General features: G+C 43.8%; 6 protein-coding genes across 15 annotated transcripts in view; 5 read left to right on the top strand and 1 right to left on the bottom strand.

Moving 5' to 3' along the window:
• Window positions 1–5,386, bottom strand: part of LOC112255379 (deoxyribonuclease gamma) — a 13,923-nt gene extending 8,537 nt beyond the window's left edge. Inside the window, exons 1-2 of the mRNA XM_042324945.1 lie at window positions 5,019–5,386; window positions 648–736 (exon numbers count right to left, since the gene is read on the bottom strand). Of these exons, the coding sequence (XP_042180879.1) occupies window positions 648–736; window positions 5,019–5,183 (254 nt within the window). The 5' untranslated portion in view covers window positions 5,184–5,386. The remainder of the gene's footprint in view (window positions 1–647; window positions 737–5,018) is intronic.
• An 11,022-nt stretch (window positions 5,387–16,408) lies between these two features.
• LOC112255104 (abhydrolase domain containing 6, acylglycerol lipase) lies at window positions 16,409–50,073 on the top strand. Of its 2 annotated transcripts, none has more exons than XM_024428164.2 (9): window positions 16,409–16,672; window positions 19,478–19,616; window positions 29,709–29,868; window positions 33,463–33,576; window positions 40,915–41,047; window positions 46,546–46,715; window positions 47,108–47,162; window positions 47,543–47,643; window positions 48,378–50,073. In XM_024428164.2, exons 2-9 carry the CDS (start codon window positions 19,498–19,500, stop codon window positions 48,558–48,560), a joined length of 1,035 nt encoding a protein of 344 aa, XP_024283932.1. In that variant the 5' UTR covers window positions 16,409–16,672; window positions 19,478–19,497; the 3' UTR covers window positions 48,561–50,073. The 2 variants fall into 2 exon arrangements, with proteins under 2 accessions (XP_024283932.1, XP_024283933.1); XM_024428165.2 differs by having other exon boundaries at window positions 16,409–16,677.
• Window positions 50,074–59,479: 9,406 nt separating this feature from the next.
• rpp14 (ribonuclease P/MRP 14 subunit) lies at window positions 59,480–68,809 on the top strand. 2 transcript variants are annotated; one of them, XM_042324944.1, is made up of 6 exons: window positions 59,480–59,560; window positions 59,957–60,075; window positions 60,416–60,500; window positions 67,802–67,878; window positions 68,493–68,571; window positions 68,669–68,809. In XM_042324944.1, exons 2-6 carry the CDS (start codon window positions 59,984–59,986, stop codon window positions 68,723–68,725), a joined length of 390 nt encoding a protein of 129 aa, XP_042180878.1. In that variant the 5' UTR covers window positions 59,480–59,560; window positions 59,957–59,983; the 3' UTR covers window positions 68,726–68,809. The 2 variants fall into 2 exon arrangements, with proteins under 2 accessions (XP_042180878.1, XP_042180877.1); XM_042324943.1 differs by having other exon boundaries at window positions 59,490–59,638.
• LOC112255101 (hydroxyacyl-thioester dehydratase type 2, mitochondrial) lies at window positions 68,793–69,448 on the top strand. Its single transcript, XM_024428162.2, has one exon. The coding sequence runs from the start codon at window positions 68,793–68,795 to the stop codon at window positions 69,324–69,326; it is 534 nt and encodes a 177-aa protein (XP_024283930.1). The 3' UTR covers window positions 69,327–69,448.
• Window positions 69,449–70,349: 901 nt separating this feature from the next.
• pxk (PX domain containing serine/threonine kinase) lies at window positions 70,350–124,671 on the top strand. Of its 8 annotated transcripts, none has more exons than XM_042324935.1 (19): window positions 70,350–70,616; window positions 70,866–70,986; window positions 77,465–77,515; window positions 77,731–77,778; window positions 78,469–78,655; window positions 81,693–81,770; window positions 84,252–84,325; window positions 84,648–84,722; window positions 92,436–92,540; window positions 98,088–98,189; window positions 98,612–98,773; window positions 99,934–100,051; window positions 108,924–109,002; window positions 109,187–109,313; window positions 109,869–109,955; window positions 115,458–115,521; window positions 116,742–116,801; window positions 121,586–122,022; window positions 122,071–124,671. In XM_042324935.1, exons 2-18 carry the CDS (start codon window positions 70,885–70,887, stop codon window positions 121,822–121,824), a joined length of 1,758 nt encoding a protein of 585 aa, XP_042180869.1. In that variant the 5' UTR covers window positions 70,350–70,616; window positions 70,866–70,884; the 3' UTR covers window positions 121,825–122,022; window positions 122,071–124,671. The 8 variants fall into 8 exon arrangements, with proteins under 8 accessions (XP_042180869.1, XP_042180872.1, XP_042180873.1 ...); XM_042324938.1 differs by lacking the exon at window positions 70,350–70,616 and having other exon boundaries at window positions 70,658–70,986; window positions 121,586–121,874; window positions 121,918–122,022; XM_042324939.1 differs by lacking the exon at window positions 70,350–70,616 and having other exon boundaries at window positions 70,658–70,986; window positions 121,586–121,979; window positions 122,114–124,671.
• Window positions 124,672–124,781: 110 nt separating this feature from the next.
• LOC112255377 (pyruvate dehydrogenase E1 subunit beta) lies at window positions 124,782–141,248 on the top strand. The gene is made up of 12 exons (XM_042324942.1): window positions 124,782–124,855; window positions 125,598–125,670; window positions 125,767–125,826; window positions 126,725–126,832; window positions 127,482–127,544; window positions 128,193–128,228; window positions 128,535–128,688; window positions 130,762–130,893; window positions 134,058–134,168; window positions 136,280–136,371; window positions 137,096–137,237; window positions 141,000–141,248. The coding sequence occupies exons 1-12, from the start codon at window positions 124,797–124,799 to the stop codon at window positions 141,143–141,145; spliced, it is 1,176 nt and encodes a 391-aa protein (XP_042180876.1). The 5' UTR covers window positions 124,782–124,796; the 3' UTR covers window positions 141,146–141,248.
• The last annotated feature ends 2,931 nt before the right edge of the window (window positions 141,249–144,179 follow it).

Genomic DNA, 144,179 nt, shown 5'->3' with positions numbered 1-144,179 from the left:
AGGGAAATATGAACGAAGAAAAGTACAGAGAGACCTGCTCCAGAACCCTCAGAACCTCAGACTGGGGCAAAGATAAATCTTCCAACAGGACAACGACCCTAAACACACAGCCAAGACAATGCATGATCCGCAGAGAAAAATGGGAGAAACTCCCCAAATACAGGTGTGCCAAACTTGAAGCGTCATACCCATGAAGACTTGAGGCTGTAATCACTGTCAAAGGTGCTTCAACAAAGTACTGATTAAAGAGTCTGAATACTTATGTAAATGTGATATGTCTAAAAACCTGTTTTTTTGTTTTGGCATTATGGGGTATTTTATGTAGATTGATGAGGAAGAAAAACAATTTAATCCATTTTAAAATTAAGGCTGTAACGTAACAAAATGTAGAAAAAATCAAGGGGTCTGAATACTTTCCGAATGCACTGTAATTGGTAGTTTGGTAAACTACATTTTCAGAGTAGCTTCCCCAACACTTTGTCCTTATAACACCCAGAATAATACACACTAGTGTTATTGTAACAGGGGAGTATGTCTTTCAGGCCTTGGTCATCACACCAGCCATTGTCATTTTAACTGTGTCTTTCAGGCCTTGGTCATCACACCAGCCATTGCCATTTTAACTGTGTCTTTCAGGTCAACCCTACCTGTTGAGTTGAGTCATGAGCTGAGGGAAAGCCTTCGCACTGAGATCTTTAATCTCCATCACCAGCATGATGTCACAGCGAGCGATCAGCTGCAATATAGAGACGGCTTTTAGTACACTGGATAGAGATGCTGGTGCATGTGTATGAGAAACCTCAACTTAACATCAAGTACTTCCTCAGATGGCCAGGGTTTTACTATGTGGTGGACATTCTCCTCTATGGGAAATTAAACTTCCTGTATATTATATACACTACCATTAAAAAGTTTTGGGTCACTTAGAAATGTCCTTGTTTTTGAAAGAAATTCACATTTTGTTGTCTATTAAAATAATATAAAATTGATCAGAAATACAGTGTAGACATTGTTAATGTTGTAAATGACAATTGTAGCTGGAAACGGCAGATTTTTAATGGAATATCTACAAAGGAGTACAGAGGCCCATTACCAGCAACCATCACTCCTGTGTTCCAATGGCACGTTGTGTTAGCTGGACAAACAAAATGTGCTTTTCTTTCAAAAACAAGGACATTCTGAAGTGACCCCAAACTTTTGAAAGGCAGCGTACTTAATATACAGGAAGTTTAATTTCCCATAGAGGACAACGCCCACCACATAGTGTACTTCATTAGTTATATAATATAGTTATTCTCTCACAGATCCAATTCTCACGCTAACCTGACCTCACTCAGACTCTGTTCTGTTTTACTAAGGAATGTTGTCGCACCAGATCCCCCTTGCTGACTTCTGCTTTCCATGGAACACATTTATACGCAGTTCAATAGGTTGAGGTCAGGACACCTTCTTTACTCAACATGTCCGTATTCGGAAGGACGTTGTAACATCTGTACAATCACCTTCCTCACCTCTGCTTTCCATGGAACGTATTTATACACACTACAGTTCAGGAGTCTTTTGCTTACACCCAACAAAACACACCAGGAACTGGAACTATACAATAATCAAATACACATCCTGAGTGTTACTGATGTACATACAGTACATGCACAGCATTATCTATACAGTATATGCACAACATTATCAATACATGACACAAACAGCATTATCCATATTGTGTATGAACAGCATGATCTATACAGTACATGCACCGCATTATCTATACAGTATATGCGCCGCATTATCTATACAGTACACGCACAACATACAGTGCCTTGCGAAAGTATTCGGCCCCCTTGAACTTTGCGACCTTTTGCCACATTTCAGGCTTCAAACATAAAGATATAAAACTGTATTTTTTTGTGAAGAATCAACAACAAGTGGGACACAATCATGAAGTGGAACGACATTTATTGGATATTTCAAACTTTTTTAACAAATCAAAAACTGAAAAACTGAAATTATTCAGCCCCCTTAAGTTAATACTTTGTAGCGCCACCTTTTGCTGCGATTACAGCTGTAAGTCGCTTGGGGTATGTCTCTATCAGTTTTGCACATCGAGAGACTGACATTTTTTCCCATTCCTCCTTGCAAAACAGCTCGAGCTCAGTGAGGTTGGATGGAGAGCATTTGTGAACAGCAGTTTTCAGTTCTTTCCACAGATTCTCGATTGGATTCAGGTCTGGACTTTGACTTGGCCATTCTAACACCTGGATATGTTTATTTTTTAACCATTCCATTGTAGATTTTGCTTTATGTTTTGGATCATTGTCTTGTTGGAAGACAAATCTCCATCCCAGTCTCAGGTCTTTTGCAGACTCCATCAGGTTTTCTTCCAGAATGGTCCTGTATTTGGCTCCATCCATCTTCCCATCAATTTTAACCATCTTCCCTGTCCCTGCTGAAGAAAAGCAGGCCCAAACCATGATGCTGCCACCACCATGTTTGACAGTGGGGATGGAGTGTTCAGGGTGATGAGCTGTGTTGCTTTTACGCCAAACATAACATTTTGCATTGTTGCCAAAAAGTTCAATTTTGGTTTCATCTGACCAGAGCACCTTCTTCCACATGTTTGGTGTGTCTCCCAGGTGGCTTGTGGCAAACTTTAAACTACACTTTTTATGGATATCTTTAAGAAATGGCTTTCTTCTTGCCACTCTTCCATAAAGGCCAGATTTGTGCAATATACGACAGATTGTTGTCCTATGGACAGAGTCTCCCACCTCAGTTGTAGATCTCTGCAGTTCATCCAGAGTGATCATGGACCTCTTGGCTGCATCTCTGATCAGTCTTCTCCTTGTATGAGCTGAAAGTTTAGAGGGACGGCCAGGTCTTGGTAGATTTGCAGTGGTCTGATACTCCTTCCATTTCAATATTATCGCTTGCACAGTGCTCCTTGGGATGTTTAAAGCTTGGGAAATCTTTTTGTATCCAAATCCGGCTTTAAACTTCTTCACAACAGTATCTTGGACCTGCCTGGTGTGTTCCTTGTTCTTCATGATGCTCTCTGCACTTTTAACGGACCTCTGAGACTATCACAGTGCATGTGCATTTATACGGAGACTTGATTACACACAGGTGGATTGTATTTATCATCATTAGTCATTTAGGTCAACATTGGATCATTCAGAGATCCTCACTGAACTTCTGGAGAGAGTTTGCTGCACTGAAAGTAAAGGGGCTGAATAATTTTGCACGCCCAATGTTTCAGTTCTATTTGTTAAAAAAGTTTGAAATATCCAATAAATGTCGTTCCACTTCATGATTGTGTCCCACTTGTTGTTGATTCTTCACAAAAAAATACAGTTTTATATCTTTATGTTTGAAGCCTGAAATGTGGCAAAAGGTCGCAAAGTTCAAGGGGGCCGAATACTTTCGCAAGGCACTGTATCTATACATTGCATGCACAACATTATCTATACATTACATGCACAGCATTATCTATACAGTGCATGCTCATCATTATCCATACAGTACATGCACAGCATTATCCATGCACAGCATTATATACACAGTACAAGCTCCGCATTATCTGTACAGTGAGCACACAGCATTATCTACACAGTACACGCACAGCATTATCTATACGTTACATGCACTGCATTATCTATGCAGTACATGCACAACATTATCTGTACATTACATGCACTGCATTATCTACACAGTACACGCACAGCATTATCTATACGTTACATGCACTGCATTATCTATGCAGTACATGCACAACATTATCTGTACATTACATGCACTGCAGTATCTATACAGTACATGCACAACATTATCTATACATTACATGCGCTGCATTATCTATACAGTGCACCCACACCATTGTCTATACATTACATGCGCTGCATTATCTATACAGTACATGCACAACATTATCTATACATTACATGCACTGCATTATCCATACAGTACATGCACAGCATGATCTATACACACAGTAAATGCACCGCCTTATCTATACACACAGTAAATGCACAGCATTATCTATACACACAGTAAATGCACAGCATTATCTATACACACAGTAAATGCACAGCCTTATCTATACACACAGTAAATGCACAGCATTATCTATACACACAGTGCATGCACAGCATTATCTATACACACAGTAAATGCACAGCATTATCTATACACACAGTAAATGCACAGCATTATCTATACACACAGTACATGCACAGCATGATCTATACACACAGTAAATGCACCGCCTTATCTATACACACAGTAAATGCACAGCATTATCTATACACACAGTAAATGCACAGCATTATCTATACACACAGTAAATGCACAGCCTTATCTATTAATGTAAATTGTAATGACAAGATTGTTGCCCTTGACATGCACCGTCTCGTTTTCAAGGGATCCTGTTTTATTATTATTATTTATGCTAAAGTCATAGTTGTGAGGTAATGAATGTGACACAATGTGGTTAACTAGTCTGCTGTAAACACGGTACAGAGTCTAAGGTTCAAATGTCAACCACTGTTTGCAGAACCGACTGCGAAACTCACTGTTAGCAGGAACACCACAAAACCACCATAACTGCAGACTGTAAATGGAACAACCACATCCAGTTTCTACGCAAATGATAAGGGATTCAACATCCACATGCAGTTGAAGTCGGAAGTTTACATACACTTAGGTTGGAGTCATTAAAACTCGTTTTTTCAACCACTCCACACATTTCTTGTTATAACAAACTATAGTTTTGGCAAGTCGGTTAGGACATCTACTTTGTGTATGACACAAGTCATTTTTCCAACATTTGTTTACAGACAGATTATTTCACTTATAATTCACTGTATCACAAACCCAGTGGGTCAGAAGAGATGAGTACATGAGTCCTGTATCGACATAACCTGAAAGGCCGCTCAGCAAGGAAGAAGCCTCCGCTCCAAAATCACCATAAAAAATCCAGACTACGGTTTGCAACTGGTTAAACTAAATAAATGTAGACTACTTACAGCCAATATGACATCAACCACCTCTGGCTTCTCTATTTTCTTCTCTCCAAAGGACTGGATGTTGAAGGTGCAGATCTTCAGGGCTGAGCCCCCACCACTGAGCCCCAGAACCATGCCCAGCACCATCCAGCTCACTACTCTCCAAACACTAACACTACCCGACATGCTCACTGAGAGGTCAACAACAGACTGGCTGAGGGTACAGAGAGCCAGGAGAAGTAGCAGCTGCTGTGTGTGTGTGTTTAAGCTATCTGAAACACAACACTTCCTTTTTAGATGTGTGATTAAAAAAAGACATCACACATATCTTCTGTAATGTTGGCTACAGTCTCTCTCTCTCTCTCTCTCTCTCTCTGTTTCTCTGTTTCAGTCTCTCTCTCTCTCTCTGTTTCAGTCTCTCTCTCTCTCTGTTTCTCTGTTACTGTCTTGCTCTCTCTCTCTCTCTGTTTCTCTGTTTCAGTCTTGCTCTCTCTCTCTCTGTTTCTCTGTTACTGTCTCTCTCTCTCTCTCTGTTTCTCTGTTTCAGTCTTGCTCTCTCTCTCTCTCTCTGTCTCTCTCTGTTTCTCTTTTTCAGTCTCTCTCTCTCTCTCTGTTTCTCTGTTACTGTCTCTCTCTCTCTCTCTGTTTTATGTCTCTCTCTAGGATGTGGTGAGAGGTCTATCAGCATAGAGGCAGGAAGCTATCTAGCTCAAATACGGGCGAGGCGTTATGCCGTGTGGTGTTGCTTTTTGAATTGAGATTATATTTATTATGGATCCCCGTTAGTTCCTGCAGAGGCAGCAGCTACTCTTCCTGGGGTTTATTATGGATCCCCATTAGTTCCTGCCAAGGCAGCAGCTACTCTTCCTGGGGTTTATTATGGATCCCCATTAGTTCCTGCAGAGGCAGCAGCTACTCTTCCTGGGGTTTATTATGGATCCCCATTAGTTCCTGCCAAGGCAGCAGCTACTCTTCCTGGGGTTTATTATGGATCCCCAATAGTTCCTGCCAAGGCAGCAGCTACTCTTCCTGGGGTTTATTATGGATCCCCATTAGTTCCTGCCAAGGCAGCAGCTACTCTTCCTGGGGTTTATTATGGATCCCCATTAGTTCCTGCCAAGGCAGCAGCTACTCTTCCTGGGGTTTATTATGGATCCCCATTAGTTCCTGCCAAGGCAGCAGCTACTCTTCCTGGGGTTTATTATGGATCCCCATTAGTTCCTGCCAAGGCAGCAGCTACTCTTCCTGGGGTTTATTATGGATCCCCATTAGTTCCTGCCAAGGCAGCAGCTACTCTTCCTGGGGTTTATTATGGATCTCCATTACTGCTTGTGTCAGTTACTTGATGTGGAGTAGAGTTCCATGTAGTCATGGCTCTATGTAGTACTGTGTGCCTCCCATAGTCTGTTCTGGACTTGGGGACTGTGAAGAGACCTCTGGTGGCATGTCTTGTGGGGTATTAATGGGTGTCTGAGCTGTGCGCCAGTAGTTCAAACAGACAGCTCGGTGCATTCAACATGTCAATACCTCTCATAAATACAAGTAGTGATGATGTCAATCTCTCCTCCACTTTGAGCCAGGAGAGAGTGACATGCATATTATTAATATTAGCTCTCTTTGTACATCCAAGGGCCAGCCGTGTTGTCCTGTTCTGAGACAAGTGTAATTTTCCTAAGTTCTTCTTTGTGGCACCTGACCACACGACTGAACAGTAGTCCAGGTGCTACAAAACTAGGGCCTGTAGGACCTGCCTTGTTGATAGTGTTGTTAAGAAGGTATAAACTAGGGCCTGTAGGACCTGCCTTGTTGATAGTGTTGTTAAGAAGGTATAAACTAGGGCCTGTAGGACCTGCCTTGTTGATAGTGTTGTTAAGAAGGTATAAACTAGGGCCTGTAGGACCTGCCTTGTTGATAGTGTTGTTAAGAAGGTATAAACTAGGGCCTGTAGGACCTGCCTTGTTGATAGTGTTGTTAAGAAGGTATAAACTAGGGCCTGTAGGACCTGCCTTGTTGATAGTGTTGTTAAGAAGGTATAAACTAGGGCCTGTAGGACCTGCCTTGTTGATAGTGTTGTTAAGAAGGTATAAACTAGGGCCTGTAGGACCTGCCTTGTTGATAGTGTTGTTAAGAAGGTAGAAACTAGGGCCTGTAGGACTTGCCTTGTTGATAGTGCTGTTAAGAAGGTAGAAACTAGGGCCTGTAGGACCTGCCTTGTTGATAGTGTTGTTAAGAAGGTATAAACAGGGCCTGTTTTCCAGGACCTGCCTTGTTGATAGTGTTGTTAAGAAGGTAGAAACTAGGGCCTGAGGACTTGCCTTGTCTGATAGTGCTGTTAAGAAGGTAGAAACTAGGAGATGTAGGACCTGCCTTGTTGATAGTGCTTTTAAGAAGGTGTAAACTAGGTGGCCTGTAGGACCATTTTTCCTTGTTGATAGTGTTGTTAAATGAAGGTCTAAACTTGGTCCTGTAGGACCTGCCTTGTTGATAGTCATTTTTCAATTTCCTTCCACACTCACTTAACGTTGCTGGTATGTTGTTAAGAAGGTAGAAACTAGGGCCTGTAGGACTTGCCTTGTTGATAGTGCTGTTAAGAAGGTAGAAACTAGGGCCTGTAGGACTTGCCTTGTTGATAGTGCTTTTAAGAAGGTAGAAACTAGGGCCTGTAGGACCTGCCTTGTTGATGGTGTTGTTAAGAAGGTAGAAACTAGGGCCTGTAGGACCTGCCTAGTTGATAATGTTGTTAAGAAGGTAGAGCAGTGCAATTTTTTCCAAAGGTTTACCAAGTGTCATTAACAGGCCTATTTGGTCAGCTATTTGAGCCAGTAAAGGGGGCTTTACTATTCTTAGGTAGTGGAATGACTTTAGCTTCCCTCCAGGCCTGAGGACACACACTTTCTACTAGGCTTAAATTGAATATGTGGCAAATAGGAGATGTAATATTGTCCACTATTATCTTCAGTAATTTTCCATCCAAGTTGTCAGACCCCGGTGGCTTGTCATTGTTGATAGACGACAATCATTTTTTCACTTCTTCCACACTCACTTAACGGAATTCAAATGTACAATTCTTGTCTTTCATAATTTGGTCTGATATACTTGGATGTGTAGTGTCAGCGTTTGTTGCTGGTATGAGTAGGTGTGTCCAAACTTTTGACTGGAAGTGTGTACTTGTATATGTATATGTAGTGTCAGTGTTTGTTGCTGGCATGTCATCCCTAAATTTGCTAATCTTTCCAATTAAACAATCATCAAAGTAGTTGGCAATATCAGTGGGTTTTGTGATGAATAAGCCATCTGATTCAAAAATGTATCTTTGTTTCATAGTGTAGTTTCTTATCCTTTTCATGAACAGTTTAGCACAGCATTGAGGTGATGGTATCTGACATGAACAGTTTAGCACAGCGTTGACAGTATCTGACATGAACAGTTTAGCACAGTGTTGACAGTATCTGACATGAACAGTTTAGCACAGCGTTGACAGTATCTGACATGAACAGTTTAGCACAGCGTTGACAGTATCTGACATGAACAGTTTAGCACAGCATTGACAGTATCTGACATGAACAGTTTAGCACAGCGTTGAGGTGATGGTATCTGACATGAACAGTTTAGCACAGCATTGACATGATGGTATCTGACATGAACAGTTTAGCACAGCATTGACAGTATCTGACATGAACAGTTTAGCACAGCATTGACAGTATCTGACATGAACAGTTTAGCACAGCGTTGACACTATCTGACATGAACAGTTTAGCACAGCATTGATGTGACAGTATCTGGCATGAACAGTTTAGCACAGCATTGACAGTATCTGACATGAACAGTTTAGCACAGCATTGACATGATGGTATCTGACATGAACAGTTTAGCACAGCGTTGACAGTATCTGACATGAACAGTTTAGCACAGCATTGATGTGACGGTATCTGACATGAACAGTTTAGCACAGCATTGATGTGACGGTATCTGACATGAACAGTTTAGCACAGCATTGATGTGACGGTATCTGACATGAACAGTTTAGCACAGCATTGATGTGACGGTATCTGACATGAACAGTTTAGCACAGCATAGACGTGACAGTATCTGACATGAACAGTTTAGCACAGCGTTGACAGTATCTGGCATGAACAGTTTAGCACAGCATAGACGTGATGGTATCTGGCATGAACAGTTTAGCACAGCATTGACAGTATCTGACATGAACAGTTTAGCACAGCGTTGACAGTATCTGACATGAACAGTTTAGCACAGCGTTGAGGTGATGGTATCTGACATGAACAGTTTAGCACAGCATTGACAGTATCTGACATGAACAGTTTAGCACAGCATTGACAGTATCTGACATGAACAGTTTAGCACAGCGTTGACAGTATCTGACATGAACAGTTTAGCACAGCGTTGACAGTATCTGACATGAACAGTTTAGCACAGCGTTGACAGTATCTGACATGAACAGTTTAGCACAGCGTAGAGGTGATGGTATCTGACATGAACAGTTTAGCACAGCGTTGAGGTGATGGTATCTGACATGAACAGTTTAGCACAGCTTGACAGTATCTGACATGAACAGTTTAGCACAGCATTGACGGTATCTGGCATGAACAGTTTAGCACAGCATTGATGTGATGGTATCTGACATGAACAGTTTAGCACAGCGTTGACAGTATCTGACATGAACAGTTTAGCACAGCGTTGACAGTATCTGACAAGAACAGTTTAGCACAGCGTTGACAGTATCTGACATGAACAGTTTAGCACAGCGTTGACAGTATCTGACATGAACAGTTTAGCACAGCATTGAGGTGATGGTATCTGGCATGAACAGTTTAGCACAGCGTTGACAGTATCTGACATGAACAGTTTAGCACAGCATTGAGGTGATGGTATCTGACATGAACAGTTTAGCACAGCGTAGACAGTATCTGACATGAACAGTTTAGCACAGCGTTGAGGTGATGGTATCTGACATGAACAGTTTAGCACAGCATTGACAGTATCTGGCATGAACAGTTTAGCACAGCATTGACAGTATCTGACATGAACAGTTTAGCACAGCGTTGATGGTATCTGACATGAACAGTTTAGCACAGCATTGACAGTATCTGACATGAACAGTTTAGCACAGCGTAGACAGTATCTGACATGAACAGTTTAGCACAGCGTAGACGTGACAGTATCTGACATGAACAGTTTAGCACAGCGTTGACAGTATCTGGCATGAACAGTTTAGCACAGCATTGACAGTATCTGACATGAACAGTTTAGCACAGCGTTGACAGTATCTGACATGAACAGTTTAGCACAGCATTGACAGTATCTGACATGAACAGTTTAGCACAGCGTAGACAGTATCTGACATGAACAGTTTAGCACAGCGTAGACAGTATCTGACATGAACAGTTTAGCACAGCGTAGACAGTATCTGACATGAACAGTTTAGCACAGCGTTGATGTGACAGTATCTGACATGAACAGTTTAGCACAGCGTTGACAGTATCTGACATGAACAGTTTAGCACAGCGTTGACAGTATCTGACATGAACAGTTTAGCACAGCGTTGACAGTATCTGACATGAACAGTTTAGCACAGCGTAGAAGTGATGGTATCATCACGGGGTTTGTATCATTTGATTTACACAACATGCCTACCGCTTTGAAGATGTCAAATATTTTTAATTGTGAAACCAACAAGAAATAAGACAAAAAAACAGAACTTGAGCATGACACATCTAGCCACTGGGATTTGCTCGTTCTTCAAGGCAAAACTGCTCTGGCTCCTTCAAGTTGGATGGGTTCCGCTGATGTACAGCGATCTTTAAGTCATACCACAGATTCTCAATTGGATTGAGGTCTGGGCTTTGACTAGGCCATTCCAAGACATTTAAATGTTTCCACTTAAACCACTTGCTTTAGCAGTATACTTAGGGTCATTGTCCTGCTGGAAGGGGAACCTCTGTCCCAGTCTCAAATCTCTGGAAGACTGAAACAGGTTTCCATCAAGAATATCCTTGTATTTAGCGCCATCCACCATTACTTCAATTCTGACCAGTTTACCAGTCCCCGATGAAAAACATGGTGTTCTCGGGGTGATGACAGGTGTTAGGTTTGCGCCAGACATAGCGTTTTCCTTGATGGCCAAAAAGCTCAATTTTAGTCTCATCTGACCAGACTACCTTCTTCCATATGTTTGGGGAGTCTCCCACATGCCTTTTGGAGAACACCAAATGTGTTTGCTTATCTTTTTCTTTTAGCAAAGGCTTTTTTCTGTCCACTCTTCCGTAAAGCCCAGCTCTGTGGAGTGTACGGCTTAAAGTGGTCCTATGGACAGATACTCCAATCTCCGCTGTGGAGTTTTGCAGCTCCTTCATCTTTGTTGCCTCTCTGATTAATGCCTTCCTTGCCTGTTCCATGATTTTTGGTGGCGGCCCTCTCTTGTTGTGGTGCACGCAACACTTTCACGTGAATTTAAAAAAAATTTTTTTGAAACAAGTTATTTTTTTCATTTCACTTCACCAATTTGGACTATTTTGTTTATGTTAATTACATGAAATCCAAATAAAAATAAATGTATATCACAGGTTGTAATGCAACAAAATAGGAAAAATACCAAGAGGGATGAATACTTTTGCACTGTGTGTGTATATACAGTACCAGACAAAAATTTGGACACACCTACTCATTCAAGGATTTAAAAAAAAAATTTTAAACTGTTTTCCACATTGTAGAATAATGAAGACGTCAAAACTATGAAATGGCACATGGATTCATGGAGTGACCTTTAAATTTTTTTTTTTTTAAATAAAAATATGTTTTATATTTAACTTTTTTCAAAGTTGCCACCCTTTGACTTGATGACAGCTTTGCATACTCTTGACATTCTCTCAACCAGCTTCATGAGGTAGTCATCCTCAATGCATTTTAATTAATAGGTGAGCCTTGTTAATTTGTGGAATTTCTTAACTTCTTACTGTGTTTGAGCCAATCAGTTGTGTTGTGACAAGGTAGTAGGTGGTGTACAGAAGATAACCCTATTTGATAAAAAAACCAAGTCAATATTATGGCAAGAAAAGCTCAAATATCAAAGAGAAACGACAGTCCATCCTTACCATAAGACATGAAGGTCAGTCAATACGGGAACATTTTCAATAATGTTGAAAGTTTCTATCAAGTGGAGTTGTAAAAACCATCAAGCGCTATGATGAAACTGGCTCTCATGAGGACCGTCACAGGAAATTAAGACCCAGAGTTACCTCTGTTGCAGAGGATAAGTTCATTAGAGTTAACTGCACCTAATATTGCAGCCCAAATAAATGCTTCACAATGTTCAAGTAACAGACCCATCTCAACATCAACTGTTCAGAGGAGACTGTGTGAATCAGACCTTCATGGTCGAATTGCTGCAAAGTAACCACTACTTAAGGACACCAATAAGAAGATACTTGCTTGGGTCAAGAAACATGAGCAATGGACATTAGACCAGTGGAAATCTGTCCTTTGGTCTGATGAGTCCAAACGTGAAATTTTTGGTTCCAACAGCTGTGTCTTTGTGAGATGCAGAGTAGGTGAACAGATGATCTCTGCATGTGTGGTTCCCACTGTGAAGCATGGAGGAGGAGGTGTGATGGTGTGGGAGTGCTTTGCCGGTGTCACTGTCAGTGATTTATTTAGAATTCAAGGCACACTTAACCAGCATTGCTACAACAGCACTCTGTAGCGATACGCCATCCCATCTGGTTTGCGCTTAGTGGGACTATAACTTGTTTATCAACAGGACAATGACCCAAAACACACCTCCATGCTGTGTAAGGGCTATTTGACGAAGAAGGAGAGTGATGGTGTGCTGTATCAGATGACCTGGCCTCCACAATCACACAACCTCAACCAAAATGAGATGGTTTGGGATGAGTTGGACTGCAGAGTGAAAGAAAAGCAGACCAAAAAGCAGAGTTGCAAAGAAAAAGCCATGTCTCAGTCTAGCCAATAAAAAGAAAAGATTAAGATGGGCAAAAGAACAGAGACACTGGACAGAGGAACTCTGCCTAGAAGACCAGCATCCTGGAGTCGCCTCTTCACTGTTGACGTTGAGACTGGTGTTTTGTGGGTACTATTTATTGAAGCTGCCAGTTGAGGACTTGTGAGGTGTCTGTTTCTCAAACTAGACAATCTATTGTACTTGTCCCCTTGCTCAGTTGTGCACCGGGGCCTCCCACTCCTCTTTCTATTCTGGTTCGAGTCAGTTTGCGCTGTTCTGTGAAGGGAGTAGTACACAGCATTGTACGAGATCTTCAGTTTCTTGGCAATTTCTCACATGGAATAGCCTTCATTTGTCAGAACAAAAGTAGACAAAGAGCCCGGATCTCAATCCCATTGTGCACGTCTGGGACCTGTTGGATCAGAGGGTGAGGGCTAGGGCCATTCCCTCCAGAAATGTCCGGGAACATGCAGGTGCCTTGGTGGAAGAGTGGGGTAACATCTCACAGCAAGAATTGGCAAATCTGGTGCAGTCCATGAGGAGGAGATGCACTGCAGTACTTAATGCAGCTGATGACCACCCCAGATACTGACTGTTACTTTTGATTTTGACTCCCCCTTTGTTCAGGGACACATTATTCCATTTCTGTTAGTTACATGTCTGTGGAACTTGTTCAGTTTATGTCTCAGTTGTTGAATCTTATGTTCCTACAAATATTTACACATGTTAAGTTTGCTGAAAATAAACGCAGTTGACAGTGAGAGAACGTTCCTTTTTTTGCTGAGTTTATATATGTATCTATTAGATAGATAACTATATATATTCCGGACTTCGTCATTGCTCGTTCAGATATTTCTTTATTTTTATTTTATGGACTGTGTCTGTATTGCTTTGGATTTGGTGTTACTGCACTGTTGGAGCTAGAAACACAAGCATTTCGCTGCACCTTACGATAACATCTGCAAATATGTGCAAATATGTGTACATGACCAATAAACTTTGATTTGATAAAAATGATTGGTGATGATCCTATAATTAGCCTAGTACCGCTCTCTGTGATCATTCCTAGCTCTGGCTCACTCAGTGTTCTAACACCATCTCATTCTCTCTCTGTGATCATTCAGTGTTCTAACACCACCTCATTCTCTCTCTGTGATCATTCAGTGTTCTAACACCACCTCATTCTCTCTCTGTGATCATTCAGTGTTCTAACACCACCTCATTCTCTCTCTGTGATCATTCAGTGTTCTAACACCACCTCATTCTATCTCTGTGATCATTCAGTGTTCTAACACCACCTCATTCTCTCTCTGTGATCATTCAGTGTTCTAACACCACCTCATTCTCTCTCTGTGATCATTCAGTGTTCTAACACCACCTCATTCTATCTCTGTGATCATTCAGTGTTCTAACACCACCTCATTCTATCTCTGTGATCACTCAGTGTTCTAACACCACCTCATTCTCTATACTCACTCACTAACCAAAGAGTGATGTTAAGGAAGTGAAGGCTTGAGATCTACAGTATACAGTCGGAAGTTTACATACACCTTAGCCAAATACATTTAAACTCAGTTTTTCACAATTCCTGACATTTAATCCTAGTAAAAATTCCCCTATCAAATCAAATCAAATTTGCAAATTTGCAACCCTATTTTAGGTAAGTTAGGATCACCACTTTATTTTAAGAATGTGAAATGTCAGAATAATAGTAGAGAGAATGATTTATTTCAGCTTTTCTTTCTTTCATCGCATTCCCAGTGGGTCAGAAGTTTACATACACTCAATTAGTATTTGGTAGCATTGCTGTTAAATTGTTTACTTGGGTCTAACGTTTCGGGTAGCCTTCCACAAGCTTACCACAATAAGTTGGGTGAATTTTGGCCCATTCCTCCTGACAGAGCTGGTGTAACTGAGTCAGGTTTGTAGGCCTCCTTGCTCACACACGCTTTGTGATGGCCACTCCAATACCTTGACTTTGTTGTCCTTAAGCCATTTTGCCACAACTTTGGAAGTATGCTTGGGGTCATTGTCCATTTGGAAGATCCATTTGTGACCAAGCTTTAACTTCCTGACTGATGTCTTGAGATGTTGCTTCAATATATCCACATGATTGTCCTCCCTCATGATGCCATCTATTTTGTAAAGTGCACCAGTCTCTCCTGCAGCAAAGCACTTCCACAACATGATGCTGCCACCCCTGTGCTTCACGGTTGGGATGGTGTTCTTCGGCTTGCAAGCATCCCCCTTTTGCCTCCAAACATAACGATGGTCATTATGGCCAAACAGTTATATTTTTGTTTCATCAGAGGACATTTCTCCAAAAAGTACGATCTTTGGCCCCATGTGTAGTTGCAAACCGCAGTCTGGCTTTTTCATGGTGGTTTTGGACCAGTGGCTTCTTCCTTGCTGAGCGACCTTTCAGGATATGTCGATACAGGACTCGTTTTACTGTGGAGATAGATAGTTTTGCACCTGTTTCCTCCAGCATCTTCACAAGGTCCTTTGCTGCTGTTCTGGGATTGATTCCCACTTTTCACACCGAAGTACGTTAATCCCTAGGAGCCAGAAGGCGTCTCCTTCCTGAGCGGTGTGACGGCTGCGTGGTCTCATGGTGTTTATACTTGCATACTATTGTTTGTACAGATGAACGTGTTACCTTCAGGGATTTGGAAATTGCTCCCAAGGATGAATCAGACTTGTGGAGGTCTACAATGTTTTTTTCTAATGTCTTGGCTGATTAATTTAGATTTTCCCATAATGTCAAGCAAAGAGACACTGAGTTTGAAGGTAGGCCTTGAAATACATCCACAGGTACACCTCCAATTGACTCAAATTATGTCAATTAGCCTATCAGAAGCTTCTAAAGCCAAGACATAATTTTCTGGAATTTTCCGAGATGTTTAAAGGCACAGTCAACTTAGTGTATGTAAACTTCTGACCCACTGGAATTGTGATATAGTGAATTATAAGTTAAATAATCTGTCTGTCCAACAATTGTTGGAAAAATGACTTGTGTCATGCAAAAGTAGATGTCCTAACTGACTTGCCAAAACTATAGTTTGTTAACAAGAAATTTGTGGAGTGGTTGAAAAATGAATTTTAATGACTCCAACCTAAGTGTATGTAAACTTCCGACTTCAACTGTAAATGCATCAACACACAATGAAATACACTTTTTAGGTTGAAATGATAGGAAAGATATCAATTATGACTTGAACATGAATATTAAAATATAAGTAGGTGTCTGGTATACTACATAATTGAAATAAACATTCACAAATACATTTCCCCCGTATTTAAATTGTATCTGTGTTTGAGACAGTGCATTAATGTCACTGGCTTTGTCTCTTCTCCCACGTTTCTGACGCCCCTCTTCGGTCAAGCACTTACATAAATGTGGATCTGACTCCCTCTCTATTGGTCGAGCTTCCTTTTCCTTCACTTGATGTCGGCAGTCATTTTATGTAATTTTTTTGTTGTTGCTTTTATCGTCCTTCCCTTTAAGATAGATGAAACGTTGTTACATATCTCAGTGAACATTGCTTCATGACATCTATAGGTGAAGAGTCAGTTGATAGAAATGTAGGCTTTCGGTGAAGATTACTCGGTTATTTCCATAGAACGACTACAGGAAGAGAAGAGAGGGAGAGAGCGAGAGGAGTGTTTCATTGTGACAACCGAAGTCTAGCCTACAGTACGGTAACAGAACTGATTGAAGCCATTAATTTCATGCATTTAATACTGTGTAGCCAGATTATATGGCCGGCCAGGAAAAACTAGCCTATTCACCTGAAAGTTAACATTTTAAAGATGGCCATTTAGCTTACTGATAACCATATTAGTGAGTAAGGATATTAGTGAGATCTATTATGACGATCGTGGGTGTTTTTCTGGCTATTGGCTATTTTCCGGCACCTGATCTGATTATTATGTGTGTGTATCTGATGTGTAAAACAAAAAAGGAAGTACCATAATTATTTTGTTTCAGTAGTTTTTATTGGGAAATGGTGAGGCTGTGCATACGTAATAATTTCAGAAGTGTGTCCTGAAACATGAGTCGACAGTTCCTATGCAGAACAATGGACAGTTGACACCCCTAGGGGATTGGGTGAATACACTGCACAGCACAGTGTCCTGAATGGTGAATGACTGCAGTTTCCAATTAATGGTCTGCTCAGAGCTGACCCTTTTACATAACTTAACTCAAATGGCACTCTTACATAGTGTGTGTGTGTGGAAAATGACTAGTGGACTGTAATTTAGGTTCAGGACTGTTGCTGCCACCATGGACTGTATAAGATAGGCTTTTAAACTGTTTTACCTTTATTTAACTAGGCAAGTCAGTTAAGAACAAATTCTTATTTTCAATGACGGGCTAGGAACAGTGGGGTAACTGCCTGTTCAGGGGTAGAACAACAGATTTTTACATTGTCAGCTCAGGGGTTTGAACTTGCAACCTTCTGGTTGCTAGTCCAACGCTCTAACCACTAGGCTACCCTGTCACCCCAGGGAAGCTAGGTTCAGGACTGTTGCTGCCACCATGGACTGTAAGCTAGGTTCAGGACTGTTGCTGCCACAATGGACTGTAAGCTAGATTCAGAACTGTTGCTGCCACCATGGACTGTAAGCTAGGTTCAGGACTGTTGCTGCCACCATGGACTGTAAGCTAGGTTCAGGACTGTTGCTGCCACAATGGACTGTAAGCTAGGTTCAGGACTGTTGCTGCCACCATGGACTGTAAGCTAGGTGTTGCAGGACTGTAAGCTTTCAGGACTGTTGCTGCCACCATGGACTGTAAGCTAGGTTCAGGACTCTGCCACAATGGACTGTAAGCTAGATTCAGAACTGTTGCTGCCACCATGGACTGTAAGCTAGGTTCAGGACTGTAAGCTACCCATGGACTGTAAGCTAGGGACTGTAATGGACTGTAGGTTCAGGACTGTTGCTGCCACCATGGACTGTAAACTAGGTTCAGGACTGTTGCTGCCACCATGGACTGTTCAGGACTGTAAGCTAGGTTCAGGACTGTTGCTGCCACCATGGACTGTAAGCTAGGTTCAGGACTGTTGCTGCCACCATGGACTGTAAGCTAGGTTCAGGACTGTTGCTGCCACCATGGACTGTAAAACTAGGTTCAGGACTGTAAGCTAGGTTCAGGACTGTTGCTGCCACTTAACTAGCTCATGTTGCAGGTGTTAATATGTTTAACTGGCTCATGTTGCCGGTGTTAACCTTTCTAGCACAGGCGGAACCCCTCGACAACATTCCGCTGAAAAGGCAGCGCGCGAAAAAAAGATAGGAGTCACAAAAAGCAGAAATATAGATAAAATGAATCACTAACCTTTGATGATCTTCATCAGATGACACTCATAGGACATCATGTTACACACTACATGTATGTTTTGTTCGATAATGTGCATATTTATATCCAAAAATCTCAGTTTACATTGGCGCGTTACATGCAGTAATGTTTTGATTCCAAAACATCCGGTGAATACTCATAATAAACATTGATAAAAGATACTAGTGTTATTCACAGAATTAAAGATAGCGGTTGCATTAATTAGAAGACTGTGTCAGATTTAAAAAAAACTTTACGGAAAAAGCATAATCTGAGAACGGCGCTCAGAACCCAAAACAGCCAGAGGAATATCTGCCATTTTGGAATCAACAAAGTTAGAAACAACACCATAAATATTCACTTACCTTTGATGATCTTCATCAGAAGGCACTCCCATGAATCCCAGTTTGACAATAAATGACTGATTTGTTCCATAAAGTTCCATCATTTATGTCCAAATAGCCACTTGTTGTTAGCGTGTTCAGCCCAGTATTCCATCTTCGTGAGGCGCGAGTATATAATCAAAACAAAAACTCTAAAAGTTCCATTACAGTCCTTTAGAAACATGTCAAACGATGTATGGAATCAATCATTAGGATGTTTTTAACATAAAATATCAATAATGTTCCAACCGGAGAATTCCTTTGTCTTCAGAAAGGCACCGGAACGAGAGGTAACTTTGCCGGGAGCGCGCGTCATGAGACCAAGGCTCTCTGCCAGACCACTGACTCAGAGGTCTCATGAGCAGAATTCTCATTCAAGTTTCAAAAGACGGTTGACATCTAGTGGAAGCCCTAGGAAGTGCAACTTCATCCATATCTCAATGTGTATTTGGTAGGCCAAGCCAACTACAAACCTCAGATGTCCCACTTCGTGGTTGGATTTTTCTCAGGTTTTCGCCTGCCATATTAGTTCTGTTATACAGACATCATTCAAACAGTTTTAGAAACTTCAGTGTTTTCTATCCAATAATAATATGCATATATTCGCATCTGGGACAGAGTAGGAGGAAGTTCACTCTAGGCATGCTATTCATCCAAAAGTGAAAATGCTGCCCCCTATCCCAAAAAGGTTAATATGTTTAACTGGCTCATGTTGCGGGTGTTAATATGTTTAACTGGCTCATGGTGCAGGTGTTAATAACTGTGTTGTTTGCAGGGAACTGCAGCGCTACAGCCATGGATGTAGACGTGGTGAACATGTTTGTCCTGGCGGGAGGAACTCTAGTCATCCCTATCCTGGCCTTCTTTGCCTCATTCTACATGTGGCCTGCTGCTATCATCCATGTCTACAACTGGTAAGAACTGCACTAAGGCAGTGAAAATGGTTGGCCAGCCCTTTAGCTAAATCTATAATACCTAAACCCTCTAAAAAAATAAATAAGTGACCCCTATACCCAAAAATTAAACAAAGTGGATAGCAGAGATATGCTACAGTGGATATGCCAGTTTAGAAACTGTTCTTCATCCTGTAGGCATTACATGGCAATGCAGGAATTTTGATAGAGCACAGGGTTGTGGGCGAGAAGGTTGTGGGTTCGCAGACCACCGTGGACAAGAGTAGGGGTGGAAAGATATAATTTACTGTATAAGCATTGCCTCGGAATCTAAACTCAGCAAAAAAAGAAACGTCCTCTCACTGTCAACTGCATTTATTTTCAGTAAACTTAACATGTGTAAATATTTGTATGAACATAACAAGATTCAACAGCTGAGACATAAACTGAACAAGTTCCACAGACATGTGACTAACAGAAATTGAATAATGTGTCCCTGAACAAAGGGGGGGGTCAAAATCAAAAGTAACAGTAACAGTCGGTATCTGGTGTGGCTACCAGCTACATTAAGTACTGCAGTGCTTAAGTACTGGCAAATCTGGAATAATGTGTCCCTGAACAAAGGGGGAGTCAAAATCAAAAGTAACAGTCAGTATCTGGTGTGGCCACCAGCTGCATTAAGTACTGCAGTGCATCTCCTCCTCATGGACTGCACCAGGTTTGCCAGTTCTTACTGTGAAATGTTACCCCACTCTTCCACCAAGGCACCTGCAAGTTCCTGGACATTTCTGGGAGGAATGGCTCTATCCCTCACCCTCCGATCCAACAGGTCCCAGACATTTCGGGGGGGAATGGCTCTAGCCCTCCGATCCAACAGGTCCCAGACATTTCTGGGGGGAATGGCTCTAGCCCTCACCCTCCGATCCAACAGGTCCCAGATGTGCTCAATGGGATTGAGAACTGGGCTCTTCGCTGGCCATGGCAGAACACTGACATTCCCGTCTTGCAGGAAATCACGCACAGAACGAGCAGTATGGCTGGTGGCATTGTCATGCTGGAGGGTCATGTCAGGATGAGTCGGCAGGAAGGGTACCACATGAGGTAGGAGGATGTCTTCCCTGTAACGCACAGCGTTGAGATTGCCTGCAATGACAACAAGCTCAGTCCGATGATGCTGTGACACACCGCCCCAGACCATGACGGACCCTCCACCACCAAATCGATCCCGCTCCAGAGGACAGGCCTCGGTGCCCCAGACCTGAACCCTTGATGCTCATTCCTTCATGATAAATGCGAATCCGATCTGCACCCCTGGTGAGACAAAACCGCAACACTTTTTTCCAGTATTGTCAGTCCAGCGATGGTGGGTTTGTGCCCATAGGTGACGTTGTTGCCGGTGATGTCTGGTGAGGACCTGCTTTTACAACAGGCCTACAAGCCCTCAGTCCAGCCTCTCTCAGCCTAGACAGCCTAGACAGTCTGAGCACTGATGGAGGGATTGTGTGTTCCTGGTGTAACTCGGGCAGGTGTGATGTTTGAATGTACCGATCCAGTGCAGGTGTTGTTACACGTGGTCTGCCGCTGCGAGGACCATCAGCTGTCTCTCTGTTGCGCTGTTTTAGGCGTCTCACAGTACGGACATTGCAATTTATTGCCCTGGCCACGTCTGCAGTCCTCATGCCTCCTTGCAGCATGCCAAGGGCACGATCACGGAGATGAGCAGGGACCATGGGCATCTTTCTTTTGGTGTTTTTCAGAGTCAGTAGAAAGGCCTCTCTAGTGTCCTAAGTTTTTACAACGTTAATTGCCAACAGTTTGTAAGCTGTTATTGTCTTAATGACCGTTCCACAGGTGCATGTTCATTAATTGTTTCTGGTTCATTGAACAAGCACGGGAAACAGTGTTTTTAACCCTTTACAATGAAGATCTGTGAAGTTATTTGGATTTTTACGAATTATCTTTGAAAGACAAGGTCCTGAAAAAGGGACGTTTCTTTTTTTTTTTGCTGAGTTTATGATCGTATTTGCAGGTCAGAGAAAAAAAATTGTGTTTCTGTCATGCAATTCTACATCATTTTACATATTCGCTGATTATTTTTTTAACACTGCACAAATTACAGGCTAAGAATGGAGTGAGAGAGAGGACTATGTGTTTGATCATAATTCTCCAATGCCAAAACAGTGTGTCTTATATTTGCCATGAAACTGTCCCTGTTTGCGAATGATTCAATCTGAGACGTCATTAGGAATCTCATGGTACGTTCAGAAGTTAGTTTTACCTTTCCACCCCAGACAGAGTATTGCTGTCTACTCTTCTTCTGTGGTTTAACCCAACGAGTCAAGGTCACAAGTGTTTCCCTAAAAGCTGTCTGGGTTTAAACATCTTCTATTGGACAGAAAGTCAATAGCTTAATCAATTAATAGTGATAGTAATAGATGGACATTTTTTTGTCTCCTCAACTATAGAAGGTTGTACCTCCTGAATGTCAAAGAAACGAAACAATTATATCCCTATATGCTTTGGAGTCACCTCTTTCCCCAGTTAGTTTGTATCATCATAAAGTGTTGCGGACCAAACTGCTGGTATAGACTTTAATTAATCAGTATTATTCTCTTATAAATCTTAAGCTAACGAGTGGTAGGCCTGTCTTTACTAAAGGAAGGCCTATGGAACATAGCCCTTCATAGGCCTGTCATACCCACTCCATTCCAGTCCTGGTTTTAACTTAACAGCCCTTCACAGACACGGAGGTAGGCTATTTAAAGAGTGCATGGTGGATGGAGGAATTGACCTACAAATCTATTGATATAGCAGCCTGTAGCCTAATTTTCTCTGTCAAACAGGCCTTGCTCTTATTTCTTAAATGGGAAGAAATAGGCTCCAACACAAAGTCATCTTGTTGTTAGTAATTAAAATGAAGACGTTGAAATCGGTTATGCCTACTGGAATGCGTCTTTCAGCTCCATGAGCTGTCCATTTCTGATTGATTGTGACCGTGACTGCTGCTTCAAGTTTCAGCATCACAGTGTCAGAGTCAGCAGAATCCGGCTTATTGTGAGGTCAATAACTCTGATAAATACATCACGGGCAAGAAACATATTGTTTTTAACAATATTCTATGATCGTAGTAGCAAGCTATCAAAGTTGACCTCCGGTCCTCCTTCTCACCTTCGCGCTCTTCTGCTCAAACCGAACAGACCGTATAGACTAGAGTGCATTTTGTAGAGGAGGCCGAATAAAATTAACATAACGAAGAAGCATATGACTCTCCTCCTGAACCGCCTCTAGGCCTACACAGCACAGCCATTGGTTAGTTAGAGAGCACACAACAACCGCCACACCGGCAGTCACTAGTCATGTGAAGGTAGTCAAATTCCACATGTAGTCACGGTAATTAGGCTTTTCTAAGCTCTGATGCTGCTGATGGTCATTAGTAGCCTACCAAACTTGTTAACTGCCTGGTACTCAGCACTCTATTGTCCCTCTAACCACTCTGACATCAATGCAAATGTAATGGACAATCTAATCAAACACTTCATGAGAGCTCATGTTGCGCAACATTTCTATAGGCTATGCAATTGCGTGAGAAAACAGAGTGATGGCCTCTACTAAAAAGAGGAGGATCCCATCAGCTTTCTATAGACTTGGTCTTTCCTAATATTAAGCACATTGCTTCTCTTTACAACAGGAGTATAGCCTACCTGGCTGGCATGAAAATGAATCTCGGGAAAAGCGTCCTCTATTCGCTATGTAAAGTTCATAGATTACATGTTTTTCCGCTGTCCCTGTTGATGGGTGACTATTAGCTTATCACTTGTGAATTATATACTATCACTTGTAAATGATGCCCATAGGCCTATATGTTGGAATGGAATGGATTCTTTTAGGGTGCATTACGGCCACAAAGGGGATACCGCTGTGAAATTCGAGGCATTATCAAGTGAATGAGAGGCTGATGAAGTGTGTACAGCCTGCGCAAAAAAACACAAAGCAGAGCTTTTCAAGCGACTTTTTTCAAATCACCATTAGTCTCGTCATGCAGCCTTACAATGTATTATGCATCTAAACATATATCCCAACGTTTGTATCACAACTAAAGTTATATTAATTACTCTAAGCATCTAGGAGGACCTGTTTCTTTGTTGACCTCTCAACACAGAATAGCCGTGTGACACTCCCTCAAATCGGTTGGAGAAAATATATTTTCTATTTTAATTCAGCTTTTTTCAATTGTATTCTTCATACTGTAAAATAATGCACGGAATTCTAAGCTAAATCTAGTCTGCTAAATGAACTAGTGTAGCCTACAGCCATTTGGCATAGCCACATCAGGACCTGATCTGATAAGGACAACTCCGAGATAAGGACAACTCAGAGTATGTTATTCTGTTCTTCTGAAATAAACTAAATTTTCTTCATTTCATGTTTATTTAGACCTTTCTAAAATAAATGGTGGTGGTGTAGATGGTGATGGTGTAGACTGTATTATATGGATTTATTGTGATAGTGTAGGTAGACTATATTATATGGATTTATTGTGATGGTGTAGGTAGACTATATTACATGGATTTATTGTGATGGTGTAGGTAGACTATATTACATGGATTTATTGTGATGGTGTAGGTAGACTATATTACATGGATTTATTGTGACGGTGTAGGTAGACTATATTACATGGATTTATTGTGACGGTGTAGGTAGACTATATTACATGGATTTATTGTGACGGTGTAGGTAGACTATATTACATGGATTTATTGTGACGGTGTAGGTAGACTATATTACATGGATTTATTGTGACGGTGTAGGTAGACTATATTACATGGATTTATTGTGATGGTGTAGGTAGACTATATTACATGGATTTATTGTGACGGTGTAGGTAGACTATATTACATGGATTTATTGTGATGGTGTAGACTATATTACATGGATTAATTAGAATATAGATGTCAGTGGCTTGTAGGCTGCGTGTGGAAGCCAGGAGTCTGCATCAGTGGCTTGTAGGCTGCGTGTGGAAGCCAGGAGTATGCATCAGTGGCTTGTAGGCTGCGTGTGGAAGCCAGGAGTCTGCATCAGTGGCTTGTAGGCTGCGTGTGGAAGCCAGGAGTCTGCATCAGTGGCTTGTAGGCTGCGTGTGGAAGCCAGGAGTCTGCATCAGTGGCTTGTAGGCTGCGTGTGGAAACCAGGAGTCTGCATCAGTGGCTTGTAGGCTGCGTGTGGAAACCAGGAGTCTGCATCAGTGGCTTGTAGGCTGCGTGTGGAAACCAGGAGTCTGCATCAGTGGCTTGTAGGCTGCGTGTGGAAGCCAGGAGATGCTGAATGTGTTTGTTAATTAACGGTCAATTTCCGTGAGACCAACAGTTATTTGCAGTACAATCACTGGCTGACGAAATGTCATGACCGCCACAGCCCTAATGCAGCCTGGTTTTACACCATCCCAGCAGATAACTTAAAATATAACTTTGCTCTGTGCTTCTCCCAGCGTGTGCTTCGTAGCCCATAGATCATTTGATTGAGACCACACTAAATATCCTATAGGCGTACTTGATATTGCGCGCCCAACGGAGAATCAGAGATGAGGTGTGACATCGGGGATATATAGACTAATAAACAACTCATTCGGCAGCGTAGCCTAGTGGTTAGAGCGTTGGACTAGTCACCGAAAGGTTGCAAGTTCAAATCCCTGAGCTGACAAGGTACAAATCTGTCGTTCTGCCCCTGAACAGGCAGTTATATTACATGGACTGTTCCTAAGCCGTCATTGAAAATAGGAATTTGTTCTAAACTGACTTGCCTAGTTAAAGGTCAAATAAATTAAATAAATTCTAAAACACTGAGAAATATTTACATTTCATCAATCACAAACGACATAACCCTCCCCTTGGACGAGATTAACGAAATACTAAACCGTCTCCTTGACTGAAATTGAAAAACTTTTATGACCCTCCCCCATTTTCCAGCTACCCCATTATGTAAATGTAGATCCATCCCTAACATTCTGATTCTGTACATAACGACCGTTTTCTATTCTTCCTATTTTAGTTGTTGTTATAGTACTGTACCCAGGGGTGGAATTGGGGCGGGGGAGGACAGATTTCCCAAAGTGAAGTAATTTTGATGTGTTATATTTTATGTGTTTGTTACATAGAATTTGGGGATTTTTACATTGGGGAGTTACCATAGTGATTTGTTTCCTATTTCTACCCTTGACAATACTCAACCATTACCTTTGCCTCATTTCTAATCTAGTGGAGTAAAGGCCACCCAGAGCATGGAGCAACACAGTATTATCTCAAGGCAATACAAAGGAGTACAGATGCCATATCTTAATTTGATCCTCCTCGTAGAAATGCAAGATTGTACTGTGTTCGAGGTTTTAAAAGGTGGTAGGTGCTTTGGGCCAGTAACCGAAAGGTTGCTGGATCGAATCCCCTATCTGTAGTTCTGCCCCTGAACAAGGCAGTTAACCCACTGTTCCCCGGTAGGCCGTCATTGTAAATAAGAATTTGTTCTTAACTGACTTGCCTAGTTAAATAAAGGTTCAATTCAAAATAATAATCTTAAAGTTTGTAATTTCCATTTATACATTTCTGACTTGATTTGACCTAACGAAAAATGTATCAACTCCTACAAAAATGTCCATTCATTATAATTCACATTTCCTGTTGCTGCAGGGTTATTTTCCTGTTTTGTAAAAATGGGTCAAATTAAGTTAGGGCATCTGTTCAGTAGAATTACCTTCTGCAACCTGACCTGTGGACTGACCAGATAGAACAGAGTGGCCCCACTAGCTGTCCTGTCCGTCATGATCTCGTCACTAAGGCTGCTGTGGGGACTTGGCTGTGGCTGGGAGTGTTGTGTTGAATCACTCATCCAAGGTCAATAGTACAGTCTTAGATGAACATTGTTCACACATAAACCACACACACACAGACACACACACACACACACACACACACATTTTCCTAAGTCAGTCTATCCCGGGGGAAGCAGAGTCACCAGAGCTATTTTCATATTGCAGTAGCTTAGTGGGCAGCGGTCAAACTCAACTGTCTTTCTGTGTTGTGTCCTCCTCTGTAAGTAGAGAGAGAAAGAAAGAGGTAGCAGGGTTTGGGGGGCTGGGGACTATTTATTGCCAATGTTTAATCTGCAAAGCCTTTCAAAGTCAGAGTAGCTTTGAGTAGATCACATATGATCAGATTTAATCTTATGGGTTCACTCCATTACCCTGGACCATTGCGTGATGGTTTCACTCCATTACCCTGGACCATTGCGTGATGGTTTCACTCCATTACCCTGGACCATTGCGTGATGGTTTCACTCCATTACCCTGGACCATTGCGTGATGGTTTCACTCCATTACCCTGGACCATTGCGTGATGGTTTCACTCCATTACCCTGGACCATTGCGTGATGGTTTCACTCCATTACCCTGGACCATTACGTGATGGTTTCACTCCATTACCCTGGACCATTACGTGATGGTTTCACTCCATTACCCTGGACCATCGTGTGATGTTTCACTCCATTACCCTGGACCATCACGTGATGGTTTCCCTCCATTACCCTGGACCATTGCGTGATGGTTTCACTCCATTACCCTGGACCATTGCGTGATGGTTTCACTCCATTACCCTGGACCATTGCGTGATGGTTTCACTCCATTACCCTGGACCATTGCGTGATGGTTTCACTCCATTACCCTGGACCATTGCGTGATGGTTTCACTCCATTACCCTGGACCATTGCGTGATGGTTTCACTCCATTACCCTGGACCATTGCGTGATGGTTTCACTCCATTACCCTGGACCATTGCGTGATGGTTTCACATTGAAGAGGCCCTAATTCAGTTTTGTCCTCTGCTGCTGTCCACAGCCAAGACATATCTCCTAGGCACTCTTCTTCTCCTTTGTCAATCAAGTTCACTTCTTGTCCATTCTTTGAGAGTGATGTCTGGGGCACAGACCTCTCACTGACCTGCTGACTCCCTTCTATGGTGTCCCTTCTGAGCCCTTCTTCATTCAGGCTCTTTCCAAATGTCCACTTTGAACTCCTTATAATGGCCCACTCCCCAGGGATACTCGACAAGCCCTGTATGTCCATTGTTGGGGGGGATACTCGACAAGCCCTTTATGTCCATTGTTGGGGGGGATACTCGACAAGCCCTTTATGTCCATTGTTGGGGGGATACTCGACAAGCCCTTTATATCCATTGTTGGTGGGGGGTGGGGGGGATACTCGACAAGCCCTTTATGTCCATTATTGGGGGATACTCGACAAGCCCTTTATGTCCATTGTTGGGGGGGATACTCGACAAGCCCTTTATGTCCATTATTGGCGGGGGATACTCGACAAGCCCTTTATGGCCATTGTTGGGGGATACTCGACAAGCCCTTTATGTCCATTGTTGGGGGGGGATACTCGACAAGCCCTTTATGTCCATTGTTGGGGGGGGATACTCGACAAGCCCTGTATGTCCATTGTTGGGGGATACTTGTATGTCCATTGTTGGGGGGGGATACTCGACAAGCCCTGTATGTCCATTGTTGGGGGGATACCATTGTATGTCCATTGTTGGGGGGGATACTCGACAGGCCCTGTATGTCCATTGTTGGGGGGGATACTCGACAAGCCCTGTATGTCCATTGTTGGGGGGGGATACTCGACAAGCCCTGTATGTCCATTGTTGGGGGGATACCAAGCCCTGTATGTCCATTGTTGGGGGGGGAATACTCGACAGGCCCTGTATGTCCATTGTTGGGGGATACTCGACAGGCCCTGTGTATGTCCATTGTTGGGGGGGGATACTCGACAAGCCCTTTATGTCCATTGTTGGGGGGGATACTCGACAAGCCCTTTATGTCCATTGTTGGGGGGGATACTCGACAAGCCCTGTATGTCCATTGTTGGGGGGATACTCGACAGGCCCTGTATGTCCATTGTTGGGGGGATACTCGACAAGCCCTGTATGTCCATTGTTGGGGGGATACTCGACAAGCCCTGTATGTCCATTGTTGGGGGATACTCGACAGGCCCTGTATGTCCATTGTTGGGGGGGATACTCGACAAGCCCTGTATGTCCATTGTTGGGGGGATACCATTGTATGTCCATTGTTGGGGGGGGATACTCGACAAGCCCTGTATGTCCATTGTTGGGGGAATACTCGACAGGCCCTGTATGTCCATTGTTGGGGGGGATACTCGACAGGCCCTGTGTATGTCCATTGTTGGGGGGGATACTCGACAGGCCCTGTATGTCCATTGTTGGGGGGGGGTTGGAGGGGGGGGGGATACTCGACAATCCCTATATGTCCATTGTTGGGGGGTGGGGGGGATACTCGACAAGCCCTGTATGTCCATTGTTGGGGGTGGGGTGGGGGTGGATACTCGACAAGCCCTTTATGTCCATTATTGGGGGGTGGATACTCGACAAGCCCTTTATGTCCATTGTTGGAGGGGGTGGGGGGATACCCAATTTATGTCCATTGTTGGGGGTGGGGGGATACTCGACAAGCCCTGTATGTCCATTGTTGGGGGTGGGGTGGGGGTGGATACTCGACAAGCCCTTTATGTCCATTATTGGGGGTGGATACTCGACAAGCCCTTTATGTCCATTGTTGGGGGGTGGGGGGATACTCGACAAGCCCTATATGTCCATTATTGGGGGTCCATTTATGTCCATTATTGGGGGTGGATACTCGGCCCTTTATGTCCATTGTTGGGGGGTGGGGGATACTCGACAAGCCCTATATGTCCATTATTGGGGGGGATACTCGACAAGCCCTATATGTCCATTGTTGGGGGTGGGGTGGGGGTGGATACTCGACAAACCCTTTATGTCCATTATTGGGGGTGGATACTCGACAAGCCCTTTATGTCCATTGTTGGGGGGTGGGGAGGGATACTAGGGAGGAGGGTTAGAGGGTTAGTTTTCCTGTTAGTTTTCCTGTTAGTTTTCCTGTTAGTTTTCCTGTTAGTTTTCCTGTTACCTGCTGCTTCCTGTTAGTTTTCCTGTTACTGCCTTTCTGTTTGTCATTAACTCACTATGTTCTGTCTTTCTCCTAACTAGCTAACTGACCCATGTCTGTCTCCCCCCGGCCCCGTATCAGGTACTGGCGTCGGCGGCTGGGCCTGCAGGTTGTCTACTCTGAGAACAGAGGCTACCGGTTCTGTTACTCCCACAGAGGAAAGCCTGGTCCGGGCCGCCCCACTATTCTCATGCTCCACGGCTTTTCTGCTAACAAGGACATGTGGCTGCCTGTGGCTAAGGTACAGTATGGACAGCCGTAGGACAGCCATGCACACATTTTGCAGGAATCACATTTACTAAAAATACACTTTAAGTCGCTTTGAGTGTCTGCTGAATATCACATATAATGTCAACCTGAAATCAGACCATACAGTACCATAGTACATCAGACCATAGTACCATAGTAAACAGTATCAGTACATCAGACCATCAGTACCATACAGTACCATAGTACATCAGACCATACAGTACCATAGTAAACAGTAACATAGTACATCAGACCATACAGTACCATAGTAAACAGTACCATAGTACATCAGACCATACAGTACCATAGTAAACAGTAACATAGTACATCAGACCATACAGTATCATAGTAAACAGTACATCAGACCATACAGTATCATAGTAAACAGTATCATAGTACATCAGACCATACAGTATCATAGTAAACAGTACATCAGACCATACAGTATCAGTAAACAGTACATCAGACCATACAGTATCATAGTAAACAATATCATAGTACATCAGACCATACAGTATCATAGTAAACAGTATCATAGTACATCAGACCATACAGTATCATAGTAAACAGTACATCAGACCATACAGTATCGTAGTAAACAGTACATCAGACTATACAGTATCATAGTAAACAGTATCATAGTACATCAGACCATACAGTATCACAGTACATCAGACCATACAGTATCATAGTAAACAGTACATCAGACCATACAGTATCACAGTACATCAGACCATACAGTATCATAGTAAACAGTATCACAGTACATCAGACTATACAGTATCATAGTAAACAGTACATCAGACCATACAGTACCATAGTAAACAGTACCATAGTACATCAGACCATACAGTATCATAGTAAACAGTACATCAGACCATACAGTATTATAGTACATCAGACCATACAGTATCATAGTAAACAGTACATCAGACCATACAGTATCATAGTAAACAGTATCACAGTACATCAGACCATACAGTATCATAGTAAACAGTATCACAGTACATCAGACTATACAGTATCATAGTAAACAGTACATCAGACTATACAGTATCATAGTAAACAGTATCATAGTACATCAGACCATACAGTATCATAGTAAACAGTACATCAGACCATACAGTATCATAGTAAACAGTATCATAGTACATCAGACCATACAGTATCATAGTAAACAGTACATCAGACCATACAGTATCATAGTAAACAGTATCATAGTACATCAGACCATACAGTATCATAGTAAACAGTATCACAGTACATCAGACTATACAGTATCATAGTAAACAGTACATCAGACCATACAGTACCATAGTAAACAGTACCATAGTACATCAGACCATACAGTATCATAGTAAACAGTACATCAGACCATACAGTATTATAGTACATCAGACCATACAGTATCATAGTAAACAGTACATCAGACCATACAGTATCATAGTAAACAGTACCATAGTACATCAGACCATACAGTATCATAGTAAACAGTACATCAGACCATACAGTATTATAGTACATCAGACCATACAGTATCATAGTAAACAGTACATCAGACCATACAGTATCATAGTAAACAGTATCACAGTACATCAGACCATACAGTATCATAGTAAACAGCAGTGTTGTAGTACTTGTGTCCAGGACTCAGATTCGAGTCCAGATTTTCATGACTTGCCTCCTTGACAGGTCCATCGGACTGGCATTCCATAGCCAGGTCCACAGCCAGGTCCATAGCCAGGTTCTGACCAGTCTCCCCCTGCATTCCATAGCCAGGTCCACAGCCAGGTTCTGACCAGTCTCCCCCCTGCATTCCACAGCCAGGTCCACAGCCAGGTTCTGACCAGTCTCCCCCCCTGCATTCCATAGCCAGGTCCATAGCCAGGTTCTGACAACTCTGGATTTTTTTTAAACTACACATATTAGTGAGCAGTCACTAAGAAAGTATCTGAGAGCCTGTTACAATTATTACACATAATAATCTGACAGGAGCAATAGCCATCTAGAGACCATTGATTCCTTCAAAATATCATTATTGATGTGACGTAACTATTGAACGTTGACATAAAATGTGTGAGCCTGTGTACGAACAACGTATTTGTTTCATAGGCTATTGGATATTGAAGGCAATTATGACCATTGGGGAAGGAGGAATATCTTTGCCTAACTTCAATACTCACATGAAAGTCTCCCCGCCAGCCCGCCACTAGTTGTTGCTGGGCAGATTTCCTCTACCAAATCAAAAGAAGCGTAAATGTAGCAGAGAGACGAGCATCCGGCTAGCAAGTGACAAAACAAAAACACTAACCAAAATGCCAAATATGTCTGAAGAACCACTGAATCATTCATTTTCCTTTCAAAAGTTTTTTTTTATCTGCACATAAACCAACAGAAAATACCATATTTAATATTGAACTCAGACCCAGTGACTCAGACTGGAGCACTAAGACCAGGACTCAGATCCAGTGACTCAGACTGGAGCACTGGGACCAGGACTCAGATCCAGTGACTCAGACTGGAGCACTGGGACCAGGACTCAGATCCAGTGACTCAGACTGGAGCACTGGGACCAGGACTCAGATCCAGTGACTCAGACTGGAGCACTGGGACCAGGACTCAGATCCAGTGACTCAGACTGGAGCACTGGGACCAGGACTGATCCAGTGACAGACTGGAGCACTGGGACCAGGACTCAGATCCAGTGACTCAGACTGGAGCACTGGGACCAGGACTCAGACCCAGTGACTCAGACTGGAGCACTAAGACCAGGACTCAGATCCAGTGACTCAGACTGGAGCACTGGGACCAGGACTCAGATCCAGTGACACTGGGACCAGGACTTGCACTGTGACCCATGACTGGAGCGCTGGGACTCGGACTGGTGCCCTGGGACTCGGACTGGAGCGCTGGGACTCGGACTTTAGTCATATAGGGACTCTTGACTCGAGCATTGTTGACTCTGACTTGGACTCGGATTCAACTCGGACATAGCTATAGTGACTCGGACTCGAGCACAGGGGACTTGGGACTCGACTCGGACATAGCCATAGTGACTCGGACATAGCTATCGTGACTCGGACTACAACACTGGTGAACAGTCATGTTACATTGCTGTTATACCTTTATAACCATGTAATTACTACAGTAACAATGTTTATACCTACTAAATAATGTAACGCGCTAATACAATGTTGTTAGTAGTGTAATAACTGGATAAGGATCATTAATGGATAAAGTAATAAAGTAGACAGGATATGTAGACTCAAGTCATGTTTTTCATTTTTAACTGTGATGTACCTTGTATATAACTGTGCTGTATGTCTATCTGTAGTAGATAGACAGTATAGTTGAGGTGTTAACTGTGCTGTATGTCTGTATGTCTATCTGTAGTAGATAGACAGTGTGGTTGAGGTGTTAACTGTTAACTGTGCAGTATAGTTGATGTTAACTGTGCTGTATGTCTATCTGTAGTAGATAGACAGTATAGTTGAGGTGTTAACTGTGCTGTATGTCTGTATGTCTATCTGTAGTAGATAGACAGTGTGGTTGAGGTGTTAACTGTGCTGTTTGTCTCTACCTGTAGTTCCTGCCCAAGCACCAGCACCTGCTGTGCATTGACATGCCCGGACATGAGGGCACCAGCCGAACCGATGCCAGAGACTATTCCATAGAGGGACAGGTCAAGAGGATACGACAGGTACTGATTGGTTGATTGATTGATTACATTCATTTTTCTTCTGTAAGCTCTCTGTCACGTTACACCACTGTAAACACCATATACTGTTACTGTACCAAAGTCACATTTTACATTTACAATTGAGTCAGAAACTCTTTTAGCTAGGTGAGACAACTGCATATCTCAGTCATAGTAAGTACCTGGCCAAGGCTTTCGACTCTGTCAATCACCACATTCTCATCGGCAGACTCGACAGCCTTGGTTTCTCAAATGAATGCCTCGCCTGGTTCACCAACTACTTCTCTGATAGAGTTCAGTGGGTCAAATCGGAGGGCCTGTTGTCTGGACCTCTGGCAGTCTCTATGGGGGCACCACAGGGTTCAGTTCTCGGGCTGACTCTTTTCTCTGTATAGATCAATGATGTCGCTCTTGCTGCTGGTGAGTCTCTGATCCACCTCTACGCAGACGACACCATTCTGTATACTTCTGGCCCTTTTTTGGACACTGTGTTAACAACCCTCCAGGCGAGCTTCAATGCCCTACAACACTCCTTCTGTGGCCTCCAACTGCTCTTAAAATCTAGTAAAACTAAATGCATGCTTTTCAACTGATCGCTACCCGCCCGTCCAGCATCACTACTCTGGACGGTTCTGACTTAGAATATGTGGACAACTACAGATACCTAGGTGTCTGGCTAGACTGTAATTTCTCAGTCCAGACTCATATTAAAAATCTCCAAACCAAAATTAAATCTAGAATCGGCTTCCTATTTTGCAACAAAGCCTCCTTCACTCACTCCGCCAAACATACCCTCGTAAAACTGACTATCCCACCGATCCTCGACTTCGGTCGATGTCATTTACAAAATAGCCTCCAACACTCTACTCAGCAAATTGGATGCAGTCTATCACAGTGCCATTTTGTCACCAAAGCCCCATATACCACCCACCACTGCGACCTGTATGCTCTCGTTGGCTGGCCCTCGCTACATATTCGTCGCCAAACCCATTGGCTCAAGGTCATCTATAAGTCTTTGCTAGGTAAAACTCTGCCTTATCTCAGCTCACTGGTCACCATACCAACACCCACCCATAGCACGCGCTCCAGCAGGTATATGTCACTGGTCACCATAGCAACACCCACCCATAGCACGCGCTCCAGCAGGTATATGTCACTGGTCATCCCCAAACCCAACACCTCCTTTGGCCGCCTTTCCTTCCAGTTCTCTGCTGCCAATGACGGGAACGAATTGCAAAAATCGCTGAAGCTGGAGACATATATTTCCCTCACTAACTTTAAACAAAAGCTATCTGAGCAGCTAACCGATCGCTGCAGCTGTACATAGCCCATCTGTAAATACCCCATCCAGTCAACTACCTACCTCATCCCCATATTGTTTTTATTTACTTTTCTGCTCTTTTGCACACCAGTATTTCTACTTGCACATCATCATCTGCATATCTATCACTCCTGTGTCAATTTGCTAAATTGCAATTAATTCTCTACTATGGCCCATTTATTGCCTTACCACCTCATGCCATTTGCACACACTGTATATAGACTTTATTTTTTTATTTTGTGTTATTGACTTGTTTATTGTGTTATTGGCTTGTTTGTTTACTCCATGTGTAACTCTGTGTTGTTGTTTGTGTCGCACTGCTTTGCTTTATCTTGGCCAGGTCGCAGTTGTAAATGAGAACTTGCCTTCCTGGTTAAATAAAGTAAAAAATGTAAAAAAACATCTTCAGATAGCCATTGGATGAATCCCGGAACATATTCCAGTCTGTGCTAGCAAAACAGTCCTCTGGTGTAGCATCCGCGTCATCTGACCACTTCCGTATTGAGCGAGTCACTGGTACTTCCTGCTTTAGTTTTTGCTTGTAAGGATTTCGGGGGAGAGCTTTGTATGCATCTCTGTTCGTGGAGTAAAGTTGGTCTTGGATTTTTTTTTTCTCGTGGTTGCACATGTGACATGCTGGTAAAAATTTGGTGAAACTGATTTAAGTTTGCCTGCATTAAAGTCCCCGGCCACTAGGAGCGCCGCTTCTTTGCTTGAGAGCGGTCTTAGTGCCAGCTTCGCTTTGTGGTGGTAAATAGACGGCTACGAATAATATAGATGAGAACTCTCTTGGTAGATAGTGTGGTCTACAGCTTATCATAAGGTACTCTACCTCAGGTGAGCAATACCTAGAGACTTCTTTAATATTAGACATCGAGCACCAGCTGTTATTGACAAAAAGACTTCCACCCCTCGTCTTAACAGAGGTAGCGTCTTTGTTCTGCCGGTGCATGGAACATCCTGCCAGCTCTATATTGTCTGTTTCTTCGTTCAGCCACGTCTCGGTGAAACATAAGATGCAATACAGTTTTTAATGTCCCGTTGGTAGGATCATCTTAATAGGTCATCAATTTTATTTTCTAACGATTGCACGTTAGCAAGGAGAGTGGAAGGCATTGGGAGTTTACTCGCTCGCCTCCGCCTCCCCTCTTCCGGGGTCTTTTCTTCATGCAAAAGGCGTGGATCTGGGCCTGTTCCAGTGAAAGGAGTGGATCTGGGCCTGTTCCCAGTGAAAGGAGTGGATCTGGGCCTGTTCCCAGTGAAAGGAGTGGATCTGGGCCTGTTCCCAGTGAAAGGAGGGGCCTGTTCCCAGTGAAAGGATCTGGGCCTGTTCCCAGTGAAAGGAGTGGATCTGGGCCTGTTCCCAGTGAAAGGAGTGGATCTGGGCCTGTTCCCAGTGAAAGGAGTGGATCTGGGCCTGTTCCCAGTGAAAGGAGTGGATCCGGGCCTGTTCCAGTGAAAGGAGTGGATCTAGGCCTGTTCCAGTGAAAGGCGTGGATCTGGGCCTGTTCCAGTGAAAGCAGGATATCCTTCTCGTCGGACTCGTTAAAGGAAAACATTTCTTTCAGTCCGTGTTGAGTAATCGCTTTTTTGATGTCCAGAAGTGTTTTTCAGTCATAAGAGACGGTAGCAGCCACATTATGTACACAATAAGTAAAAAAATAAGTTATGCAAAAAAAATGACAAAACAGCACAATTGGTAAAAGATTGTAAAACGTCAGGCATGTTCTTCAGCGCCATTTTTTTGGCCAATCAGATCTTCAACCAAAACCTAATATTAGATAAAGGGAACCTGAGTTTACAAATAACAAAAAATATTTTTACTTCATTAACAAAGTTATAAAACCACAAATTCCCAAGTGTGAAAATGTAATTGCCCCCCTTACACTCAACAACTGGTTGTGCCACCTTTAGCTGCAATGACTCCAACCAAACACTTCCTGTAGTTGATAATCAGTCTCTCACACCGCTGTGGAGGAATTTTGGCCCACTCTTCCATGCAGAACGGGGTCATTTGTGGGTTTTCAAGCGTGAACTGCTCGTTTCAGGCCTTGCCACAACATCTCAAATTGGATTAGGTCTGGACTTTGACTAGGCCATTCCAAAACCATTTTCATGTAGACTTGACTAAGTATTTTGGATCATTTGTCTCGCTGCGTGACCCAACTGCGTTTTAGCTTCAGTTCACAGACAGATGGCCAGACATTCTCCTGTAGAATTCTTTGATACAGAGCAGAATTAATCATCCAGGTCCTGATACAGCAAAGCATCCCCAAACCATCACACTACCACCACCATGCTGACCGTTGGTATGAGGTTCTTACTGTGGAATGCAGGGTTTGATTTTCACCACACATAATGGGACCCATGAAGTCCAAAAAGTTGACTCAAATTTTCCAAAAAGCACCTGAAAGCACCTGGATGATCATGAAGACTCTTGGAGGGGAAAAAATTAATTTGACAGATAAATCAAAAGTGTAACTTTTTGGACAGCATGGGTCCCATTTATGCCTGGCATAAATGATGAGAAATGTGCCATTTTCAGAGCGGGTTCCCTAAGAAAGTCCAACTATCTTTTGCTGTGTTGCATACCAATTAAGTGGCGCAATGGCCCAGTGGACATGATTGGCATCTACAGTGCATTCTGAAAGTACTCAGACCCCTTAACTTTTTTTTGTTACATTACACACTAATTCTAAAATGTATTAAATTATATTTTTTCCTCACCGATATACACACAATGTATTCAGATCCTGTTCCCATTGATCATCAAATCAAATCAAATCAAATTTATTTATATAGCCCTTCATACATCAGCTGATATCTCAAAGTGCTGTACAGAAACCCAGCCTAAAACCCCAAACAGCAAGCAATGCAGGTGTAGAAGCACGGTGGCTAGGAAAAACTCCCTAGAAAGGCCAAAACCTAGGAAGAAACCTAGAGAGGAACCAGGCTATGTGGGGTGGCCAGTCCTCTTCTGGCTGTGCCGGGTGGAGATTATAACAGAACATGGCCAAGATGTTCAAATGTTCATAAATGACCAGCATGGTCGTATAATAATAAGGCAGAACAGTTGAAACTGGAGCAGCAGCACGGTCAGGTGGACTGGGGACAGCAAGGAGTCATCATGTCAGGTAGTCCTGGGCATGGTCCTAGGGCTCAGGTCCTCCGAGAGAGAGAAAGAAAGAGAGAATTAGAGAGAGCATATGTGGGGTGGCCAGTCCTCTTCTGGCTGTGCCGGGTGGAGATTATAACAGAACATGGCCAAGATGTTCAAATGTTCTTAAATGACCAGCATGGTCATATAATAATAAGGCAGAACAGTTGAAACTGGAGCAGCAGCACGGTCAGGTGGACTGGGGACAGCAAGGAGTCATCATGTCAGGTAGTCCTGGGGCATGGTCCTAGGGCTCAGGTCCTCTGAGAGAAAGAGAGAGAGAAAGAGAGAATTAGAGAAAGCACACTTAGATTCACACAGGACACCGAATAGGACAGGAGAGGTACTCCAGATATAACAAACTGACCCTAGCCCCCCGACACATTAACTACTGCAGCATAAATACTGGAGGCTGAGACAGGAGGGGTCAGGAGACACTGTGGCCCATCATCATTGAGATGTTCCGACAACTTGATTGGAGTCCACCTGTGGTAAATTCAATTGATTGGACATGATTTGGAAAGGCACACACACTGTCTATATAAGGTCCCACAGTTGACAGTGCATGTCAGAGCAAATACCAAGCCATGAGGTCGAAGGAATTGTCCGTAGAGCCCTGAGACAGGGTTGTGTCGAGGCACAGATCTGGGGAAGGGTACCAAAACATTTCTGTAGCATTTAAGGTCCCCAAGAACACAGTGGCCTCCATCATTCTTAAATGGAAGAAGTTTGGAACCACCAAGACTCTTCCTAGAGCTGGCCGCCAGGCCAAACTGAGCAATCGGGGAGAAGGGCCTTGGTCAGAGAGGTGACCAAGAACCCGATGGTCACTCTGACAGAGCTCCAGAGTTCATCTGTGGAGATGGGAGAACCTTCCAGAAGGACAACCATCTCTGCAGCACTCCACCAATCAGGCCTTTATGGTAGAGTGGCCAGACGGAAGCCACCCCTCAGTAAAAGGCACATGACAGCCCACTTGGAGTTTGCCAAAAGGCACCTAAAGGACTCAGGCCATGAGAAACAAGATTCTCTGGTCTGATGAAACCAAGATTGAACTCTTTGGCCTGAATGCCAAGCATCACATCTGGAGGAAACCTGGCACCATCCCTACGGTGAAGCATGGTGGTGGCAGCATCATGCTGTGGGGATGTCTTTCAGTGTCAGGGAACGGGAGACTAGTCAGGATCGAATAAAGATGAATGGAGCAAAGTACAGCGAGATCCTTGATGAAAACCTGCTCCAGATTGCTCAGGACCTCAGACTGGGGCGAAGGTTCACCTTCCAACAGGACAACGACCCTAACCACACAGCCAAGAGAACATAGGAGTGGCTTTGCGACAAGTCTCTCAATGTCCTTGAGTGGCCCAGCCAGAGCCCGGACTCGAACCCGATCGAACATCTCTGGAGAGACCTGAAAATAGCTGTGCAGCGACACTCCCCATCCAACCTGACACAGCTTCAGAGGATCTGTAGAGAAGAATGTGAGAAACTCCCCAAATACAGGTGTGTCAAGCTTGTAGCGACGTACCCAAGAAGATATAAGGCTGAAATCGCTGCCAAAGAGGCTTCAACAAAGTAGTGAGTCAAGAGTCTGAATGTAAAGGTGATATTTCCTTTTTAAATTTTTTTTATACATTTGCAAGAATTTCTAAAAACCTGTTTTTGCTTTGTCATTGTGGGGTATTGTGATGTCATTATGGGGTATTGTGATGTCATTGTGGGGTATTGTGATGTCATTGTGGGGTATTGTGATGTCATTATGGGGTATTGTGTGTAGATTGATGAGGGGGAAAAAATGATTTAATGCATTTTAGAATGAGGCTGTAACGTAACAAAATGTTGGAAAAAGTCAAGTGGTCTGAATACTTTCCGAATGCACTGTACATTCCATTTAGTTGAAACGGATTAAGATTGACAAGATTATTGTAGTGGAAAGATAAATCTTTGTCTTTGTTAGAGTGTGGTTGATAAACACATTCATTGTCTCTCTGTTCGTCTGTCTCTTCTTGTCACTTCCATCCCCATTTCTGCAGTTTTGAAGCCAATATCTTTACATCTTTAGATCTTTCAGTTTACCAGAAACGAACGGAAATACATCTATAATACACATGACAATGGAGGGCTGAACACAAAGAAGATTGAAGCTCTGAATCAATCCCTGAAAGCCTCATGGATTCAAGCTATATGTAAATATGAGTTGGATCTCATGTCAAATCTTAGAAAAAGTCCAACTTTTTATTTTTCAAAATATTTACTTTTATAGAAATAAAGACTTGTGACTTCGTTACTGCATTATTTCTTAATGGACATTTCCTCAAAGAATCCATAAAAGCTTGGTTACATTTTCAATATTATCCTCCGGGAAAAAATTACAGAAATCCAAATCATATGGTTGAATTCGAATATACATAAAGATAAAAAATGTTTTGGGGAAAATGGGAACTTATTATCTTATACTGTGTGTATATATATATTCATTTTTGTATTTTATTTTATCTTTATTTAACCAGGCAAGTCAGTTACGAACAAATTCCTATGTTCAATGACGGCCTAGGAACAGTGGGTTAACTGCCTTGTTCAGGGGCAGAACGACAGATTTGTACCTTGTCAGCTCGGAGATTCTATCTTGCAACCTTTTCGGTTACTAGTCCAATGCTCTAACCACTAGGCTACCCTGCCGCCCCACATATATACATTCTGTATATAATGAAATGGCATAGTGCTCTCAGATACAGACTGTTGAAATTACTATTAAAGTATTAAAACAATGATTTCTTCCTTAGCGGCTGCTGTGAACTGCTACTGGTATGTTTTCATGCTGGATTACAGTTCATGTCTCTGTGTCCCCTCTGTGTGTGTCCAGTTCGTGGAGAGTGTCCGTCTCACCAAGAGGCCCTTCCATCTCGTGGGCACCTCCATGGGAGGAAACGTTGCTGGAGTGTACGCAGCCCGTTACCCCAACGACCTTTGCAGTGTCACCCTCATCTGTCCGGCAGGTACAGCTTAGTTCTAAAGTAACTTTTCAAAATGGCTGCAGAAAATGTCCATAGTGACATAGTTTCCCGCAAGTTTGCAATCAAATAACAACACTTTTTTTTATTTTTTTTATTTAAAAAAAAAATATATGCTACCTATTCTATAATTTAATTGTCTTTTTAACAAGGGTGTGTTTGTGGGGTTGAAATATTCCTAATGTTGATTCACAATTAATCAATACATGCTCAAATTATGAATTATATTATGAATTATAGAACTCCTTATGCCAACAGGCCTTCGGGATCATTTTCTTAGATGTTTATTTACACTGAACAAAAAATATAAACGCAAACATCGTGTTTCATGAGCTGAAATAAAAGATCCCAGAAATGTTCCAGACGCACAAACATATTATTTCTCTCAGATTTTGTGAACAAATTTGTTTCCATCCCTGTTAGTGAGCATTTATCCCTTTGCCAAGATAATCCAACCACCTGACAGGTGCTTGAAGCTGGTTAAACAGCATAATCATTACATAATCATTGTCCCCTTGTGCTGGGGACAATAAAAGGCCACTCTAAAATGTGCTGTTTTGTCACAAAAACACAATGCCACAGATGTCTCAAGGGGCAGAGGCAGAGAGGGAACCGGCCAGGCAGAGACAGCAAGGGCGGTTCGTCGCTTCAGTGCCTTTCCGTTTACCTTCACACCCCTGGGCTAGATTACACTCAATTATAGAATCTACTGAAGAGATAAGTCTTCAATAAAAGTCTGCGTCTCTCACATGGGTAGGCAGACCATTCCATAAAAATGGAGCTCTATAGGAGAGAGCCCTGCCTCCAGCTGTTTGCTAAGATATTCTAGGGACAGTAAGGAGGCCTGCGTCTTGTGACCGTAGCGTACGTGTAGGTATGTACGGCAGGACCAGATCGGTGAGATAGGTAGGAGCAAGCCCATGTAATGCTTTGTAGGTTAGCAGTAAAACCTTGAAATCAGCCCTTGCCTTAACAGGAAGCCAGTGTAGAGAGGCTAGCACTGGAGTAATATGATCAATTTTTTTGGTTCTAGTCAAGATTCTAGTAGCTGTGTTTAGTACTAACTGAAGTTTATTTAGTGCTTTATCCAGGTAGCCGGAAAGTAGAGCATTGCAGTAGTCTAACCTAGAAGTGACAAAGCATGGATTCATTTTTCTGCATTTTTGGATAGAAAGTTTATGATTTTTGCAACGTTACGTAGATGGAAAAAAGCTGTCCTAGAAATAGTCTTGATATGTTCTTCAAAAGAGAGCTCAGGGTCCAGAGTAACGCCGAGGTCCTTCAGTTTTATTTGAGACGACTGAACAACCATCAATATTTATTGTCAGATTCAACAGAAGATCTCTTTCTTTCTTGGGACCTAGAACAAACATCTCTGTTTTGTCCGAGTTTAAAAGTAGAAAGTTTGCAGCCATCCACTTCCTTATGTCTGAAACACATGCTTCTAGCAAGGGCAATTTTGGCAATTTTGGGGCTTCACCATGTTTCATTGAAATGTACAGATGTGTGTCATCCGCATAGCAGTGAAAGTTAACATTATGTTTTCGAATGACATCCCCAAGAGGTAAAATATATAATGAAAACAATAGTGGTCCTAAAACGGAACCTTGAGGAACACCGAAATTTACAGTTGATTTGTCAGAGGACAAACCATTCAGAGACAAACTGATATCTTTCCGACAGATAAGATCTAAACCAGGCCAGAACTTGTCCATGTCGACCAATTTGGGTTTCCAATCTCACTAAAATAATGTGGTGATCAATGGTATCAAAAGCAACTCTAAGGTCTAGGAGCACGAGGACAGATGCAGAGCCTTGGTCTGACGCTGTTAAAAGGTCATTTACCACCTTCACGAGTGCAGTCTCAGTGCTATGATGGGGTCTAAAACCAGACTGAAGCATTTCGTATACATTGTTTGTCTTCTTGAAGGCAGTGAGTTGCTGCGCAACAGCTTTTTCAAAACATTTTGAGAGGAATGGGAGATTCGATATAGGCTGATTTTTAGTTTTTTAATATTTTCTGGGTCAAGGTTTGGCTTTTTCAAGAGAGGCTTTATTACTGCCATTTTTAGTGAGTTTGGTACACATCCGGTGGATAGAGAGCCTTTTATGTTCAACATAGGAGGGCCAAGCACAGGAAGCAGCTCTTTCAGTAGTTTAGTTGGAATAGGGTCCAGTATGCAGCTTGAAGGTTTAGAGGCCATGATTATTTTCATGAATGGGTCAAGAGAAAGAGGATTAAAAAACTTGAGCGTCTCAATTGATCTGAGGTCCTGGTAGTTCTGTATAGACAACTGAGTATTGAAGAAATACGCAGATTTAAAGAGGAGTCCGTAATTTGGTTTCTAATGATTTATGATCTTTTCGTCAAAGAAATTAATGAATTTATCACTGCTGAAGAGAAAGCCATCCTCTCTTGGGGAATGCTGCTTTTTAGTTAGCTTTGCAACAGTATCAAAAATACGTTTTGGGTTGTTATTATTCTCCACAATTAAGTTTAAAAAATAGGATGATGGAGCAGTAGTGAGGGCTCTTCGATACGGTTCTGTCTTTCCAAGCTAGTCAGAGGACTTCCAGTTTGGTGGAGTACTATTTCCGTTCCAATTTTCTGGAAGCTTGCTTCAGAGCTCAGGTATTTTCTGTATACCAGGGAGCTAGTTTCTTATGACAAGTTTTTTTTGTTTTTAGGGGTGCGACTGCATCTAGGGTATTGCGCAAGGTTAAATTGAGTTACTCAGTTAGGTGGTTAAATGATTTTTGTACTCTGACGTCGTTGGGTAGGCGGAGGGAGTCTGGAAGGTCATCTAGTTATCTTTGGGTTGTCTGAGAATTTATAGCACAGCTTTTGATGATACTTGGTTGGGGTCTGAGCAGATTATTTGTTGCCAATGTAATAAAATGGTGGTCCGATAGTCCTGGATTATGAGGAAAAACATTAAGATCCACAACATTTATTCCACTGGACGAAACTAGGTCCAGAGTATGACTGTGGCAGTGAGTGGGTCCGGAGACATGTTGGACAAAACCCAGTCGATGATGGCTCCGAAAGCCTTTTGGAGTGCGTCTGTGGACTTTTCCATGTGAATATTAAAGTCACCAAAAATGTGAATATCATCTGCTATGACTACAAGGTCCGATAGGAATTCAGGGAACTCAGTGAGGAACGCTGTATATGGCCCAGGAGGCCTGTAAACAGTTGCTATAAAAAGGGATTGAGTAGGCTGCATAGATTTCATGACTAGAAGCTCAAAAACTGGAAACGGGTAAGGTGAAATTTAAATTTGCTATCGTAAATGTTAGCAACACCTCCACCTTTTGCGGGATGCGCGGGGGGATATGGTCACTAGTGTAGCCAGGAGGTGAGGTCTCATTTAACACAGTAAATTCATCAGGCTTAAGCCATGTTTCAGTCAGGCCAATCACATCAAGGTTATGATCAGTGATTAGTTAATTGTCCATAACTGCCTTGGAAGTGAGGGATCTAACATTAAGTAGCCCTATTTAGAGATGTGAGGTATCACAATCCCTTTCAATAATGGCAGGAATGGAGGAGGTCTTTATTCCAGTGGGATTGCTAAGGCGAACACCGCCATGTTTAGTTTTGCCCAACCCAGGTCGAGGCACAGACATGGTCTCAATGGGGATAGCTAAGCTGGCTACACTGACTGTGCTAGTGGCAGACTCCACTAAGCTGGCAGAATGGCTAACAGGGTGCAGGCCAGACAGCAGGCTATCTCATTGTGGAGCTAGGGGAGTTGGAGCCCTGTCTATGTTCGTAGATAAGATGAGAGCACCCCTCCAGATAGGATGGGGTCCGTCACTCCTCAACAGGCCAGGCTTGGTCCTGTTTGTGGGTGAGTCCCAGAAATAGGGCCAATTATCTACAAATTCTATCTTTTGGGAGGGTCAGAAAACCAGCGATTGAGTTGTGAGGCTCCGAGTAGAGTAAATATTGATCACATTCCCTGTGTATGATCATATATTTTGATACATTGAATGTTAATATTGTGAAACTATGCTATACATTTTTTTTTTTTAAATGTACCTACCTGTTTCAGGAAGTGATGTCACTGAGTACTGCCCCTATATATAGGACCTTCCACCCCCCCCCTCCCCACACCTGGGAACATGAGCAGCAGTGTTTGGTTTTTTGCCTTCCTGTTTTCCGTGAGTTTTGTCGACAACTCCACCTGCGGAAAGTACCCGGATGTGCGGAATGTTCTTCAACTTTTGTACTCGGCTGTAGAGCTCGTCCCTCCCCCTAACATACTGCCCTCAAAGCTCATCACTGAGCTAAGGATCCTGGGTCTAAACAGCTCCCTCTGCAACTGGATCCTGGACTTCCTGATGGGCCACCCCCCAGGTGGTGAGGGTAGGTAACAACACAGTGTGGTGCCATGATTGTGGACTTCTGGATCCTGGACTTCCTGACAGGATGCCCCCAGGTGGTGAGTGTAGGTAACAACACCGTGTGGTGCCAGGATAACAACCTCTCCCTCAAAGTGCTCAAGACAAAGGAGATGATTGTGAACTTCAGGAAAAGGACTGACCCACGCCCCCATTCTCATCAACGGGGCTGTAGTGAAGCAGGTTGAGAGTTTCAAATTCCTTGGTGTCCACATCACCAAGGAACTATCATGATCCAAACCTACCAAGATAGTCGTGAAGAGGGCACAACAAAGCCTATTCCTCCTCAGGAGACTGAAAAGATTTGGCATGGGTCCTCAGATCCTCAAAGTTCTACAGCTGCACCATCGAGAGCATCCTGACTGGGTGCATCACCGCCTGGTATGGCAACTGCTTGGCCTCCGACCGCAAGGCACTACAGGGGGTAGTGTGTACGGCCTAGTACATCCCTGGGGCTAAGCTTCCTGCCATCCAGGACCTCTATACCAGGCGGTGTCAGACGAAGGCCCTAAAAATTGTCAAAGACTCCAGCCACCCTAGTCATAGACTGTTCTCTCTGCTACCACACGGCAAGCGGTACCAGAGCGCCAGTCTAGGTCCAAAAGGCTTCTTAACAGCTTCTACCCCCAAGCCATAAGACTCCTGAACAGCTAATAAAATGGCTACCCAGACTATTTGCACCCTCCCACCCCCATTTTTATGCTGCTACTCTCTGTTTATCTATGCGTAGTCACTTTAAGTCTACCTACATGTACATATTACATCAACTAACCGGTGCTCCTGCACATTGACTCAGTACCGGACTCCCTGAGTATAGCCCCACTATTGTTATTTTACTGGTGCTCTTTAATTACTTGTTATTTTTCTGTTTTCTTTTTTCTTTTTTACTTCAGTTTATTTTAGTAATTACTTTAACACTTTATTTTTCCTGATACTGCATAGTTGGTTAAGGGCCTGTATATAAGCATTTCACTGTCTATTACACCTGTTGTATTCAGGCTCATGAGACAAATACAATTTGATTTGATGTTGTGTTTTTATATTTTTGTTCAGTTTATTTGTGGTCTTTTTTTCAGGTCTTCCTACCGAGAGTCCGTTTGTGGAGCGTCTGAGGGAGTTGGAGAAGGACCAGGAACTGAGTGGGAGCCTGGATCCCCAGGGCATCCCTCTGATCCCCTCTACCCCAGAGGAGATGGACGATATGCTCAAACTGTGCTCTTTCGTACGCTTCAAGATCCCTCAACAGGTAGTCATTGATACATTTCAGTTGGGATTACTTATAGGCCGCGATTCAATCCGATCGCACTTTGTCGGGCAATTGGACTATTTCAAAGCATTTGTTTCCAGCGTTCGTGGAGAACACATTCATGGTAAACGGTGCAAACGTTCGGCTCAATCGAAAATGAATGTCATGCGCACTATCACGCAGATCTACTGCTGATCGGATTGAATCCAGGTCGTGTTGTTGTTGGCGGCTGGTCAACATCTTCAGGACTTAGTCAATAACAACAACAAAACCCGGACGACTACTACTAGAACTACTCAAAAGCTTCTCTTCTACTTGTTGGCATTTCTTTTTTTTTGAACGACAATCTACTGCCTGGTTCCTTACAATAACCTTCATTATTCTTTTGACAGATTCTTCAGGGATTGGTGGATGTTCGAGTTCCAAACAACGACTTCTACAGAGAGTGTGAGGGACTTGGTTTGAATGTCTGCTTCAAAAACATTCATTGAATAATTGAATGATTCTGTCAGACTTGTCAATCACACCTGGTGGAATGTTTTTGGGTTTTGTGGTGCATGTGTAGAGGAATAACTATTCACTTATCTTTCCTTAGTGAATAGGTATTCTTCTATCTTTCCTTAGTGAATAGGTATTCTTCTATCTTTCCTTAGTGAATAGGTATTCTTCTATCTTTCCTTAGTGAATAGGTATTCTTCTATCTTTCCTTAGTGAATAGGTATTCTTCTATCTTTCCTTAGTGAATAGGTATTCTTCTATCTTTCCTGGGTGAATCGGTATTCTTCTATCTTTCCTGGGTGAATCGGTATTATTCTCTCTTTCCTCAGTGTTCATGGAGATCGTAGGAGAGAAGTCCAGACACTCCTTACATGAGAACATGCATCTGATCACAGTCCCAACACAGGTCATCTGGGGGAAGCATGACCAGGTAAGCATCCCAGGAGCGTTGGGTCGTAACCTTGCACACTGTTGATTGCTCCCACAGTTTTATTGTATCTTTATTTTATTACAAGTAATGCAAGTAACTGGATGTGCATACACTACTTGTACACTCTTGTACACTCTTAGAAAAAAGGGATTTTGTTTTGAATATAATGTATGACTTTTTTTAGGTTATTTAACTGTTTGTCTTTATAATTGTAATGATTAAAACAGAATAGAAAAAAGGTTATTCGGCTGTCCCCATAGGAGAACCATTTTTGGTTCCAAGCCTTTAAAAAAAAAATATATATTTAACCTTTATTTAACTAGACATGTCAGTTAAGAACAAATTCTTATTTACAATGACGGTCTAGGAACGCTGGGTTAACTACCTTGTTCAGGGGCAGAACGACAGATTTTTACCTTGTCGGCTCGGGGATTCGATCCAGCAACCTTTCGCTTACTGGCCCAACGCTCTAACCACTAGGCTACCTGCCGCCTCTACACTCTAACCACTAGGCTACCTGCCGCCTCTACACTCTAACCACTAGGCTACCTGCCGCCTCTACACTCTAACCACTAGGCTACCTTTAAAGTTCTACCTGGAACCCAAAAAGGGTTATTCAAAGTGTTCTCCTGTAGGGACAGCCAAAGAACACGTTTAGGTTCTAGATAGAAAAGGGTTCAAGAGTGTTCCTCTTAATTGGACTCCCTCCCTCCTTTCCTCTCTTCCTCTATCAGGTGGTGGATGTTTCTGGATCATCTATGCTGAAGGAGGCTGTCTCTGGCTGTCAGGTGGACCTGCTGGACAACTGTGGTCACTCTGTGGTGATGGAGCGACCTCGCAAGACAGCTCAGCTCATCATGGACTTTATCAATAACCAACACAACACTGGCTCCAACAACAGCAAGAAACTATCTTGAGACTGACTACCTGGAGCTTAGACTTTATAGTGCCCGTTTCCCGGGCAAAGTTAAACCTAGTCCTAGACGAGGAAGCACTTTCAATGGGGGTTTGATCTCCATTGAACATGCGTTTCAGTCAGGGACGAGGTTTGTCAAGGACTAGGTTCCAGTCAGGGACGAGGTTTGTCAAGGACTAGGTTCCAGTCAGGGACGAGATTTGTCAAGGACTAGGTTCCAGTCAGTGACTAGGTTTCAGTCAGGGTTTCAGGTTTAATTCGGGAATAGATTTCATTTAGGGTTTCAGGTTTCAGTCAGGGACTAGGTTTCAGTCAGGGACTAGGTTTCAGTCAGGGTTTCAGGTTTCAGTCAGGTACTAGGTTTCAGTCAGGTACTAGGTTTCAGTCAGGGACTAGGTTTCAGTCAGGGTTTCAGTTTTCAGTCGGGGTTTCAGTCAGTGACTAGGTTTCAGTCAGGGTTTCAGGTTTCAGTCAGGGACTAGGTTTCAGTCAGGGTTTCAGTTTTCAGTCAGGGTTTCAGTTTTCAGTCAGGGACTAGGTTTCAGTCAGGGACTAGGTTTCAGTCAGGGTTTCAGGTTTCAGCCAGGGTTTCAGGTTTCAGTCAGGGTTTCAGTAAGGTACTAGGTTTTAGGTTTAATCTGTGTCCAGGAAACCAGCCTACAGTGAGCGTTTATCTGTAAAAAAATCTAATAATCTGTAAATGATGTAGTAATATTTTTCTAATCTAGTCCTCAGGGAATGAGTCCATCAACCAGCTGGCTGCGGTTTCATGCTTGAATTTGATTTTAAGGTGAAGGAAGACTGTGTAAAATACTGGGATACAATATTGTGACATTGTATTTATTTAGTGATTTAAGGACCTTAATTTCAAATGTTATATTCTTTGTTTAATTGCCAATGTGTTACTAAACTTACTTACATGATTTTATATTGTATTTGAGTTTGTGTTACCTCTGAGTCAGCTGAAAGACTGGTCGGTAGTGTCTGAGACTGATCCCGCCTGAAAACACAAGATGTAAAGAAAGACACAAACTCAAATCAAACTACTTCTAGTTGTTGTTAGATTGATTTGTCTTGTTGAAGGTTGGTACATGGTCTTACTATTATCCACAGACAACATATTACACCTTGTACATTAGGAACATATTGAAGGAACATTTGTCATTGTGTTTTATGATCAAATAAATGTTATTAAAAACAATGGAGCTACAATCACGTACATTTTGTAATATTATTATTAACCAAGTACTTATTCTTCAAGCGCTGCTATACCCTGTTATATGTGATATAACCTGATGGTATCGATGCATGACGATAGAGTATCGATGCAATGAGACACAACAACCAACACCTGCATATTTTCAAGTTTGCCATGCCATGTCGTTAAGTTACACTGAGACAAAAAAATAATTTGTGACACTTGTTATCTTTGTACATGTTAATGAGTTGTCAATCTACTCAATGTTTTTGCTTGTTCACGTAAAGCACCAAATAAAACTATTTTCTCATGCTGACATGAAATTCATGGACCAATCACATTGGATATTGTTGTTTTGGGGCTGAGCATTGATATGGGGTGGAGCTACAGCTGTTTTTGGGACTGAGCCTTGATATGGGGTGGGGCTACAGCTGTTTTGGGGGCTGGGCCTTGATATGGGGTGGAGCTACAGCTGTTTTGGGGGCTGGGCCTTGATATGGGGTGGAGCTACAGCTGTTTTTGGGGCTGGGCCTTGATATGGGGTGGAGCTACAGCTGTTTTGGGGGCTGGGCCTTGATCTGGGGTGGAGCTACAGCTGTTTTGGGGGCTGGGCCTTGACATGGGGTGAGAAAAGCTTAGCGATATTGATTCAAGGGTTAGGAGAAAAGTTTTAAGGAAGGTTTGGGGGGTTTGTTTCAGGTTTCAAGCAACAGTTTAAGGAAGGCCAGGGTTTGGATGAGATTGAATGTGCTCAATTCTTTTCATCATGAAGTGCGTTGGGAGCCACCTTACCCGACACCCTAGACCCACTACAATTTGCATACCACCCCAACAGATCCACAAACGAAGCAATCTCCATTACACTGCCCTACACCACCTGGATAAGAGGAATAACTATGTAAGAATGCTGTTCATCTACAACAGTTCAGCCTTCAACACCTGAACCCCGCCCTGTGCAACTGGGTACTAGACTTCCTGATGGGCCGACCCCGGGTGGTGAAGGTAGGCAACAACACTTCTGCCACGCTAATCCTCAACACTGGGGCCCCTCAGGGGTGTGTGCTCAGCCCCCCTTCCTGTACTCCCTGTTCACCCACGACTGTGACCAAGCACGTCTCCAACTCAATCATCAAGTTTGCTGATGAGACAATAGTGATAGGCCTGATTACCAACAACATCGAGAGAGCCTACAGGGTTAGGTGAGAGCAGTGGCAGGAAAATAACCTCTCCCTCAACGTCAACAAAACAAAGGATCTGATCGTGGACTACAGCCGAGAGAGCATTCCCCATCCACGTCAACAAAACAAAGGATCTGATCGTGGACTACAGCCAAGAGAGCATTCCCCATCCACATCAACGTCAACAAAACAAAGGAGCTGATCGTGGACTACAGCCGAGAGAGCATTCCCCATCCACGTCAACAAAACAAAGGAGCTGATCGTGGACTACAGCCGAGAGAGCATTCCCCATCCACATCAACGTCAACAAAACAAAGGAGCTGATCGTGGACTACAGCCGAGAGAGCATTCCCCATCCACGTCAACAAAACAAAGGAGCTGATCGTGGACTACAGCCGAGAGAGCATTCCCCATCCACGTCAACAAAACAAAGGATCTGATCGTGGACTACAGCCGAGAGAGCATTCCCCATCCACGTCAACAAAACAAAGGATCTGATCGTGGACTACAGCCGAGAGAGCATGCCCTATCAACGTCAACAAAACAAAGGAGCTGATCGTGGACTACAGCCGAGAGAGCATTCCCCATCCACGTCAACAAAACAAAGGATCTGATCGTGGACTACAGCCGAGAGAGCATTCCCCCACGTCAACGTCAACAAAACAAAGGAGCTGATCGTGGACTACAGCCGAGAGAGCATTCCCCATCCACGTCAACAAAACAAAGGAGCTGATCGTGGACTACAGCCGAGAGAGCATTCCCCATCCACGTCAACAAAACAAAGGAGCTGATCGTGGACTACAGCCGAGAGAGCATTCCCCATCCACGTCAACAAAACAAAGGAGCTGATCGTGGACTACAGCCGAGAGAGCATGCCCCATCCACATCAACAAAACAAAGGAGCTGATCAACAGCCGAGAGAGCATGCCCCATCCACATCAACAAAACAAAGGATCTGATCGTGGACTACAGCCGAGAGAGCATGCCCCATCCACGTCAACAAAACAAAGGAGCTGATCGTGGACTACAGCCGAGAGAGCATTCCCCATCCACGTCAACAAAACAAAGGAGCTGATCGTGGACTACAGCCGAGAGAGCATTCCCCATCCACGTCAACAAAACAAAGGAGCTGATCGTGGACTACAGCCGAGAGAGCATTCCCCATCCACGTCAACAAAACAAAGGAGCTGATGTGGACTACAGCCGAGAGAGCATTCCCCATCCACGTCAACAAAACAAAGGAGCTGATCGTGGACTACAGCCGAGAGAGCATGCCCTATCAACGTCAACAAAACAAAGGATCTGATCGTGGACTACAGCCGAGAGCATGCCCTATCAACGTCAACAAAACAAAGGATCTGATCGTGGACTACAGCCGAGAGAGCATTCCCCATCCACGTCAACAAAACAAAGGATCTGATCGTGGACTACAGCCGAGAGAGCATTCCCCATCCACATCAACAAAACAAAGGATCTGATCGTGGACTACAGCCGAGAGAGCATTCCCCATCCACGTCAACAAAACAAAGGATCTGATCGTGGACTACAGCCGAGAGAGCATTCCCCATCCACGTCAACAAAACAAAGGATCTGATCGTGGACTACAGCCGAGAGAGCATGCCCCATCCACATCAACGGGCTGCAGTGTAGAGGGACAAAAGCTTCCTCTGCACACTGAGGACCTGAGATGGTCCCTTTACACCAACAGTGTGGTTAAGAATGCACAATAGCGCCTCTTCAACCTCAGGAGGCTGAAGAAATTCAGATTGAAAACATATTTTCACATGTATTACATTTAGAGTTCTCATGTTAACACCACCTTTTCACATGTGAGAATATATATATTTTTACCTCACGTGAATTACAGTTGCACATGTGAATTTTGCGGTTTCACATGTTAAAAAAAACGTATATGTGAAAATCTATACTGAACAAAAATATTAACGCAACATGCAACAATTTCAAAGATTTTACTGTGTGACAGTTCATATTTGTATTTTTATTTTTAATTCACCTTTTATTTAACCAGGTAGGCCAGTTGAGAACACCTTTATTTAACCAGGTAGGCCAGTTGAGAACACCTTTATTTAACCAGGTAGGCCAGTTGAGAACACCTTTTATTTAACCAGGTAGGCCAGTTGAGAACACCTTTTATTTAACCAGGTAGGCCAGTTGAGAACACCTTTATTTAACCAGGTAGGCCAGTTGAGAACACCTTTTATTTAACCAGGTAGGCTAGTTGAGAACACCTTTATTTAACCAGGTAGGCTAGTTGAGAACACCTTTTATTTAACCAGGTAGGCTAGTTGAGAACACCTTTATTTAACCAGGTAGGCCAGTTGAGAACAAGTTGTCATTTACAACTGTGACCTGGCCAAGACAGAGCAAAGCAGTGTGACACAAACAACACAGAGTTACACATGGAATAAACAAACATAGTCAATAATACAGTAGAAAAATAAGTCTATATACTATGTGAGCAAATGTAGTAAGATTAGGGAGGTAAGGCAATAAATAGGCCATAGTGGCAAAGTAATTACAATTTAGCAATTAAACACTGGAGTGATATATGTGCAGAAGATTAATGTGCAAGTAGAGATACTGGGGTGCAAAGGAGCCAGATAAATAAATACTGCATGGGGATGAGGTAGATAGATGGGCTGTTTACAGATGGGCTGTGTACAGGTACAGTGATCTGTGAGCTGCTCTGACAGTTGGTGCTTAAAGTTAGAGAGATTGAGATATGAGTCTCCAGCTCCAGTGATTTTTGCAGTTCATTCCAGTCATTGGCAGCAGAGAACTGGAAGGAAAGGCGGCCAAAGGGGGAATTGGCTTTGGGGGTGACCAGTGAGATATACCTGCTGGAGAGCGTGCTACGGGTGGGTGCTGCTATGGTGACCAGTGAAATATACGTGCATGTGCTACGGGTGGGTGCTGCTATGGTGACCAGTGAAATATACGTGCGTGTGCTATGGGTGGGTGCTGCTATGGTGACCAGTGAGCTGAGATAAGGCAGGGCTTTACCTAGCAAAGACTTATAGATTTATTTATTTTTATTTTTTATTTTACCTTTATTTAACCAGGTAGGCAAGTTGAGAACAAGTTCTCATTTACAATTGCGACCTGGCCAAGATAAAGCAAAGCAGTTCGACAGATACAACGACACAGAGTTACACATGGAGTAAAACAAACATACAGTCAATAATACAGTATAAACAAGTCTATATACAATGTGAGCAAATGAGGTGAGAAGGGAGGTAAAGGCAAAAAAGGCCATGGTGGCAAAGTAAATACAATATAGCAAGTAAAACACTGGAATGGTAGTTTTGCAATGGAAGAATGTGCAAAGTAGAAATAAAAATAATGGGGTGCAAAGGAGCAAAATAAATAAATAAATAAAAATTAAATACAGTTGGGAAAGAGGTAGTTGTTTGGGCTAAATTATAGGTGGGCTATGTACAGGTGCAGTAATCTGTGAGCTGCTCTGACAGTTGGTGCTTAAAGCTAGTGAGGGAGATAAGTGTTTCCAGTTTCAGAGATTTTTGTAGTTCGTTCCAGTCATTGGCAGCAGAGAACTGGAAGGAGAGGCGGCCAAAGAAAGAATTGGTTTTGGGGGTGACTAGAGAGATATACCTGCTGGAGCGTGTGCTACAGGTGGGAGATGCTATGGTGACCAGCGAGCTGAGATAAGGGGGACTTTACCTAGCAGGGTCTTGAGATGACATGGAGCCAGTGGGTTTGGCGACGAGTATGAAGCGAGGGCCAGCCAACGAGAGCGTACAGGTCGCAATGGTGGGTAGTATATGGGGCTTTGGTGATAAAACGGATTGCACTGTGATAGACTGCATCCAATTTGTTGAGTAGGGTATTGGAGGCTATTTTGTAAATGACATCGCCAAAGTCGAGGACTGGTAGGATGGTCAGTTTTACAAGGGTATGTTTGGCAGCATGAGTGAAGGATGCTTTGTTGCGAAATAGGAAGCCAATTCTAGATTTAACTTAGGATTGGAGATGTTTGATATGGGTCTGGAAGGAGAGTTTACAGTCTAACCAGACACCTAAGTATTTGTAGTTGTCCACGTATTCTAAGTCAGAGCCGTCCAGAGTAGTGATGTTGGACAGGCTGGTAGGTGCAGGTAGCGATCGGTTGAAGAGCATGCATTTAGTTTTACTTGTATTGGAGGCCACGGAAGAGCAATTGGAGGCCACGGAAGGAGAGTTGTATGGCATTGAAGCTTGCCTGGAGGGTTGTTAACACAGTGTCCAAAGAAGGGCCGGAAGTATACAGAATGGTGTCGTCTGCGTAGAGGTGGATCAGGGATTCACCAGCAGCAAGAGCGACCTCATTGATGTATACAGAGAAGAGAGTCGGTCCAAGAATTGAACCCTGTGGCACCCCCATAGAGACTGCCAGAGGTCCGGACAGCAGACCCTCCGATTTGACACACTGAACTCTATCAGAGAAGTAGTTGGTGAACCAGGCGAGGCAATTATTTGAGAAACCAAGGCTGTCGAGTCTGCCGATGAGGATGTGGTGATTGACAGAGTCGAAAGCCTTGGCCAGATCAATGAATACGGCTGCACAGTAATGTTTCTTATCGATGGCGGTTAAGATATCGTTTAGGACCTTGAGCGTGGCTGAGGTGCACCCATGACCAGCTCTGAAACCAGATTGCATAGCAGAGAAGGTATGGTGAGATTCGAAATGGTCGGTAATCTGTTTGTTGATAGATGACCTGGAGCCAGTGGGCTTGGCGACGAATATGAAGCGAGGGCCAGCCAATGAGAGCGTACAGGTCGCAGTGGTGGGTAGTATATGGGGCTTTGGTGACAAAACGGATGGCACTATGATTCCGGGGCGGCACGGTAGCCTAGTGGTTAGAGCGTTGGACTAGTAACCGCAAGTTCAAACCCCCGAGCTGACAAGGTACAAATCTGTCGTTCTGCCCCTGAACAGGCAGTTAACCCACTGTTCCTAGTTAACCCACTGTTCCTTCCCACTGTTCCTAGTCATTGAAAATAAGAATTTGTTCTTAACTGACTTGCCTACTTACATAAAGGTAAAAAGAAAAAGATAGACTGCATCCAATTTGCTGAGTAGAGTGCTGGAGGCTATTTTGTAAATGACATTGCCGAAGTCAAGGATCGGTAGGATAGTCAGCTTTATGAGGGTATGTTTGGCAGCACGAGTGAAGGGTGCTTTCTTGCAATATAGGGAGTCAATTCTAGATTTAATTTTGGATTGGAGATGCTTAATGTGAGTCTGGAAGGAGAGTTTAGTTTAACCAGACACCTAGGTATTTGTAGTTGTCCACATATTCTAAGTTAGAACTGTCCAGAGTAGTGATGCTGGACGGGCAGGCATATGCGGGCAGCGATCGGTTGACGAGCATGCATTTGGTTTTACTTTTGGTTTTACATTTAAGAACAGTTGGAGGCCACAGAAGGAGAGTTGTATGTGTGTATGTGAGTTGTACGAACTATCATGGTCCAGACGAAGCTATTGTAAGAGCTTTCATTGTCTGCTTATATGCACCCTTTATTTATCCTACGGTTCTGACCTGGTGTAAAGGGAGAACACTGTAAGAAGGGCCCATGTTCTGAATTCTGTCGCTGTACATTTCAAAAGTGCTAAACAAATAGTTATATTGACTCCGTCCATCCTTACGCTCATTAATGTCTTCATCAAAATCACGGATTGCCTGTTATCTGCTTGTCGTCCCCTTATGCAATAGCTCGTACATCTCAACTGGCATTAGAAACCACATTTCTTTAAACAAGTCAGCCATATCAGCAATGCTTTTTTAAAGGCATTAAATAAAGCTGAATTAACTGTTTCGCTGCCAGATAAGGCTCCACTGATAACCAGGTGTAGCGGCAGTAAGGATTCCCTTCTTGAAAAGAAAGCTCTGCCTGTTGGGACAGCTTTATGTAGGCCCTAACAGTTTGTGGGCACCGTTTGTCACCATTATAGTGCAATTAATGTATTGTTTAGTCTTGTGTTGTATAGTGTCTTTGTCTCTTTGTATTGTTTAGTATTGTGTTGTATAGTGTCTTTGCCTCTTTGTATTGTTTAGTCTTGTGTTGTATAGTGTCTTTGTCTCTTTGTATTGTTTAGTCTTGTGTTGTATAGTGTCTTTGTCTCTTTGTATTGTTTAGTATTGTGTTGTATAGTGTCTTTGCCTCTTTGTATTGTTTAGTCTTGTGTTGTATAGTGTCTTTGTCTCTTTGTATTGTTTAGTCTTGTGTTGTATAGTGTCTTTGTCCTACCAAGATTTACATGCTTAAATCGCCACTGAACTTCACTGTCATTTTCAACCTCTCCCTGACCGAGTCTGTAATACATGTTTTAAGCAGAACACCATAGTCCCTGTGCCCAAGAATACGAAGGTGACCTGCCTAAATGACTACCGACCCGTAGCACTCACGTCTGTAGCCATGAAGTGCTTTGAAAGGCTGGTCATGGGTCACATCAACACCATCATCCCAGAAACTATAGACCCACTCCAATTTGCATACTGCCCCAACAGATCCAAAGATGACACAATCTATATTGCACTCCACACTGCCCTTTCCCACCTGGACAAAAGGAACACCTATGTGAGAATGCTGTTCATTGACTACAGCTCAGCGTTCAACACCATAGTGCCCACAAAGTTCATCACTAAGCTAAGGACCCTGAGACCAAACACCTCCCTCTGCAACTGGATCCTGGACTTCCTGACGGTCCGCCCCCAGGTGGTAAGGGTAGGCAACAACACATCTGCCACGCTGATCCTCACCACTGGGGCCCCTTAGGGGCGAGTGCTCAGTCCCCTCCTGTACTCCCTGTTCACCCACAGCTGCGTGGCCAAGCACGACTCCAACACCCTCATTAAGTTTGCTGATGACACCACAGTGGTGGGCCTGATCACCAACAATGATGAGACAGCCTATAGGGAGGAGGTTAGAGACCTGGCAGTGTGGTGCCAGGACAACAACCTCTCCCTCAACGATGAGACAGCCTATAGGGAGGAGGTCAGAGATCTGGCAGTGTGGTGCCAGGACAACAACCTCTCCATCAATGTGATCAAGACAAAGGAGATGATTGTGGACTACAGGAAAAGGAGGACTGAGCATGTCCCATTCTCATCGACGGGGCTGTAGTGGAGCAGGTCGAGAGCTTCAAGTTCCTTGGTGTCCACATCACCAACGAACTATCATGGTCCAAACACACCAAAACAGTCATGAAGAGGGCACGATAACACATTTTCCTCCTCAGGAGACTGAAAACATATGGCATGGGTCCCCAGATCCTCAAAAAGTTCTACAGCTGCACCATCGAGAGCATCCTGACCGGTTGCATCACCACCTGGTATGGTAACTGCTCTGCCTACGGCCGTAAGGTGCTACAGAGGGTAGTGCGTTCGGCCGAATACATCACTGGGACCAAGCTCCCTGCCATCAAGGACCTCTACACCAGGCGGTGTCAGAGGAAGGCCCTTGAAATTGTCAAAGACTACAGTCACCCAAGTCATAGACTGTTCTCTCTGCTATGGCAAGCGGTACCGGAGCACCAAGTCTAGGTCCAAAAGACTCCTTAACAGCTTCTACCCCCAAGCTGAACAATTAATAATGTACATTGAACCCCCACCCTTTGTTTTTACACTGCTGCTACTCGCTGTTTATTATCTATGCATAGTCACTTTACCCCTACCTATATGTACAAATTACCTCGACTAACCTGTACCCCCGCACATTGACTCAGTACCGGTATCCCCTGTTTGACTTTTGCTTTCAAAAACATCTCAAACAAAACATGTCAAATTAACTATTGCTATTAAATTCTACCGTGCAAATACACTGAGCATTATAGGGAAATAATGCACGCTATAATATATAACATATAAAATATATTATATAAAAATCAGAAAGGAGTATTCAAAAACGACAATTCGTTCCGACATTTCTTGATTCATTTTTTAATTTGCATTTTTATTATGTGTGTATTTGTTTGACATTGTACTGCACTGATAGAAGCTAGTAACATAAGCATTTCGCTGCACCCGCTATGACATATGCTAAACTGCGACCAAGAAGCTTCGTTTTGTGTTAATACCTCATTGTTTCGCTAGGTGGCGACACTTGATTTTAGCAAGAGTACTCGGCGCTTCTGTTCTCGTTGGGAAAAACTCAATTGGATCACCTCGTGTCCAATGTACACTCTCTCCTCGCCTCCTTCTCAAAACCGTGCTCCTACACCTGCATTGCTTGCTGTTTGGGGTTTTAGGCTGGGTTTCTGTACAGCACTTTGATATATCAGCTGATGTAAGAAGGGCTATATAAATACATTTGATTTGATTTGAAAATCCATTGGATGAGAAAGCTTGGAAGTATAATTCACTTTAGTATATTATCTACTTCACTTGCATTGGCAATGTTAGCATATTTTTCTCCATGTCAATAAAGCCCCTTGAATTGAAAGCCCGAAGTCCCGCCCCTCTGACCTTCTTATCCAATGGGGTTTAAGAGGGAGGAGTTAATTTAAGTTCTACCACTGTTTACAAAATGTACATGTTCTGCGCATGCGTAGTTTCAGGACAAGCACGTTTTGTCAGTCGCGTTGAGTCAAGCACTTATCAACAGGCAAGTTTATTATTACAGACTTTTATAAAAAATAAAAAAGGTTAAAGTGGATTCAGCAGCAACACGTTGACGCAGTTGGTGAGTGTATAAAGTACAGTAAACGATTCTGTCATCAAGAACCAATATAATATTTCAGATATTTAGCTAGGCCCATTTCAAACCTCTGTAGCTGGCTAGTTAGCTGAGCTGCTAGCTAACGTTAGCCTCATCAGATCCAGGTTTCTGCAACAGTGAACTGCATAACGTTCAATCATTATTACCTACACGTTGCAATGCATTGAATCGCCAACTTGTATATCACCTTTGACATGTTATAGGCTAAAATACTGACTTAACGTTACATTGTCAGACCATAGTAGTTTTAACGGTACTGCTACTTTTTGTTTTGTTTTGAAGGACACCCGACGCTTGTAGCCAAATAGAATGCGGCGCGCAGACATACAGGACGAACCTGCGACTTATGAGCGACTTGTGTACAAAAACACATCCGTTTACCACTATATGAGGATCTCCCTGTAAGTGTCACCACCACTTGATCAAAGTTTTTTTCCCCATTTGATGCTAAATGTTTGTTTTTCAATTGACTTCCTGCCTCTTTCCCCGAGGCCCTATAGTTTTATCTGATCTGGTCACGTGGTCAGGAACAACTCCTTTCCCGGAGTAGAGTACACACTAGACAAACAACTGTGAGGTGACAGTGCATCGGTGTTCACAACTCACTTTCAAACTACTCTGTGCTGTGTGTGCATTTCGAACCCTGCAGTAAGGATGCACAGATTCACAAAGATTTGATTTGAACGCATCATAGTAAACACTTGTTAATTCATGACCTCTTTTGAACCCTTTCCTCCTCAGAGTGTTGGAGAATGAAAGCACCAGACTCAGTGCAGCCCAACTGAAGCAGCTCATCGTCTCTGGCCTCAGGGACCTGTATGGAGAGGTAAAGTGAAGCTAGACCGGGCTGGACCTGAACTGAAATGAAACAGAACAAATCCATATGGATTAGAGCTGGGCAATTATGGCCAGAATTATCATATCAGTCTTGATGGTATTTTTTTTGTATGTATTTGAATAACTGGGGCAGCTAGCCAAGCAGTTAAGGGCGTTGGGCCAGTAATAGAAAGGTCGCTGGTTCGAATCCCGGAGACCAAAAAAATCTTCCGATATGCCCTTGAGCAAGGGACTTAAACCTAATCGGTCATGTAAGTCGCTCTGGATAAGAGCGTCTGCTAAAGTGACTTAAATGTAAAAGTATTCAATATGCTCTGTGTAGTTCGTGACCCTGGGGTGGCAATGCATACATTATAAATGAGGCTTTCACCATTCTGATTGGTTTACACTGTTCAATCCAACTTCAAGCTAAAATGATGTATACATGTCTTTTAGGGCTGACCCCATTTTGGGCGATAGGCTGTTGGTCGAGCATATAGCTCAAATAAAAATCATGGCGTACAGGACACCAGTCTGAGTGGACTGATCCATTGTGGAGGCCGTGGGGGTAGCATGGTCCATCACTAAGACTTGCTACTGAAATTGTTGCCTATATGGTTATTACATACAGTGCCTTAGGAAAGTATTCAGACCCCTTGACTTTTTCCACATTTTGTTATGTTACAACCTTATTCTAAAACATATTAATTTATTTCCCCCCCTCAATCTTCACACAATAGTCCATAATGACAAAACAAAAACAGGTTTTTAGACATTTTTGCTAATTTATCAAAAATGTCAAACTGAAATATTACATTTACATAAGTAACCACCATTGAACTGTAGGCCGAAGAGCACATCCTGTTTCCATCTTAATACTGTAATTTTATTATATATTTTTTTACCTTTACAGTCAGGCAAGTCAGTTAAGAACAAATTCTTATTTTCAATGACGGCCTAGGAACAGTGGGATAACTGCCTTGTTCAGGGGCAGAACGACAGATTTGTACCTTGTCAGCTTGGGGGTTTGAACTTGCATCCTTCCAGTCCAACGCTCTAACCACTAGGCTACCCTTAGGCCTATATTTCAAATCTTATATGGGCTACTGTATCAGTCAACCATTCGTTCATGTCATAACACACAGCATACGAGTCATTCGGGATTTGAAATGCAATCAAGCGTTTGTTTTAAAATAACAACGGGACCCTTTGAATACACCGTTCCATGTCAGCAATGCGACTGTGTTTAGTCTTTGCTGTAACCCCCCCCCCCTTAAACTCACTGCAGACTCTGGTATTTAGTGTTTACATTGTGCCAAGTAGTCAGACACATTGTTGTAATCTAACAGCACCTGTTTGACATAATATGCACCTTCTTCCTTAACTTTTTTTCTTCATCACCAGTATTTTCCACAACTAGTCACATTTATGACAAACATCTGACTTCCCCTTTTACCTCTTGACCAATCAAACATTCCCCCTGTTTTGAGTTTATTGGCCACTTCATCTATTTTGTTGTCACGTGTTTTAGAGGTTGTTATAACCCGTTTATGATAGGCTATAGGTCAGGCCATATTGGTCACATGCATTCCATGCTTACATGTGTCACTTAAAGAGAGCAAGGGTTAAGGGAATAGGGAAGGTTTTTCCTAAACGAATGAGGGATTTCAGAACTCTAAAGGTCAGAAATGATTTTTGCAGGTTCAGCAACACGTAAAAAATAATAATTATATAGATATAATTAAATTTTTTATATATATATGATATATATATGATAGCGAGTGACTGACTAGCGCCCGTTGTCTCTCTCTCCTCCCTGCTGTAGCGACCACCACAGAACATCAACAGTGTTTATCGCTGACAGTCAGTCACTCGCTATCATATATATATAGTTTTTAACGGAGTGCGGCAAGTCTGGGCCCTGCACAATCAAATAAATTGTAGTCGTGCTCCCTCAGGGTAGAAAAAACTTGCGCTGAATAATAGTTTGTGTTGAGTAGCGGCGAATAAACTATCAAAATAAAGTTGTACACTCCATCTATAATCAATGCATTTACCAACGTTTTGGGGCACAGTGATGCTGACCTGTTGGAAAATACCCATTAAATTGTTGGGAAATTATACATGGAGGAGTGCAACTTCCTTTATTTTGATAGTTTTTAATTATTTAATCAAACAGTACACTTAAAGCGTAATACGAGCTCAGTGCATATAGTTGATTTGATTCAAACACAGGATGTCTATATATGAAGAAATACAAGTTAACATTTTGACGAATTGATTGGTCGAAACAACAGATGACTCTCGGTCAACCAATAATTTATTTTAGTCAGGGACAACCCAATTTGTATTTTTTTAATTTTCTGCACTTTTGTTATAATTTCCACACTGCCACGACAGGCTGGATGATATTGGCAAAACATCTAGGCCTAGTTAATTTAATATTGTAATTCTATAGTGGGCAGAACCTTCAATACATTGTGGTTTGTCATGATAATGAATGAATAAGCCAGAGAGGAAATGTTGACAGGGTAGGAACCAAAGTGTTGGTCAGTGTTTCCGGGTATTTTATTAGGATCCCCATTAGCAGGAGCTACTCTTCCTGGGGACCATACAAAACATTACACAATGCAGAAGATTAATAGACAAAAACAGCTCAAGGACAGAACATCAACAGGTGACCCTAATTTAAAGATTGCATTAAACATTCTCTTGCTTCATGTAGCTAACTAGCTAACATATTCATACTTTGCCTATTCCAACAGTATTTAGAAGATACCGTTGCACAAACAACATGCTGATCTAGGCCGACACCAGCACTGGCACCAGGCTGTATTAGCTAGCTAGAATCTTAGTACATTTCGCTAGCTAGCTAGCTAGCCAACTAACTAGCGATATAGCATTAGCGGCTAACAAGATTTATTTTAGCCACAACTTAGTATGAAAAGACAAATTAGCTGACGGTAAGATACAGAATCTAGTAGTGTAAATGTATAATGCTTGGTGGAAAGCAGCATGTCACCAATATGTTGTTGCATCTGTCTGACCATGCCGACAGAGAGAACCACAAGAAAGTGCTTGTGACTCCGCGGTCTAACAACTAGTGATGGGAAACCGAGGCTTTCTGAAGGCTTCGGTGCTTACACCAAATTGTGCCGTAACTTCATTATCTGTTCACAGTGCACATTGGTGACATCTGCTGGTCAGCAATATATCAGCGCACGATTATCAGATAAATATAATTTTCTCCCCATCTGTTTTCTTAAACTCCGTAGCGGAGCAGAAAGTTGTTGGCTTTAGGAGCCTATCATTAATTAGTTGGAATCTCAGGTTCTCATCTTACACCATTCTTCCCTTTTGCCTTCAAGTTTAGTCTATAATAAAAAACTGAATCTATGGCAATATTTAGGATGCTTAAGACAAAAGCTTATACTAAATAAAACAAGTTATTTGAACAACACTGCAGAAAGTGTGGTTTCGCATAACAATTTTCAAAACAGTGTGCCTACAACAGGATTCGACCTCATACCCTCATGACTCTGAATGTCCCATAGAATAGGGAACTATCTGCTAAGCTACCGGCCATGTGAAACATTATGTACAACATTTAGAATATATTTGTAATCACGGTGTCCAGTAGAGGTCAGTGTTTTGAAAGCAGCTCGGAATCGAAGAGAGCACCGGAAACAACGGCAAAATAAGTTGGGTCTATCATTTTGCAACACACGGTCTGAAACAGGACGTGATCAAACGAAGCTTCCCGACATCGTTGATGACGTTGTCCTGACAAAGTGATACAAGCATCGGCACACTGCTTAGAAATTTGCTGCTTACCGATTTCGACACATGCCTCGGGGCTCCGGTATCAAACGTATCGTCACTACGAACAACTGCTCTCTCCTTGAGTGACGGGGAGCAGGGCTTGGAGTGGCAGGCGGCATGCAGGAGATATACGGTATACCAGCCAGCCCAAATATCGATCCAGGTTAAAGTAAACACTTCCAAACACAAATACACACAGCAGCAAAGGACCTTGTGAAGATGCTGGAGGAAACAGGTACAAAAATATCTATATCCACAGAAAAACTAGTTCTATATCGACATTAACCTGAAAGGCTGCTCAGCAAGGAAGAAGCCACTGCTCCAGGAGGGACTGGTGCACTTCACAAAATAGATGGCATCATGAGAAAGGAAATTTATGTGGATATATTGAAGCAACATCTCAAGACATCAGTCAGGAAGTTAAAGCTTGGTCGCAAATGGGTCTTCCAAATGGACAATGACCCAAGCATACTTCCAATGTTGTGCCAAAATGGCTTAAGGACAACAAAGTCAAGGTATTGGAGTGGCCATCACAAAGCCCTGACCTTAATCCTATAGAAAATTTGCAGGCAGAACTGAAAAAGCGTGTGCGAGCAAGGAGGCCTACAAACCTGACTCAGTTACACCAGCTCTGTCAGGAGGAATGGGCCAAAATTCACCCAACTTATTGTGGGAAGCTTGTGGAAGGCTACCCAAAACGTTTGATCCAAGTTGAACAATTTAAAGTCAATGCTACCAAATACTAATTGAGTGTATGTAAACTTCTGACCCACTGGGAATGTGATGCAAGAAATAAAATCTGAAATAAATCATTCTCTCCTATTATTCTGGCATTTCACATTCTTAAAATGAAGTGGCGATCCTAACTTACCTAAAACAGGGATCCGTTCACCCACCCCGCGTCTCACAAAGACACGGCGGTTGGAACCAAAAATCTCCAATTTGGTCCATGTCCATTGCTCGTGTTTCTTGGCCCAAGCAAGTCTCTTCTTATTATTGGTGTCCTTTAGTAGTGGTTTCTTTGCCGCAATTTGACCATGAAGGCCTGATTCACACAGTCTCCTATGAACAGTTGATGTTGAAATGTGTCTGTTACTTGAACTTTGTGAAGCATTTATTTGGGCTGCAATTTCTGAGGCTGGTAACTCTACTGAACTTATTCTCTGCAGCAGAGGTAACTCTGGGTCTTCCTTTCCTGTGGCGGTCCTCATGAGAGCCAGCTTCATCATAGCGCTTGATGGTTTTTGCGACTGCACATGAAGAAAAGTTCAAAGTTCTTCACATTTTCTGGATTTACTGACCTTCATGTCTTAAGTAATGATGGACTGTTGTTTCTCTTTGCTTATTTGAGCTGTTCTTGCCATAATATGGACTTGGTATTTTACCAAATAGGGTTATCTTCTGTATACCACCCCTACCTTGTCACAACACAACTGATTGGCTCAAACACATTAAGAAGGAAAAGAATAACACAAATGAACTTAAGAAGGCACACCTGTTAATTGAAATGTATTCCAGGTGACTACCTCATGAAGCTGGTTGAGAGAATGCCAAGTGTGCAAAGCTGTCATCAAGGCAAAGGGTGGCTACTTTGAAGAATCTCAAATGTAAAATATATTTTGATTTGTTTAACACTTATTTTGGTTACTACATGATTCCATATGTGTTATTTCATAGTGTTGATGTCTTCACTATTATTCTACAATGTAGAAAATAGTCCAAATAAAGAAAAACCCTTGAATGAGTAGGTGTTCTATAACTTTGGACCGGTAGTGTAATGTATTGAATGTCGTTGATATAAGTGTAAATGTATAGAGTGTTGTAATGTACTGTATGTTGTTGATATAGATGTAATATACTAAATGTTGATAGATGTTGTACAGAGTGCCTCTCAGTACTCTGTATTCCTCATGTCAAGGGAATTGTGGTTTTTCTTCACATTACATTGCTATTTGCAGCACTTTGTATTTGTTGCTATCTTCCGTTTCCATTGATTTAAGAGTTGTTAATGTCCCATTCCAGTCTCTCACACTGGACACTTAATCCTTGTTCGCATTTAGCCTGGGGGTGGGGTTATTTCTAGTTGATTAGCCTGGGGGTGGGGTTAGTTCTAGTTGATTAGCCTGGGGGTGGGGTTATTTCTAGTTGATTAGCCTGGGGGTGGGGTTAGTTCTAGTTGATTAGCCTGGGGGTGGGGTTATTTCTAGTTGATTAGCCTGGGGGTGGGGTTATTTCTAGTTGATTAGCCTGGGGGTGGGGTTAGTTCTAGTTGATTAGCCTGGGGGTGGGGTTATTTCTAGTTGATTAGCCTGGGGGTGGGGTTAGTTCTAGTTGATTAGCCTGGGGGTGGGGTTATTTCTAGTTGATTAGCCTGGGGGTGGGGTTATTTCTAGTTGATTAGCCTGGGGGTGGGGTTATTTCTAGTTGATTAGCCTGGGGTTGGGGTTAGTTCTAGTTGATTAGCCTGGGGTTGGGGTTAGTTCTAGTTGATTCGCCTGGGGTTGGGGTTAGTTCTAGTTGATTCGCCTGGGGTTGGGGTTAGTTCTAGTTGATTTGCCTGGGGTTGGGGTTAGTTCTAGTTGATTAGCCTGGGGTTGGGGTTAGTTCTAGTTGATTAGCCTGGGGTTGGGGTTAGTTCTAGTTGATTAGCCTGGGGTTGGGGTTAGTTCTAGTTGATTCGCCTGAGGTTGGGGTTAGTTCTAGTTGATTCGCCTGGGGTTGGGGTTAGTTCTAGTTGATTTGCCTGAGGTTGGGGTTAGTTCTAGTTGATTTGCCTGGGGTTGGGGTTAGTTCTAGTTGATTAGCCTGGGGTTGGGGTTAGTTCTAGTTGATTAGCCTGGGGTGGGGTCATTTCTAGTTGATTGGGGTGGGGTCATTTCTAGTTGATTAGCCTGGGGGTGGGGTCATTTCTAGATGATTGGGGTGGGGTCATTTCTAGATGATTGGGGTGGGGTCATTTCTAGATGATTGGGGTGGGGTCATTTCTAGTTGATTGGGGTGGGGTCATTTCTAGTTGATTGGCCTGGGGTCATTTCTAGTTGATTGGCCTGGGGGTGGGGTCATTTCTAGTTGATTGGCCTGGGGGTGGGGTTATTTATATCCAGTTATCCCCGGGGGTGGGGTTATTTATATCCAGTTATCCTCTGGGGGTGGGGTTATTTATATCCAGTTATCCTCTGGGGGTGGGGTTATTTATATCCAGTTATCCCCGGGGGTGGGGTTATTTATATCCAGTTATCCCCTGGGGGTGGGGTTATTTATATCCAGTTATCCCCTGGGGTGGGGTTATTTATATCCGGTTATCCCCTGGGGGTGGGGTTATTTATATCCAGTTATCCCCTGGGGGTGGGGTTATTTATATCCAGTTATCCCCTGGGGGTGGGGTTATTTATATCCAGTTATCCTCGGGGGGGTGGGGTTATTTCTATTCAAGCTCACTTTGGAATTCCCTAAGTATAGTGATTGGTCAACTTCTGTCCTCTGTTTTAGGTTGGAGGTGCCTTCCCTTTTGATCTGTTGAAGTTTGATGAGAGCACACTAACAGGCGTGCTCCGTGTGTACAACAGGTAACTAACTGGCCATATACATTTACCTCCGCATGCAAGTCTTGGGCAATATTCTGCAGGCTGACCCCGGTAGTCAGTTGAACAGTGTTTCCTCTGACATGTTGGTGCGGCTGGCTTCCGGGTTAAGCAGGCGGGTGTTAAGGTGGACGCATGACTCCACCTTCGCCTCCCGAGCCTGTTACGTAGTTGCAGTGATGAGACGAGATCAAAATTCGGGGAGAAAATACAAAAAATAAATCTAAATAATCTATAGGAGGGTAGCTCTTCAGGAACAGGGTTGGAGTTAACCTATAGGAGGGTAGCTCTCCAGGAACAGGGTTGGAGTTAACCTATGAGGGTAGCTCTCCAGGAACAGGGTTGGAGTTAACCTATAGGAGGGTAGCTCTCCAGGAACAGGGTTGGAGTTAACCTATAGGAGGGTAGCTCTCCAGGAACAGGGTTGGAGTTAACCTATAGGAGGGTAGCTCTCCAGGAACAGGGTTGGAGTTAACCTATAGGAGGGTAGCTCTCCAGGAACAGGGTTGGAGTTAACCTATAGGAGGGTAGCTCTCCAGGAACAGGGTTGGAGATTCCTTCTTTAGAGGATGTGACTGGGTCTGTTTTGTTTCTTTCAGTGGTCTGGTGAAGTTGTGGAGTGCCCTGACACTGTTGGGATTCTATCAGAATGAACTGTGCTTTTTCAGAGTTACTCAGGTAAACTACTGACTGCCTATTAATTTGAATTGACCAAACCCTGCTGCGTAATGTAAACATCTGTATCAAAACTAAACCCCCTCCTCCCCCCTCCTAGGTATCACCTTTCCTGTTAACTCTGTCTGGGAATAGTCGTGAGCTGGAGCTGGACTGAGCAAAGCTGTTGGTTCTTGAATCAACACAGTGACCCATAACACTGTGAAGACAAAACAATACCTAGAATGAACTTCATTTTCAGAAATGTCTTTAGTAAACAACATTTGTGCTCTAATTTCAACTATGCAGCTCTTAACTGCATTCAAAGGGCCAGGGGCCCCCTGCCGTTGGTTACATTATCCCAGCCACGTCACCTCCATGTCGGGGAGCGGGCCTCTCTCACCAAGGCCTTCAGCGCCAGGGATGTGGCGGTCTTCGCCGAGCTCACCGGGGACGTAAACCCCATTCACCTGGACCCGACCTATGCCAAGACCACGTCATTCGAGACGCCCATCGTCCACGGCGTGCTGATAAACGGACTGATCTCGGCCATTCTGGGGACCAAGATGCCGGGGAGCGGCTGTATCTTCCTGTACCAGGAAATCAGGTTCCCGGCGCCTCTGTACATCGGGGAGGAGGTTCTGGCTGAAGCCGAGGTGAAGAAGATCAAGATGTCCTTCGCCTTCATCGCAGTGACCTGCTCCGTCAAAGATAAAGTGGTCATGGAGGGGGAGGTCATGATCATGATGCCAGAGGATCAGCAACCAAGGGCGCGATGAGGATGATGATGATGACAGTTGGAGGGAATATTGTAGCCTCAAATCCAGTCCGTTTGTGCTAACATTCCACCCCTTCTCTGTTTGGCATAACAAGGAGTAGAATGTTAGCACAAACAGACTGGATTTGAAGCTAGTTGGTGGATATATTGTAGTATCAAATCCAGTCCGTTTGTGCTAACATTCTACTCCTTGTTATGCCAAACAGAGAAGGGGTGGAATGTTAGCACAAACGGACTGGATTTGAAGCTAGTTGGTGGATATATTGTAGTCTCTCTTGACATGACAAACTTGAGCTAACGTGCGATTTGGTTCTGGCGGCAGGGATTTAAAATATGTTGTACTGCAAACCTGTACTTTTGTTTAACTGGCTTTTTGGAGATCCTTTTATGTTTGTATGGCTTGAGTACCTGTGTGATAGACAATCTATCCGTCTCACACCCCTCTAGGAACAGCTCAAAGGTAGTGTCTGTTGTGGGACTACCTCCGAAGCATCTTCTGACAAATGCCTGCTAAATCAGTGGCACTGGAATGATCCTTGTTTTGCTCATAATTTTCAAATAAGTGTTACATGGTCTTGTGCTCTTGTATTACAAATAATTGCGTACAATGTTCTTAGGTTAAATGATGATTTATTGAATTTGAGGCAACCTTTGTTTGATCAAAGATCCTTCTTAGCTGTTTTGTAAATAAATTACATAATTAAAGACCTAGGTCAATGTATATAGGCACATCTGAATTCCAAATAAATGTCAACTAAGCATTTTCAAGGTTGCCTACTATGCATGTTGTATTGTTTTAGTGATAAATATAAACACAATTATAGTGAATAATCACACATGGACATACAGTTCATAGATCTTTCAAACCCAATTGTTGTACTTATTTGAAATGTATTTCCTAATCCGATTACCAAATGTATGGCCAAACCTGTCTTGTGAAATGAAACAAACCGACCATCTGGCTGTCTCCACCCCTGGACTGGGGGCGGGTATCTGCAGGCAGCTATGTATTAGTTACGAGCACCCATTACCAATCCTGAACTTGGTCTGATGACACAGCCAGCCTGTGTCAACCTAGCCAGAATAGATTCCTACGCTAGTGTACAGCTGCACTGGGGTCAGACAGATTTCCTGTTCAGATTAAAACACAGCAGAGTCGATGCAAGAAGGTATATGTCTTGGGAAATGTGTTGTACTCCAAACGGTCCCATTATCCCAACTGTTTCACTGAGAAGATCGAACAACTTCTCGTTTTTTCGCCGTTTTTCAATCTTCTCATCCTTGTATTGAGGTAGGTTTTTACTATTCATATCTCGCGTTGGTTCAGTCTTTGTTTTAAACCAAACAGGAAGTCTGTCTGACCCCAGTGCAGCTGTAAGCAAATGTAGGAGGTCGGGGGGGAATCTATTCTGTCAAGTGTCAACCCTGCCCTTCCTGTCCTCATTTCTAACTAAAATACTCTATCTAATCGGCTAGTTTGACTTCACGTCCATCTGCTTTGGTTTCACACCGGAAGGTGTTTTATCGTTTGGTTCGTTAGTGATCGAGGGGACACCGGGATGGCGTTTTTGGAGAAGCAGTCCCCGGGAAGGGTACTATTGGATGATACGGTGGCCCTTACAGCACTGATCGAGGCCAGCCAAAATCTACAATCTCACACGGTGAGTCTGCTTCGACCGGGCAAGTGGACACAAACCGTAGGAAGTAGTTACCTAACTCAATTTATCACGGTGAAGATTAACAAACAAACAGTTTATTTATGGACGTCAGACCATCTTCTATTAACAAAAAAAAAAATATATATATATATATAATATATAATAAAATAAACCCAGTTTCGTTGTTGATCTCTAACACTTTTTAACGGCTGTTTTAGTGTTTTGTTGTAACGACGTGTTTGGAAAGTGTTGATCAACCAGTTCGGTGTTATTGAAACGGCTCCTGTTGACATTTTGACAGCTGGGTAGTTCAGCTCAGCTGCTAACTATTCAATAGCTACTGTAGCTAGTTTGGCTCAGGGGTGTAAAGTCATTACGGAAATAGGTTACCGTTTTAAAGAGTTAAAAACGAGTGAACGTTTTAACTCTCCTAATAACTATTTTTGTTCCTGTCTTTTTTAGATAATGACAGCTGTTAGCTAAACCCGAACTAAAATGTAATGTATCGCTTATAAAAGGTGTGGGGGGGGGCTTTTGCTAAATAGTCATGTTGATGGTTGAGAGGTTTCCTATTTGCAGTCATTTGTTGAGTCTTTCCACAATAAACACTGCCGAACGGTGTAAATAACGTTACTGGTAGACAAAATGCCACATATTGATGATACAATTGTGTTTGGGTAAAGTCAGGGTGAAATGATAATTTAAGGTAGCCTACATGGCTAACTAGATAATATGGATTTGAATCAGGGCCGTCGTGCACCCCAAATAAATAGTTTTTAGGGGCACAAAGTACGTGAGAATGGCTTGGTACTTAGGGGTTTATTGCTAATGACGCCCTTAATCTAGTTTTCCACAATCCGATGAACTTGTGGATAGCATTTTTATTTATCATTTTTCAAAGACCAATCTAGAGCCATAATCATTGTTTTATCTTTATCTGCTTATCTTCTACCTAATGAGCAGAGGAGGCTGGTGGGAGGAGCTGTAGGTGCACAGCCGCATTGCAATGGAAGGTGTTTGACACCGTTCCATTTAATACGAGCCTGTCCAATAGCCCCTCCCACCAGCCTCCTCTGCTCTTGAGCTGTCTCTGTCCTGACTGGTGTATTAAAAAAAATATATATAAAAAATCTGGATAAAATAAACGTTCTCTTCATCTCTGCTAAAAAATCTGGGTCGAATAGTCGACGCAGTTTCTCTGCGTCTCTACTAAAATCTGGGTAAAAGATTGAAAGGACATCTAGTTATTGCTTGCTTTTCTGAAGTCTACCAACCTTGCCAGCAGGCATGCCACCTAATATAGTTAGACAAGCTAGCTACTCTAACTTAGTTGATCGGAAACCTATCTGGGCTAGCTAAAGCCAACTATATAAAACTGCTAGATGGCTGGTATTATTACAGAATGTTATTTTTACGTTTCTTTTTTTAAACAGGCAGGTGCCCTCTCTGGATGTATCTGTGAATTTGAATGTCAATAAAAGGAGACTTCATTATACACTCAGGTGTGGTTGTTTTAAACTGGGATGTACCACAGTTTGCTGCCAGCCTGAATGTATCACCTTTAGCACATTGAACAATAATGTTTATGTGAGTGGCATATAGCTTAGGCTCAGTGGTGTTTAAGTGGCCCGCAGTGGATTATCCTGGTGAGGTTTAAACCAGACCTTTGGGCCCTTGGCTTGTGTTATTCCAGCTACTGTACTACCATGTCACCCTGTCAGACCTTAGTTGTGTCCCAAATGACACCCTATATAGTACCCTACTTTTGTCCAGGGCCCTATGGGGATCTGGTCAAAAGTAGTGCACTACATAGGGAATAGGGTGCCATTTTGAGACGTATGCACAGTACTACCCACTCAGGCCTATAGTGTTAGCCTTCAGTTGCAGTGAATGATTTTGGGGGAACGCTATTTGAATACTAGGTATCAGAGTAGAAGTGCTGATCTAGGATCAGGTCTCCCCTCTCCATGTAATCTTCTTCGTTATGATCTGAAAGGCAACACTGATTTTAGATCAGCACGCCTACTGCTCGATGAATATGTCCATGGTTAACTTAATATGCAGTGAAACTCACATATTATCATAGAATATTGTGACTGGAGTGAAACGTTGTCGAGACGGATGAAGGATTGCTGACCACTGTGTCCTCTCCTATCGAAATATAACTACTAGAACAGTCTTGCCATGTTCCCGAGAGGCTTTACCCCTTCTAGTATTTCTTGTTCTATGTCGTCTCCTTTTATCCCTGTCTTGTGTTTTTTTTGAGTGTGGGAGTAACGTCATCACGGAGGAATCACATGAGACGGCATGACAAGGAGACGACGGCAAGTTGATCTTAGTTAACCATGCCTCACATAAGGCAGGGAAAGTTACTCCTGGATCCTAACACAATCCTTCTGTTTCCTAATGAAGTTTGATGAAGTGAAAATCATTCATAATAATTTCATGATGGATCCAGGCTAGGAGAAAGTAGGCCCTATCAATAAATTATTTCATGATGGATCCAGGCTAGGCCCTATCAATAATCATTTCTAATAATTATCTTTTTTCCTCTCTTCTAGAAAAGTAGGCCATCAGTTCAGTAAGCCTTTGTCTCCAGGAGGATAATTTAGTGAAGGACTGACTAGATCAAGCATTTAGTGAAGGACTGACTAGATCAAGCATTTAGTGAAGGACTGACTAGATCAAGCATTTAGTGAAGGACTGACTAGATCAAGCATTTAGTGAAGGACTGACTAGATCAAGCTTTTAGTGAAGGACTGACTAGATCAAGCTTTTAGTGAAGGACTGACTAGATCAAGCTTTTAGTGAAGGACTGACTAGATCAAGCTTTTAGTGAAGGACTGACTAGATCAAGCTTTTAGTGAAGGACTGACTAGATCAAGCTTTTAGTGAAGGACTGACTAGATCAAGCTTGTGACTCTATAAACTTTATGGATGAATTTGCTGTTTGTTTTGGTTGTGTTTTAGATTATTTTGTGCATAATATAAATTAATGGTGAATTATCTATTGTGTCATTTTTGGATTCACTTTTATTGTTAATGAGAATAGAATATGTTTCGTAACATTTCTACATTAATGTGGATGCTACCATGATTACGGCTAATCCTGAATGACGTGTGAATAATGATGCTTCAGAAAGTTAGACACACAAATATCATACTTCCCCAACAATGCTAACCTCCCCTGTTATTGTAATGATGAGAGGTTAGCATGTCTTGGGGTTATGATATAAAATGCTAACCTCCACTGTTATTGTAATGGTGCGAGGTTAGCATGTCTTGGGGGTATGATATAAAATGCTAACCTCCCATTATTGTAATGGTGAGAGGTTAGCATGTCTTGGGGTTATGATATTAAATGCTAACCTCCCCTGTTATTGTAATGGTGAGAGGTTAGCATGTCTTGGGGTTATGATATAAAATGCTAACCTCCCCTGTTATTGTAATGGTTACAGGTTAGCATGTCTTGGGGTTATGATATAAAATGCTAACCTCCCCTGTTATTGTAATGGTTACAGGTTAGCATGTCTTGGGGTTATGATATTAAATGCTAACCTCCCCTGTTATTGTAATGGTGAGAGGTTAGCATGTCTTGGGGTTATGATATTAAATGCTAACCTCCCCTGTTATTGTAATGGTGAGAGGTTAGCATGTCTTGGGGTTATGATATTAAATGCTAACCTCCCCTGTTATTGTAATGGTGAGAGGTTAGCATGTCTTGGGGTTATGATATTAAATGCTAACCTCCCCTGTTATTGAAATGGTGAGAGGTTAGCATGTCTTGGGGGTATGATATTAAATGCTAACCTCCCCTGTTATTGTAATGGTGAGAGGTTAGCATGTCTTGGGGGTATGATATTAAATGCTAACCTCCCCTGTTATTGTAATGGTTACAGGTTAGCATGTCTTGGGGTTATGATATTAAATGCTAACCTCCCCTGTTATTGTAATGGTGAGAGGTTAGCATGTCCTGGGGTTATGATATTAAATGCTAACCTCCCTGTTATTGTAATGGTGAGAGGTTAGCATGTCTTGGGGTTATGATATTAAATGCTAACCTCCCTGTTATTGTAATGGTGAGAGGTTAGCATGTCTTGGGGTTATGATATTAAATGCTAACCTCCCCTGTTATTGTAATGGTGAGAGGTTAGCATGTCTTGGGGTTATGATATTAAATGCTAACCTCCCCTGTTATTGTAATGGTGAGAGGTTAGCATGTCTTGGGGTTATGATATTAAATGCTAACCTCCCCTGTTATTGTAATGGTGAGAGGTTAGCATGTCTTGGGGTTATGATATTAAATGCTAACCTCCCTGTTATTGTAATGGTGAGAGGTTAGCATGTCTTGGGGTTATGATATTAAATGCTAACCTCCCCTGTTATTGTAATGGTGAGAGGTTAGCATGTCTTGGGGTTATGATATTAAATGCTAACCTCCCCTGTTATTGTAATGGTGAGAGGTTAGCATGTCTTGGGGTTATGATATTAAATGCTAACCTCCCCTGTTATTGTAATGGTGAGAGGTTAGCATGTCTTGGGGGTATGATATTAAATGCTAACCTCCCCTGTTATTGTAATGGTTAGAGGTTAGCATGTCTTGGGGGGTATGATATAAAATGCTAACCTCCCCTGTTATTGTAATGGTGAGAGGTTAGCATGTCTTGGGGGTGTGAGATTTGAGCTGGCGTACAGAGCCAAAACAACAACTCGTGTGTCACTGTCCCAGTACTGTTGGAGCTCTGTGTATATATGTATATACAGTTGAAGTCGGAAGTTTACATACACTTAGGTTGGAGTCATTAAAACCTGTTTTTCAACCACTCCACAAATGACTTGTTAACAAACTATAGTTTTGGCAAGTTGGTTAGGACATCTACTTTGTGCAATGACACAATTTTTCCAACAATTGTTTACAGACAGATTATTTCACTTATAATTCACTGTATCTCAATTCCAGTGGGTCAGAGGTTTACATACACTAAGTTGACTGTGCCTTTAAACAGTTTGGAAAATGTAAGAAAATGATGACATGGCTTTAGAAGCTTCAATTGGAGTTGTACCTGTGGATGTATTTCAAGGCCTACCTTCAAACTCAGTGCCTCTTTGCTTGGAATCATGGGAAAATCAAAAGAAATCCGCCAAGACCTCAGAAAATAAATTGCAGACCTCCACAAGTCTGATTCATCCTTGGGAGCAATTTCCAAATGCCTGAAGGTACCACTTTCATCTGTACAAACAATAGTATGCAAGTATAAACACAATGGGACCACGCAGCCGTCATACCGCTCAGGAAGGAGCTCTGACATTTCTCTCTCCTAGAGATGAATGTACTTTGGTGCGAAAAGTGCAAATCAGTCATAGAACAACAGCAACGGACCTTGTGAAGATGCTGAAGGAAACCGGTACAAAACGATCTATATCCACAGTAAAACGAGTCCTGTATCGACATAACCTGAAAGGCCGCTCAGCAAGGAAGAAGCCACTGTTCCAAAACCGCCATAAAATAGCCAGACTACGGTTTACAACTGCACATACTTTTTGGAGAAATGTCCTTTGGTCTGGTGAAACAAAAATAGAACTGTTTGGCCATAATCACCATCGTTATGTTTGGAGGATAAAGGGGGAGGCTTGCAAGCCGAAGAACACCATCCCAACCGTGAAGCACTGGGGTGGCAGCATCATGTTGTGGGGGTGCTTTGCTGCAGAAGGGACTGGTGCACTTTACAAAATAGATGGCATCATGAGAAAGGAAAATGATGTGGATATATTGAAGCAACATCTCAAGACATCAGTCGGGAGTTAAAGCTTGGTCACAAATGGGTCTTCCAAATGGACAATGACCCCAAGCATACTTCCAAAGTTCTGGCAAAATGGCTTAAAGACAACAAAGTCAAAGTATTGGCGTGGCCATCACAAAGCCCTGACCTCAATCCCATAGAATTGCTTTGGGCAGAACTGAAAAAGCGTGTGTGAGCAAGGAGGCCTATAAACCTGACTCAGTTACACCAGCTTTGTCAAGAGAGAAAGGCCAAAATTCACCCAACTTATTGTGGGAAGCTTGTGGAAGGCTACCCAAAACATTTGACCCAAGTTTAACCATTTTAAAGGCAATGCTACCAAATACTAATTGAGTGTATGTAAACTTCTGACCCACTGGCAATGTGATGAAAGAAATAAAAACTGAAATAAATTATTCTCTCTACTATTATTCTGACATTTCACATTCTTAAAATAAAGTGGTGATCCTAACTGACCTAAGACAGAGAATTTTTACTAGGGTTAAATGTCAGGAATAGTGAAAAACTGAGTTGAAATGTATTTGGCTAAAGTGTATGTATACTTCTGATTTAAACTGTATGTATATATATATATATCTCTCTCTCTCTCTCTCTCTCTAGGCTCTACATATGAGATGAATAGCTTTGATAAGTCATATCACAAATAATCATTTCCTGTTCCTTTTTCATTTCCTGTCCAGGAATATATCATCCGAGTACAAAGGGGCGTGTGTACAGAAAACAGTTGGCAGGTAAATAAGAATATTTTTTTTTAGCCTACTTTAAACCTCAACCTTACCTCAAACTATCTGCCTCAATTAGACTTTTTGTTCTTCAACATAACATATTTTCATGTTGTACTGTAAATAAGATTAGAAATCTATTTTCACCTTTTTTTTAAACTGAGCTCTCTCAACCTGGTTGTTTTTTTTCTTCCCACAATTCAACCTGTTTCTTATTGTTGCAGGTCATAAAGCGATACAGCGACTTTGATATGCTGAATAGCAGTTTGTTGGTAAGTGCGGCTTGACTTCCACCGGTACAAAGAGGTCACAAGTGCCTTATCCCACACCACATCTGTCTGAGTCCCAAATGGCACCCTATTCCCTACATAGCTCTCTACTTTGGACCAGCACCCTATTCCCTACATAGCTCTCTACTTTGGACCAGCACCCTATGGGAATGGGGTGCCATTTGGGAAGCAAACTTTGTGTTTTTATGAAGGCGATGTGTTCATACTGAGTATTCTTTGTTGGTCATTACACATTTTTGAGAAGCCATCGTTAAAAGGAAGCTGAGGTTTCTGCTGAGGTTTTACCAGCTCATTTCCTGACCATTATCCATTCTGTGAACCCTACATTCCTATGTGTCAACTCGTTCTTTCTCTCTTTCTCTTTATCTCTCTCGTTCTCTCTCCCCTCTCTGCTCTCGCTCTCATTCTCTCTCGCTCTCGCTCTCGCTCTCATTCTCTCTCGCTCTCGCTCTCATTCTCTCTCGCTCTCGCTCTCATTCTCTCTCGCTCTCGCTCTCATTCTCTCTCGCTCTCGCTCTCATTCTCTCTCGCTCTCGCTCTCATTCGCTCTCGCTCTCATTCTCTCTCGCCTCCTCATTCTCTCGCTCTCCTCCACCTCATTCTTTCTCTCCCACTCATTCTTTCTCTCCCTTTTGCTACCCCCCCATCCCTCTATCCAACCTCGTCCCCCAGGTCTCTGGCGTCAGCCTGCCTCTACCACCTAAGAAGTTGCTAGGTAACATGGACAGGGAGTTCATAGCAGAGAGACAGAGAGGACTACAGGTCTACCTAGACTTTATTACTCAGCATCACATCCTAGCCACCTGCCAACTGGTCAAGAAGTTCCTCGACACCAACAACTACTCTGCCAACTACACAGGTGTGTGAACTCTTAGGGTTGTCTAACATGGGTGTGATACAGGGTTTGGTGGGCGTGTCTAGCATGGGTGTGATGCAGGGTTTGGTGGGCGTGTCTAGCATGGGTGTGATGCAGGGTTTGGTGGGCGTGTCTAGCATGGGTGTGATGCAGGGTTTGGTGGGCGTGTCTAGCATGGGTGTGATGCAGGGTTTGGTGGGCGTGTCTAGCATGGGTGTGATGCAGGGTTTGGTGGGTGTGTCTAGCATGGGTGTGATACAGGGTGTCAGTTAGGAAAATGTGGTGTTGGACATAAGCATTTTAATTTACCGGACATTTGAGAAATGTACCAGACCCATATCCATTGGGTGCGTAACCTGATTAGGGCGTCCACCTACGTTGATCAGAAGAACAGAAATCACATTTTAGAATACGGTAATTCATATTAATAGTATCCGCAAAACACCAGTCTCAATGTCAACAGTGAGGAGGTGACTCTGGGATGCTGGCCTTCTAGGCAGAGTTGCAAAGAAAATGCCATATCTCAGATTGGCCAATAAAAATAAAAGATTAAGATGGGCAAAAGAACACAGACACTGAACAGAGGAACTCTGCCTAGAAGGCCAGCATCCCGGAGTTGCCTCTTCACTGTTGACGTTGAGACTGGTGTTTTGCGGGTACTATTTAATGAAGCTGCCAGTTGAGGGCTTGTGAGGCGTCTGTTTCTCAAACTAGACACTTTAATGTACTTGTCCTCTTGCTCAGTTGTACACTGAGGCCTCCCACTCTTTCTATTCTGGTTAGGGCCAGTTTGCGCTGTTCTGTGAAGGGAGTAGTACACAGCATTGTATGAGATTTTCAGTTTCTTGACAATTTCTCGCATGGAATAGCCTTCATTTCTCAGAACAAGAATAGACCTGACGAGTTTCAGAAGAAAGTTCTTTGTTTCTGGCTGTTTTTGAGCCTGTAATCGAACCCACAAATGCTGATGCTCCAGATACTCAATTAGTCTAAAGAAGGCCAGTTTTATTGCTTCTTTAATTAGAACAACAGTTTTCAGCTGTGCTAACATAACAAAACGGTTTTCTAATGATCAATTAGCCTTTGTACCGTGTTAAACTTGGATTAGCTAACACAGGGGTTCTTAAACTTTTTCAGCCTGGGACCCAAATGAGAAATTCTGTTTTCCTGGGACCCAAACTGAGGAAAATATGCAACTATACATATCTGTACATTTCATTGCCTGTATACCTAAAACAAATGCAATATAGACAAAAACAAATAACAATGAAATTAAATATCTATTCATGTTTATTTCCCCCCATTAAAAACACTCTTACATATCTGTTTAGGTTGGAACTGTTGCTGTTAAAATACAATAAATCATTTTCATTCTGAACTGGAATTAACAGATTGATCACATCACACAGATGAATAACAGAACACACACACACACAGGCTTTTTGATATTTCAACCCTAAGTAACAGTACAGATGAAATGATCAGGCCTATTGTACATCTTACCTTACTTGCCAAACTGGACCAGAACATTACTTTCTCAGTCAGGTAGGAGACCACTTCCTGTTGTAGATGAACAACCGAGAACTGTGAGAGTGGGTTCTCAGTCAGGCAGGAGACCACTTCCTGTTGTAGATGAACAACCCAGAACTGTGAGAGTGGGTTCTCAGTCAGGCAGGAGACCACTTCCTGTTGTAGATGAACAACCCAGAACTGTGAGAGTGGGTTCTCAGTCAGGCAGGAGACCACTTCCTGTTCTAGATGAACAACCCAGAACTGTGAGAGTGGGTTTGCCTCAAAAAGCATCTTGCTTCAATCAGTTTATTCCAGCTAAGAATAACTATTATTATTATTGTATTTTAACAGCAACAGTTCCAACCTAGACTAGTTTTCAACATTAATTTCTACAGTAAGATGTACAGCAGGCCTGATCATGTTTCATCTGTACTGTTACTATGGTTACACTGGCTTGCTTTGGCTAACGTTAGCTATTAGCTGTGTACAAGGCCATGGGATTGTTTGAAAGAGAAACTCACATCTACTAACTACTATGAGAGTTAGTTAGTACTCCCTCATTTTTGCTTATCACCTGTTGTAAAATGACAACAATTCCTTGATAGCTGACTGACTTTTCCACTGTCGAAGCCCTGTTTCCTGACGCATTCTGCCCTGTTCTGAAAGAACTTCCGGGGTTTACCGTCATGCTGTGGATGTTTGATCAGGACGTGTCGTTTTATTACATTTGTTCGTTATGAGAGACTAATTGCTAAGCACAAAACACATTGTGGGCGCTCCTCGTTAAAAGTTTGCTTGAAGGAGAGAGAAACTAATCGCTGAGTATGCGTTTCAAAACAATTGAGTTCAGTCAGAATTTGTGGCTAGCATGAGTCCATTTGATGACAGCGGTGAGTGATGGCGAGTGACAAGTCAGTGGCGGACAGCACATCATCTACTGTTGAACGACAGCGCTGCATCGTGTGTAGCGGAGTGAGCTATCCGGTTAACCGCTGAGCACACGGGCATCTCCCTCTCCCATTCACACAGCTGCCAAACTGAGCAGAGAGCTGCTTGAACAGACGGCGCACTGAACAGAGAGCGCAGATACACTTGGCCAAATCAATTCCAGTAATTAATGAAATAATTATACATTTACACTGACACGTCGCGACCCACTATCAACAGGTCAGAGACCCGTACTTTAAGAGAGGCTGAGCTAACACAACGTGCCATTGCAACACAGGCGTGATGGTTGCTGATAATGGGCCTCTGTACGCCTATGTAGATATTCCATTAAAAAATCAGCCGTTTCCAGCTACAATAGTCATTTACAACATTAACAATGTCTACACTGTATTTCTGATCAATTTGATGTTATTTTAAATGGACAAAAAAAAAATGTTTTGCTTTTCTTTCAAAAACATGGACATTTCTAAGTGACCCCAAACTTTTGAAGGGTAGTGGTATATTTTGAGTTGATAAATTGGGTAATTGTTGTTCAAATGGAAGGTTGTCACACTGACCCTCATCATCTCCTCCTCGACAGAAATCGCCTTACAGCAGGTATCCATGTTCTTCAGGTCGGATCCTAAGTGGGAAGTGGTGGAGCCTCTGAAAGACATTGGTAAGTTGTAAGGATTTTATTTTATTTGATCTTTTATTTAACTAGGCAAGTCAGTTAAGAACATTATTCTTATTTACAATGACAGATAACCAAAATGAAAAAAGGCCTCCTGAGGAGACGGGGACTTGCATGCAAATTTAAAAATAGGACAAAACAAACATCACGACGAGAGACACTACATAAAGAGACCTAAGACAACATAGCATGGCAGCACCACATGACAACATAGCATGGTAGCAACACATGACAACACAGCATGGTAGCAACACATGACAACACAGCATGGTAGCAACACATGACAACACAGCATGGCAGCAACACATGACAACACAGCATGGTAGCGACACCACATGGCAGCGACACCACATGGTACAAAACATTATTGGGCACAAAAACAGCACAAAGGGCAAGAAGGTAGAGACAACAATACATCACACAAAGCAGCCACAACTGTCAGTAAGAGTGTCCATGACTGAGTCTTTGAATGAAGAGGTGGAGATTAAACTGTCCAGTTTGAGTGTTTGTTGCAGCTCGTTCCAGTCGCTAGCTGCAGCGAACTGAAAAGAGGAGCGACCCAGGGATGTGTGTGATTTTGGGGATCTTTAACAGAATGTGACTGGCAGAACGGGTGGAGGATGAGGGCTGCAGTAGATATCTCAGATAGGTGCGAGTGAGGCCGAAGAGGGTTTTATAAATAAGCATCAACCAGTGGGTCTTGCGATTGGTATACAGAGATGAGTGATGTGTCCTATAAGGAGCATTGGTAGCAAATCTGATGGCCGAATGGTAAAGAACATCTAGCCACTCGAGTATGAGACTGTATTATCTGCATGTAAATGGATTTAGTGAGATTCCTACTGCCTGAGCTTTGTTGATGTAAATTGAGAAGAGCGTGGGGCCTAGGATCGAGCCTTGGGGTACTCCCTTGCTGACAGGCAGTGGCTGAGACAGCAGATTTGGTGTTTAGATTTATGACTTTATGACTTTATACACTGCACTCTTTGAGAGAGGTAGTTAGCAAACCAGGCCAAAGACCCCTCAGAGACACCAATACTCCTTAACCGGCCCACAAGAATGGAATGGTCTAACGTATCAAAAGCTTTGGTCAAGTCAATAAAAATAGCAGCAATAAGTAACGTTGTCATAACTTAATAATACAGACATGATAGCATTATAATCAGGCTGTAATAACATGACATGGCATTATAATCAGGCTGTAATAACAGACATGGCATTAATCAGGCTGTAATAACAGACATGGCATTATAATCAGGCTGCAATAACAGACATGGCATTATAATCAGGCTGTAATAACAGACATGGCATTATAATCAGGCTGTAATAACAGACATGGCATTATAATCAGGCTGTAATAACAGACATGGCATTATAATCAGGCTGTAATAGCATAACATGGCATTATAATCAGGCTGTAATAACATGGCATTATAATAAGGCTGTAATAACATGACATTATAATAAGGCTGTAATAACATGACATTATAATAAGGCTGTAATAACATGACACATTATTCATCATCAAAGATTGGTTTACAAAAACAAAACAAATTGATAATTGAGCCGTATAAAAATACATAATAGCATTATAATCAGGCATGTTAACATGTCATTACAGCCTGATTATAATGCTATGTGTGTCATTACAGCCTGATTATAATGCTATGTGTGTCATTACAGCCTGATTATAATGCTATGTGTGTCATTACAGCCTGATTATAATGCCATGCCATATGGTTATAGCCTGATTATAATGCTATTATAATATGGTTATAGCCTGATTATAATGCTATTATAATAAGGCTGTAATAACATGATAATAAAGCGCTAAATATCCTATTAGGGCTGTGTAATAACATTGTAGTGATTGTATAGAATTAAAGATTATAAACAGCCTCGGTGTTCTTATAACAAGGAGTGATTTATAAAAATGTCAGGAAATATAAAAGACCTGCTGCTGTGTCACGTGGATGTCTGTCGTCTCCGTGGATGTCGTGACTGTCGTTTTCTCGTCTCCGTTGCTTCAGGAGGAATATTAGGGGACAGGTCAATGTCACGTTACTGCTCTAACATGGGAGTGACACACCTGATGCTTATTATTAGTATGGACGGAACACCGAAGTGCTTTTTCATAACTCGGATAGCCTCAAAGTGCTTTTGTAAATAAAGCGAGGTGAACTGATTTCATAATTAAGAGGACTAAATCCCCGGTCGCCCGAAGACATTGGATGTCGATTTAAGGCAGCCCCGCCCCTCTCTGATTCAGAGGGGTTGGGTTAAATGCAGAACACACATTCAGTTGTACAACTAAGTATCCCCCCCTTTCCCTCTAAATTGATTGGTTATACACCAACTCTGTTGACCATGAACTCACCATTGTGACTCCGATAAAGCTGTCATGTAAGTGGACTGTTAATCAGGAAAATGTGATATTAAAATGAACATGTTTTTATCATCTTTCAGGGTGGAGGATACGGAAGAAATATTTCCTAATCAAAAACAAAGAACAACCCAAGGAACGTCAAGTGTTGAGTTGGGTAAGTCTGCTGTTGCTATTTGCTGTTTACTGTTGCTGTTGGTACTTTTAATAAATTATTTTAGAACATCATTGTCATCTTATAGCTGCTTTACAATGCGAAGGTACAGAGAGGTAGAACCAAAACCTATTTTTATACTGCAGGTACAACTATTCTTGGGCCAGGCGCTGACTGGTTTTCACTTGCTAGCGACAGACAATTGTCGTTTTGGTATCTGCATTTATAGTTCTAAAGTAATTCTAACCTGTATTGTGTTCCTATCACCTGGAGGTTTTTTGGCTGGTAAAGTATGTGTTAAGTTTGTGGTTTTGTTGTTGCACAGGTTGACTTGGGTCCAGATAAATTCCTGTCAGACAAAGACCTTCAGTCGACCATGAAGCTCCTACCCAGCCTCACTGTACGTATACTCTTGGAAAATAGATTTGTGGTTAGCAGATTTCTTCTACCCACTCTCTGTATGTATGTATCATCTAGCTCCTACCAATGCTGTCTGTGTGAATATTCTCTGAAAAGAGGCCTCACAGCACACTACCTGCCCACTGACGGCCGGGAATCAACTACCTGCCCCCTGACTGCCTACCTGCCGCTTCCTGATGCCGACGCTTACCAGCCCTAGTCGATACAGACTGTTGTGCCCATTTGTATTTTTATTCATATATTGTCTATTGACACTACCTTAGAGCTAAAACAACACTTAGACTATCACTATTTACTAAACAAACATGTTTTAATGTAATATATAGGCCTTTTATCTGTTGTTTTGGACAATACTGGGCTGGTATCACAAAATTATCCAAACTATGATCAGATGATATTGATCAGATTAATTAAGGGAATTTCCAGGTGAAACAAAAAGGAGAACAGTTGTTGATAAAGTCAATCAAAAATCGATCTGGTTTAATTCAAGTTGCAACAAGGACACAGCATCCGGAATCGACATAAGTCTAACAGGCCTTCCTAGAGAAGACCCCGGGTCACCACTATCAGGAACAGCTGTTCTGCCAACAAGGTATCAGACCTTCCTAGAGAAGACCCCGGTCACCACTATCAGGAACAACTGTTCTGCTAACAAGGTAGCAGACCTTCCTAGAAAAGACCCTGGTCCCCACTATCAGGAACAACTGTTCTGCTAACAAGGTATCAGACCTTCCTAGAGAAGACCCCGGTCACCACTATCAGGAACAGCTGTTCTGCTAACAAGGTATCAGACCTTCCTAGAGAAGACCCCGGTCACCACTATCAGGAACAGCTGTTCTGCCAACAAGGTATCAGACCTTCCTAGAGAAGACCCCGGTCACCACTATCAGGAACAACTGTTCTGCCAACAAGGTATCAGACCTTCCTAGAGAAGACCCCGGTCACCACTATCAGGAACAGCTGTTCTGCTAACAAGGTATCAGACCTTCCTAGAGAAGACCCCGGTCACCACTATCAGGAACAGCTGTTCTGCTAACAAGGTAGAAGACCCCGGGTCACCACTATCAGGAACAGCTGTTCTGCAAACAAGGTATCAGACCTTCCTAGAGAAGACCCCGGTCACCACTATCAGGAACAGCTGTTCTGCAAACAAGGTATCAGACCTTCCTAGAGAAGACCCCGGTCACCACTATCAGGAACAACTGTTCTGCCAACAAGGTCACTGAATCTTGGAGGAGCCCTAAACAAGGCCCAAGCCCTGTCTATTGGATCCGTACAGACTACAATAACACAGCTCTTCAGCAAGTCAAAGGTCTGCTTTAGGGGGACTAGTGTTACTATAGAACGTTGGTTATGTAAATATTAAATACAGCATATCCGTTTTTCCAGTGGACGATTCGGACGTGATTATTTTTAACCAAACTGCCTCTGTAATATTTTGGACTGTTTTGACGGAAGTCGGGAGGCTCTTCTAGGCGTGTCACATTACCAGGACAGTCTAATATTGACCTAATGACCTTCAGTTCACATGTCTAGGGACAGTCTAATATTGACCTAATGACCTTCAGTTCAGAGACAGTCAAAATAACAATGCATATTAACAAGAACCATGGACTTTTAACCTGCAGACATTTAATTATCTGACGGATTTGGCAAGTTATCAATTCATTGGCACAATATTGTCCACTTCTTCGTCTTTTAAAAGTACGGCACTGGGAAAGTTGATATGTGACAAAAACCGATCATTCATCTGTAGGCTACGAACATAGCACTTCAGTTCTGACCCAAACTGGGCCCAGTACCTGTTTAAACTCTGTAATATCCCTCAACACAGGGATGACGATTCACACAGGAGAAGTATTATCAGAGGACCCTCGAGTTTTCTGAAATAATGTATGTTTTCAGGGCTGGGATAATAACCTTCCCAAGTGAAAATGACTCAAACGGGGCTAAAATTACAGATGTGGTGATTTGTGCTCGTGCACATAAATACATTACCTGAGCTCCCCAGGAGAATGTACCCCCCTCTGAGTAGGGCTGACATTACCTGAGCTCCCCCAGTAGAACGTACCCCCCTCTGAGTAGGGCTGACATTACCTGAGCTCCCCCAGTAGAACGTACTCCCCTCTGAGTAGGGCTGACATTACCTGAGCTCCCCAGTAGAACGTACCCCCCTCTGAGTAGGGCTGACATTACCTGAGCTCCCCCAGTAGAACGTACCCCCCCCTCTGAGTAGGGCTGACATTACCTGAGCTCCCCCAGTAGAACTTACCTCCCCCCTCTGAGTAGGGCTGACGTTACCTGAGCTCCCCAGTAGAACGCGTGCCCCCTTTGAGTAAGGCTGACATTACCTGAGCTCCCCCAGTAGAACGTGCCGCCCCTCTGAGTAGGGCTGACATTACCTGAGTAGGGCGTAAGATCACACATTTGTACTCACAGAGAAAAGTCTTACTTCTCTCAGCGGGCCCTTTTATCCTAATCAAACATTTTCTGTAAACACATAATACAATAACATGAAGTCTCCACTCTGACGTCAATCACTACCAACACGCATAAGAACATTCCATAACATTCACTGTGTAATGTAGTGACCATCAACCCCTTACAACAGTCACTACATAATGTAGTGAGCATCAACCCCTTACAACATTCACTACATAATGTAGTGAGCATCAACCCCTTACAACATTCACTATGTAATGTAGTGAGCACCAACCCCTTACAACATTCACTATGTAATGTAGTGAGCACCAACCCCTTACAACATTCACTATGTAATGTAGTGAGCATGTATAACATTCACTATGTAATGTAGTGAGCACCAACCCCATATAACATTCACTATGTAATGTAACATTCCCCATACTATTCACTATGTAATGTAGTGAGCCAACCCCATACAACATTCACTATGTAATGTAGTGAGCACCAACCCCTTATAACATTCACTATGTAATGTAGTGAGCATCAACCCCTTATAACATTCACTATGTAATGTAGTGAGCACTTCACTATGTAATGTAGTGAGCACCAACCCCATATAACATTCCATAACATTCACTATTAATGTAGTGAGCACCAACCCCATATAACATTCCATAACATTCACTATGTAATGTAGTGAGCACCAACCCCATATAACATTCACTATGTAATGTAGTGAGCATAACCCCTTCACTATGTAATTCACTATGTAATGTAGTGAGCACCAACCCCATATAACATTCACTATGTAATGTAGTGAGCACCAACCCCACTTTCACTATGTAATGTAGTGAGCACCAACCCCATATAACATTCACTATGTAATGTAGTGAGCATTCACTTCACTGTAATGTAGTGAGCATCAACCCCATATAACATTCACTATGTAATGTAGTGACCAACCCCATATAACATTCACTATGTAATGTAGTGAGCACCAACCCCTTATAACATTCACTATGTAATGTAGTGAGCACCAACCCCATATAACATTCCATAACATTCACTATGTAATGTAGTGAGCACCAACCCCATATAACCCATAACATTCACTATGTAATGTAGTGAGCATCAACCCCATATAACATTCCATAACATTCACTATGTAATGTAGTGAGCATCAACCCCATATAACATTCACTATGTAATGTAGTGAGCACCAACCCCATATAACATTCACTATGTAATGTAGTGAGCACCAACCCCATATAACATTCACTATGTAATGTAGTGAGCATCAACCCCTTACAACATTCACTATGTAATGTAGTGAGCACCAACCCCTTACAACATTCACTATGTAATGTAGTGAGCATCAACCCCTTACAATATTCACTATGTAATGTAGTGAGCACCAACCCCATATAACATTCACTATGTAATGTAGTGAGCATCAACCCCATATAACATTCCATAACATTCACTATGTAATGTAGTGAGCACCAACCCCTTACAACATTCACTATGTAATGTAGTGAGCATCAACCCCTTACAACATTCACTATGTAATGTAGTGAGCATCAACCCCTTACAACATTCACTATGTAATGTAGTGAGCACCAACCCCTTACAACATTCACTATGTAATGTAGTGAGCACCAACCCCATATAAATTCATCAACCCCATAACATTCACTATGTAATGTAGTGAGCATCAACCCCATTCACTAACAGTGAGCACAACCCCATAAACATTCACTATGTAATGTAGTGAGCACCAACCCCTTATAACATTCACTATGTAATGTAGTGAGCATCAACCCCTTACAACATTCACTATGTAATGTAGTGACCATCAACCCCTTACAATATTCACTATGTAATGTAGTGACCATCAACCCCTTACAACATTCACTATGTAATGTAGTGAGCATCAACCCCTTACAATATTCACTATGTAATGTAGTGAGCATCAACCCCTTACAACATTCACTATGTAATGTAGTGAGCACCAACCCCTATATAACATTCATAACATTCACTATGTAATGTAGTGAGCACCAACCCCATATAACATTCCATAACATTCACTATGTAATGTAGTGAGCACCAACCCCATACTAAATGTATTGAGCCATAACATTCACTATGTAATGTTCACTAGTGAGCATCAACCCCATATAACATTCCATAACATTCACTATGTAATGTAGTGAGCATCAACCCCATATAACATTCATATAACAATGTAGTGAGCACCAACCCCATACAACATTCCATAACATTCACTATGTAATGTAGTGAGCACCAACCCCATATAACATTCACTATGTAATGTAGTGAGCACCAACCCCTTACAATATTCACTATGTAATGTAGTGAGCACCAACCCCTTACAACATTCACTATGTAATGTAGTGAGCACCAACCCCTTACAACATTCACTATGTAATGTAGTGAGCACCAACCCCATATAACATTCCATAACATTCACTATGTAATGTAGTGAGCACCAACCCCATATAACATTCCATAACATTCACTATGTAATGTAGTGAGCACCAACCCCATATAACATTCCATAACATTCACTATGTAATGTAGTGAGCACCAACCCCATATAACATTCCATAACATTCACTATGTAATGTAGTGAGCACCAACCCCATATAACATTCCATAACATTCACTATGTAATGTAGTGAGCACCAACCCCTTACAACATTCACTATGTAATGTAGTGAGCATCAACCCCTATAACATTCCATAACATTCACTATGTAATGTAGTGAGCACCAACCCCATATAACATTCCATAACATTCACTATGTAATGTAGTGAGCACCAACCCCATATAACATTCCATAACATTCACTATGTAATGTAGTGAGCACCAACCCCATATAACATTCCATAACATTCACTATGTAATGTAGTGAGCACCAACCCCATATAACATTCCATAACATTCACTATGTAATGTAGTGAGCACCAACCCCATATAACATTCCATAACATTCACTATGTAATGTAGTGAGCACCAACCCCTACAAATGAGTGTCAAACAGAACACTGGAAATCATGTGTATTACAGACAGCGACAACATCAATATGCTAAGCATTGTTACTTACTCCTAATTGAATCTGAATGTATTAATCTTAAATATTCCCATTACACATGTTAATACCTAGTGTGGGGTCAGACTATGGGACTGTAGTTGGTGTGGGCTACATTACATTTCTATCTAACCTCCTGACCAGAAGAAAATCATACTCTGATCTACACATTACATGTAAAACCTTGACCCCCCTCATACTCCTGACTTTTTCCCCACCCTTACCCTTTCTCAAGCTCTCTCTCTGTAGTTCCCGGAGCAATAGGTTGTAGCCTAAGGGTGTATCCCAAATAGCAGCTTATTACCAATGGGCCCTGGCGAAAAGTAGTGCACTGTATAGGGAATAGGGAGCCCTTTGGGTAAACGTAAGAGAGATAGGGTTGGGAAAAATGCGTGACTGCCTGAGCTGAACGCAGTGCAGATACAAAATGTGTTCCATCTCTCTCCGGCTGCGTCCTGAACACTACCCTATTCCCTATATAGTGCCCTACTTTTGACCAGAGCCCTATGTCGTGCACTATGTTGAAAATAGGTTGGCATGTGGGACGTTATCTCTGTCTGTAGCACAACAGAACACAGTTACATTATCCATGCGAAGCATGAGTTTAGTCAGCTGAACATCTCGCCTCCGTTCACTCTCTCCTAGTTAACAGGAGTCATTGGCAATTAATACGCTAACAGAGTTGTGACTCGGGTTTAATACTTCAATGTGCAAGTTTCTGCCTTCGTTCCCAATGGCACCTTGTTGGTCAAAAGTACTGCAATACAGTGGAGTCCCAAATTATTGACACCCTCGATTAAGATTTTAATTACATGTATAAATTTAACCTTTTAACTAGGCAAGTCCACTTTAAACAATGCTACCTAATATAATGTTTACATACCCTACATTATTCATATATGTATACGTATATACTGTACTCTATATCTTCTACTGCATCCTTATGTAATACATGTATCACTAGCCACTTTAACTATGCCACTTTGTTTACATACTCATCTCATATGTATATACTGCACTCAATACCATCTACTGTATCTTGCCTATGCCGCTCTGTAGCATCACTCATTCATATATCCTTATGTACATATTCTTTATCCCCTTACACTTGTGTCTATAAGGTAGTAGTTTTGGAATTGTTAGCTAGACTACTTGTTGGTTATTACTGCATTGTCGGAACTAGAAGCACAAGCATTTCACTACACTCGCATTAACATCTGCTAACCATGTGTATGTGACAAATAAAATTTGATTTGAAGTCAGTTAACAACAAATTCTTATTTACAATGACGGTCAGACCTTGGCCAAACCCGGACGACGCTGGGCCAATTGTGCTTCCTCACTATGGGACTCCCAATCACGGCCAAATGTGAGACAGCCTGGATTCGAACCAGTGACTGTAGTGACGCCTCTTGCGCTGATATGCAGAGTGCCTTAGACCACTGCACCACTCAGGAGCTACGATGAGCAAAATGACTGTGTAAAATTAATAATTCAAACACTGAGCTATATTGTATGCGCCCAGAAAATGGGGGAATTGTATTGTTTTATACTAATTTAATTACTCAGAGAAGGAGATTTTGTTCAACAAGAAATATTATTTTGTTGTTAAAAATAGGTGTCAAATTTGTCATCCCTAAAGATTCTTATAAATAAAGTAATCAAAAGTGTAGTATTTGGTCCCATATTCCTAGCACGCAATGACAACATCAAGCTTGTGACTCTAGAAACGTGTTGGATGCATTTGCAGTTTCATCATTACCAATAACATGGGAGGTTAGCATGATCTTTGACCCACTTAACTTTCTCACTCGTCATTATTCACGACTCATTCAGGATGATTCATAATCATGGTTGTGTCCATGTTAACGTAGACATCTTTAGAAATTATATTCTTATTTACAAAATGACACACTACATTTTATTACCGTCACACAAAATAATCTGAAACACAACCAAAACAAACTGCAAATGCATCCAACATGTTTCTAGAATCGCAAGGCAGACAGAATGGCTGAGTTATTTATGTTGTCTTGAGGCAGACAGAATGGCTGAGTTATTTATGTTGTCTTGAGGCAGACAGAATGGCTGAGTTATTTATGTTGTCTTGAGGCAGACCGACTGGCTGAGTTTTGTTGTTTTTCCTCTCCAGAATCCGTACATCTACCCGGTGACGTTTGCCAACACCAGTGAGTTGTCTGCTCTGGTCATCAGGATGTTTCAAGAAAAAGGCACTCTGAGGGATCTCATATGTAAGGTAAACATATCAAGGTCATCAGGATGTTTAAGGAAAAGGCACTCTGAGGGATCTCATATAAACATATCATCAAGGCTGGGTTGTGTTCATTAGGACACACCATAACAACAAAAACAAAACCAGCGTTTCTTATTGGACAAATTCAAATAATACCTCCCTGTTTCGTGCTTACTGAACATGACCACGGTGCAGCTCTCAGGGTTGACCTGACCGCCGTGCAGCTCTCGGTTGACCTGACCGCCGTGCAGCTCTCGGGGTTGACCTGACCGCGGTGCAGCTCTCGGGGTTGACCTGACCGCGGTGCAGCTCTCGGGGTTGACCTGACCGCGGTGCAGCTCTCGGGGTTGACATGACCGCGGTGCAGCTCTCTGGGTTGACATGACCGCGGTGCAGCTCTCTGGGCTGACATGACCGCGGTGCAGCTCTCTGGGTTGACATGACCGCGGTGCAGCTCTCTGGGTTGACATGACCGCGGTGCAGCTCTCTGGGTTGACATGACCGCGGTGCAGCTCTCTGGGTTGACCTGACCGCCGTGCAGCTCTCGGGGTTGACCTGACCGCCGTGCAGCTCTCGGGGTTGACCTGACCGCCGTGCAGCTCTCGGGGTTGACCTGACCGCCGTGCAGCTCTCGGGGTTGACCTGACCGCCGTGCAGCTCTCGGGGTTGACCTGTCCGCCGTGCAGCTCTCGGGGTTGACCTGACCGCCGTGCAGCTCTCGGGGTTGACCTGACCGCCGTGCAGCTCTCGGGGTTGACCTGACCGCCGTGCAGCTCTCGGGGTTGACCTGAACCCTTCACACTCCTGGGAAATGGCCTATATGGATCTGATTCTTACAGAAGAAAGATGAAAATCATAACCATGGTAGCAATTGAACGGGAAGAATTTGGAGATTATGGGAACATGATTAGACTAAAGGGGAGGACACAACAGCTCACCTGACACATGACTGCATTTTACATGTACTGCACTGCATTTGTTTTATCTATTTTAATTTTTATTTCACCTTTATTTAACCAGGTAGGCCAGTTGAGAACACCTTTATTTAACCAGGCAGGCCAGTTTTATTTAACCAGGTAGGCCAGTTGAGAACACCTTTATTTAACCAGGTAGGCCAGTTGAGAACACCTTTAACCAGGTAGGCCAGTTGAGAACACCTTTATTTAACCAGGTAGGCCAGTTGAGAACACCTTTATTTAACCAGGTAGGCCAGTTGAGAACACCTTTATTTAACCAGGTAGGCCAGTTGAGAACACCTTTATTTAACCAGGTAGGCCAGTTGAGAACACCTTTATTTAACCAGGTAGGCCAGTTGAGAACACCTTTATTTAACCAGGTAGGCCAGTTGAGAACACCTTTATTTAACCAGGTAGGCCAGTTGAGAACACCTTTATTTAACCAGGTAGGCCAGTTGAGAACACCTTTATTTAACCAGGTAGGCCAGTTGAGAACACCTTTATTTAACCAGGTAGGCCAGTTGAGGCCAAGAACACCTTTATTTAACCAGGTAGGCCAGTTGAAAACACCTTTATTTAACCAGGCAGGCCAGTTGAGAACACCTTTATTTAACCAGGCCCAGTTGAGAACACCTTTATTTAACCAGGTAGGCCAGTTGAGAACACCTTTATTTAACCAGGTAGGCCAGTTGAGAACACCTTTATTTAACCAGGTAGGCCAGTTGAACACCTTTATTTAACCAGGTAGGTCAGTTGAGAACAAGTTCTCATTTACAATTGCGACCTGGCCAAGATAAAGCAAAGCAGTTCGACACAGAGTTACACATGGAGTAAAACAAACATACAGTCAATAATACAGTATAAACAAGTCTATATACAATGTGAGCAAATGAGGTGAGATAAGGGAGGTAAAGGCAAAAAAAAAAAGGCCATGATGGTAACGAAATCTGAAAATACTCTGGATACATTTAGTAACACAAGAAGCTATTTTGAGCTTTCCTAGTTGAGGAACTAGAGCAAGCACACTTGTAGTTGTTTTGTTTGGAACACGAACCCTGTATCCCAGCCAGCACACAGTTACTGTTGTTGTTTACGCAATCCAAAAACAGTACGTTTATAAATATCAATCTGGGTCAGGTAGGCGTCATTTTAAAAGCTTGTTCTAATTGCCAACATGACTAGCTAATACGATATTAGTGTTAGGCTTTCACAATGCAATTGAGGAGGCAGACTCAATGCTGCAGGACTGGGTTTTTTAGAATATTAATTTAACTATGTTTCAAAGATTAATCCACCAGGACCCATCAATGTTGAAGAATATATACAGTACATCGTTGGTCACTGGCTTCATTAGGAAATGTGTTGATTTTTGGTTATTTCATTAGGATCCCCAGTAGCTGTTGTGAAAGCAGCAGCTACTCATCCTGGGGTCCACATGAAACATGATATAATATGATATAATATAAAACATTTATAGACTAGAACAGCTCAAGGACAGAACTACACCAACTTAATTCTTTTTTTTTAAAGGCGCACGTAGCCGACATATCAATACATGCAAACTATCTAGGCCAAATAGGGGAGAGGTGTTGCTTTATTTGTTTTTTTTAAAACCAGGTTTACTGTTTATTTGAGCAATAATTGCTTTATATAATACTGTACGCTTTCTTTGTTCTGGATTTGTGGATTGTGAAAAGACCCTGGTGGCATGTGTGGTAGGGTAAGTGTGTGTGTGTGTGTGTGTGTGTGTGTGTGTGTGTCAGAGATGTGTGTAAGTTGACTATGCTGATGTTGTACCCACAATAACAATCCGGACAAACCCCCAACCAAAAACCCTGGATGAACGGAGATATCCGTACCCGCCGAAGTCTCCCCTGCCAGAAGAGTTTAACACATTCTGTGCTCCCTTCGAGCTATCGAGGAAGACTGCCGCTGATCCAGATGACCAGGTGCTTTCGTTTTCCAAAGCTGATGTGATCCACATCAACTGGACTGCAGTAGAGAGTAGGCAGTTTTATGTTCCTTGGGGACTGAGGACTTGACATAGACCAAAACTCTGGTTAAGATGGCGCAACAGCGTCTCTACTTTACTTTTGCATTACGTCCTGGTACCGCTGCACCGTCCAGATCGCCCCGACCGGTAGCATTACGTCCTGGTACCGCTGCACCGTCCAGATCGCCCCGACCGGTTGCACTACGTCCTGGTACGGCTGCACCGTCCAGATCGCCCGACCGGTTGCATTACGTCCTGGTACGGCTGCACCGTCCAGATCGCCCTGACCGGTTGCATTACGTCCTGGTACGGCTGCACCGTCCAGATCGCCCTGACCGGTTGCATTACGTCCTGGTACGGCTGCACCATCCAGATCGCCCGACCGGTTGCACTACGTCCTGGTACGGCTGCACCGTCCAGATCGCCCCGACCGGTTGCATTACGTCCTGGTACGGCTGCACCGTCCAGATCGCCCCGACCGGTTGCACTACGTCCTGGTACGAGAATTGCTTTGCCCACGACAGCAAGGCCCGCCAACGGGTGGTGAAGACGGCCCAGTACATCACTAGGAACGTTCTCCCGCCCATCCTAGAAATCTACTCAACGGTGACTGAGGAAGGCCTGCAGCATCATCAAGGAACACACACCCACGAGCCACGAGCTGTTCACTCCCTTACTGTCAGGCTGACCGTATTAGAGCATGAGGTCCTGATAGAAACGGTCTCTGAGCCTGTTATTATCTACAAGCCACCAGACTGCTGAACACCTGCTCTGTTTCTAACCCCAACAGGACTGACCACCTGCTCTGATTCTAACCCCAACAGGACTGACCACCTGCTCTGTTTCTAACAGGACTGACCACCTGCTCTGTTTCTAACAGGACTGACCACCTGCTCTGTGTACACAGCCATGTTATTGTTACTCAGTACTGGTACTCTCTGTATACAGCCATGTTACTGGTACTCCCTGTATACAGCCATGTTACTGGTACTCCCTGTATACAGCCATGTTACTGGTACTCCCTGTATACAGCCATGTTACTGGTACTCCCTGTATACAGCCATGTTACTGGTACTCCCTGTATACAGCCATGTTACTGGTACTCCCTGTATACAGCCATGTTACTGGTACTCCCTGTATACAGCCATGTTACTGGTACTCCCTGTATACAGCCATGTTACTGGTACTCGTTGTCTATATATTATTGTGTTTTTTCTATTATATTATTTCTAGGGCCTGTAAGTCAGCATTTCACTGTTCCAACACCTGTTGTTTAACCAACGTGACAAATAACATTTGATTTGATAACTGTACTATCAAACACAGTGATCATAAACGTTGACAGAGTATATGACTTGAGTTTTATGATTTGGAAATGTGAAGTGCACGTTTGGACGGGTGTTTTGTCTTGGATGACGTCAGAGCTGTTTTTATTATAATCCTCAACGTCTCATCTTTCTAAATACATGGAGTCGTCTTTAATGTACAGCATTGTCCCTCACTCTGTCAACACAACATTAGCAGAAGTTGCCCAATCAGCAGGAGGGATGGGGCGGGGACTTCTTGTGATGCGCGGTGCTCAAGTTCAGATCGTCAGTCAGTCAAAACCCATAGAGCTGTGAAGCACAGAGCCTGACCTCTGACCTCATGTATAGAATGTTACTGTACAGCCATTGACCTCTGACCTCATGTATAGCGTGTTACTGTACAGCCTCTGACCTCATGTATAGAATGTTACTGTACAGCCTCTGACCTCTGACCTCATGTATAGCGTGTTACTGTACAGCCACTGACCTCTGACCTCATGTATAGCGTGTTACTGTACAGCCACTGACCTCATGTATAGAATGTTACTGTATAGCCACTGACCTCTGACCTCATGTATAGCGTGTTACTGTATAGCCACTGACCTCATGTATAGAATGTTACTGTATAGCCACTGACCTCTGACCTCATGTATAGCGTGTTACTGTATAGCCACTGACCTCATGTATAGCGTGTTACTGTATAGCCACTGACCTCTGACCTCATGTATAGAATGTTACTGTACAGCCTCTGACCTCTGACCTCATGTATAGAATGTTACTGTACAGCCTCTGACCTCTGACCTCATGTATAGCGTGTTACTGTACAGCCCCTGACCTCTGACCTCATGTATAGCGTGTTACTGTACAGCCCCTGACCTCTGACCTCATGTATAGCGTGTTACTGTACAGCCTCTGACCTCATGTATAGCGTGTTACTGTATAGCCACTGACCTCTGACCTCATGTATAGAATGTTACTGTACAGCCTCTGACCTCTGACCTCATGTATAGAATGTTACTGTACAGCCTCTGACCTCATGTATAGCGTGTTACTGTATAGCCACTGACCTCTGACCTCATGTATAGAATGTTACTGTACAGCCACTGACCTCTGACCTCATGTATACGTTCCAATTTAGGTGTTTATTTGTGTCCAAATCTGCCATTTTCAACCCGTATACGGGCAGGAGTGTAAAGAGTTAAAACCATAACTTTTGCTATGTTTTTAAAAAACTTTTTTTTTACACTTCTCATGTTGGTTCATTTTCAACTGAAGCTCTCCTTCCTGACTGTAGGTGAAGCCTAAAGAGGCCTTTATGAGGAAGTACTGCAGCCCCAAGAAGATCCAGGGACTGGAGCTGCAGCAGATCAGGATGTACGGACGACAGATTCTGGAGGTACACACGCACACACGCACGCACACACGCACGCACACACACACCACAGAGTGGTCTGGAGCTGCAGCATATTAAAGACATATGAAAGACCGATTCTGTAAATTTAAACACACAAACAATGAACACTAATATTTATAAAATGTGGTCTTTCATCTCCTCAACCACCCCTGGGACATCACACACACATCACACAGCTCAAGGCCATGTTCCTCACCCCTAGGATTGGGGGCATCACCCTCTGGATCAGACACCAAATTATTCCCCCCCCCCTGCAGCTATTGAATGTCATTTGTCACACTACATGTCACTGTTAAAGCCATGGTCCTTAATTCCCATTTCATTCAATGGCAGTCCAGTCACGTGGTTTTGCTACATGTCACTGTTCAGAGTGAAACCATCCTAAACTCTTTCTTTCCTGTCAGGTTCTGAGGTTCTTCCATGACAAAGGTTTTCCGTACGGTCACCTCCATGCCTCTAACATAGTGATAGAAGACAACACGTGTAAAGTACTGGACATAGAGAACAGCCTCCTGGGCCTGCCCTCGTACTACCGGCCCTACATCACACAGTTCAGGAAAATCAACGTAAGTACTGGACAACCTGCTGGGCCTGCCCTGGTACGGCCTGCCCTGGTACGGCCTGCTGGGCCTGCCCTGGTACGGCCTGCCCTGGTACGGCCTGCTGGGCCTGCCCTGGTACGGCCTGCTGGGCCTGCCCTGGTACGGCCTGCTGGGCCTGCCCTGGTACGGCCTGCTGGGCCTGCCCTGGTACGGCCTGCTGGGCCTGCCCTGGTACCTGGGGCCTGCTGGGCCTGCCCTGGTACGGCCTGCTGGGCCCTGCCCTGGTACGGCCTGCTGGGCCTGCCCTGGTACGGCCTGCTGGGCCTGCCCTGGTACGGCCTGCTGGGCCTGCCCTGGTACGGCCTGCTGGGCCTGCCCTGGTACGGCCTGCCGGGCCTGCCCTGGTACAGTTGGTACAGCGGGATGTGTGTCAGTGGGTACAGTATGGTGCTTGCCACACCAGGGTTGTGGGTTCGATTCCCACGGAGGACCAATATGAAAAAGTAATGGGAATAATGTTTTTTACTACTGTAAGTGGCTCTGGGCGAGACCGTCTGCTGAAAGACTACAATGTCAGTTTTAGTTGTAGTAGTGTCATGAATACAGATCACATGTGAATGTGATACAGTGTCGGACAATACCAACCTTAGAGAGAGGGCGTCACCAGGGAAAACTCAGAGCCCTACTGAAAGGACCAGTTTCACTGACCTAGATGAAACCTGCTCCTAATTTAAAAAATAATTCTCAATGAAGGAATCTCCAGTAAAAGTGTCGAATCAAGGTCTGGGAAGCCAGCCTAAAGGGGATGGATTATAAGTGTTCTGTGGTGACAAGTGTTTTTTTAAATGTCAATCCTGATTCCCAACTAGCGCCCTACTCCCTACATAGTGCACTACTTTTGAGCAGAGCCGCTAGGACTTTGGGGTGCAGACAATGTCTAACCCTGATGTCTAGTTTTTGTTAACCCTGATGTCTAGTTTTTGTTAACCCTGATGTCTAACCCTGATGTCTAGTTTTTGTTAACCCTGATGTCTAACCCTGATGTCTAGTTTCTGTTAACCCTGATGTCTAACCCTGATGTCTAGTTTCTGTTAACCCTGATGTCTAACCCTGATATCTAGTTTCTGTTAACCCTGATGTCTAACCCTGATGTCTAACCCTCTTGCTTCTGTTCACCCTTTCAGACGACAGAGAGTATAGACGTATACTCGTTTGGACACTTACTGTATGAAATGACGTACGGAAGACCTCCTGATGCTGTGCCTGTCGACCAGTACCCTGCTGTGACTTACACCTCAGTGGGTAGGTACCACACCAGTACCCTGCTGTGACTTACACCTCAGTGGGTAGGTAACACACCAGTACCCTGCTGTGACTTACACCTCAGTGGGTAGGTACCACACCAGTACCCTGCTGTGACTTACACCTCAGTGGGTAGGTAACACACCAGTACCCTGCTGTGACTTACACCTCAGTGGGTAGGTACCACACCAGTACCCTGCTGTGACTTACACCTCAGTGGGTAGGTACTAAGATACCTACACTACTAGCCCAATTCTGATCTGTTTCCACTACGCAGTCTTTTGACTGGTGCTGCCTGTGTAAGTTCTTGCATTTTCCTCCTAATGAACATGGACGTTTCCCTGTCCTCTCTCCTGAGGTCCTCTCTCCTGGCGTTTCCCTGTCCTCTCTCCTGAAGTCCTCTTTCCTGGCGTTTCCCTGTCCTCTCTCCTGAGGTCCTCTCTCCTGGCGTTTCCCTGTCTTGGCGTTTCCCTGTCCTCTCTCCTGAGGTCCTCTCTCCTGGCGTTTCCCTGTCCTCTCTCCTGAGGTCCTCTCTACTGGCGTTTCCCTGTCCTCTCTCCTGACGTTTCCCTGTCTTGGCGTTTCCCTGTCCTCTCTCCTGACGTTTCCCTGTCTTGGCGTTTCCCTGTCCTCTCTCCTGGCGTTTCCCTGTCCTCTCTCCTGAAGTCCTCTTTCCTGGCGTTTCCCTGTCCTCTCTCCTGAGGTCCTCTCTCCTGACGTTTCCCTGTCTTGGCGTTTCCCTGTCATCTCTCCTGAGGTCCTCTCTCCTGGCGTTTCCCTGTCCTCTCTCCTGAGGTCCTCTCTACTGGCGTTTCCCTGTCCTCTCTCCTGACGTTTCCCTCTCTACTGGCGTTTCCCTGTCCTCTCTCCTGACGTTTCCCTGTCTTGGCGTTTCCCTGTCCTCTCTCCTGACGTTTCCCTGTCTTGGCGTTTCCCTGTCCTCTCTCCTGGCGTTTCCCTGTCCTCTCTCCTGAAGTCCTCTTTCCTGGCGTTTCCCTGTCCTCTCTTCTGAGGTCCTCTCTCCTGACGTTTCCCTGTCTTGGCGTTTCCCTGTCCTCTCTCCTGAGGTCCTCTCTACTGGCGTTTCCCTGTCCTCTCTCCTGACGTTTCCCTGTCTTGGCGTTTCCCTGTCCTCTCTCCTGACGTTTCCCTGTCTTGGCGTTTCCCTGTCCTCTCTCCTGAGGTCCTCTCTCCTGACGTTTCCCTGTCCTCTCTCCTGAGGTCCCCTCTCCTGACGTTTCCCTGTCCCCTCTCCTGACGTTTCCCTGTCCCCTCTCCTGACGTTTCCCTGTCCCCTCTTCTGGCGTTTCCCTGTCCTCTCTTCTGGCGTTTCCCTGTCCTCTCTTCTGGCGTTTCCCTGTCCTCTCTCCTGGCGTTTCCCTGTCCTCTCTCCTGGCGTTTCCCTGTCCTCTCTCTTGCGCCCTGTCCCCTCTCCTGACGTTTTCCCTGTTTCCCTGTCCTCTCTCTGACGTTTCCCTGTCCTCTCTGCTGGTGTTCCCTGTCCTCTCTCCTGACGTTTCCCTGTCCCCTCTCCTGGCGTTTCCCTGTCCTCTCTCCTGAGGTCCTCTCTCCTGACGTTTCCCTGTCTTGACGTTTCCCTGTCCTCTCTCCTGGCGTTGCCCTGTCCTCTCTCCTGAGGTCCTCTCTCCTGAGGTCCTCTCTCCTGGTGTTTCCCTGTCTTGGCATTTCCCTGTCCTCTCTCCTGACGTTTCCCTGTCTTGGCGTTTTCCTGTCCTCTCTCCTGAGGTCCTCTCTCCTGGCGTTTCCCTGTCCTCTCTCCTGAGGTCCTCTCTACTGGCGTTTCCCTGTCCTCTCTCCTGACGTTTCCCTGTCTTGGCGTTTCCCTGTCTGTCCTCTGTCTTGGCGTTTCCCTGTCCTCTGTCTTGGCGTTTCCCTGTCCTCTGTCTTGGCGTTTCCCTGTCCTCTCTCCTGGCGTTTCCCTGTCCTCTCTCCTGGCGTTTCCCTGTCCTCTTTCCTGAGGTCCTCTCTCCTGGCGTTTCCCTGCCCTCTCTTGACTTTTCCCTGTCCTCTCTCTTGTCGTTTCCCTGTCCTCTCTCTTGACGTTACCCTGTCCTCTCTCTTGACGTTTCCCTGTCCTCTCTGCTGGCGTTCCCTGTCCTCTCTCCTGACGTTTCCCTGTCCTCTCTCTTGACGTTTCCCTGTCCTCTCTGCTGGCGTTCCCTGTCCTCTCTCCTGATGTTTCCCTGTCCCCTCTCCTGGCGTTTCCCTGTCCTCTCTCCTGAGGTCCTCTCTCCTGGTGTTTCCCTGTCTTGGCATTTCCCTGTCCTCTCTCCTGACGTTTCCCTGTCCTCTCTCTTGATGTTTCCCTGTCCTCTCTGCTGGCGTTCCCTGTCCTCTCTCCTGACGTTTCCCTGTCCCCTCTCCTGGCGTTTCCCTGTCCCCTCTCCTGGCGTTTCCCTGTCCCCTCTCCTGGCGTTTCCCTGTCCTCTCTCCTGAGGTCCTCTCTCCTGGTGTTTCCCTGTCTTGGCATTTCCCTGTCCTCTCTCTGACGTTTCCCTGTCTTGGCGTTTCCCTGTCCTCTCTCCTGAGGTCCTCTCTCCTGGCGTTTCCCTGTCCTCTCTCCTGAGGTCCTCTCTACTGGCTTTTCCCTGTCCTCTCTCCTGACGTTTCCCTGTCTTGGCGTTTCCCTGTCCTCTCTCCTGACGTTTCCCTGTCCTCTCTCCTGGCGTTTCCCTGTCCTCTCTCCTGAGGTCCTCTCTCCTGACGTTTCCCTGTCTTGGCGTTTTCCCTGTCCTCTCTCCTGGCGTTTCCCTGTCCTCTCCCTGGCGTTTCCCTCTCCTGGCGTTTCCCTCTCCTGGCGTTTCCCTGTCCTCTCTCCTGGCGTATCCCTGTCTTGGCGTTACCCTGTCCTCTCTCCTGGCGTTTCCCTGTCCTCTCTCCTGAGGTCCTCTCTCCTGGCGTTTCCCTGCCCCCTCTCTTGGGGTTTCCCTGTCCTGTCCTCTCTCTTGACGTTTCCCTGTCCTCTCTCTTGACGTTTCCCTGTCCTCTCTGCTGGCGTTTCCCTGTCCTCTCTGCTGGCGTTTCCCTGTCCTCTCTCCTGACGTTTCCCTGTCCCCTCTCCTGGCATTTCCCTGTCCTCTCTCCTGAGGTCCTCTCTCCTGACGTTTCCCTGTCCTCTCCTGACGTTTCCCTGGCTTGGCGTTTCTCTGTCCTCTCTCCTGGCATTTCCCTGTCCTCTCTCCTGAGGTCCTCTCTCCTGAGGTCCTCTCTCCTGGTGTTTCCCTGTCTTGGCATTTCCCTGTCCTCTCTCCTGACGTTTCCCTGTCTTGGCATTTCCCTGTCCTCTCTCCTGAGGTCCTCTCTACTGGCGTTTCCCTGTCCTCTCTCCTGACGTTTCCCTGTCCCCTCTCCTGGCATTTCCCTGTCCTCTCTCCTGAGGTCCTCTCTCCTGACGTTTCCCTGTCCTCTCCTGACGTTTCCCTGGCTTGGCGTTTCTCTGTCCTCTCTCCTGGCATTTCCCTGTCCTCTCTCCTGAGGTCCTCTCTCCTGAGGTCCTCTCTCCTGGTGTTTCCCTGTCTTGGCATTTCCCTGTCCTCTCTCCTGACGTTTCCCTGTCTTGGCATTTCCCTGTCCTCTCTCCTGAGGTCCTCTCTACTGGCGTTTCCCTGTCCTCTCTCCTGACGTTTCCCTGTCTTGGCGTTTCCCTGTCCTCTCTCCTGACGTTTCCCTGTCTTGGCCTGTTTCCCTGTCCTCTCTCCTGACGTTTCCCTGTTTTGGCGTTTCCCTGTCCTCTCTCCTGGCGTTTCCCTGTCCTCTCTCCTGAGGTCCTCTCTCCTGGCGTTTCCCTGTCCTCTCTCCTGAGGTCCTCTCTCCTGGCGTTTCCCTGTCCTCTCTCCTGAGGTCCTCTCTCCTGACGTTTCCCTGTCCTCTCCTGACGTTTCCCTGGCTTGGCGTTTCTCTGTCCTCTCTCCTGGCATTTCCCTGTCCTCTCCTGAGGTCCTCTCTCCTGACGTTTCCCTGTCCTCTCTCCTGGCGTTTCCCTCTCCTGGCGTTTTACTGTCTTGGCGTTTCCCTGTCCTCTCTCCTGGTGTTTCCCTGTCGTCTCTCCTGAGGTCCTCTCTCCTGGCGTTTCCCTGTCCTCTCTCCTGGCGTTTCCCTCTCCTGGCGTTTCCCTCTCCCCTCTCCTGGCGTTTCCCTGTCCTCTCTCCTGGCGTATCCCTGTCTTGGCGTTTCCCTGTCCTCTCTCCTGACGTTTCCCTGTCTTGGCGTTTCCCTGTCCTCTCTCCTGACGTTTCCCTGTCCTGGCGTTTCCCTGTCCTCTCTCCTGGCGTTTCCCTGCCCTTTCTCCTAATGAACATGAGTCTGATTTTAAAACTGAGTCTGTGTGGCTAAACCACTTGGAGTAAACGGATACCAGACTGCATTCTGGTCAAAGAGTGATGACAGACACAGAAGCCCAGTCTAGAGCTGTGTTCCAATTCTCATAGTAACCGCGCTAGCTGTACTATTTGATGTAAATTTGAGTATATTGAATGCTTATTGGTCATACTATGGATACAGTGAGTATGCCAAAAGTTCCCTGATGATGTACTACATTCGCAAATATACAAAGTAAACAATCAATGAAAAAACTATTTCTGTGCTTTTAGGGCCCATAATGCAATTCTTCCGAAAATGGGCGTGGCTTTACGTTTTCAGCCAATACAAGTTCATTGCTTTAACTAATTATGACTAATGTTAAGGAAATGTTGAGCAATGTAAAAAAAATAAAAAATAAACAAATGACTTTTCAAATAAGTTACGTTACAAGTTATGTTGGGTGACAATTTGTTAGCTACGCTGTCCTTACAAACCACATAGCATTACAGCAGTATGTACCGGTATGATGTTAGCTAGCTACCTAACGTTAGCCTATAGTTAATATACTGGCAACTAACTAACTACCCAACAGTTATTGACTTGATTATTCATGTCATTATTAGCTTAGCTAAGTGGTATAGTCATGCGTTCTCAATGGACATGGATAATGAAGTCATAAGATGTCTAGCTAGTAATTTGTTAGCTATGCTAACAAGCTATTAAGAAGTTGCATAGCAACAGCATCAACCTCCGGTAGACAGGCGAAGCGCTAGTACAATCAACTGAAAGTATACTAAAATGAACTAATAGTATGTAATGTGTATATACTCATTAAGTATACAGTATGTTACTATGGGTATTCGAACACAGCTTAGGGGTTTAACAGAGTATACATGTGGTCTGTGTACAGAAGGGGAAACGGAATAAAATATATTTAAAATTACTACAATGTAAATCCAATAAACAATATTCTATTAATGTCAGTAATGTCAGCAATCTCTATACTCAATTTACAACGAGAAAAATAACACACACAGAATTAACACTACAGTTACATCATCTGGTAGGCTTTGTATGAAATGGTAAGAGAACTGGTGAAGAAAGTTACCCATTTTTCATACAAATGTCTTGTTGCCATGGGGAATAACAAGTGGTTGCCATGGTGAATAATTCAATAATAATTGATAGGACATATAAAAGGAAACATTAGAGTTTACCGGAATCTCTAAATGAAAATACTGGCAGATCAATAAAATGTTCTTGTAGATCTAATTACATTTAGAGGATTCTAAATTCAAATCTAAGGGGCTTTTCTACAGCCGCCCCAGAATTGGTGTAACTAATTCAAACATAGTAAAGGCCTCAATCTTCCTTTTTATCGAAGGCAGGTCTGCGTTGTCTAACACCGCGGCAAGCTTCACCAATTTGGCAACTAGCTGTAGGTAGATTCGATCCTTGACCGCAGTCCGGATTCTTCCATCTGCACCTGGTATCATCTTCACTCTCCGTCTGACCTCCGCAGTCCGGATTCTTCCATCTGCACCTGGTACTGTCTTCACTATCCGTCCGATGGGCCATGAAGCTTGTGGTAGCTGAGTATCCACTATCATGGCCACTTGTCCAACCTTCAAGTCTGGAGTGTCCTTCAGTCACTTCTGACTCTGCTGAAGACTTGGCAAATAGTTCCGCATGAATAAGTGGTCCACCAGGATCTGACCAATGGCATCGTCCAAGAAGCATCATGCAGCCCCATCAAGAGCAGATTAGGTGTAACTGGATGAGGGTCTGCTACGTCTGCTGAAACATAGCCAAGGTGCTTGGAGTTCAGAATACCTTTCACCTCCGTGAGGACATCTTCATGTTGTGATTTTGTCTCCGACTGCTACATGAAGAGCATTCTTCACAGACCTTATTTCCCTCTCCCAGGCGCCTCCATAATGTGGTGCGTTCGGGTAATCTTCTGTTCAGCCAGCTGTTCCTGGAGCGTAGATCCGAGGGCAACGAAGGACTCTTGCAGCTCTCTGTCCGCCCCTCGTAAGTTGGTCCCATTGTCCGACAATCTCAAAGGGTTTTCCTCGTCGGGCAATGAAGCAGCGGGGAGCCATCAAAGGTTTTTGCGTCCATTCTGGTCAGAAGATTGAGGTGGGTGCAGCAAGTGGTGAGGCACTTAAAGATGACTTCCTATCTCACAGTAAGCAGTAAGCAAGGTTCTTGGAGTCAAACAGACAAACAGACAGGCCTGGATGAGATATTTACGGTCAGGGCCCTCCGCGGCTCACAAAATCATTTTTGACCCAAGCCACCCGATGTACCCTGACTTTGAAATACTCCCTTCTGTGCGCAGGTATAGGGCATCCCTCAGCAGCGAAAAACAGAACCAGACAATCATTTGTGCCAGGTGTGATATCCCTCCTAAATAGTAATTTATCGACTCAGTAAGGCCAGCAGGCTAGTCTTTATTATTTTAATTGTATTTTTTAAAATGTTTTATCGGTATGTAACTGTTATGAAAGTTGTTTTGTCAATCTGGTGTTGTATTTGAACACCACTTTAAATGTGTCCATGACACCGCAACAACATGTCCCCATGGGGAAGATAAAGTAAGTAAGGAAAAACTGCTTGTAAAACCAGAGGCAGGATGGAGGGAGGTCTGCCGTCTTCGGAACAACAGGATTTGCTCGCCATTTCCTGCACTCGAGACAGGTGGGTTGATGTCGTTGAATGGCCTCCCGGCCAAGTCTTATCCACAAGGTCCGACAAATCTCGGCAAACATTCTTTCTAGTCCTGGATGTGAGTCCAAAGCGACAGGATGGAGAACGTCAAGAGGCAGGGATTCAGCTTGACGAAGCCGGTTGCCAATCCAAATAAGACCCAGGGCTTTGGTCGTACTCAGGAGACTATGAACAGAGACAGCTGCTCCTCTACTGGCTTGTCGGCTTCAAGGGCCTTGATCTCCTCTGTACTGGCTTGTCGTCTTCGAGGGCCTTGATCTCCTCTGTACTGGCTTGTCGGCTTCGAGGGCCTTGATCTCCTCTGTACTGGCTTGTCGGCTTCGAGGGCCTTGATCTCCTCTGTACTGGCTTGTCGGCTTCGAGGGCCTTGATCTCCTCTGTACTGGCTTGTCGGCTTCGAGGGCCTTGATCTCCTCTGTACTGGCTTGTCGGCTTCGAGGGCCTTGATCTCCTCTGTACTGGCTTGTCGGCTTCGAGGGCCTTGATCTCCTCTGTACTGGCTTGTCGGCTTCGAGGGCCTTGATCTCCTCTGTACTGGCTTGTCGGCTTCGAGGGCCTTGATCTTCTCTGCGAAACTCTCCCGCTGTCCTTTATAAGCAGGAAAGTCTCCACGTCGTGCCTTGAGGGCTTGGGATCACCAACAGTTGAAATCATAGTTTGGTACACGGACTCACAGAGCTCCTTTCCAACTGTGATGAGACGTGCTCCAGTCTACTTTTTACAGGATCAGGAGTAAAGTTGACCTGTCCTCAGAAAGTAAATTTTGCGACATTCAGCGGTGTGCCTCTTCTCTAGCTGTACTGAGCATCACGTGTCAGGTGACTGTTGCAGGGAGCGGTTCCAGAGTCCAGTGGTTCACTCGTGTTAGCTCAGCCAGAGTCCCCTCCCCCCCTCCCTCGTGATGACGTCTGCTGGGTTGTTAGCAGTGTCGTCATATCACCATGGTTGTCTTCATATCACCATGGTTGTCTTCGTCGGGGGCGTGGCTTGCCTGAAGCTGACCTGTTGCAGAGGGCTCACCAGTTAGAATACCCTCTGTAAGCACTTTGAGTGGTTCTTAGAGCGTTGGTAGGGTTGCCTACGTTTTGCTCCAGTCATTTACAGCTGCTGTATCTGCCGTTGTGGACGGTCATCTGGGCCTGGGTCCCTTGGGAGATCTGGTGTCCATCATTCCGGTTCGAAAAGACCATTAAAAGGGAGTCTGATACTCTGTGCGGATAGGTCACTTGGAGTAAACGGATATCAGACTGCACTCTGGTCAAAGAGTGACAGACACAGAAGCCCAGTTTAGGAGTTGAATCTAATTTTGATTTAATTTAATAACGAAACAGAGTATACACGTGGTCTGTGTACAGTGGGGAAACAGAATAAAATACATTTAAAATTACTACAATGTAAATCCAATAAACAATAGTACTTTAATGTCAGTAATGTCAACCATCTCTATACTCAATTTACAATAAGAGAAAAATAACACACACAGAATTAACACTACAGTTACATCATCTGGTAGGCTTTGTATAACAAATGTCTTGTTGCCATGGGGAATAATAAGTGGTTGCCATGGTGAATAATAATTGATAGGACATATAAAAGGAAACATCAGAGTTTACCAGAATCTCTAAATGAAAATACTGGCAGATCAATAAAATGTCTTTGTAGATCTAATTACATTTAGAGGATTCTAAAATCAAATATATGGGGCTTTTATACACTTTCCCTTTCCTCATCTCTCCTGATGTTGTCCTCTCATCTCTCCCGATGTTGTCCTCTCATCTCCTCTCTCCTGATGTGTCCCTGACCTCTCCTCTCTCCGTAGTGTCTGTGCTGCAATCCATCCTGTCCACAGATGCCTGTAAGACTGGGATGCCCACTGTTGCACAACTGCTGCAGACACCGTGAGTAGAGTACATTTCAACAACCCATCCGTGAGAAGATCACATCATAGCCGACCACTGAAGAAGTCGTCACTTTATTTGCCTTCGTAGATAACGTGCAGCACTTGTGTGTTATCTATCTTTGAAAACGGTCAATAATGAAGTCTCTCGCTCTCACTCTCACTCTCACTCTCTGTCCTGGTAGGCTGTTCAGCGATGTGCTGCTGTTTCACTCAGAGAAACTCCAGTTCAAGATCCCCACCAAATTAAGAGACGCCTTGAAATCCGCCAAAGAGTGCATGGAAAAGAGACTCCAAGAAGAGCAGAAAACGGTTGGTATATTTACTCCTTACAGACAGTTTCCTGAAGCCAGAAAAGCTGGGATGGGTGGATGGATGGGTGGGTGGGTGGATGGATGGATGGGTGGGTGGATGGATGGGTGGGTGGATGGATGGGTGGATGGATGGATGGGTGGATGGGTGGGTGGGTGGGTGGATGGGTGGATGGATGGGTGGATGGGTGGATGGGTGGGTGGATGGATGGGTGGGTGGATGGGTGGGTGGGTGGGTGGATGGGTGGGTGGGTGGATGGGTGGATGGGTGGATGGGTGGGTGGATGGATGGGTGGGTGGATGAGTGGATGGATGGGTGGGTGGGTGGGTGGGTGGGTGGGCGGGTGGGTGGATGGGTGGGTGGATGGGTGGATGGGTGGGTGGATGGATGGGTGGGTGGATGAGTGGGTGGATGGGTGGGTGGGTGGGTGGGTGGGTGGGCGGGTGGGTGGGTGGATGGGCGGGTGGACGGATGGATGGGCGGGTGGGCGGGTGGGTGGATGGATGGATGGAACAAGCGATTGATGGATTGATTGGTGTTTGATCATCTCCTCAGAACCAGCAGCACAGGAGGCTGACCAGAGCTCAGTCCCACCACGGCTCAGAGGAGGAGAAGAGGAGGAGGAAGATACTGGCTAGAAAGGTAGAGAACACCGTCACAGGCACGGGCACACCGTCACAGGCACGGGCACACCGTCACAGGCACGGGCACACCGTCACAGGCACGGGCACACCGTCACAGGCACACCGACTGGTACCATACATATCTAGATACGTATGGTTCCTGTGTGGTACCAGTCCATGTATCTAGATACGTATGGTTCCTGTATGGTACCAGTCCATGTATCTAGATACGTATGGTTCCTGTATGGTACCAGTCCATGTATCTAGATACGTATGGTTCCTGTATGGTACCAGTCCATGTATCTAGATACGTATGGTTCCTGTGTGGTACCAGTCCATGTATCTAGATACGTATGGTTCCTGTATGGTACCAGTCCATATATCTAGATACGTATGGTTCCTGTATGGTACCAGTCCATGTTTCTAGATACGTATGGTTCCAGTCCATGTATCTAGATACATATGGTTCCTGTATGGTACCAGTCCATATATCTAGATACGTATGGTTCCTGTATGGTACCAGTCCATGTATCTAGATACGTATGGTACCAGTCCATGTATCTAGATACGTATGGTTCCTGTATGGTACCAGTCCATGTATCTAGATACGTATGGTACCAGTCCATATATCTAGATACGTATGGTTCCTGTATGGTACCAGTCCATGTATCTAGATACGTATAGTTCCTGTATGGTACCAGTCCATGTATCTAGATACGTATGGTTCCTGTATGGTACCAGTCCATGTATCTAGATACGTATGGTTCCTGTATGGTACCAGTCCATGTATCTAGATACGTATGGTTCCTGTATGGTACCAGTCCATGTATCTAGATACGTATGGTTCCAGTCCATGTATCTAGATACGTATGGTTCCTGTATGGTACCAGTCCATATATCTAGATACGTATGGTTCCTGTATGGTACCAGTCCATGTATCTAGATACGTATGGTTCCAGTCCATGTATCTAGATACGTATAGTTCCTGTGTGGTACCAGTCCATGTATCTAGATACGTATGGTTCCTGTATGGTACCAGTCCATGTATCTAGATACGTATGGTTCCAGTCCATGTATCTAGATACGTATGGTTCCAGTCCATGTATCTAGATGCGTATGGTTCCTGTATGGTACCAGTCCATGTATCTAGATACGTATGGTTCCAGTCCATGTATCTAGATGCGTATGGTTCCAGTCCATGTATCTAGATGCGTATGGTTCCAGTCCATGTATCTAGATACGTATGGTTCCAGTCCATGTATCTAGATACGTATGGTTCCTGTGTGGTACCAGTCCATGTATCTAGATACGTATGGTTCCTGTGTGGTACCAGTCCATGTATCTAGATACGTATGGTTCCTGTATGGTACCAGTCCATATATCTAGATACGTATGGTTCCTGTATGGTACCAGTCCATGTATCTAGATACGTATGGTTCCTGTATGGTACCAGTCCATGTATCTAGATACGTATGGTTCCTGTATGGTTCCAGTCCATGTATCTAGATGCGTATGGTTCCAGTCCATGTATCTAGATACGTATGGTTCCAGTCCATGTATCTAGATACGTATGGTTCCTGTGTGGTACCAGTCCATGTATCTAGATACGTATGGTTCCTGTGTGGTACCAGTCCATGTATCTAGATACGTATGGTTCCTGTATGGTACCAGTCCATATATCTAGATACGTATGGTTCCTGTATGGTACCAGTCCATGTATCTAGATACGTATGGTTCCTGTATGGTACCAGTCCATGTATCTAGATACGTATGGTTCCTGTATGGTACCAGTCCATGTATCTAGATACGTATGGTTCCTGTATGGTACCAGTCCATGTATCTAGATACATATGGTTCCTGTATGGTACCAGTCCATGTATCTAGATACATATGGTTCCTGTATGGTACCAGTCCATGTATCTAGATACATATGGTTCCTGTATGGTACCAGTCCATGTATCTAGATACGTATGGTTCCTGTATGGTACCAGTCCATGTATCTAGATACGTATGGTTCCTGTATGGTACCAGTCCATGTATCTAGATACGTATGGTACCAGTCCATGTATCTAGATACGTATGGTTCCTGTATGGTACCAGTCCATGTATCTAGATACGTATGGTTCCTGTATGGTACCAGTCCATGTATCTAGATACGTATGGTTCCTGTATGGTACCAGTCCATGTATCTAGATACGTATGGTACCAGTCCATGTATCTAGATACGTATGGTTCCTGTATGGTACCAGTCCATGTATCTAGATACGTATGGTTCCTGTATGGTACCAGTCCATGTATCTAGATACGTATGGTTCCTGTATGGTACCAGTCTATGTATCTAGATACGTATGGTTCCTGTATGGTACCAGTCCATGTATCTAGATACGTATAGTTCCTGTATGGTACCAGTCCATGTATCTAGATACGTATGGTTCCTGTATGGTACCAGTCCATGTATCTAGATACGTATGGTTCCTGTATGGTACCAGTCCATGTATCTAGATACGTATGGTTCCAGTCCATGTATCTAGATACGTATGGTTCCAGTCCATGTATCTAGATGCGTATGGTTCCTGTATGGTACCAGTCCATGTATCTAGATACGTATGGTTCCAGTCCATGTATCTAGATACGTATGGTTCCAGTCCATGTATCTAGATGCGTATGGTTCCAGTCCATATATCTAGATACGTATGGTTCCAGTCCATGTATCTAGATACGTATGGTTCCTGTGTGGTTCCAGTCCATGTATCTAGATACGTATGGTTCCTGTGTGGTACCAGTCCATGTATCTAGATACGTATGGTTCCTGTATGGTACCAGTCCATATATCTAGATACGTATGGTTCCAGTCCATATATCTAGATACGTATGGTTCCAGTCCATGTATCTAGATACGTATGGTTCCTGTATGGTACCAGTCCATATATCTAGATACGTATGGTTCCTGTGTGGTACCAGTCCATGTATCTAGATACGTATGGTACCAGTCCATGTATCTAGATACATATGGTTCCTGTATGGTACCAGTCCATGTATCTAGATACGTATGGTTCCTGTGTGGTACCAGTCCATGTATCTAGATACGTATGGTTCCTGTGTGGTACCAGTCCATGTATCTAGATACATATGGTTCCTGTATGGTACCAGTCCATATATCTAGATATGTATGGTTCCTGTATGGTACCAGTCCATGTATCTAGATACGTATGGTACCAGTCCATGTATCTAGATACGTATGGTTCCTGTATGGTACCAGTCCATGTATCTAGATACGTATGGTACCAGTCCATATATCTAGATACGTATGGTTCCTGTATGGTACCAGTCCATGTATCTAGATACGTATAGTTCCTGTATGGTACCAGTCCATGTATCTAGATACGTATGGTTCCTGTATGGTACCAGTCCATGTATCTAGATACGTATGGTACCAGTCCATGTATCTAGATACGTATGGTTCCAGTCCATGTATCTAGATACGTATAGTTCCTGTGTGGTACCAGTCCATGTATCTAGATACGTATGGTTCCTGTATGGTACCAGTCCATGTATCTAGATACGTATGGTTCCAGTCCATGTATCTAGATGCGTATGGTTCCAGTCCATGTATCTAGATGCGTATGGTTCCTGTATGGTACCAGTCCATGTATCTAGATACGTATGGTTCCAGTCCATGTATCTAGATACGTATGGTTCCAGTCCATGTATCTAGATGCGTATGGTTCCAGTCCATATATCTAGATACGTATGGTTCCAGTCCATGTATCTAGATGCGTATGGTTCCAGTCCATATATCTAGATACGTATGGTTCCAGTCCATGTATCTAGATACGTATGGTTCCTGTATGGTACCAGTCCATATATCTAGATACGTATGGTTCCTGTGTGGTACCAGTCCATGTATCTAGATACGTATGGTACCAGTCCATGTATCTAGATACATATGGTTCCTGTATGGTACCAGTCCATGTATCTAGATACGTATGGTTCCTGTGTGGTACCAGTCCATGTATCTAGATACATATGGTTCCTGTGTGGTACCAGTCCATGTATCTAGATACATATGGTTCCTGTATGGTACCAGTCCATATATCTAGATACGTATGGTTCCTGTATGGTACCAGTCCATATATCTAGATACGTAAGGTACCTGTATGGTACCAGTCCATATATCTAGATACGTATGGTACCTGTATGGTACCAGTCCATATATCTAGATACGTATGGTTCCAGTCCATGTATCTAGATACGTATGGTTCCTGTATGGTACCAGTCCATGTATCTAGATACGTATGGTTCCTGTATGGTACCAGTCCATGTATCTAGATACATATGGTTCCTGTATGGTACCAGTCCATGTATCTAGATACATATGGTTCCTGTATGGTACCAGTCCATGTATCTAGATACATATGGTTCCTGTATGGTACCAGTCCATGTATCTAGATACATATGGTTCCTGTATGGTACCAGTCCATGTATCTAGATACGTATGGTTCCTGTATGGTACCAGTCCATGTATCTAGATACGTATGGTTCCAGTCCATGTATCTAGATACGTATGGTTCCAGTCCATGTATCTAGATACGTATGGTTCCAGTCCATGTATCTAGATACGTATGGTTCCAGTCCATGTATCTAGATACGTATGGTTCCAGTCCATGTATCTAGATACGTATGGTTCCAGTCCATGTATCTAGATACGTATGGTTCCAGTCCATGTATCTAGATACGTATGGTTCCAGTCCATGTATCTAGATACGTATGGTTCCAGTCCATGTATCTAGATACGTATGGTTCCAGTCCATGTATCTAGATACGTATGGTTCCAGTCCATGTATCTAGATGCGTATGGTTCCAGTCCATGTATCTAGATGCGTATGGTTCCAGTCCATGTATCTAGATGCGTATGGTTCCAGTCCATGTATCTAGATGCGTATGGTTCCAGTCCATGTATCTAGATGCGTATGGTTCCAGTCCATGTATCTAGATGCGTATGGTTCCAGTCCATGTATCTAGATGCGTATGGTTCCAGTCCATGTATCTAGATGCGTATGGTTCCAGTCCATGTATCTAGATGCGTATGGTTCCAGTCCATGTATCTAGATGCGTATGGTTCCAGTCCATGTATCTAGATGCGTATGGTTCCAGTCCATGTATCTAGATGCGTATGGTTCCAGTCCATGTATCTAGATGCGTATGGTTCCAGTCCATGTATCTAGATGCGTATGGTTCCAGTCCATGTATCTAGATGCGTATGGTTCCAGTCCATGTGTCTAGATGCGTATGGTTCCAGTCCATGTGTCTAGATGCGTATGGTTCCAGTCCATGTGTCTAGATAGGTATGGTACCAGTCCATGTATCTAGATACATATGGTTCCTGTATGGTACCAGTCCATGTATCTAGATACATATTGAATCATCTTACAAGGGAAAGAAGCAGATCCCTAGCACACACACACGATTCATTATCATTTTGTAGCAGAATTGTCATTGATAGAAATATGTTTGTTTGTAGAAGTCCAGACAGTCGGCCTATGAGAACGAGGAGGATCTCTCTGTGAAATACAACAACAACTCTGGTATGTCATCAGCACTATGGTTTAAATAGACCATTAATATACTCCTGCCGAGTGCTCAAACAAATGTATTAACTCTTTATTATAAGACTAAAATGTGAACTGTGTTTTTCAATGTGGCTAAAGCATGCTCTAGTGGAGGCTGCAAGGTAATAACATCGTAAAGCTCGGGTCTCCAACCCTGTTCCTGGAGAGCTACCCTCCTATAGGTTAACTCCAACCCTGTTCCTGGAGAGCTACCCTCCTATAGGTTAACTCCAACTCTGTTCCTGGAGAGCTACCCTCCTATAGGTTAACTCCAACCCTGTTCCTGGAGAGCTACCCTCCTATAGGTTAACTCCAACCCTGTTCCTGGAGAGCTACCCTCCTATAGGTTTTAACTCCAACCCTGTTCCTGGAGAGCTACCCTCCTGTAGGTTTTAACTCCAACCCTATTCCTGGAGAGCTACCCTCCTGTAGGTTTTAACCCTGACCCTCCTGTAGGTTTTAACTCCGACCCTGTTCCTGGAGAGCTACCCTCCTGTAGGTTTTAACTCCGACCCTGTTCCTGGAGAGCTACCCTCCTGTAGGTTTTAACTCCGACCCTGTTCCTGGAGAGTTTTACCCTCCTGGAGAGCTACCCTCCTGTTTTAACTCCAACCCTGTTCCTGGAGAGATACCCTCCTGTAGGTTTTAACTCCAACCCCAGTTGTAACTAACCTGATTCAGTTTATCAACCAGTTAATTGTTAGAATCATGTGTTCTATATTAGGGTTGGAGTTAAAACCTACAGGAGGGTATCTCTCCAGGAACAGGGTTGGAGTTAAAACCTACAGGAGGGTATCTCTCCAGGAACAGGGTTTGAGAGACCGCTGACTTCGATAGTTATATAGTTCAATAGTTTAGGATTTTAATACTGGCATTAGAAAATGTCCATACACATGGATGACATAACAGCTTTGTTTACCCTGGCAACACTGACATGGCAACACTGACATGGCAACACTGACATGGCAACACTGACATGGCAACACTGACATGGCAACACTGACATGGCAACACTGACATGGCAACACTGACATGGCAACACTGACATGGCAACACTGACATGGCAACACTGACATGGCAACACTGACATGGCAACACTGACATGGCAACACTGACATGGCAACACTGTTTACAATGCAATGCTGACTGACTGACTGGCTGACTGACTGATCGGATGTCTATCTTCCTGTCTTTAGGTTCAGGAGCCAGCTCCCCACCGACCTCTCCCTCCTCCCCCACCCCTCCTCACACTACAGGTAGGTACCAACTATATTACCATGAAGATGTTACTAAACGTTGCATTAATCAGCCTGTTATGTTAAACAGTGTTTTCCACTAGCGCCGTCTGGCGGCTAATCAGCCTGTTATGTTAAACGGTGTTTTCCACTAGCGCCGTCTGGCGGCTAATCAGCCTGTTATGTTAAACAGTGGTTTCCACTAGCGCCGTCTGGCGGCTAATCAGCCTGTTATATTAAACAGTGTTTTCCACTAGCGCCGTCTGGCGGCTAATCAGCCTGTTATATTAAACAGTGTTTTCCACTAGCGCCGTCTGGCGGCTAATCAGCCTGTTATGTTAAACAGTGTTTTCCACTAGCGCCGTCTGGCGGCTAATCAGCCTGTTATATTAAACAGTGTTTTCCACTAGCGCCGTCTGGCGGCTAATCAGCCTGTTATATTAAACAGTGTTTTCCACTAGCGCCGTCTGGCGGCTAATCAGCCTGTTATGTTAAACAGTGGTTTCCACTAGCGCCGTCTGGCGGCTAATCAGCCTGTTATGTTAAACAGTGGTTTTCCACTAGCGCCGTCTGGCGGCTAATCAGCCTGTTATATTAAACAGTGTTTTCCACTAGCGCCGTCTGGCGGCTAATCAGCCTGTTATGTTAAACAGTGTTTTCCACTAGCGCCGTCTGGCGGCTAATCGACCTGTTACGCACTCATTTTCAGTCGGATACGTTTTCCACTTCGTATTAACTAGGTTACTTTTCATTTAAAGGTTTTCTATTTACTTGTCCGTCGAGCCTTCTCCAACTAGAACGAACGTCTTCTAGCGATTGATAGGACAAGCGCCTGTCAGTCACAAAGCCATGACAGGGAAAAGCAGCAGAGAGGAAAAGCCAAAGCGAGAGGTTTCACTCTCACCAAAAATCTGTCCGATGTGTTTCTAGGAGCTTATTGTAGGCTATTTACTGGGTTTTAATTGACAACTAAAACAGCAAGTGTTGAGTAGTTTTATAAAAAGGTGTTGTATTTACTGACTAAAGTCGATCTACTATAAATCCGTTTGCCATTCAGAAATCATTCCAACGTGAATCATACAGTGAATCATACAGTGAATCATACAGTGAATCATACAGTGAATCATACAGTGCCTTCAGAAAGTATTCACACCCCTTTTTGACATGTTCCTTATTGTTGTTGTTACCAAGTGGGATTCAAATGGTTGACAAACATAACAATTAATCCATCTACACAAAGTACTCTGTCAAAGTAGAAGAAGAATTACAACTTTTGTTTAAAAAAAAAAAAAAAAATATATATATATATATATATATATATATATATATAAAAAAATATATATATATATATATATATATTTAATGAAAATAAAACACTAATATCTTGATTTAGATGATAAGTATTCAACCTCCGAAGTCAATTTACGTTAGAATCACCTTTGGCAGCCATGACAGCTGTGAGTCGTTCTGGGCAAGTCTCAGAGCTTTGCACAGTTGGATTGTACAAGATTAGCATTTTTTTATTCTTCAAGCGCTGTCAAATTGGTTGTTAATCATTGCTAGACAGCTTCCAATTGGCTTATTCATCCCCCTTGTTACTATTCCCCAGGTTGTTGCTGTAAATGAGAATGTGTTCTCAGTCAACTTACCTGGTAAAATAAGGTTTTGGGGGAAAAAAGAGCCATTTTCAGGTTTTCAAGCCGATTTCAGTCAAAACTGTAACTAAGCCTCTCAGGAACATTCTATTTTGTTTCGGTAAGCAACTCCAGTGTAGATTTGACCTTGTGTTTTCGGTTATTGTCCTGCTGAAAGGTGACTTCATCTCCCAGTGTCTGGTGGAAAGCAGACTGAACCAGCTTGTCCTCCAGGATTTTGACTGTGCTTAGCTCCATTCCCTTTATTTTAATTTTAAAAAACTCCCCAGTTCTTAACGATGACCAGCATACCCATAACATGATGCAGCCATGCTTGAAAATATGAAGTGGTACTCAGTGATGTGTTTTTTTGGATTTGCCCCAAACATAATGATTTGTATTCAGGACATAAAGGACATTTCTTTGCAAAATATTTTGCTGTTTTACTTTAGTGCCTTATTGCAAACAGGATGCATGTTCTGGAATATTTTTATTCTGTAAAGGCTTCCTTCTATTCCCTCCGTCATTTATATTAGTATTGTGGAGTAACTACAATGTTGTTGATCCATCCTCAGTTTTCTCCTGTCACAGCTATTAAACTCTAACTGTTTTAAAGTCACCATTGGCTTCATTCCTTCCTCTCCGGCAACTGAGTTAGGAAGAACGCCTGTATCTTTGTAGTGACTGGGTGTATTGATACACCATCCATCGTGTAATTTATAACTTCTATGGTAGATACCAGACCCTCAGGTTCATAGACTATAACGCTATGGTAGATACCAGACCCTCAGGTTCACACAGACTATAACTCTATGGTAGATACCAGACCCTCAGGTTCATAGACTATAACTCTATGGTAGATACCAGACCCTCAGGTTCATAGACTATAACTCTATGGTAGATACCAGACCCTCAGGTTCATAGACTATAACTCTATGGTAGATACCAGACCCTCAGGTTCAGGCTATAACGCTATGGTAGATACCAGACCCTCAGGTTCAGGCTATAACGCTATGGTAGATACCAGACCCTCCGGTTCATAGACTATAACTCTATGGTAGATACCAGACCCTCAGGTTCATAGACTATAACTCTATGGTAGATACCAGAACCTCAGGTTCACACAGACTATAACTCTATGGTAGATACCAGAACCTCAGGTTCACACAGACTATAACTCTATGGTAGATACCAGACCCTCAGGAGAAGACTATAACTCTATGGTAGATACCAGACCCTCAGGTTCATAGACTATAACTCTATGGTAGATACCAGACCCTCAGGTTCAGACTATAACTCTATGGTAGATACCAGACCCTCAGGTTCAGACTATAACTCTATGGTAGATACCAGACCCTCAGGTTCACACAGACTATAACTCTATGGTAGATACCAGACCCTCAGGTTCACACAGACTATAACTCTAGGGTAGATACCAGACCCTCAGGTTCACACAGACTATAACTCTAGGGTAGATACCAGACCCTCAGGTTCACACAGACTATAACTCTAGGGTAGATACCAGACCCTCAGGTTCACACAGACTATAACTCTATGGTAGATACCAGACCCTCAGGAGAAGACTATAACTCTGGCAGTTTTGAAATCAGTCAGCACCCTGCCCATTGATACTGATTTTAAGTAATAGTTCCTCCACAGTGATGTGCATGAGGTCTATGTTTGTTACCATGTCTTAGCACTGTTTTCCGTATGGTGGGGCTCCCCCTTGTGGTAAAACAGAGGCATTATAATAGTCCATATTATTAGGTTAGATTAAGCACTGGTACAGAGGTTTAGATAGAGGCTGTTTTGAGACTTAAAAAATATATATATATATGATTTCATGCTGTCTTGAGTTCTATCAAATTATGATCATGTTATTGCCTGTGATTTATAAGGAAGATTGTATTTGTATGCATGCATATTGGTGTATATATTTTTTTCAACAACCATACTGTATATTAGACTATTGAGACTATTTTAGTTTTTAGCTGGTGAACCTGACTGGTTACTTGAATTTGTATTTTTTTATTTTATGATGTTGTCCTCATATCATCATGTGATTACTAGATGGACCATCTGAGTAGTTATTCTGGTCATACTTCAGTGTTTTTTTCCTTTCTTGTTTATATATACTTTTCCATTCATTTTCCACTCAGCTAATCAGTAATCACACCATACTGTAAATAATGAACATTTTAGTTTGAATTAACAGTAGTGTTGATTGTACTCCTCAAGGTACTGTTGACCAATAACAGTGATTAATCTGCCTCTCTTTTCCTCCTCTTTTTTCTGTCTGTCTGCCAAGTAGAGCATGCACCATTTTGAACATGTGTGGGGTAAAGTAATTCAATAATGATTCCTATATGTTTTTTAAAGCTGCAGTCGACCCTGAAGCACAGCAAGTACACTACACTTACAGTACTCTGTACCACTGTAGTCAGGCTTGTGTCCATAGTAGAAGTATGTAATGATACTGCTCAGAGCAAACCAGATGAAACTAATACTAAATGGAGAAACACACATATCTTAATTATGAAAATATTTTAGAGCTTTATACTATAGAATCTAGAACCTATTCTAGATTCTAATCTTAACAGAGTAAATGACAAAATCCAACGCGATTTATATCAGTTTTATAATAGTGAGATGGCCGTTTTGGAGATGGCGCGGGGTGTCGTCCGTTTGAAAATGGCGCGGGGTGTCGTCCGTTAGAGAAGTTGAAACACCTCACCATTTTCAAACACCAACCTTAAATTTCTGCTCACTAAAACATCAAATATTGATAGTTACAATTTAATTAAAGATTTATATTTAATCTCCTGCATTGATTTGCCTTTGCTTGCTTGGTAAAAGGGTGTCTGCAACTTTAAAAGGTCACAATCTGCAATGATCAAAACATTAACGTTTATTCCTTTTTTGGGGGGGGATATTTATTTTCACCATTGTCATTGATATTGTCCACCTCCCAACAAATTGTTTTGCTCAGAAGCCTTTGCAGACTCAAACACTGCTTGAAGCTCAAGTGTAACATTGTAGATTGTGATCCCTGTGGTGGTGATTTAATTGATGACATTGGAAACACTGTTTACAGGAAACATTTATATTGATGTATTTTTATACATCAGACTACCATTCAATGTTTTAACAGTTGATTTCTTGTTGATGCAGGAGTTGCACCACCTCCTCCTCCTCCTCCTCTACCACCTCCAAGTGATAACCCTGGCCAGTCCCACGCCCCTCCGCATCCTCCTCTCCCTGGGCCAGGTCCTCCTCCTGCCAACGGTGTGGGGCGTGGTGCCCTCCTCAGCTCCATCACGTCATTCAGTATAGGCAAACTGAAGAAAGCAGTGACCATCGACCGCAGCATCCAACACTCTGAAGAGGGCCGCTCTTCCTTCTCGTCCTGACCCTGTGGCCCCAGTCACCCCTAAAGGTTACCTGTCGTCCTGACCCTGTGGTCCCAGTCACCCCTAAAGGTTACCTGTCGTCCTGACCCTGTGGTCCCAGTCACCCCTAAAGGTTACCTGTCGTCCTGACCCTGTGGCCCCAGTCACCCCTAAAGGTTACCTGTCGTCCTGACCCTGTGGTCCCAGTCACCCCTAAAGGTTACCTGTACCCTGTGGCCCCAGTCACTGTTACAATCACCCCTAAAGGTTACCTGTCGTCCTGACCCTGTGGTCCCAGTCACCCCTAAAGGTTACCTGTCGTCCTGTTCAATCATATTTTTGCTCTTTCAGGTTTTTTTTGCTTCTAAATTTAGTTCCCGTCCGATGAGTTGACCCCCAGCCCCGCCCCTTAAGGTTTGAGGTAGGGGACGGGGCATCAACTCCTTTCCAATATGGCCGCCTCGTTGGTTCTCCCTTTAGCACAAACATGACTGGTCAGTGGACTGTACAGGTGGTTTAAAGATGAGGTGGCATCAGCCTGGTGTCTATCTGGAAGACTGCAGTGAAGGACTTTATGATTTCAGTGGAACGTCTTCTTATTTACAGCGAAGTGACTTGAATGAAATGTACAAGCAACTGTGAGGGAAGTGATTCAGAAAGCAAACACATGAACCACAGGTGTTTTAGAGGGACTGGGACTCTGACCTGACATCCAACAGCCATGTCATCACAGAGACGACTATGAAAGAACTGTCTGTCATCACTGTGAGACGACTATGAAAGAACTGTCTGTCATCACTGTGAGACGACTATGAAAGAACTGTCTGTGTCACTGTGGCGACTATGAAAGAACTGTCTGTCATCACAGTGAGACGACTACGAAAGAACTATCTGTGTCATCACAGTGAGACGATTATGAAAGAACTGTGTCATCACAGTGAGACGACTATGAAAGAACTATCTGTGTCATCACAGTGAGACGACTATGAAAGAACTATCTGTGTCATCACAGTGAGACGATTATGAAAGAACTATCTGTGTCATCACAGTGAGACGACTATGAAAGAACTATCTGTGTCATCACAGTGAGACGACTATGAAAGAACTATCTGTGTCATCACAGTGAGACGGCTATGAAAGAACTGTGTCATCACAGTGAGACGGCTATGAAAGAACTATCTGTGTCATCACAGTGAGACGGCTATGAAAGAACTGTGTCATCACAGTGAGACGGCTATGAAAGAACTGTTGGTCTGTTATGTTTATTGTATCTTTTTTTTTTTTTAGCTTTTTGTTTTCTTCTAATGAATGGAAGGAGATGTGATGCTGTTGGACTGTCTGTGGTGCTTATATCTATGTGCCACATTCATCTCTGTGCCTGCGTCAATATATGGCCTTGTGTCCCAAATGGCATCCCATTTCCTATATAGTGCACTACTTTAGTAGTAGTCCGCTATATAGGGGATAGGGTGCCATTTTCAAATGCACAGATAGATACAAAAAAAATCAATGGACGCTGCAAGGATTAAAACCTCAGTTTACCCATGGCCGCTTGTTTAGTAAACGAGAACCACCAGAAATCTGTCACCATTCAGTATGCAAAATAATTACCCCAAATGATGACATGCTGTACTTACTGGTATTAATCAGTAACAGTATACAAATTAAGATTCAAATACCTTTTTTAAAAGATTGTTTTGCTTTTTCCTCTCCAAAATAGCAGTTTAAAGATGTTGAAGGATTGACTATTTCTCTGCTGCACTTGACTGAGGGGGAGGGCTTTTCTCTACGATCCAGGTTTGACACACAACTGTGAGCGGTTTACTGGGTGAATGTATCTAAAAAAAATTGATTCTGGTGTTTACAAGAAATTAATCCTAATCCTGAAATGAGTTAACGAGCTAATCTGTTATTGATCATCATAATCTGTACCTCTGCTACATCCAACCACTGTCAGAGGAACTGAAGGAACAGTACATCCTCAATCTGTCTGAAAAGCCAAGTTACAATCTGCAAAACTGTCTGAAATGCTTTGTCTTGTCAACATTACAAGATTAACTTGTTTTGAAGATTGATATATTGGCACATTCAGGACAATTACTAATTGGCTGCATTTGCACAGGTAGCCCAATTCTTATCTTTTGCCAATAATTGGTCTTTTGGCCAATCAGATCATATCCTTTGCCAATAATTGGGCAACAGATAAGAACTAGGCTGCCCGTGTAAACGCGACCATGGAGTTTCATTATCTCTGCTTATTGTTACCTTCTCTTTACATCACTAACAGAGTGGTGTGTGTCCTTGTATGTAACAATACCCAGAATACATTTCCCCTCATTATGTAATTTTATCCAATCTCTCACCTCTCTCTCTTTTCCAGTTCAGGGGGTCGTCTAAGCGAGGCTTCAGTATGACATTGTGTTTATTTGGCAGCCGTTTGTCCAATAAGAATGCTCCCTGCTGCATAGTTTATGTAATTAGTTTATAATTAAGTCTTTCTATCATTGCTGCCTGCCAACCTTTCTGATTTGCACTGCTGAGTATGGAGTTTTAAAGTAAATACTATACCACCTTTTGGCAGTATGAATTAACAACTCGGTGACAGGAAAACAAAAATATTTTATGATTGAAGATGACTGCACTTTAAAATGAAGTTACTAACATTTTCCAACCCCTTTTTTTGGGGGTTGGGGTGGTGGGGGTTGTATGAAACCATATATTGTCCGTCTGCTGCATTAAAACATTAAAATTCATAACTGTTTGGGGTTTGTATGTTTTGACCCTGCACAGCTGTGTCGGAAAAAGAAAAAAAATACAATTATCGAGATTGTCGTATTATACTTATTTTATTAAAATCATGGACTGAAATGTGTGTTTTTATTTTCGTGGATATAAAATGTATCGTACTGTCCGTAAAGTAACTTCACACCCCACCGGTCACGATCCTTAACTACAAACACATCACAGGACCTACGTCCCCTAGCAACCTTCACATGCACTTTCTAGTGGCGAATGAGATTCTCTACTGTATTAAAGCCTTGTGTAAACTACGGTAATAAGGACTACTGTATTAAAGCCTACTGTAAACTATAAGTCTGACTAAAGCAACAATGCGGCCAATGCGTGTTCCATTTGGGCCTCCTGAGTGGCGCATCGGTGGAGTTCGATTCCGAGCTGTAGCACAACCGGCCGTGATAGGGAGTCGCATAGGGCGGCGCACAATTGGCCCAGCGTCGTCCGGGTTAGGAGAGGGTTTGGCTGGGGTAGACCGTCATTGTAAAAAGGATTTGTTCTTAACTGACTTAAATAAATGTTTAAAAAAAAAAAAATTGAAACAATGTTGGAGTTGAACTTAGCACAGAACTGACAGGTTTGATGGCTTGTGTGTCCAACTATGTCATGTACATCTGTCTTAACATGGTTAGTGCTGTGACTTTTGTTTTGCGCCTTGCTATGTAAATACACGGTCAGTGTCATCACTAGTCTGTGCTATGCTAGCTACATAAACTTAAGCATAGTAAATCTAAAGTGGCAGCTAAGCACAAATATCGGAATTGAAGTTCTGCTATGCTACATTTACGAATAGTTGGCAGGTTTTTTTTTTTTTTGTAAGACAAAATACATTTCTGCAAAAAGCTGGTTATGCTGCTTTTTGCTTTTGCCCTTGGATTTTCCCAGTCGCACAGAGTACTTCCGCTTCCTTTCCATGAGAATGGTCGTGATTGGTTTTCGACATCGATTGCCTTTGACTGACTCGCAAAGAAACGCTCTGATTGGATCTGATCCTTTCACAGGACAAGTCGCTCCTCCCTCACAGAGGACAGGTCAAAGATGGCGTCGATTAGGTGTTTTCTTCGCTCCGGGAAGGTGTTTATTCCGTTTTAATTCAAAGTTCAGACAATTATATTGTTCAAATAAGGATGAGACCTTAACGAGAACCATTTTCTGTCTTGTCTTGTGTAGAGTGCCGTCTCGGTGGTCCTGCGTAGAGAGTTCAGCAAGACCTCTCCAGCGGCTGTGCAGGTGAGAACTAGCTAGCATCTTTGCTAATCTAGCTAATAACCTTCACCGCAGTTATCAGCTGTGTTCACTTCTAGCAATTGTGCTGTTACGAAAAGCAGTCAATTGTTTATACGGTAATATGTAGATTTAAAGAAATCATGAAATGTTAACCAGTTTACGGGCTATGATGAACGTTGTATCCATGTGGGATGTCAAGGCCTGACCTTAGCTATAGATCCGACCCGGTTACATACAGCTGCGGTATCATCCGTATATTAAGACACCGCAGAGCCGACACTAGAAATGTTTTGGAAAACGTGAACCTCAATCCAGGCTTGAGAAATGTTGTACCCCCGAATTGTCCCATTATCACAACTGTTACACCGAGAAGATTAAACAACTGATGGTTTTTAGGTAAACTGCCGTTTTGTCCTCGGCTGTGTAGCCACAGCAGCCATTTATTCAAGTGTCAAATGTATTTCATCTTGTATGTAATCAAATCTGGCATTTTTGTATGTAGTCTGATTCACCGTTTCATGTATGTCATTTATGTAGTCACATGTATGTAGTCAAATGTATGTCATATCTACACTCAAGATACTACTGCCGATCTTCATATGCTATGGAAGAACACCCCCAAGATCCCTAACACCATCCCCACTTTATTAAAACAGTGCTGAAATCACAGAGGTAGATGGAGAGATGGGAGAAACAGTATGACGTTTTGGATTGCAGATTGAACCCTGGTCTCTGGTGGGGCGAGGAGTTTATGTTGCTAGACCACAGGCTCTGCACTTGTTTTGATCTTTTAAGTGACAGATTCTGCTTGCAATGAAAAGGGCTATATAAAATGAATCAATTACGATTTTATTATCAAGTCATTTTTGTATAGTCACATCGTGTAATGTCTCTATTTCAGGTGAATGTCCGAGATGCCCTCAACCAGGCGATGGACGAGGAACTGGAGAGGGATGAGAAAGTCTTCCTTCTGGGGGAGGAGGTGGCCCAGTATGATGGAGCCTACAAGGTATGAGTACACAATGACAAACTACATGCAAATCAGGATGCAGATTTCAAAAGTTGTTTAAAATAAATATACACTAAATAAAAATATAAATTCAACATGTAAAGTGTTGGTTACCTGTGTTTCATGAGCCGAAATAAAAGATCCCAGAAATGTTCCATAAACACAAAAAGCTTATCTTTCTCAAATGTTGTGAACAAATGTGTTTACATCCCTGTCAGTGAGTAATTCTCCTGTGTGTTCCATGGTGGCGGTGGGATTATAGTATGGGCAGGCATAAGATACAGACAGCGGGAAAAAATGTTTTCGTTTTGCATTTTACCGATGGCGATTTGAATGCACAGAAAGACTGAGGTCTGTTGTGTGGCACTTTTTTTTTTTTTTGGTATCTGATCGACAGATGCATGTGTATTCCCAGTCATGTGAAATCCACAGATTAGGGCCTAATTAATTCATTTATATGAACTGTAACTCAGTAAAATGTATTTAATTGTTTATTTTTGTTCAGTATATTTGTTCTGATATATTTGTTAATTGTATATGTATTTCATTCCATGATATTATTGTTAAAATATATTTTAAATGTATTTTGTTCAAACTGATAATTTTGACTAGTTGATTGGTGTTTTTCTCCCGACTGGTGGATTTATAGGTGAGCAGGGGACTGTGGAAGAAATATGGAGACAAACGAATCATCGACACACCAATCACAGAGGTAAAAACAGACACACTGTAAACAAGACAACGCTGTTTTTTTCTTTGTTAGTGTGTTGTGGCCCTAAATGTGATGGGCTCTAGAACGTGTTGTGGCCCTAAATGTGATGGGCTCTAGAACGTGTTGTGGCCCTAAATGTGATGGACTCTAGAATGTTTGAAATGTGATGGGCTCTAGAACGTGTTGTGGCCCTAAATGTGATGGGCTCTAGAACGTGTTGCTGGCCTAAATGTGATGGGCTCTAGAACGTGTTGCGGCCCTAAATGTGATGGGCTCTAGAACGTGTTGTTTTAAATGTGATGGGCTCTAGTGTTGTGGCCCTAAATGTGATGGGCTCTAGAACGTGTTGTGGCCCTAAATGTGATGGGCTCTAGAACGTGTTGTGGCCCTAAATGTGATGGGCTCTAGAACGTGTTGTGGCCCTAAATGTGATGGGCTCTAGAACGTGTTGCGGCCCTAAATGTGATGGGCTCTAGAACGTGTTGCGGCCCTAAATGTGATGTGCTCTAGAACGTGTTGCGGCCCTAAATGTGATGGGCTCTAGAACGTGTTGTGGCCCTAAATGTGATGGGCTCTAGAACGTGTTGTGGCCCTAAATGTAATGGGCTCTAGAACGTGTTGTAACAGATGCATTTTCTCCCCTTACAGATGGGCTTTGCAGGCATTGCCGTTGGTGCGGCATTCGTAAGTCAATTAGTATTGTTATTATAATGGCATGCATGGAAATGTCCTATTCCTATAGAAAGTAACATTATACAAGCATGTCTTCACTAACCCAATTTGAATGTCTGATCGTGGTAGGAAGATGAGACTTCTCATTAGGTGCATACCAAATGTCACCCTGCCCTCTACATAGGGCACCCTGCCCTCTACATAGGGCACCCTGCCCTCTACATAGGGCCCATAAGGCTCTGGTCAGAAGTATTGCACGATCTGAAAAGTACACAATATAGGACTAGACTCAACCATCTTCTCCTCCTGTGTTTCCAGGCCGGGCTGAGGCCAATCTGTGAGTTCATGACCTGGAACTTCTCTATGCAAGCCATCGACCAGGTGATCAACTCAGCTGCTAAGACCTACTACATGTCAGCCGGAGCCCAGCCTGTCCCCATTGTGTTCCGCGGCCCCAACGGCTCCTCTGCAGGTAAATGAACAAACATCTATGCCTGTCGTTTTCCCCAATCCTGGTCCTTGGGATTCAAGGGTGCACATTTTTAGTTTTTGCCCTCGCACTAACACACCTGTTTAACAAACAAAGGCTTTGAAAAGGAAATGATTCGTTGAATCAAGTGTCTTAGTGCTAGAGGAAAAACACTAGCGTCTCTTTGGATCAGCATGGGGAAACACTAGCATCTCTCCCTTTGGATCAGCATGGGGAAACACTAGCATCTCTCTCTTTGGATCAGCATGGGGAAACACTAGCATCTCTCCCTTTGGATCAGCATGGGGAAACACTAGCATCTCTCTCTTTGGATCAGCATGGGGAAACACTAGCATCTCTCCCTTTGGATCAGCATGGGGAAACACTAGCATCTCTCCCTTTGGATCAGCATGGGGAAACACTAGCATCTCTCCCTTTGGATCAGCATGGGGAAACACTAGCATCTCTCCCTTTGGATCAGCATGGGGAAACACTAGCATCTCTCCCTTTGGATCAGCATGGGGAAACACTAGCATCTCTCCCTTTGGATCAGCATGGGGAAACACTAGCATCTCTCCCTTTGGATCAGCATGGGGAAACACTAGCATCTCTCCCTTTGGATCAGCATGGGGAAACACTAGCATCTCTCCCTTTGGATCAGCATGGGGAAACACTAGCATCTCTCCCTTTGGATCAGCATGGGGAAACACTAGCATCTCTCCCTTTGGATCAGCATGGGGAAACACTAGCATCTCTCCCTTTGGATCAGCATGGGGAAACACTAGCATCTCTCCCTTTGGATCAGCATGGGGAAACACTAGCATCTCTCTCTTTGGATCAGCATGGGGAAACACTAGCATCTCTCCCTTTGGATCAGCATGGGGAAACACTAGCATCTCTCCCTTTGGATCAGCATGGGGAAACACTAGCATCTCTCTCTTTGGATCAGCATGGGGAAACACTAGCATCTCTCCCTTTGGATCAGCATGGGGAAACACTAGCATCTCTCCCTTTGGATCAGCATGGGGAAACACTAGCATCTCTCTCTTTGGATCAGCATGGGGAAACACTAGCATCTCTCTCTTTGGATCAGCATGGGGAAACACTAGCATCTCTCCCTTTGGATCAGCATGGGGAAACACTAGCATCTCTCCCTTTGGATCAGCATGGGGAAACACTAGCATCTCTCCCTTTGGATCAGCATGGGGAAACACTAGCATCTCTCCCTTTGGATCAGCATGGGGAAACACTAGCATCTCTCCTTTGGATCAGCATGGGGAAACACTAGCATCTCTCCCTTTGGATCAGCATGGGGAAACACTAGCATCTCTCCCTTTGGATCAGCATGGGGAAACACTAGCATCTCTCCCTTTGGATCAGCATGGGGAAACACTAGCATCTCTCCCTTTGGATCAGCATGGGGAAACACTAGCATCTCTCCCTTTGGATCAGCATGGGGAAACACTAGCATCTCTCCCTTTGGATCAGCATGGGGAAACACTAGCATCTCTCTCTTTGGATCAGCATGGGGAAACACTAGCATCTCTCCCTTTGGATCAGCATGGGGAAACACTAGCATCTCTCCTTTGGATCAGCATGGGGAAACACTAGCATCTCTCCCTTTGGATCAGCATGGGGAAACACTAGCATCTCTCTCTTTGGATCAGCATGGGGAAACACTTCTCTCCCTTTGGATCAGCATGGGGAAACACTAGCATCTCTCCCTTTGGATCAGCATGGGGAAACACTAGCATCTCTCTCTTTGGATCAGCATGGGGAAACACTAGCATCTCTCTCTTTGGATCAGCATGGGGAAACACTAGCATCTCTCTCTTTGGATCAGCATGGGGAAACACTAGCATCTCTCTCTTTGGATCAGCATGGGGAAACACTAGCATCTCTCTCTTTGGATCAGCATGGGGAAACACTAGCATCTCTCTCTTTGGATCAGCATGGGGAAACACTAGCATCTCTCTCTTTGGATCAGCATGGGGAAACACTAGCATTCTTTTTTCTTTCTGGGATGGTTGAAATGTCATTGGATAAAGAATGTTATTTTTGTTATTTTGTCTGCAGGTGTGGCAGCCCAACACTCCCAGTGTTTCGCTGCCTGGTACGGCCACTGCCCCGGCCTCAAAGTAGTCAGTCCCTGGAACTCTGAGGACGCCAGAGGCCTCCTCAAAGCAGCTATCAGGGACAACAACCCTGGTGAGCAATAACCTGCCTCCCAAATGCCACCCTATTCCCTATATAGTGCACTACTATAGACCCTATTCCCTATATAGTGCACTACTATAGACCCTATTCCCTATATAGTGCACTACTATAGACCCTATTCCCTATATAGTGCACTACTTCTGGGGGACTAGGGTCCATTTTGTCTTTCCATGACTCCTTGCATCTTATCTCCTCGCTACCTCAAAGGTATTGGAGATACAGTGAGCTCCAAAAGTATTGGGATAGTGACACATTTTGTGTTTTGGCTCTGTACTCCAGCACTGAGTGAGAAAGTTACAAACGCACAAATATCATACACCCAAGACATGCTAACCTCTCATTACAATAACAGGGGAGGTTAGCATTTTATATCATAACCCCAAGACATGCTAACCTCTCACCATTACAATAACAGGGGAGGTTAGCATTTAATATCATAACCCCAAGACATGCTAACCTCTCACCATTACAATAACAGGGGAGGTTAGCATTTTAAATCATAACCCCAAGACATGCTAACCTGTAACCATTAAATAACAGGGGAGGTTAGCATTTTATATCATAACCCCAAGACATGCTAACCTCTCACCATTACAATAACAGGGGAGGTTAGCATTTAATATCATAACCCCAAGACATGCTAACCTCTCACCATTACAATAACAGGGGAGGTTAGCATTTAATATCATAACCCCAAGACATGCTAACCTGTAACCATTACAATAACAGGGGAGGTTAGCATTTAATATCATAACCCCAAGACATGCTAACCTCTCACCATTACAATAACAGGGGAGGTTAGCATTTTAATATCATAACCCCAAGACATGCTAACCTGTAACCATTACAATAACAGGGAGGTTAGCATTTAATATCATACCCCCAAGACATGCTAACCTCTCACCATTACAATAACAGGGAGGTTAGCATTTAATATCATACCCCCAAGACATGCTAACCTCTCACCATTTCAATAACAGGGGAGGTTAGCATTTTATATCATACCCCCAAGACATGCTAACCTCTCACCATTTCAATAACAGGGAGGTTAGCATTTTATATCATACCCCCAAGACATGCTAACCTCTCACCATTACAATAACAGGGAGGTTAGCATTTTATATCATAACCCCAAGACATGCTAACCTCTCACCATTACAATAACAGGGGAAGTTAGCATTTTATATCATACCCCCAAGACATGCTAACCTCTCACCATTACAATAACAGGGGAGGTTAGCATTTAATATCATAACCCCAAGACATGCTAACCATTACAATAACAGGGGAGGTTAGTATTTATTTGCAGGGTATGATATTTGTCTAACTTTCTCACTCATAATTTATTAATGCTTCATTGAGGATTATCCGTAACCGTGGTAGCGTCCACATTAATGTAGAAGTGTTTAGAAGAATGTAGAAACGTTCTATTATTATTTATAGTAAAAGTGACTCCAAAATGACACACTACATTATTTACCATTTAATTTCTATTGTGTACAAAATAATCTGAAACACAACCAAAACAAACCACAAATTCATCCATCCACTATGTAGCATCACCAGCTTGATGTAGTCGGTGCCTGCTAGGAATATGGGACCAAATACTACCTTCTGACTGTCCCAATACTTTTGGTCACCTTTAAATGGGGGTACTATGTACCAAAAATGCCCTCATGTAAAACTGACAGCCTGTACTTTAACCTCAGTCATTGTATCATTTCAAATCCAAAGTGCTGAAGTACAGAGCCAAATCAACTAAACATTTCACTGTCCCAATACTTTGCGCTCATTGTAGTACAGTTTAGTTCATCAGCCATGGTGTACAACATTGGTAGCTAAGAGCTAGACCACAGTCTACAGTCCATACCTAAATAAACCAATAAAAGGATAGAGGACGCCCCTTGGACCCCAGGAGGTGGTGAACCCAAGGAGGTGGTGGTCCCTAGGAGGACAACCCCCGGGGTCCCTAGGAGGACGCCCCCCGGGTCCCTAGGAGGTGGTGGTCCCCAGGAGGACGTCCCTAGGTGGTGGTCCCTAGGAGGACGCCCCTTGGTCCCCAGGAGGTGGTGGTCCCTAGGAGGACGCCCCTTGGTCCGCAGGAGGTGGTGGTCCCTAGGAAGTGGTGGTTCCCAGGAGGTGGTGGTCCCTAGGAGGACGTCGCTAGGAGGTGGTGGTCCCTAGGAGGACGTCGCTAGGAGGTGGTGGTCCCTAGGAGGACGTCGCTAGGAGGTGGTGGTCCCTAGGAGGACGTCGCTAGGAGGTGGTGGTCCCTAGGAGGTGGGAGGTGGTGGTCCCTAGGAGGTGGTGGTGGTCCCTAGGAGGACGGTGGTGGTGGTCCCTAGGAGGACGCCCCTAGGAGGTGGTGGTCCCTAGGAGGTGGTGGTCCCTAGGAGGTGGTGGCCCCTAGGAGGTGGTGGCCCCTAGGAGGACGCCCCTAGGAGGTGGTGGCCCCTAGGAGGACGCCCCCTAGGAGGTGGTCCCCTAGGAGGTGGTGGCCCCTAGGAGGTGGTGGCCCCTAGGAGGACGCCCCTAGGAGGTGGTGGCCCCTAGGAGGACGCCCCCTAGGAGGACGCCCCCTAGGAGGTGGTGGCCCCTAGGAGGTGGTGGCCCCTAGGAGGACGCCCCCTAGGAGGTGGCGGCCCCTAGGAGGTGGCGGCCCCTAGGAGGTGGCGGCCCCTAGGAGGTGGCGGCCCCTAGGAGGTGGTGGTGGCCCCTAGGAGGACGCCCCCAGGAGGTGGTGGTGGTCCCTAGGAGGACGCCCCCAGGAGGTGGTGGTGGTGGTCCCTAGGAGGACGCCCCCAGGAGGTGGTGGTGGTGGTCCCTAGGAGGACGCCCCCAGGAGGTGGTGGTGGTGGTCCCTAGGAGGACGCCCCCCAGGTGGTGGTGGTGGTGGTCCCTAGGAGGACGCCCCCAGGTGGTGGTGGTGGTCCCTAGGAGGTGGTGGTCCCCAGGAGGACGCACCTAAGTGGATGTCCCTAGGAGGACGCCCCCCAGGTCCCTAGGAGGACGCCCCCCAGGTCCCTAGGAAATTGTGGTCGAGGATGAGAGGGATCACTGTAGATCTGCTCATGTCCTGTAGTGTAGACATTTAAGTAACCATGGTGACGTGTGCTAATCGAAAACCCCTTTTTAATGTATTTTTCCTTCAATAGTGGTGTTCCTGGAGAATGAGCTGATGTATGGTGTACCCTTTGACCTGTCTGAGGAGGTTATGCACAAAGACTTTGTCTTACCTATTGGAAAGGCCAAGGTGGAAAGACAAGGTAGGTAGCAAGAGCTGGAGAGAAAGAATTTACATATATTTTTTTGTTAAAATGTAAATGTTCATTTTAACATCCCCTGTTTAAAGCATTGACATAATTGATCATTTCATTGTGAAAGATAATGGATCATTTCATTGTGAAAGATAATGGATCATTTCATTGTGAAAGATAATGGATCATTTCATTGTGAAAGATAATGGATCATTTCATTGTGAAAGATAATGGATCATTTCATTGTGAAAGATAATGGATCATTTCATTGTGAAAGATAATGGATCATTTCAGTGTGAAAGATAATTGATGTAGCGTTGTTAGCAAATTGCATCGTTGATAAAGCAAATTAGCATGATGTCTTAATTGAGATCTTCATCGGTCTGCGTCCCAAATCTGGTCAAAGGTAGTTTACTATAGGGAGCAATTTGGGTTGTTTACACAGTGTTACAGATAGGATTCACACCTCATGACCTTTTCCACATTTTGATGTGTTTAAGCCTGATTTCACATTTTGTTACGTTACAGCTTTAACTCTATAATTTATTGCATTCTTTTCCCCCTCATCAATCTACACACAATATCCCATAATGACAAAGAAAAAACAGTTTTTTCGAAATGTTTGCTAATTTATATATTTTAAAAAAATATTAAAAACTGAAATCACAATTACATAAGTATTCAGGCCCTTTACTCGGTACTTTGTTGAAGCACCTTTTGCAGTGATTACAGCCTCGAGTCTTCTTTGATATGATGCTACAAGCTTGCCACACCTGTATTTGGGGGGTTTATCACATTCTTCTCTGCAGATCCTCTCGGGTTGGTTGGGGAACGTCGCTGCACAGCTATTTTAAGGTCTCTTCAGAGATGTTCGATCGGGTTCAAGTCCGGGCTCTGGCTGTGTCACTCAAGGACATTCAGAGACTTGTCCGGAAGCCACTCCCGCGTTGTCTTGGTTGTGTGCTTAGGGTCATTGTCCTGTTGGAAGGTGAACCTTTGCCCCAGTCTGAGTTCAAATCAAATTTTATTTGTCACATACACATGGTTAGCAGATGTTAATGCGAGTGTAGTGAAATCCTGAGCACACTGGAGCAGGTTTTCATCAAGGATCCCTCTGTACTTTGCTCTGTTCATCTTTCCCTCGATCCTGACTAGTCTCCCAGTCCCTGCCTCTGAAAAACATCCCCACAGCATGATGCTGCCACCACCATGCTTCACCGTAGGGATGGTGCCAGGTTTCCTCCAGACGTGATGAATGGAATAGAGGCCAGAGAGTTCAATCTTGGTTCCATCAGACCAGAGAATCTTGTTTCTCATGGTCTGAAAGTCTTTAGGTGTCTTTTGGCAAACTCCAAGTGGGATGTCATGTGTCTTTTACTGAGGAGTGGCATCCGTCTGGCCACTCTACCATAAAGGCCTGATTGGTGGAGTGCTGCAGAGATGGTTGTCCATCTGGAATGTTCTCCCATCTACACAGGGACTTTAGAGCTCTGTCAGAATGACCATTGAGTTCTTGGTCACCTTCCTGACCAAGGCCCTTCTCCCCTGATTGCTCAATTTGGCCAGGCGGCCAGCTCTAGGAAGAGTCTTGGTGGTTCAAAACTTCTTCCATTTAAGAATGATGGAGGCCACTGTGTTCTTGGGGACCTTCAATGCTGCAGACACGTTTTGGTACCCTTCCCCAGATCTGTGCCTCGACACAATCCTGTCTCAAAGCTATATAGTAAATTCCCTTGACCTCATGGCATGGTTTCTGCTCTGACATGCATTGTCAGATGTGTGCCTTTTCAAATAATGACCAATCAATTGAATTTACGTAAATAAGGTATTTCTGTTTTTTATTTTGAGTACATTTGCAAAAATGGTTACACCTGTTTTTGCTTTGTCATTATGGGGTATTGTGTGTAGATAGAAGAGGAACATTTTTTATTTAATCCGTTTTAGAACAAGGCGCTAACGTAACAATGTGGGAAAAGTCAAGGGGTCTGAATACTTTCCGAATGCACTGCATGTTGAATTCAGTTTGTAACGCAACAAAATGTGGAAGAAGTCAAGGGGTCTGAATACTTTCCGAATGCACTGCAAAACGTTTGTACCCAACCATTGTGTGTTTTGGTCAGGAACTCACATCACTCTCGTGTCACATTCCCGGTGTGTGGGGTTCTGTCTGGATGCTGCAGCCGTCCTGGCTAAAGAGGGGGTTGAATGTGAGGTGAGTGTCGTCTTCAGTTATGTGGTTCAAAAAATAACAGATTTCTATTGGTTTATGTATAAACTAAACCAATAGAAACTCCCACTGCTCTTGCAATGTCACTACTTTCTATCTATTGTTGAATACATCTACACTTACAAATAAGGTTTGAGGTTGGAGTCGGCGAGTGTGTTTTAAATAAGTTTGAAGTTCTACATGTCGTCTGGCGGTGTAGGCCCCTGCTTCTGGAGCACATGGACGTTGTAACGCTGGCCGCATGAGTTCAATCCATCTCACTGCTCTGTCAGCACTCTCCTACACATCACCTTTATCTAATAGATTTACAAAAGACCCCCCCCCCAGGAGAACATTACTAAAGTACTGTTCTCTCCACTGCTGTTCTGTCCCCTGCTAGGTGGTTATAGCCTGGTCTCTCCCCTGCTAGGTGGTTATAGCCTGGTCTCTCCCCTGCTAGGTGGTTATAGCCTGGTCTCTCCCCTGCTAGGTGGTTATAACCTGGTCTCTCCCCTGCTAGGTGGTTATAACCCGGTCTCTCCCCTGCTAGGTGGTTATAACCCGGTCTCTCCCCTGCTAGGTGGTTATAACCCCGTCTCTCCCCTGCTAGGTGGTTATAACCCCGTCTCTCCCCTGCTAGGTGGTTATAACCCCGTCTCTCCCCTGCTAGGTGGTTATAACCCCGTCTCTCCCCTGCTAGGTGGTTATAACCCCGTCTCTCCCCTGCTAGGTGGTTAACCTGCGTACCATAAGACCTCTGGATGTGGAGACCATTGAGGCCAGCGTGATGAAGACTGGCCATCTGGTCACGGTGGAAGGGGGCTGGCCCCAGTACGGAGTAGGGGCTGAGATCTGTGCCAGGATCATGGAGGGTACGTGCTCTTGTTTTTTAAACATACATAGACTGGTTTCCCAGATGCAGATTAAGCCTAATCTTGGACTGAAGTATTTCCATTGGAGATTTGCCATTGAACTTGTTTTTTTTAGTCCATGACTTTGTCATTGTTGTGTAAGTAGCACTGCATTCATAACACCATGCATCCCCATGCTGTCTTTTCTGAAGGCTAAGCTAAGTTGGGCCTCTGTAAACATGGGTGAACTAGATGGAATGCTGCCTGGGAAGATCAGGTTGCTGGTAGGAGTGATGTTGGAGGGCCAGTACAGGCATGGGAATACATACACTGAACACAAATATATATATAAAGTTTTGGTCTGTGTTTCATGAGCTGAAATAAAATATCACAGAAATGTTCCAGACGCACAAAAAGCTGATTTCTCTAAAATGTTGTGAACACATTAGTTTACATCCCGGGTTAGTGAGCATTTCTCCTTTTGCCAAGATAATCCATCCACCTGACAGGTGCGGCATATCAAGAAGCTGATTAAGCAGCATAATTATTACACAGGTGCACCTTGTGCTGGGGGACAATAAAGGGCCACTCTAAAATGTGCAGTTTTGTCACTCAACACAATACCACAGATATCTCAAGATTTGAGGGAGCCTGAAATTGGCATGCTGACTGCAGGAACGTCCACCAGAGAATGAAATGTTTATTTCTCTACCATAAACCTCCTCCAACGTTGTTTTAGAGAGTTTGGTAGTACGTCCAGCCGGCCTCACAACCACAGATGTCATTGTTGTGAACAACCCCATGGTGGCGGTGGGGTTATGGTATGGGGCAGGCATAAGCTACGGACAATGAACACAATTGCATTTTATCGATGACAATTTTAATGCACAGGAATACCGTGACGAGATCCCGGGGCCCTTTTCTTTAAGGTATCTGTGACCAACGGATCCATATCTGTATCCTGTGAAATACCTATATTGGGGCCTAATCAATTTATTGAAATTGACTGATTCCCTCAGTAAAATCAATGAAATGGCTGCATGTTGCGTTTATATTTTTGTTCGGTGTAGTAGGAATACAGGCATGTGAATATATACAATGCATTGGGAGGATATTCAGAACCCTTTTCCACATTTTATTACAGCCTTATTCTAAAATTGATTAAATTGCTTTTTCCCCCTCAATCTACACACAATACCCCCTAATGACATCACAATACCCCCTAATGACATCACAATACCCCCTAATGACATCACAATACCCCCTAATGACATCACAATACCCCTAATGACATCACAATACCCCTAATGACATCACAATACCCCTAATGACAAAGTATATACAGGTTTTTAGAAAAAGAAACAATACCTTATTTACATAAGTATTCACACCCTTTTGCTATGAGACTAAATTGAGCTCAGGTGCATCCTGTTTCCATTGATCATCCTTGAGATGTTTCTACAACTTCATTGGAGTCCACCTGTGGTAAATTAAATTGATTGGACATGATTTGGAAAGACACACACCTGTCTATATAAGGTCCCACAGTTGACAGCGCATGTCAGAGCAAAAACCAATCTATGAGATCGAAGGAATTGTCCGTAGAGCTCAGAGACAGGATTGTCGGCACACATCTGGGGAAGGGTACCAAAAATGTCTGCAGCATTGAAGAACCCCAAGAACACAGTGTCCTCTCATTCTTAAATGGAAGAAGTTTGGAACCACCAAGACTCTTCTTAGAACTGGCTGCCTGGAAAAACTGAGCAATCAGGGGAGCAGGGCCTTGGTCAGGAGGTAACCAAGAACCTGGTCACTCTGACAGAGCTCTAGAGTTACTCTGTGTAGATGGGAGAACCTTCCAGAAGGACAACCATCTCTGCAGCACTCCACCAATCAGGCCTTTATGGTAGAGTGGCCAGGTGGAAGCCACTCCTCAGTATAAGGCACATGACAGCCCACGTGGAGTTTGTGCCAAAAGGCAGCTGAAGGACTCGCTGACCATCAGAAACAAGATTTTGTGGTCTGATGAAACCAATATTGAACTCTTTAGCCTGAATGCCAAGCGTCACATCTGGAGGAAACCTGGCACCATCAATACGGTGAAGCATGGTGGTGGTGGCAGCATCATGCTGTGAGGATGTTTTTCAGCGTCGGGCTGGTAGAGGCTAGTCAGGATTGAGAGAAAGATGAACGGAGCAGAGTATAGAGAGATCCTTGATGAAAACCTGCTCAGGACCTCAGACTGGGGCAAAGGTTCACCTTCCAACAGGACAACGACACAAGACAACACAGGAGTGGCTTCTGGACAAGTCTCTGAATGTCCTTGAGTGGCCCAACCAGAGCCCGGACTTGAACCTGACCAAACATCTCTGGAGAGACCTGAAAATAGCTGTGCAGCGACGTTCCCCATCCAACCTGACAGAGCTTGAGAGGATCTGCAGAGAAGAATGGGAGAAACGTCACAAATACAGGTGTGGCAAGCTTGTAGCATCACACCCAAGAAGATTCGAGGCTGTAATCGTTGCCAAAGGTACTTCAACAAAGTACTGAGTAAAGAGTCTGAATATTTATTTAAATAAGGTATTTGAGGTTTGTGTTTTGTTTTTGGCTAACCTCTTTTTGCTTTGTCATTATGGGGTGTTGTGTGTAGATTGATGTGGAATTTCATTTTTTAAAATCCATTTTACAATAAGTAACGTAACTAAATGTGGAACATGTCAAGGGGTATGGCTACTTTCTGAATGGATACATAGGGAAAGTGTTTTGAAAAGCATAAAGCTCATACACAAGTGGCCTCTAACTGGTCTTAAACGCAGGGAAAACCAAATGCATGCTATTCAACCGATCAACTACTTCTCAGACAGAGTTCAGTGTGTCAAATCGGAGGGCCTGTTGTCCGGACCTCTGGCAGTCTCTATGGAGGTGCCACAGGGTTCAATTCTCGGGCTGACTCTCTTCTCTGTATACATCAATGATGTCGCTCAGGGGGAAACCAGATGCATGCTATTCAACCAATCACTGCCCGCACCTGCTCGTCCTGGACGGCTCTGAATACGTGGACAACTACAAATACCTAGGTGCCTGGTTAGACTGTAAACTCTCCTTCCAGACTCACATTAAGCATTTCCAATCCAAAATGTAATCTAGAATTGGCTTCCTATATCGCAACAAAGCATCCTTCACTCATGCTGCCAAACATACCCTCGTAAAACTGACCATCCTACCGATCCTCGACTTCGGTGATGTCATCTATAAAATAGCCTCCAACACTCTACTCAGCAAACTAGATGCAGTTTATCACAGTTATCACTCACACCTCTCCCTCACTAGCTTTAAGCACCAGTTGTCAGAGCATTTTACAGATCACTGCACCTGTACATAGCCCATCTGTAAACAGCCCATCTATCTACCTACCTCATCCCCATACTGGTATTTATTTATTTATTTTGCTCCTTTGAACCCCAGTATCTCTACTTGCACATTCATCTTCTGCACATCTACCATTCTCGTGTTTTAATTGCTATATTGTAATTACTTCGCCACCATGGCCTATTTATTTCCTTAACTTCTCATTTGCACTCGCTGTATATAGACTTTTTGTTTTATTTTGTTCTACTGTATTATTGACTGTATGTTTTGTTTATTCCATGTGTAACTCTGTGTTGTTGTTTGTGTCGAATTGCTTTGCTTTATCTTGGCCAGGTCGCAGTTGCAAATGAGAACTTGTTCTCAACTAGCTTACCTGGTAAAATAAATAAAAAATATGATCTGTCCTGTTTCCAGGCCCAGCCTTCAACTACCTGGATGCCCCTGCAGTCCGCGTGACCGGTGTTGACATCCCCATGCCCTACGCTAAGATCCTGGAGGACCACAGTGTACCTCAGATCAAAGACATCATCTTCACAGTCAAGAAGGTCTTGAATATGTAAACATACCAATGTCTCCCACCGTGTCTCCCACCCACCGTGTCTCCCACCCACCGTGTCTCCCACCCACCGTGTCTCCCTCCCACCGTGTCTCCCCACCGTCCCACCGTGTCTCCCTCCCACCCACCGTGTCTCCCTCCCACCGTGTCTCCCTCCCACCGTGTCTCCCACCCACCGTCTCCCCACCGTGTCCCCTCCCACCGTGTCTCCCTCCCACCGTGTTCCCACACCCACCGTGTCTCCCACCCACCGTGTCTCCACCGTGTCTCCCACCCACCGTGTCTCCCCCACCGTGTCTCCCTGTCTCCCACCGTGTCTCCCCACCGTGTCTCCCTGTCTCCCACCGTGTCTCCCTGTCTCCCACCGTGTCTCCCTGTCTCCCACCGTGTCTCCCACCGTGTCTCCCCGTGTCTCCCACCGTGTCTCCCACCGTGTCGTGTCTCCCACCGTGTCTCCCACCGTGTCTCCCACCGTGTCTCCCCCACCGTGTCTCCCACCGTGTCTCCCACCGTGTCTCCCACCGTGTCTCCCACCGTGTCTCCCACCGTGTCTCCCACCGTGTCTCCCACCGTGTCTCCCACCGTGTCTCCCACCGTGTCTCCCACCGTGTCTCCCACCGTGTCTCCCCGTGTCTCTCCCACCGTGTCTCCCCCACCGTGTCTCCCTCCCACCGTGTCTCCCACCGTGTCCCTGTCTCCCACCGTGTCTCCCACCGTGTCTCCCTGTCTCCCACCGTGTCTCCCTGTCTCCCACCGTGTCTCCCTGTCTCCCGCCACTCCTTTCCTTGCAAACCAACCTTATTAAACTTCTAAGTACCTATAAGTACTTATTTACTTATACAATAGTAAGTACTTGTAAAGTAAATACTTATTACCTCCCCCATGTCAACTTAATGGTAAATATACGCACATCACATGACTACATGAAAATAGTCCAAATAGTTAGATACTGTAATACCTACTTCCACTTCCGTTTCCTGATTGGTTGGTGGACAGACAAGCTGGTGACGTCAAACTAACTCATCAACTTTGTACAGATCTGTCAATGATCCGATGATGGAAAGACTAAGTCAAAGAAATGTATAGTTGATTTAATGGAGTGTATTTATTATGGCCGAAAATTATTGTAACTCCTGTGTTATTTTTTTGTTGCTGTAAAATGGCTTTGTTACAGAAATAAAACTCCCCATTTTATCAGAAATAATGTTGTTTTTTATTCTCACGCTTGGTGATGAGGTTGAACAACTAGGGACAAGTAAAATCAAATCAAATCAAATTTTATTTGTCACATACACATGATTAGCAGATGTTAATGCGAGTGTAGCGAAATGCTTGTGCTTCTAGTTCCGACAATGCAGTAATAACGAACAAGTAATCTAACTAACAATTCAAAAAAAAACTACTGTCTTATACACAGTGTAAGGGGATAAAGAATATGTACATAAGGATATATGAATGAGTGATGGTACAGAGCAGCATAGGCAAGATGCAGTAGATGATATCGAGTACAGTATATACATATGAGATGAGTATGTAAACAAAGTGGCATAGTTAAAGTGGCTAGTGATACATGTATTACATAAGGATGCAGTCGATGATATAGAGTACAGTATATACGTATGCATATGAGATGAATAATGTAGGGTAAGTAACATATAAGGTAGCATTGTTTAAAGTGGCTAGTGATATATTTACATCATTTCCCGTCAATTCCCATGATTAAAGTGGCTGGAGTAGAGTCAGTGTCATTGACAGTGTGTTGGCAGTAGCCACTCAATGTTAGTGGTGGCTGTTTAACAGTCTGATGGCCTTGAGATAGAAGCTGTTTTTCAGTCTCTCGGTCCCAGCTTTGATGCACCTGTACTGACCTCGCCTTCTGGATGACAGCGGGGTGAACAGGCAGTGGCTCGGGTGGTTGATGTCCTTGATGATCTTTATGGCCTTCCTGTAGCATCGGGTGGTGTAGGTGTCCTGGAGGGCAGGTAGTTTGCCCCCGGTGATGCGTTGTGCAGACCTCACTACCCTCTGGAGAGCCTTACGGTTGAGGGCGGTGCAGTTGCCATACCAGGCGGTGATACAGCCCGCCAGGATGCTCTCGATTGTGCATCTGTAGAAGTTTGTGAGTGCTTTTGGTGACAAGCCGAATTTCTTCAGCCTCCTGAGGTTGAAGAGGCGCTGCTGCGCCTTCCTCACGATGCTGTCTGTGTGAGTGGACCAATTCAGTTTGTCTGTGATGTGTATGCCGAGGAACTTAAAACTTGCTACCCTCTCCACTACTGTTCCATCGATGTGGATGGGGGTGTTCCCTCTGCTGTTTCCTGAAGTCCACAATCATCTCCTTAGTTTTGTTGACGTTGAGTGTGAGGTTATTTTCCTGACACCACACTCCGAGGGCCCTCACCTCCTCCCTGTAGGCCGTCTCGTCGTTATTGGTAATCAAGCCTACCACTGTTGTGTCGTCCGCAAACTTGATGATTGAGTTGGAGGCGTGCATGGCCACGCAGTCGTGGGTGAACAGGGAGTACAGGAGAGGGCTCAGAACGCACCCTTGTGGGGCCCCAGTGTTGAGGATCAGCGGGGAGGAGATGTTGTTGCCTACCCTCACCACCTGGGGGCGGCCCGTCAGGAAGTCCAGTACCCAGTTGCACAGGGCGGGGTCGAGACCCAGGGTCTCGAGCTTGATGACGAGCTTGGAGGGTACTATGGTGTTGAATGCCGAGCTGTAGTCGATGAACAGCATTCTCACATAGGTATTCCTCTTGTCCAGATGGGTTAGGGCAGTGTGCAGTGTAGTTGAGATTGCATCGTCTGTGGACCTATTTGGGCGGTAAGCAAATTGGAGTGGGTCAAGGGTGTCAGGTAGGGTGGAGGTGATATGGTCCTTGACTAGTCTCTCAAAGCACTTCATGATGACGGATGTGAGTGCTACGGGGCGGTAGTCGTTTAGCTCAGTTACCTTAGCTTTCTTGGGAACAGGAACAATGGTGGCCCTCTTGAAGCATGTGGGAACAGCAGACTGGTATAGGGATTGATTGAAT

The sequence above is a fragment of the Oncorhynchus tshawytscha genome, linkage group LG07 (genome assembly GCF_018296145.1).
Source record: "Oncorhynchus tshawytscha isolate Ot180627B linkage group LG07, Otsh_v2.0, whole genome shotgun sequence".
In the NCBI taxonomy this organism is placed as follows: domain Eukaryota; kingdom Metazoa; phylum Chordata; class Actinopteri; order Salmoniformes; family Salmonidae; genus Oncorhynchus; species Oncorhynchus tshawytscha.
Note: the sequence above shows the minus strand (reverse complement) of the source record. Positions and strands in the feature narration are given on the sequence as shown.

Excerpts from the sequence above, each read along its gene's own strand:
- LOC112255101 (XM_024428162.2), top strand. The coding sequence starts at position 68,793 with ATGAACTTCATTTTCAGAAATGTCTTTAGTAAACAACATTTGTGCTCT.
- pxk (XM_042324935.1), top strand. The coding sequence starts at position 70,885 with ATGGCGTTTTTGGAGAAGCAGTCCCCGGGAAGGGTACTATTGGATGAT. Across the intron at positions 78,656-81,692 it reads CTACTCTGCCAACTACACAG|AAATCGCCTTACAGCAGGTA; the intron begins GTGTGTGAACTC and ends CCTCCTCGACAG. Across the intron at positions 98,190-98,611 it reads ACGGACGACAGATTCTGGAG|GTTCTGAGGTTCTTCCATGA; the intron begins GTACACACGCAC and ends CTTTCCTGTCAG.
- LOC112255104 (XM_024428164.2), top strand. The coding sequence starts at position 19,498 with ATGGATGTAGACGTGGTGAACATGTTTGTCCTGGCGGGAGGAACTCTA. Across the intron at positions 41,048-46,545 it reads CACCCTCATCTGTCCGGCAG|GTCTTCCTACCGAGAGTCCG; the intron begins GTACAGCTTAGT and ends TCTTTTTTTCAG. Across the intron at positions 47,644-48,377 it reads TCTGGGGGAAGCATGACCAG|GTGGTGGATGTTTCTGGATC; the intron begins GTAAGCATCCCA and ends TTCCTCTATCAG.
- rpp14 (XM_042324944.1), top strand. The coding sequence starts at position 59,984 with ATGCGGCGCGCAGACATACAGGACGAACCTGCGACTTATGAGCGACTT. Across the intron at positions 60,501-67,801 it reads TCAGGGACCTGTATGGAGAG|GTTGGAGGTGCCTTCCCTTT; the intron begins GTAAAGTGAAGC and ends CCTCTGTTTTAG. Across the intron at positions 68,572-68,668 it reads GCTTTTTCAGAGTTACTCAG|GTATCACCTTTCCTGTTAAC; the intron begins GTAAACTACTGA and ends CCCCCCTCCTAG.
- LOC112255377 (XM_042324942.1), top strand. The coding sequence starts at position 124,797 with ATGCACTTTCTAGTGGCGAATGAGATTCTCTACTGTATTAAAGCCTTG. Across the intron at positions 125,671-125,766 it reads GTTTTCTTCGCTCCGGGAAG|AGTGCCGTCTCGGTGGTCCT; the intron begins GTGTTTATTCCG and ends TGTCTTGTGTAG. Across the intron at positions 125,827-126,724 it reads CCTCTCCAGCGGCTGTGCAG|GTGAATGTCCGAGATGCCCT; the intron begins GTGAGAACTAGC and ends TCTCTATTTCAG.